We start from the raw sequence: 136,006 nt of genomic DNA on the forward strand, positions 1-136,006 counted from the left end.
TTGCAGGGTTAACTCCTCCTCTAGTGGCTGTCTACTAGACAGCCACTAGAGGGTACTTCCTGGTTTATAGCACAGGTTTTCAGTGCTATAGCGTCGCTGGACGTCCTCACACTATGTGAGGACCTCCAGCGTCGCTAAAATCCATGCGCCTTAGGTCTCCCCCGCCGGCGGCCGCGCATGCGCAATCAGTCTCCCCCGCCAGATGATGTAGGCGGGGGAGGAGCGTGGGCGGACCCTAAACTATCGCCGAGGGACATCGGCGCTGGTCTCAGGTAAGTAACTGAAGGGGTTCGAACCCCTTCAGGAATATGGGATGGTAGGTGGGAAGGAGAGGGTACCTGCAGTGCCAAGAAAACTATTTGTTTTCCTGGCACTTGTGTCCCTTTAAGTGAATAACCCTGCATGTCATTAACTCACTTAAGTGAAGAACCCTACATGTCATTAATTGTGACAATTGAACTATAACTCATTGAATTCCCAACTGTGCACATACAGCACTATTTGGAAGGAATTTATAGCACTGCTATAGAAAGTTAAATAAGCATTGCGATTGGCCGAACTACCTTCTGCTTTGGTGAGAGCTCACTACATAAGATGCAAATCTTGTGGCGTCGCAGCAAATCCAACAGCTTTCAATGTTAGTGTATATATATATATATATATATATATCTTATTACTTGCATTTATTTATTTTGTATATTATCTTTTAAAGCCTTATTACAATATAATAATGTCCTTGTAACATTCCAAAACAGGTTTTACATTTATAATTAAATACCTGTAATAACAGTTACCCATTTTTATAAGATCTTCATAAATTCAATGTGAAACCATTGACTATGTGTAACTTAACAGGACAGCACTGTGGTAACTTTGTTATTTTGTTCATATATGCATTCAGTAGGATTGTTTTTAAGCAAATATGTTTACATAGGACAAAGACCTTACCGGCAAATAACCAACAAACATCCATACAACCTTGGTATGAGTTCAGGCTGTAAACTCTTTATGGGGGGGGGAGGGAGGTCTTTAAGCAAGGCATTTCTATTGATATACCTGTCATGCTGTCCCACCCTTAGAACAATAACTAAAATTCATATAAGGTGCAATTAAACATCAATTCAGCAAATATGAACAATAAATATAACTGTTGATTTGATACCCAGGTCACACCTATAATAAAGTAATAGGCTCTTTATCAAAATAATAAATAACTGAATAAATATATCAAGTTTTTCCAGGAAATAAAATACAAACCAATGTTCAAAATAAATATGATATAGTTTTGATGAAGCAGATCATGTCCTGATCATGTCATAAATAATGTTAAAGACTAATTCTTTGTAAAATGTAATATTAGACAATTTAAGTCTAAAGAAGTCATCATTTAAGTCTATGGGGATTTTTGTTGGTAAATCATTTGAAAGGTTTATCGAAAATGTTTAAAGAATTTAAAGCTTATCACAAAATATTAAAATCAAGGCCTACATCTGGAAATTGAGATTGCAGCTGCCATCTTTTTTTCTGGCACACATATGACTCAATCATTCTAATCTGACCATGAATAAAAAAGGTATTATTTGTTTGTGATAACTGCTTAAAAAGACACTATAGGCACCCAGACCACTTCATCTCATCGGAGTGGTCTGGGTGCAGTGTTACTGTCCCCTTAGCCCTGCAAGTTTCATAGAAAATTTAATGTTTACTTTGAAAGTTAAGACTGCCTCTAGTGGCTGTCTTCCAATACCGTGAAACAACACTGGACGTCCTCAGGCCTTGCCTGAGGAAGTTCAGCGTTTTCTAATCCTCCATAGAAAAGCATTGATTTAATGCTTTCCTATGGGGAAGGCCTAATGTGTGCACCGCACTCACCACACAAGCGCATAGCAATGAGGTCGGAGGAGGAGGATATGGACTCAGCGCCGAGGTGAATGAAAAAAGGGTGTTTAAACCTTTGATGGCTACCAGGAGTGGAGTGGGGTGTGTGAGCAGAGAGACACTATAGTGTTTCTTTAAATAAGAGACATGTTCAACACCTAGCAATGGGATTCCTTATCACAGCATCACAGTACAAATATGATATGAGGTCCAATGGAAAACAACATGGCAGCTGCCTATAGCTCTGTAATGAGTTTGTTTGCAAAAACAAATCTGGATATTACAACTGCATACAAATAAAATATTGTGCAGTCACCATATATATATATCTTAAAATGTAACCAAGTTCTGTTTTTGTATATGGGTTATAATTTTTCTTGAAATATTTGCATTGTTTGGGGTTTAGGATAGTACTTTTACAACAAGAGAGCATAAATAAATAAATAAATAAAAATATGAGTACTTAAAAAACAAACAAATAAAAACAAGCAACCTATAAAAATGTGATTTAAATACAATAACACGCATATGCTGCTAAAACATTACAAGTAATATAACTTGCACTTTTTTTTTTTTTTTTTTTTAAATTCTTTATTTTTTCAGTGCATTTGATAACAGTAATGCAATTTGACCAAGCAAAGGTGAAACAGAAAACAGTGTGTAGCATTATATCACAGGTGCTTGGTTTTTGCGAGCATCGCACTTTTTTTTTTTTCAGAACAATCATAACAGACAGTTACATGTCAGTGGTGCATGTTTGTGGGTATACATGTGAGGGCTGTAGTACTGAACATGTGGCTTGGGTTACTGTGCTCAGAGCGACATGAGGTTGGGGGGGCCTGTGTGACCCCAGTGTGTCTGGAGGGTTTGATTTGGTCAAGCCGGGCGCTTCATGACATCGGTTATTGTGGGCGTTGTGCCAGGCTAGTATAGATGTTGAAGCGTGTGCCGGGACCTAAGTTGTGAGCTAGCTACATGTGTTATGTACATAGAGTGGGTGCTCCTAACCAAGGGAGCTGCGGGGGGGTGGTGAGTGAGCTCGCCGCGTACCGTCCCTCTCTTGTGCTGTTGTACGTGTGGAAGGGCTGGTGTATCATCTCCCATGGGAGCTATCTCCTGTTGGGTTGACTCAGTAATGAGCCGCTATGTCTATGGGCATATGTATGTATGTAGTGTTGACAAATAGGAGGAGAAGACATAAAGTGAACTTGTCGGAGAAAAAAGAGAAAATAAAATAAAACTTTTCGTTGGCTCAAGAGATCATAGGACGAACTTGGTGAGGAAACAGTTCCAGGGGACGCTGAAAGCTTCTGCCGGCTTATGCGGTTCAGGTCCCGGTAAAGTTCGAGGTGCCTGCTCTTGGGGTAAATGGTTCAACCGTATCTGGGTCCCAGGTTGTTGTGCCGGTCGCGGCTGGTCGAGCTGGTGTCTGCGGTGTGAGGCCCAGGGTTGTCGAGATTGCAGGGATTTCTTCTGGAGATCGTATTAGATGGGTGGTACCGTTCCTGTTTACTTGTAAGGTGCCCAGGGGTCCCCATTTATAGGATATTCCAGCGGTACGTAGTTGAGATGTCAGGGGAGCCATGGTCCTGCGCCACTGCAATGTAGCTTTAGATAAGTCTTGGTAAAACGAGAGGTGAGAGTTCTCAAATTGTACCGGAGCTTTTCCCCGCAGGGTTGACATAATGCGGTTCCGGTCTGCGTATGATACGCATTTCACGATGACGTCCCGTGGCGTTACAGTGGTACTTTGTGGATTCCTGGCAATTCGGTAGACCCCATCTAGAGTCACCTTCTTAGCGGCCCCCGGTGGTAGTATGGCTGCCAGTAGCCTCCGTACATAATGGGGTAATTCCTCCGCTGTTATCTCTGCGGGTATTCCGCGGATTTTAACGTGGGTGCGGCGGTGGCGGTCCTCCATTGCTGTCAGTTGCATAAACATAGAGTGCTGTGTTCCTTGGAGCTGGCGGACCGTGTCACCAAGCGTTGTAATCGCTGTTTGTACCTCACGTATAGTGCCTTCTGTGGCCTGTACCCTGGTGGCGACTGCCTGGATCTCCCTTTGTGCTAAGGCCCTGTCTGCTGCTATCAGATTGTGCAGGTCTGTTAATAAGGCCTTGAGGTCGTCCTTTGTGGCTGGTGCTGATCCCCCTGTGAGCGCTTGGGAGGGCTGTGTCATAGCCTCAGGTGTCTGGCTGGGCCCTGTGCTCTGGGCCTCCAGCGATTGCTGGGATGAGGCTGCATCTGGGTGTTCCCCTGTCTGGCCTGTTTTGCCCTGTGTGGGTTTTTGGAGCATAGCTCCGATGTCCCTACCTTCAGGCTTCTGTGATCGTCGGCCCATGGTACAATCTGGAGGTGGAGAGGGTGAGTTACGGGCGTACCCAGATGTGTTGTGTGCCAGTGGGCCGCCCAGGAGTGTCTCCAGGGAGAAGCGTGGCGGGTGCAGGTAGGCCGCAGCCTTGCGTTTCGGCGTGGGTCGCCCTGTGGGATACCGGAACGGCATCAATCGGTGCAGCGTTTGACCCTGGGAGGGATGGTGAGGTGCACGGTACCGGGTGGTGTCAGGGTTCGACGGAATGTCCCGGTTTAGGCCGTGAGTGTCGGGAGCCGACAGATATGGCGTCCGTCTCGTCCCGCTAGCAAGCTCCGCCCCCCCTTTTTTTTTTTTTTTTTTTTTTTTAAAGCTATGTCAAACTGTAGATTGGGGTGATATGCCAGATGTGGAGTTAAATTAGTCATCTGTGAGTCAAGATGTAAATTGGTCATCTGTCAGTTAAGATGTAATCAGAGCTAACATAAGCCTTCAATATGTCTGCAGTATATACAGATACAGCATCTTTGGTATGAAATAGATCCCTAAAATCTAATAAACCTTTGTGGTGGCGTTTTGATTTAATATAACTAGCCTGGGTAATAAACCTTATAATATTCCTAGATAGCATGGTTGGGACAGAAAACTGTCCACTATCCATACAACCCATAGGACTGATGAGCAATGCTATCGGGGAAGGCATACCAAATTCACATAGTTTAATTCTGGCTACTAAGAGGATAATAATATCTATGTGGTTTGGCCTTCAATATGACATAGCACAGGGGTGCCCAAAATGTAGATCCACAGGTGTTCTAAAACTATAGCTTCCATGATGTTTTTTCATTCTAAAGTATTCTAAAGGTATGCAAAGCAGTTGTTTTAAAACTACAGCTTCCATGATGCTTTGTTATTAAAGGCATGCAAAGCATCATGGAAGTTGTAGTTTTCCAGCATCTAGGGATCTACATTTTGGACACCCCTTGACATAGCATAAGGATCACCATAGGGGTTTATTAACTAAACTAAGAATTGATGGATTTGAATGGATCTGTATATTTTAAGACAACATAGCAGGACCTGACAATTCTCCAATTCTGCCCTTTTTCAGCTGGGAACACTGGTTTAAAATTAGCTTTTTCCTTGACAGAGTACCTAGCGTAGGGAATAATGAAGACCTATGGAAAAAGATATATTGTTAAACGATTTTTCTATCTTTATGAACAGTGGAGGTCTGTACCTAATCTACTCTCCTTCAAACTCTAATTGACAGAAGTGTTCCTAATCTAATTTAAAGGGACACTACAGGCACCCAAGCCACTTAATCTCTTTGAAGTGGTCTTCGTGCTGTCCCCCTGTCCCTTTAACCCTGCAATGTAAAACATTGCAGTTTCAGAGAACCTCTAGTGGCTGTCTTTTAGAAGTGCTTCCGGGCCTCAAACAGAATTTTACTCCGTGAAATAACGTTGGACGACCTCAAGTTTAAAATGAGGACATTGAATGTCTTAAAATTTCCCAAATGAGAGAATGAATTCAATGCTTTTCTATGGGAAAGCTCTAGTGCATGCGCGGCATTAGCTGCGCACATGCATTTACTTACCCCATCGGCGTAATGTCGTGGGAGGAGGAGACCTAGCCAGCGCTGAGGGTTTTAAAACCATTTTATAACCGGAGGTAGGGGGACCTAATACGTTAGGCATTCTAGGAGTATTGTAGCAACATTCATCTGAGGTGCTGTGTATACGGCAGTTTTTTCATCAGCCTCATGATATGTATATATTGTGCATCTATACTGATTACTCTTAAGATAATTACATGCACATACGATGCTCTAAAAGATTAGAGTGGCAGTAATTCCTACTATTCAGTCAGCCATAATTAAAATAATATAAAAAATAGTATGAAAGACTCGACATTTCAGATTCTTGAGAGTCTGTAATGAACCTGGTGTTTTTTTTACTTTAGTTACCTCTTTTTTTTAATTTAATTTCCACCAAATACCCTGCTGAAACTGCCAATTAAACAGCTGGCATATCCCCTGTACCCTGAATAATTAAATACATAGATAAATAGAAAGAGGGCTGCCTCTCATTGCTTTAAAGAACAGTTTTGTGTGGCTTTTAATGGTCATCCATGTTCTTTAAAATGTTTCCTGCCTGTGTGAAGAAAATCTCACTTGTTTCATCTCAGTTTGTCTGTCTCCTCGTGTTTGCCAAACCTACTTTAAACTAGGCTAAGAAAACAAGCTCTCCCTTTCAAGTTTACTCCTGCTCGATACCAGAAATGCATAACACCTCATGCCCCCGTCTTATGAAATTCAGGCTTCTGGAAGATACAATTGCTGGACTAAATAATCTTCCAAATGAGCAGAGTTGCAAGAGAAATGAGGAAAGAGTGCATTAGGATGACTAAGACATCATTGTACTTGGAACCCAAGTATGTACTCCCTGTACCGGCTTTGTCTTCATATTATAAATCTATGTGGAGGTCCTTGTACGATTTATCTACTGTCCAGTCTTTCTGAGTTTCGTTTTCATCTCTGGCGTATCGTGCCATCTCCTGCTGGAACCACAGCTGACGCTGCTTGTTGGGATCCACGTTAATCCAATTGTTTGCTATCCATTTGGTCCCTTCTGTCACCAGGCAGCCTCCATGGAGGGCAAACTCGTCAACGTCTCCCACCCAGCCTGAGAGAAGGAAAACAGTGATTGGTAAATACAAAAATGACATCCTTTCCTTGGAGGTGAATTTTTCGTTAAATAGTAACATGCAGGACAAATATGTCAGAGTTTTGAAATGTTTTTATTTTTTGTATTTATTTTTAGCCAAAGCATGCCAGGATACATCCAGGTAAGTGCAGCACATTTCAGTAGTGTGAAAAGACAGATATTTGCAGCACATTTCAGTAGGGTGGACACCCATATATGTTCAGCACATTTCAGTAGGTTGCCCACCCAAATATGTGAAGTACATTTTGGTAGTTTGCGCACTCAGACTAATGTGCTCAGTCAATGAATGGCATTATTTAATTTTTTATTTTATTTTTTAAACACTGTAAAAAGCTCTAAGAATGAAAGAGGTAGTACCAAACAGTGGGTAAATGTGCTGGCCATGTTGAATACAAAACAACATGAAGAGTAAGCTTGTTCCTCCTCCTCGTCTCCTATATAGGGCAACAAGCTAAAAACTCTGCAGGATATGAAAAAAGCCCAATGGACACACAAGCAAGAGGAAGGGAAATTGTATGGTCGCTTTTACCATGGAAAATACATTTTACTGTAATGTCGGTTTTTTCAAACGTAAAAAATGGTTGTAACAAACAATTGGATGCTGGAAAACCGGACTGAAAATACTAGAAGGGACTTGATTGTGATTATAACACTAGAAAAAGTGAAGAGACGGGCTACAAAATTAATAAAAGGAATGGAACATTTTACCTAAGAAGAAAGGTTAACAAATGTAAACCTCTTTAGTTTAACCCCTTAAGGACACATGACATGTGTGACATGTCATGATTCCCTTTTATTCCAGAAGTTTGGTCCTTAAGGGGTTAAAAAAATGGCGCCTCAGAGGGGATATGATAGCATTATACGAATATATTTGGGGCCAACATAAATCATTGTGTGGAAATCTATTCACAAACCGGACTTTACATAGGACACAAGGAGACTGGAAGAAAGGAGATTTAGTTTAAGGCAAAGGAAAGTTTTATGGTTTTGTTTTTTACAGCAAGAACAATACGGATGATGAATTCTCTGCCCGAAGAGTGGTTTTATCAGAGTCTGTACAGATGTTTAAACAGGAACTAGATGCACTAGATGCATACTTGCAAATACATAATATTCAATTATATAATTTTTTGATTGTTGGGTAATAGCTTGTTGATCCAGGAATAAATCTGACTGCCATTCTGGGGTCAAGAAGGAATTTTTCCTAGTTTGTTCCAAAAGTGGAAGTGCTTTAAACAGGGTTTTTTGCCTACTTTTGGATCATGAGCAAAAAAACGACGTGAGGAAGGCTGAACTTGATGGACACACGTCTCTTTTTAGTCTATGTAAATATGATTAACCTTTCACCACAGCTTGAAGAACCACAGTGACGGAGTTGTCTAACCAGTAATGTCGCCTGATTAATGCAAATTCTGTGCAAATTGGAAATAGTTCATCAGCAGGCATAGCATGCTGGTGGCAGGTGACCAAAGCTGCGGACGACAGACTTCCATTATGCATAGAATTGACATTAACCAAGCAGCATTACACTTACTATGGGCTGTTTAATGATACTCTAGCTATGCTGACAGAGTGTGAGTTACAACTCCATCAGCAAATGGGTATATCTCTGTATGGCAGCCTTTCATAGTGAAACCCAAGCACCATGACCACTTCAGGTAAAAAAAAAAAAAAGTAATGGCCCAGCACGACACTTTAGGTGAAAATAATTTTTACTGATGTTCCACATCAAGTAGTGTTTTGGCCTTAGTAGAAGAATTGAAAACCAAGTTCTTGTTTGACAAAAGAAAGTAATAACTGCTAAAGCTATCTGAATTTTCCTTAATACTTTGGAAATCAAAAGTATTGGAGTTAAGATGTAACCTTTTTTAAAGCGACAAAAAAGACATTGAGAAGTTTTGGATTGTCTACTCTTTACAGAGATGCAAACTGAGGCAGCTTGGTGTTGTACCTTGTGGCATTTAGGTTAACCTTTGGACATCTTGTGCTGAACTCATTCTACTGGAGAAATATTATTTCTGCTTAGAGGAAAAATATTTTAATATTATAATCCTTTCACCAATTTTGGTTGCTTGGTACTGCCTACTAGCATCTGGAAAATATGGATTAAATTGCTATTGCTAATGTCAAAGTGGAACATTAGCATTAGCAAGCTCAAGCAATTTTCACCAAGAACAGTAGGCTGCTCTTGTACCCTAATGGCATTATCAACATAACCTTGGTATGGTTATTATGCCTGGACTTATGCTTACTGATTACTAAAGCAATCTAGAAAGCTGCCCTTGTTATCCAGGGTGCCCAGATGTTATATACCCTCCTCAAGACACCTCCACGGTTAACTCAATCTTTCTCCTTGGTCAATAAAATGAGCACAATTGACGATAATACCATTTAATTTAAAGACCTGACACGTTGTTGAGATCATTATTGGCTAATGTTCTGTAACTCAAGCATTGCTAGATCTCATACTTGCTTAACTCTAGGATACCTTGGCCATTGGACAGGTAATTGTACCAGAAGACTGCCGTGCCCTGCCGTGGCTTTATTCTCAGGTTTCCCTTGTCGCAATGCTTCCTCGTGTCTCTCAAATCAACATCATTTTGTATTAAGGCCTGAAAGAGAGTAATATTAAATGAAACAAACACTGACACAATAGCATGATATTGTCCTATAGATAGTTTATTTAAAAAAAAATAAAACAACTTTCAGTTGCAGTTAGTTTGCAATCATTAATATGAAAACAATGTTATTCAATATGGTAACAATTCTCTAACATTAATATTTTTCACTAACGCTGCAAACACTGCTAATATATAATGACTTGCTGTGCTAGTCTTGAGTTTAAAAGCACACTCTAAGCACCAAACTGCCATCACCTCTATTCACCCTGTAGGTTTTAAGGTGCAGTAATATGCAAACATTGAAAGCCCTCCCCCAATTAAAGATTGTGCAGTGCCCACCATACAATTACTTACTAACTGATACGGTCTGAATAAAACTGGTAAGAGAAGGGTCCTAATTCACACTCTCACTAACACAAACACACTCTCACTAAAACAAACACATTCTCACTGACATACACACTCAGTGTCACTTACACATTTTCACTGACACTCTATAACTGAGATACACACACACACAGTGTCACTCACACACTCTCACTCAAAAACAAATTCACCGCTTTACATAAAGACCCACTTTATTTACACACACACCAACGTACAATCATGTACAAAACTAATCAGTTCCCCTTACCTCCAGATGGGCCTAGGTGATGTGAATGGAGAAGGGGACCATCATTCAGCCTGCAGGAAGTGTTCTTTGTTTCTGCTGGGGGAGCAGTAGAGCGGTGCACAGTGAGCACAGGCTGCTTCCATCTCCCTGCAGAGTGTTTCCGTTGTTCACAGGCAAGGGGAAGCCGGGCTACCAAGTCATGTTCCGGCTCGTCATGCCTGCAGCAAGCAGGGTGTGCTTCCCGGGAGGTGAGGAGACGTGCCTAGCAGATGAATGGCTGCGTTTGGGGGGTGGCTAAGGAGCCGCTCGCCCAGCAACCCAGCCCCAGATTGCAGCAGTTCAGCCGACCAGGAAACCTCTCAGTGGGCGCCCCCAACAGGCCGGCGCCCCAGGCGAATGCCTTATTCGCCTAATGGTAGCACCGGCCCTGCTCCTATCTATTATAGTTAGGACCCTTCTCTTACCAGTTTAATTCCATTGGATTTCTTATCGGGTTAAGACCTCATTAACCCATTTTTAGACAACAGATTAGGAGCATCCTGATTACTGTAGTCTATATAGTTTTTTTTAACGGATACAGTTTCCCTTATTTTCTGAGTAATCCTGCATTGCAGCCTCATTTATTAATTTACAATAAATTAACCATGTCACAGCCAAAGTGCACTCAGTTACTGTTTCTTCCTTGTGTATTTAATTTGTTAAACAATATTCCACCAGACCTACAATATAGAGTGATATACTAAGTCAGGGGTAGGCAACCAATGGTGTAAAGAACTGCCTAAAATACTTTAAATAAACACTATAGGGTCAGGAACACAAACATGTATTCTTGACCCTATAGTGTAAAAATCCACCATTTAGGTGGCTTGACCCCCTTTAGTACCCTCAATAGGAATTTAAAAAAACTTACCTCATTTCCCATAAGGAAAGCATTGGATCGGCTAAAATCGGCAAGGAGGTGAGATGGGGGCAGGGCCAAACGCCGTTTTGTCCAATCAGCACCTCCTCATAGAGATGTATTGAATCAATGCAGCTCTATGAGGAAAATTCAGCATCTCCATGCAGAGTGTGGAGATGATGAACGGCAGTGCTACCTACTGAGCAGCACTGCGCCAGGAAACACTTCCAGTGGCCATCTGAGGAGTGGGGCAATGTAAACACTGTATTTGCCTGCAGGTAATGATTATATAATAAGCTGTAGTTGTTTTGGTGACTCTAGTGTCCCTTTAATCACTTTGACAGAAGCTCTCATGTCGTGGCCTTCTAGAGAGGCCACAGACCCACAAACTATGGACTTGGTCCTGGGAGTCCCTGAAAGAAGTGTGAAAGTTTGCATAATGCTGGTATGCAAATGAGGGCAACCACATACATAAATAAATGTATATAATATTGCTTTTATTGTGTTCAGAAATTTTATTTGTTCTATATAGTTAATAGACTAACTGTAACTGCTCATTTGCTAATGTTCTATGTATTTGTGTTTTAAATGCTTGTCAACACATGTTTAAGGAATAGTCCCCAAAGGCTAATCCTTGTCCAAAATAAAGTTTTGTATGTTAGTTCCTTTTGGAACTTGTGTCCTGTGCGGATTTTTAGGTATCCCAGTAACAAAGTCTTCGGACCTGTTGGCTGGGTGCACGATCCCTCCAGCCCTGGGATAAATTAAGAGAGGTAGGCCTGAGAGCCGCAAGTGCCTTGGTTAAGGCAATAGAAATCACAGTGTAGGCAGAGTGGATACCTGCATGGAAGAAGGCTTGCATACCTGCGGGGAAGAAGGGACGATACCTGCCTAGAAGGAATGCTACAGAGGACTAGGTAAAGGGAACAGAAGAGTCCCTGAGAGACACCAGTCAAACATCGGTGACTCGGGAGAAGCATTCCAGGCTCCCTCCCCAATGGATAGGAAGTGTATTAGGCGAAGATACTCGGTCAGAGTACAGGAGCTCCATTACAATTGGCACTCCAGATGTTGTGGACTACATTTCCCTTGATGCTTTGCCATCATTATAGCTGTAAGAACATTATGCGAGATATAGTCCAAAACATCTGGAGTGCCGAAGGTAGCCTACCCCAGTACATGAAACCTATGTAAACAGGTTAGAGCAAAATAAATAAATGGTATTTGTTGACAAGATCAGACCCATGCATGTTGCATGTTGTCAGGTCTGGCCTACTGAATGAGTAGGGGGTTTAACAAGGTTAACTTGTAAAAGTGCCAATTTCTATTGACATCTGAGCTTCTTGTAACATGAAAGACAAAGACACATTCTTCTCACATGTATTTCATAGGAGACAGTTGTAGACTTCAGATTAGTTTGTAAATATTCTACATAGAAACCCACATTAAAGGTACAAAAAAAAAGTACACATTTAAAAATCTTCCAGTTGCAAAATAAATAAAATCTAAAATTAACATGAAACATAAAAGACAGCATAAATCTCCACTCACCAGTTCCTCATATGTCCTGTTATCCGCTATCGGGAAAGTGGTTTCTCCTCCCCCAGTGACATTATTCAGGTAAAACAGGACTGTTACATACCTAGAATAGAAATAAAATAATTGCATTGGCACTGAAACGTTCTATGATATTTTATGAAGTTAATTAAGGTATCCAAACCAAAGTCTATCCATCCTTAATTCACATTTATTAAATAGCTTGCATGAACGGTAAATAAGAATGCCAGGAATTAGAACATGTACACATATACATTTGTTTCATTTATTTGAATGTGCTGATATCCTGTGATACATTTGCTCATTTTGTTGGGAACCTGTGAGAGTTAAAATTATGTTTCTCATAGACAGATAAAAGAAACAAAAGATCAAACTGTTCTTTTTTTGGTGAAAAATACATCAATAACTGTAATAACTGGCTGTGTGTTTATTTAGTTGAAGTATATATATATATATATATATATATATATATATATATATATATATATATATATATATATATATATATATATATATATTTCTTCTTGGGCCAAATATAATGCTCGCCACATTAAAGGACCACTATAGGCACCCAGACCACTTCAGCTTAATGAAGTGGTCTGGGTGCCTGGTCCAGCTAGGGTTAACCCCTTTTTTTCTATAAACATAGCAGTTTCAGAGAAACTGCTATGTTTATAAATGGGTTAATCCAGCCTCTAGTGGCTGTCTCATTGACAACCGCTAGAGGGCTTCCGTGCTTCTCACAGTGAGAAGACACCAGCGTCCATAGGAAAGCATTGTGAATGCTTTCCTATGAGACTGGCTGAATGTGCGCGCGGCTCCTGCCGCCCATGCGCATTCAGCCGAAGAGGAGGAGGAGAGCTCCCCGCCCGGCGCTGGAGAAAGAGGTAAGTTTAACCTCTTCCTCACCCCAGAGCTCGGCGGGAGGGGGTCCCTGAGGATGGGGGCACCCTCAGGGCACTATAGTGCCAGGAAAATGAGTATGTTTTCCTGGCACTATAGTGGTCTTTAATATATGTCTATATTAATGAAAAGTACTAATACGCAATCTGACGTTCTTTATAAAAAATATGCATTTATTCTACTTCAATAGCAAACAATAATATACTTAACAGATGGTATTTCTTAACGACGTTACAGAGTCGTCTTTGTATCAGCAACTCAGGACATCAGAGAGGAGAGCAAAACGGATCGTAGAAGGAAGAGAGCAGGGACCTTTGTCCTCTGCCCTATATAGCCCAAATTACGTCATAATGTTTAGTTTAGACTCTGGCCATATAAGGAAATTCCCCATATAAAGACCACCCCAAATCTCTTATACAGCAAATTCCAGAGACCTCATGGTAAAGAATAGCAAACGCCATCTGTTCTGTTTAACCCATTAGACAGCCACACCTTAATATGTATTTGAATAGGAACATATCGAATATGCAATATTCTACAATAACATTCCAACCCCCAATTTCTATATCTATATTTTATTAAGTATTTCAAGGCAGGACAAAAGATTTTTCACTTTGCAATTGAGTAGTAACAGAATGAGCATAAACAAAAGAAGAAGCTCAAAATGAACAAAGTGTTCATACAAAAAATACATTAAAAGAAAACATTACAAGGTAATTGTCACATCAGTACATTATAAAACATTTTCCCAAAAATGTTACAGGGTAAGAGGTACAACAGGCAATTCAGGAGTCTGTGGCAGTGAGGTTACAGTAACAGAGCGGACATTACCCGACCCGCCTAACGAGTCCTCTGAGACTATGCATATAAATCCCATACCCCGAAATTACTTTATATTTATTAGCATGTGACCAGCATAGTGCTCCCCATTTCTCATATTTCGATTGTAGTCACTCATCGTAAAAACCTCAGAGGAGAGCAGAGGTCTTGTTTCCAGTATTTTGCTCTCAACAATTTATTGACTAAGGACAGGATCAGCAAGGTTACTCCAAGCATCATGGCCACTTCAGTTATTTGAAGTGGTCATGGTGCCTGGAGTCTGTATGTGCAGGACTTTGCCATAAATATAGAGATGAACTCCTTAGCTACAGGAGGTGTAACTCCACCTTGAGTTGCATCATTAGCCAGCCCAGTACAGAGGTCTGCCTGGCTAATGTCACGTATGAGTTAAATTGGCAATAGGACGCCAGAACACTGGTTCCAGACATCCAATGGCGGAATGGCCACTTCCTCTGTAATGGCCCTGTCCTCCCCTTAGTCCTTACTCTCTGCCCTCCCACCCCCTCTAAGAGAGTGATGTCAGCAGAAGAAGATCGGGGCTGAGGGAGAACTTAAAGGACCACTATAGTGCCAGAAAAACATACTCGTTTTCCTGGCACTATAGTGCCCTGAGGGTGCCCGCACCCTCAGGGTCACCCTCCAGTGGCACTGAAGGGGGAGGAAGGGGTTAATCCCTTACCTTTTCCCCCCGCTGGGCTCCCTCGGCGCTGGGACTCTTCTTCCGTCATCGGCTGAATGTGCATGCGCAGCAAGAGCTTTCCTATGGACGCTAGCGTCTTCTCACTGTGAAAATCACAGTGAGAAGCGAGGAAGCGCCTCTAGAGGCTGTCAGTGAGACAGCCACTAGAGGCTGGATTAACCCATAGGTAAACATAGCAGTTTCTCTGAAACAGCTATGTTTACAGCAACATGGGTTAAACCTAGCTGGACCTGGCACCCAGACCACTTCATTAAGCTGGAATGGTCTGGGGGCCTATAGTGGTCCTTTAACCTTGGTGCTGGGAGGAATAAAAAGTAAGTTTATGCATTTTCTATGTAATATTTTTTGCTTTTGTGGAGAACTACCACAGAAGAGGTTAATAGAAACAAAATCAGTGTTTTAGAAAAACAGTTTTTTTTTTTTTATTTGGAGTAACACTTTATCTTGTAAAGTTTCAAATTTAACCTAAAGATTGAAAAATATATATTTTTTTTAAATCACCTGCAGATTATGTACAAGGCTCCCATTATTTTGTATTCATCTGCACAACAAAAATAAAGAATATAAAATGGTGGATGCTTACCGACAAGACGTTTCAAAGGGTGCAGTTTCATTGGTTGTAAGCTTGGTGTGTGCACATGCTGTCTCAGGGAACACTGGCCCACTATCCATGTGAGCATGGTAATGGCCACCTGCGTCATACCTCACCACTTGCAAAGGCTCGCTGTTCTCCACTACATCCACAGGCAGACGTGTTAATTTCATAACTCTATGACACAAGGTAGAAAAAGACATTGCATTAAGCCAACAGGTTTTCAGTGAGATTATTTAAATACCTCCTCGTTCCTCTAGCTCTCTCAGATAAAATCTCCTTTATAAACATGTGTGTAGCTCCTAGCATTAATGTTTACAGTACTGATATACATACTACCATAACTACATGTGATTATGATCAACTTAATAACTGTCATAAAGATAAGCATTTCTACCTGTGTAAATGGCAAGTAGGGGGTTGAGTAAAGTAGTGAAAAGTCTAATGTTAGTCAATAAGCCTCCTTATCAAATGCTAGGAATAATTCTAACAAACCATGGTTTGCAGGGTAAACAGTGAATTGTCATGAATTGAAACTGAACTGAAAATGTTAGGCTAAAATAGGCAAGCAGTGAGTAAAGATGATTTAGAGATTTTTTTTACAATGTCTTTCTGAATCTCGAGTTTGACCCAAAACTGCTACTTAGTTATTTTCTAGGCAATTTGAGCATACAAAAATACTTTTGGATATTACTCCTAAATGTGGCAATTTGGAACACAATCTCAATCTGTGTAAGAATATTTAATTCTCATTATCGACACGCTAATGGGTATTGATGAGTGACAAAATCACACCTTTTTAATAACAACACTTTTGACATTTTTGGTACAGCAAAAATATATTCTAAACAAGGGGTAGGCAACCTTTTGCAGATGTTGTAGACTGCATCTCCCCTGATGCTTTGTCAGCATTACGGCAGTAAGAGCCTTATGAGAGATGTAGTCCATAACATCTGGCTTGCCTGTGCCCTTAACCGTACATCAATATCTTACTCCAACTAAAACACGGTGTGTGTGTCTCAAAAAAAAAAAAATTGGGGGTCAGAGTAACCCTTATGGTACTAGTTCCGGCCTCGCCCCACTCAAAACAAAAAATAAAAATGTAAAAAATAAATAAATAATAATCTAAAAATGCACATTCAGTGCCAAGGCCAAGTTCTCTAGCATCCTGACCCTTCTCTGTTGATATCATTCCCCTTCTGGAGGGGGAGGTATGTGGAAGAGGTCAGCCTGAGGGAAGGACTTTATTGACAACAGATGTCCAATATGCAAAAAGGTAACACTAGCCTGCCCAGAACTCTTGTTCTTGAGATCGTGTGATTAGCAACCAAGACAAATATTAAGCTTGGTTTTAAGTTTATAATAATTTTTTTTAACTTTAGCAGCCATACGAACAGAAAAAGAGTAAGACAGTTTTGGATTGTGATCTCAATGTCTGAATACAATTCAAAGGGGCTTGTTGCAGGTGAAAAGAAAACCAAAAAACGTACAAGGGAGAATCAAAATATGATACATCAGAAAGCCATGTTATTTCCATAATGCTGAAGGATTTTTGAGGTTTTTTTTTTTAATAATTCATTTAAGAATTATTTGGGATATTCTTAAGCAAGTCAGTCCTGATTTTCAAGTTTATTGATTGTGATGTAAATTGCTTGTAGATGTAAAAAAAAAAAGTGCAATATTTTCAGATCAGATATTTTAGAATGCCTAATAACCTTAGTCTTGCTGTGCATGTCCTCTGAGTTTAAGACTTGATTTGCTGGGTGAATGAAGCCACCACTTTTTCACTGCTTAGTAAAGTTCCCTTACTACCACCTAAATGGGTGCACACACAATTCCATCCAGTTCTAGAATACCATGTTAACTGGTTTCAGGCTGTATAACAAACACATAAACTGATTTTAGTCTGGGTCACAAAAAACAAATAAAAATTTACCATCAATATTTATCAAGCAACTGTTCTTACTTGCACGTGTATGTTTTATAAAGTAGATATTGTAGCGGTTTAGTCCAGTGGTGCAGATATCAAATAACAGATGGAATTGTTGAAATTGTATCTTGTAATGCCTTTATTTATTGGACTAACAGAATTTTGAAATGATAAGCTTTACTGTAACAGTAACAATAAAATGCGAGGGTAAAAGATCTTAATCGTGTTTGAGTGAAGGAAGTAAACATTCAGTGACCTAGACAATTAGGCCTAATTAACACAAAGTACACAAATGGGCTGGCAACATGTACAGTTCATTACATTGTTTGCAAATAATAATAATTATAGCCTAATGCTCATTTCCTCTCACCTCACTCACTTATCACTACATAAGCTCAGTAAATAACGTCCTAATTAGGGTGCTGTGTACTCAAGGCAGGTCACACGGCTTCTCATACAGAAGGAGATGTCCATAAACTATGTTTAAGGATAACTGTAAATACTATTTTCTCATCATGGGTGCTATTCACTAATGAGTGAATTAATAGGGAGATAATGGTTTTCTCATCATGGGTGCTATTCACTGAACAGTGAACAGTATAACAATAACACGTGGAATTAATCACATTGCTCTATTTGGGGTCAGGGCACAGCTTTCCAAATGTAGTCTTTGTACAATTCAATTCTAGGCTCAGTGTATACCGCCCTGCAAAAGTCTTCTATAGAAAATTGTCATTTAGCTACTTTTTGATAATTAGAGACATCTCAAGTGGGGCGGTGTTTTGTGGGCTTGGGATTCCTATATTTGTCAAACTGATTAAAAATAGATTGCAAAAAAAAACTAAGGAACTGTACCATCACTACTGCAATAAACTGCTGTTGTTAAATGGCTTGGAGTGTCTCTTTAAAGCGTGCCCAAGCAAACTGTAAAGTAACGTGATCTTTGAATAAAAGGCTGGTCACGCGATTCCCTTTTACACATACCTTTGTCGTATGGACCTTAGCACATGGTGAGCACCTTCACCCTGATAGAGCCAAGTGTGCTGGCTATTCCGGACCAAATCACTCATTGTGATCTCCTGGTTTCCCAAGTATTTATGAAAGTCTCTGAGATTTAATTTCTTGAATTCTTCCAAACTCAGGACACCTATAAAAAAATAATTGTAGATGTTGTGAAAGCATCTACATTTTCAGTAGATTTACACATTTACATTTAGCAATGAATATCTGATCTAGTACTATTTTGTGTTTCTGTACATGAACCAGTGAGAGAGTAAAAGTTAAAAAATTATATATATATATATATATATATATATATATATATATATATATATATATATATATATATATAAAGGCCATTAGGCCTGAATTTGTGGGAGGAGTAAGTCCCCTACTTAAACTCCCAGCCCCTACTCACCTCTGCCGTTCAGCTGATTGTCTATCCCCATAGCAACCAGCACTTCCGGTCCGAGCTTCCCGCCAGAACAGCTTCAGTCTCCTGCAGCAAGAGGTCCAGAGCAATCCTCCGTCCGTTCTGAGGCCCCGCCGCGCGGTTTTTCCTCCCGGTCGCGGTACCTGGCTTCCGGTCACGAGGCCGGCACGCTCACGTAAGCTAAGTGAGGGAAATAGCGTTCGGCTATTTCCCTCCGTTCGGGCCTAAAAACGTAGGGGTAGGCTCCCTCTATCTTCTTTTAACGTATCCATGCTCGTTTAACATATTCAGCGTTCGTGCAAAAACAGACGAACGCCCGTTACACTTACGCATCGTTCACGTATTCGTACGGGAAAACTGCCGAACTATGTATAAGTATAACGCTCATATTAATCGTATTTCTGTGTTACTGTTCGGTCATACGCACGAACCTCGTACTCACCTACTCACCCGTTCGTGCATCCTTAACGTTAGACGATCATCCTATTCACCCCTCGCTATTTTCCCATTCAGTACTGATCTATTCGTACGGTTTAAACGAACGCACGGTACAAATCCCTATTACGGTTAATTCTTTTAAACCATGCTAAATAAATTCATGAATTTCATTTACACGAATTTTAAATGTAAACGCATATTCCCTGTTCGCTCAGTTAACTGCTGATACCTACATGTCAGTATTGGTTATTCAATTCAGTCTAACTACCAGTCTTTTTCTTAAACTATGTTGGCCGGTTTGATATATCTAAAACATTTAAAATCTCAACAATTTATAAGATACGGTTCTTTTTTCCTACACCAATTAACCAGTAACCTACGTTTTAATATTAATTTTATTAATTCTTATAGACTTCTCATGTCACCAATATAAAGAACAGTTTTTTCTAACTATACACCAACCCTATTCAAACCCTACATACAGATATTAATTATTAAACACGATCTCCTAGGGTAATTCCGTCAAATCCACATCTGTACTACATCTTCTCCATAAAATCACGCAGTCATTTATTCTTGCTTCTGTCACATGTCTTTGGCTTTACAGATTGCATCGGTTTCTTGCATTCCTGCTCAAAAGTTGCTATTTCAAGTTCTTTTTGTTACAGGAACAGGTACAGTATTTTTCTCACTTTGGTTTCATCCAGGTCTAGGCCTCAAATACAATTAAGCTATCTAGACTTGTCACAGCAAGACATGTTGATATTTATTACATACTGTCACATCTGTCGTTAACTATTTAAATATTCATTGGTTAATCCTTAGCTCCAGTATTATTCTAGGCCTCCACCGGTTTCTACACATTAAACCAGTTACGCTCATCACAAGTTCCGTACTTCATGCAAGGTATAGTTCCCCACTCTTTCAAGACCTTTCTTATACAAGACCTTACGCGGTCTCGGTTTCATTACGATTGACTCACGGTCTTACGCCCACGGTATGTTAATTCTTTAAAAATTTCTCTACCCAGGCCTACGGTCATACTGCCATCAGGCCAAGGAAAACATCCAACCTACCTGATCCGGTACTCAGGCATACCACCAGGTACTTACGTCCTTACTCACGTACGGCAATCACTACCCCAAGGCCTCAATCAGCCTTTCTCTTTTACGCAAACTCGGCCCAATCCTATACTAAACCTTTCAGATCCCTCAATTCAGGATCTCACGTTGCGCTCCTAACAGCCAACCCTCACTACAAACCATACGTCACCACGATAAGCATAAATACAGCAACATCTGTCTTAATCCTCAGGCTTCTTCTTCAAGAACAGCAGCAGACAAGACTCGCCACATTAAAAAAATACTAGAAGGTTCTAGTTCTACGCCTCGCCCGCCCTACGCCCGCTTTAGTCAGGGTCTCACCTGTCACGGCCACACGTTTTGAATTCTCTTTACAGTCACCGAGAGGCCAACACCCTGCCACCATGTCTGTGGCCTCAATTTCCTAAGCCAAATCATAGGTAGAGCCTCTCACCGCCACTTGGCATTAGCAGGGCCTCACCTACCAAAAATCTCACAGATACGTTTTTCGCTTCGGCACTAGCATTACAGTCCAGTTCTTCCAATAAATACCATCTCTCATATCCCCCCACATTTCCTTACTCCCCTTTTAATACCTCATTCACAAAATCATTTATTTTAGAATGTCCCAGAACCAATCCCCATCGAAGAACTGCCAGAAGAGATACCGTTCACGCCAACCAGACCAGAGTCTCCAGGCGAATCTCTCACCCCTTCAACTCCCACGTCCTTGAGAGCATGGACTATTCCTAAAATTACGGCCGAGCTTAGGCTCAGGGGAATCCCCTTTCCAGCCACAGCTAGAAAGGCAAAACTTTACAGGCTGCTTTCCTACCAAGCCCCTGAGCCTAGGCCAAGCACTAGCTCTCAAGGACAGCCACCAAGCACTGGCACAGCCACCCAGGATACCCTGGCATGAATCTTGGCCAACCTACAGACCCTTAATAGCAGGCTAGCTAAGGTGGAGAGCGCCATCGCCTCCCCAGGTAATACCCTGGGCCTCCCAGTCTCCACCCCGGCTGTCCCCGCTGTACCAGCATGCCCCCCCCATACTCCCCTCGCCAACACCAGTCACAGCTATAGCTCCTTTTGAGTCACCAGCTCACTCCGTCCCAGACTATCAGGAAAGGAATCCTAGACAGGAAGGACGTGTGTCTGGTGTCTCTGCTTATAGCTTCCCAGAACATACTGGAGAACAAGGCTTACAATTACGGGGATATATCAGTAGTGCTCAAGACAAGAGGTCCCAGGCTTAATAAAAAACTTTCAATTCCCCAGTTCATGATAGCTTTTGTGATATACCGTGACGTCATCTGCACGGTGTATCCCCACAGAAGAGAGGTGGATCTAGGCATCAAGTACGGGTGCTCTTCTTTCTACGACTATCATAAGTCAGTATCAGCGAAGGTGGCAACCCATCTGAAACAGTTCAACGTTAGAATTAACTGGTGTCAGATGGATACAGAATTATTCTGTTGCCACTTCGCTGGTCTCAGGCCCTCATCTTGTGCCATATGTAATTCCACATCCCACATGGCGAACTTATGTCCCTCTGAAGCAGATCCCACCACCTCCACTCCCACCCCTCATCCCTCTTTCACCCCTCACAACAAACCAGCGGGTGGTCTACGTGACAAGCTGGGTAGGCCCATCTCCTTTTTAGGCAAGGCGCAGGTGTGCAATAATTTCAACGCAGGCTCCTGCAGTTTCAGCGCATGTAGATTATTGCACATCTGCTCCATTTGCTTCAGGGCAAATACCAAGACCATGTGTCCAGCCAGGTTGTCCCCTAACAAATGACTAACCGACATTAATGTCGACAACCTGTTTTTTTACTTAAGGTCACACCCTAGCAGGCACCTGGTGGAATATCTGACCACAGGGTTCACACACGGGTTTCTCACGGGTATAGTAGCCATCCCCTCAGGTATGTCCTAATCTCCTGTCAGCATTCAATCACTTGAATGTCCTAATCTCCTGTCAGCACGTCTAGACCCAATCTCCACAGACACTCTCCTTTCCTCAGAAATTACCAATGGTTTCATGATCGGGCCTTTCACCTCCTGGCGCACTAACCCAATCGGCATCGCAGTTCACAAATATTCTAATAAAAAACGTCTAATTATCGATTTATCGGCACCGCACTCCTCTTTTGTTCCCAGCATAAACGCACTCATTCCAGCAGATGAATTCTCACTCCAGTACTTTACTATTGACGACGCTATACAGGCCATCATCTCTTCTGGTAATCGCCCCTGGCTCAGCAAAACAGACATCAAAAACCCGTTTAAGTTACTACCCATGCACCCCTCACTCTGGCACTTGCATGGTATTAAATGGCGAGGAAAGTACTACTTCTCCACACGACTCACTTTCGGTTCTCGAAGCAGCCCCAAACTTTTCGATATCTTCGCTGAGACACTATGCTGGCTGCTTCTGAACGTCCTCAGGTGTCACTCCGTTATTCACTACCTAGACGACTTCCTACTGATAGAGCCAGGGGCACAAACACCCACCGCTATCAGCCGCACTACAGCACTTTTTTCCACACTTGGAGTACCTTTGTCCCCATCTAAAACAATTGGCCCCACAACTAAATTAACCTTTTTGGGGATAGAGCTAGATTCTGTTACCCTCAGAGCTAGCCTTCCCCATGACAAAATGACCCGCTTGAGAGGGGAGATGGACATGTTCCTGCGGAATGATGTTTGCACCAGGAAGGAACTCCAGTCCCTTCTGGGATCCCTGAACTTCGCCATGCGCATCATCCCGCAGGGAAGGTCTTTTATATCCAGGCTCCTTTGCCTGCTCCACGGGGTACCGGACTCTTGCCCAGTTTCATTGGACCCCCACGCCAAGGCTGACTTAGCTATGTGGGGGAAGTTTTTGGCAGATTGGAACGGTATCTCCATGTTTATCCCCCCTCTCTCCACTTCTTCACCCATCATTCACACAGATGCTGCAGCCAACACTGGGTTCGCAGCCATCTTTGGCAACCACTGGTTTAGGGGTCACTGGCCCGCTGAGACGGATGCCTTGCCAGGATTCAGGGAGACCTCAGCCCTATTTGAAATCTATCCCATTGTGGGGGTCGCACACATCTGGGGCCATCTCTGGTCCGGTAAGGCAGTAAAATGCTACTCTGACAACTCGGCAGCTTGCAGAATCATTAACAAGGGGCGCTCATCATCCCTGACCATCATGCGGCTGATTCGCAAGCTGACCTGGCTAGCAGCAACCGGTCAGTTTCACTTAGTTTGTTGTCACATCCCGGGTATCCACAACACTGCAGCTGATGGTCTCTCTCGCTCTCAATTCCAGGTATTCTCTCAGGCACTCCCTACGGCTCACCACCAGCCATCCAGGACACCACGGTTTCACGAACTAATCCTGGATTGAGCACACTAATGCATCACGCTAGGACTCTCACTCAACAAGCACTATCACCTAACACAGCTATCTCTTATAATAGGGCACTTACCATATTTAACAAATTCACTGCAGAATTTGGTTTACAAGGCGACCTTTCTATACAAACCATGGTGGCTTTTGCCTCTTTTTGCCACTTACATTTACAAACTTTCCCACAACACCATAAAACTTTATCTCACCGGGGTGCAGCACCATAGCCTCACAAATTTCCCTTACAACACCCCCTTCTTGTCATCATATCCCATTAAAAAGGTATGTTAAAGGTTTCAGCTCCTCTCACTATCACAAGACTACCTATAGATGGGCCTATCTTCAGATCACTTAGCAATCTCCTTGATGAATCCCCGTTTGATCCCGACACAAACCTGGTGATCAAAGCGGCTATCTATCTTGCTTTCTACGGTTTTCTCAGACCTAGAGAGTTCACTGTTGTTCGTCAAGGGGATATCACGCACAGCCTAAAAACATCGCACTTTACAAAGGTGGAGGATCACTATCTACTTCCGATCCCATCAACTTAAACCAACCATTCACTACACCCCACTGTAATTCCTCTCTTCCCTACTGATAATGCCTGGTGTCCGGTCAAGGCGCTAGACCACCTGCGGTCAACCCTTCACGAACACTTACCAGACTCTCCGCTCTTATCAATACAAGGGCAGCCGTTTATCACTGCTAAATTCATGTCTCACGTCAGAACACTATTATCTAAACTGGGTTTCAATCCGACTTCATTCTCCGGGCACTCCTTTCGCATAGGAGCCGCCTCTTCAGCCTCCAGCACTAATACACCGGTTCACATCATCAAGAGACTGGGGCGATGGAAATGTCCCTCCTTTATTTACAGGCCCACTCGTACGTTGGTTTCGGCACACCACAACCAACTTTGCCCTTACAGATACTATACATTACGTATTAAATTCCGAGCACAAATATATATATATATAAAAATAGAAAAAAATCCCAAGCACTCACGCTTTATTGTTCCTCATATGCCGGGTGCCAAAGCCTGGACTCCAAAGATAGATAGAATGCCAAATAATAGCTGCTCACTGGTCTTGTTAAAATCCAAAAGTTTTATTCAATCATGTTTAAAATCTGTGACCAACGTTTCAGTCCCCGCTCGGGACTTTCCTCAGGGTCATACAAAAAATGATATGACAACACACAATACTTGCAATGTATGTCAATATATAGCCATAACAATAATTAAGAGTGACTCACCCAGGTGCATGGTGTCCTCGGCGTTTCCGCCGTGTATACTTCCGGGTGTGCGCATTAGGTGTAAGCCCAGCTCCGCCCCTTTTCCTACGTGTTAAGGAATCTGCTAATCAGCAGAGAGGGGGTGCGGCATATCAACCACGCCTGTAGCGACGGCTATGCTTCCGGGTGTGCGCGAGCACTCATCCCGAAGCTCCACCCTCGGGGGTACACGTGACGCGTGCCGCATGAATATCGGCCAATGGGGCGTTGCTAGGCAACGTAATGCGGACAATCCACTTAATGTGTATTTAGGGAACTCCATGTGTGAGTTATAATAGTGAATATGAGTAGATGAAGGTAGGTAGGATATTAATAAATCTAATATGACATGAGGTGAATAGAAAAACCTGAACCAACTTCCATCACCTATCAGGCTTACAGCCAATATAAGTGCAGACAGAGTACAATATCTTGATTTGGAGTTAACCAGCGGGTCAAATGGGATTGAATATTCTCTATATTCAAAGCCCACTGACCGAAATACCCTCTTGCACGCTCATAGCGCACACCCTATTGCACTTAAAAAATCGATACCGAAGGCACAATTTCAACGTGTTATCCGCAACAATTCAAACCCGGATAAGATGGAATTGCAATTGGATACCATGACACAAATGTTTGTAAACAGAGGCTATGAAAGCCGGGTACTCCAAGATGCCCTCAGAATGGCTAGGACAGCGACGAATAAAGAGAAAGTACAACCCACACAGAGGATGGTGTTCCCCATGACGTTTCACAACTCTTCACATCAGATCGCAACAGTCATTAAAGAAAACTGGAAGATGGTGGCCACTGACGACATGCTCCCGAAGATTTTTAAAGAACCACCGATGATCTGCTACAGACGCAATAGAAATCTTCGTGACATATTGGTGCATACGGATCCGGTCGCCAGTTACTCTAAGACAACCAAGAGCAACATACGAGGATGCATCCGCTGCCTTGGTTGTGTGACATGTGGACATATGATTCCATCTAAAAAATTCAATCATCCACACACCAATAGAGTTTACGATATTAAGCACACCATTACCTGCAAAACTTCCTACGTTATATACAAACTGATGTGCCCATGTGGTCTATACTACGTGGGAAAAACAGAGACACAATTATGTGAACGCATTAGGGGCCACCGTTCCAGTATCAGGTTGGCCTACAGGGATGGACTTTCCGACAAACCCGTGGCCAAACATTTTTTGGACAAAGGACACCCCCTATCCTCCCTCAAGTTTGTGGGTATAGACCACATCCCCCCTCCCAAGAGGGGTGGAAATAGAGGCAAAATGTTGCTTCAGAAAGAAGCATTCTGGATATACCAGTTAGACAAGGTGGCACTTAGGGGTTTGAATGAAAACATTCCGTATTATTCATTTATTTAGCCCCCCCAACTAGTACCAGTATGATTTTATTTTTTAATTTTAGACATATAGGCTATTACCCCCTACAGGGGCTTATAGGCATATATTTTCTTTTAAAGGGCATCATTAATATGTTATCCTTATGGCAATGATGTTAAGTGTTGTGACATTTTCTTTACTTATTGCACAACGTTTTTTGCACGTTCTTTGCACAATCTTTTGCACTTTATTTATGGCACGGTATCACATTAATACTACCCAGTGTAGTATCCTCCACAGCACTTTCAACATTATATACACTAGTTACATCACCTATATGTGTTCCTAGTGGCACTATATATCTATGTTATATGCCTTTATAAGATAAAACTATATAGGTTTTTCTATTCACCTTATGTCATATTAGATTTATTAATATCCTACCTACCTTCATCTACTCATATTCACTATTATAACTCACACATGGAGTTCCCTAAATACACATTAAGTGGATTGTCCGCATTACGTTGCCTAGCAACGCCCCATTGGCCGATATTCATGCGGCACGCGTCACGTGCACCCCCGAGGGTGGAGCTTCCGGAAGCATAGCCGTCGCTACAGGCGCGGTTGATATGCCGCACCCCCTCTCTGCTGATTAGCAGATTCCTTAACACGTAGGAAAAGGGGCGGAGCTGGGCTTACACCTAATGCGCACACCCAGAAGTATACACGGCGGAAACGCCGAGGACACCATGCACCTGGGTGAGTCACTCTTAATTATTGTTATGGCTATATATTGACATACATTGCAAGTATTGTGTGTTGTCCTATCATTTTTTGTCTGACCCTGAGGAAAGTCCCGAGTGGGGACTGAAACGTTGGTCACAGATTTTAAACATGATTGAATAAAACTTTTGGATTTTAAGAAGACCGGTGAGCAGCTATTATTTGGCATTTTATATATATATATATATATATATATATATATATATATATATATATATATATATATATATATATATATATATATATATATATATATATATATTTTTTTTTTTTTTTTTTTTTTTTTCAAAGCATTTTTCTGAAAATCACTAGTAAGTGAGCCACATTTAGCTTGTGCTACTGTAATAGCTCTCGACTGACAGCCATACTCTTCTATAGTCAATATGGCCAATATTCTAGTCGGATTACATGTGACCTTACCATTTCCATCTGGATCAGCTTTAACTGCACTGTACATCTCCCGGATATTCTCAGGTGTCATCCATCTGCCATTTCCCAGGCGGGAGTGGGTTAACACCTGGAAAACAAATGTAACTGAATTACAAAGCTACTCCAGCAGTAAACTAAAAACTTTTCCATTCACAGTCAGCAAGAGAGATCTCTGCACTTCACTTATTAGTTATTCACAAGATTTGGAAAAATGTTGGCACAGCATTTATTCAATGCTCCTGCAATGAGAAACACTTCATTTTATATTAAAGAGGGCAGACAGTCACTGCTGCATAGCATGCAACTGATCTTCACTCCCCCATTAACAAATGTGCTCACTTCAGCTGAGACAACTTGTAAATATGAAATCATATATGCTACCTTAAAAGTAGTTCTCCCATTAGAAATGAAGTTCTTGCAGCAATGGAATTAAAAGATATGAACCCTAATATTCTCCTCTTACTCTACAGTCGCACACAAAAATCACTGGTTTGGTTTTATGGGGTGTTAACCTTACCAGAACATTGTTATTTTGAGATACTGGTCATTCTGATATATTACCTGAAAGACATAGTATACATTACCAAATTAATGTCCTTTTAGCATCATTATTCCAATGAATATGATACATATATATGTGTATGATTAGTGTGGAATACACGCAGTATCCTTAACCCCCACATTTATCATCTGTACCCCTTTTCCTACTTGCATTGTCAAAATTAATAAGATTTACAATGTTAAAAGAATCTTAGAATTCTCTTAAAGTTGTTTTGGTTTTTTTTATCTTATTTACCTTATATACTCCAGTATAAGCAGATTTTTTCAGCAAATTTTTTATGCTGAAAAAGCCCCCCCTCGGCTTATACTCGAGTAAGCGTCTGTATTATGGCAACTTACATTGCCATAATACAGGCCAGGACCGCCGGGCTCATGACAAGCCTGGCGGTACGGGGGGGGGGGGGGGGGGGGGAAGGGGCAGAAGCTGTTACTTACCTTCCCAGAAGCTCCCTTCAGCTCCCCTGTCTAAATCTCGTGAGTCCCGCGGCCGTCAGAGCGTTGCCATGGGTTACCAAGGCAACTCTCCACGCGGCACGCTGACCGTAAGACTTACATAGGGGAGCTGGAGGGAGCTGCTGGGAAGGTTAGTAATAGCTTCTTTGCCCCCCTCCCCCCCACTGCTCAGTACATGCCACTGGACAGCCAGTGAATGCCATATCCCCCCTCCCTGGCCAAGTAACAAGCAGGGAGGGGGGACTAAAACCAAAGTTAAAAAACACAAATATTAAAATAATAAAAATGCCCTTCCCCCACCCAGTTTACACAAACACACTCTCTGCATTATATACACACACACTGCATTCACACAACACACACTCTGCATTATATACACACTGCATTCGCACAAACACACTCTGCATTATATACACACACACACTGCATTCACACAAACACACACTGCATTATATACGCACACACTGTGCATTAATTATATACACACACTACACACACACACACACACTGAAAATAAATATTCAAAAACATTTAACCTACTGATGCGTCAATTAATGTAATTTTATTGGTAATTTTTTTTTATTTTTTTTTTACATTTACCAGTAGCTGCTGCATTTCCCACCCTAGGCTTATACTCGAGTCAATGAGTTTTCCCATTTTTTTGTGGTAAAATTAGGTGCCTCGGCTTATATTTGGGTCAGCTTATACTCTAGTATACACGGCAACTGCTCTTTGGATCACTTTTCCTGTCTCCCTAGGACATTCTCCCCATACTTACCTCTTTTATCTGTAGCTGCCCATCCTGATTGTGGTCCAGAAGATTAAATATGTCCGCCTTGCTTATCTCGAGGTTATCCATGGCCTCCTTATAGCCATCCACAGGCAAAATTTGACTTGCCTGCAGTCCTTTCAGCTGGGCGAGGTGAATAAGTAGCTTACACTCCTCTACTGTCAGAAAATTTGGGATTTCTAAAAGGCATAAAAGAAAAGGAACATATAAAAGCATGCCTTCACTGGTGTGTATACACGGAGATCTCAAAAAACTTACACAATATTCTCAGGAAAAATCAAGTAAAAAAAATACAGAACAAAGGTGATAAACTTCTGCACTTCAAAGAAAATCGGAAAGCTAAGAGGATTTAACCTCTTAAGGACCAAACTTCTGGAATAAAAGGGAATCATGACATGTCACACATTTCATGTGTCCTTAAGGGGTTAAACTAGGTATTTAGGAGATTTTAGGCTGGAAATTTTTTTTAAATTGCCACTTCCTTCGGTTCAATGTTAATAAATTCCTAAGAATGTTATTCACTACAATTGCGAAGTTAAAATACAATAGCAGAATTGAATTAAACAATAAACATTGGCTTTTTGACTATTCACAGAAGTAGACTTTGGCATGTTTATGTATTGTACAACTCTAATGATAGCATAATTCACTAAACTGTTAATTGACTTGAATCGACTGGGTTTTGCAAATTTTAGGCCAAAATGGCTGTACTGCAAAAACGTTAAAATATATTCACATTTGAAGTTTTTTTTGCTTTCTGTAAATCCCCAGGTGTTGTAGCTTCTGCAGTGAGATATCCTCAAAACTCTACCCAGTAACTCATGGTGTTCATTTAGAACAAGTAATTATGAGCACAGCACAGATTTCTTGGATTTGTAGTTTAAATGCCAGCTTTCTACATCCTACTCTGAACTATAGTCATTTTACAGCAAAAAGAAAAACAAAGCTTGTTGGTTAGGAGTAACAAAATGATAAACTCCAAAATCAAATGAAGAAAAGGAAAACAAAAGATCAATTATTTAATTCTTTGCATAATTGAACCCCTTCAATCTGTCGAAACGGCTGTGACCAATGTATCCAACGATTAAATTGCTGCTAAATCCTGCGGCCATTACTCTATCCTAATTCTCCTTGATATTTCTGCTGCCTTTGACACTGTTGATAATCAACAGCTTCTTCGCATTCTTCGTAATTTTGGTCTACGGGATACTGCTCTCTCCTGGTGCTCCTCCTACCTCTCCCAGCGCCCTTTTAATGTTTATTACTCTGACTCTACCTCTTCCTCCCCCTTCTTTGTCAGCGTCCCCCAAGGTTCTGGAGTTGGTCCCCTACTGTTTTCCATCTATACTGCCTCCCATGGTAAACTCATCAGCTCCTTTGGCTTCCGTTATCATTTCCATGCAGATGCAGATGATCTGTAGGAAGACAATGTAATAGAGCAGCAAGAAATGCTAGCAGAATGCTTGGTTGTATAGGGAGAGGTATTAGCAGTAGAAAGAGGGTAGTGCTCATGCCATTGTACAGAACACTGGTGAGACCTCACTTGGAGTATTGTACGCAGTACTGGAGACCGTATCTTCAGAAGGATATTGATACTTTAGAGAGAGTTCATATAGAAGGGCTACTAAACTGGTTTATGGATTGCAGGCGCTATATAAATAAATAATTTTTTTTATTAATAATAATAATAATAATATTTTAAAAGCAATTTTGGACGGAGTATATTTTGCCCTAAAACTTTTTTCATTGCAAGTCCTGGTTTAACAAATAAACCCCAAAAGAGACTTGATATATATCAATATGCAAAAATTGCAACTTCCAAGACAATGAAAAAAAGAAGAAAAAAAAAACCATGCTTGCAGAAAAGTTTTTTTAAACAAGTCCTTTACCTGCAAATGACCATTAACCAGAGTAAATTGTTTAAAAAGTAAGCTCTTAATCTAAACGATGTCAATCAATGTCTGTTTGAGAATACTCAGTACTCCTACTACTAATCCTTTGTAAACAAATGATTGTTGCTTTTTGTGACAGGATCAGCAAGAGGGGGATATTTGTTTAAGATAATTAAGGATTACAAAATCAGAAAAAGGAACTGTGGGTTGAACAAATGGCTTCCACTATAGATTCAATTAAGAAAAAAAATACAATAATGTGCGTAGATAAAGCAGTGGGTAGGAGGGTTCAAACATTCAAAAATCTTGTCACCCCTCATTACAACACATGCTGATCTAAGCAGACCCCCTACATGATGAGATAATCAGGACCATTGGCAAACACAAGCCATGGTATTGTCCCTACCACAAGGACCCCAGGTGTGTGGTATCCTAATGAGAAAGGATTAGCAGTGAACTGGCTTCCTTTAGAATAAAAACCATTAGCAGAAAGCAGAAGAAAATCACTTCCCTGATCACTTGCAAGGAGCAGTCCTAGGTTCTCACCCCTTGTGCCTAAAGGAACAACACTATGACACAGTCATATCAGGGCCAAGCATGGCTGTATTCACTCCTTGTAGTTTTGGTATGTTTCTTGACCGGCAGTTCCCAAGCTATGTATGTGGACTTCCTGAGTAGTTCTTCAAGATGCATGCGGATCCCAAGGACCATGGCTCTTTGCTATGATATTGGATATACAGATATGAGGATACCCAATTTATTAGAGCATGAATCAATGGCGGAAGTGATCCAACAATCTGCTAGTTGGCTACCCCTGCTTGCTAGAGAGTGCCACCCCGATGCACGTATCTTTCTCTGCTCTCTCTTTGCACCAATTTGCTTAGACAGGTAAGGTACTTAAACTTTTTTTCCCCACTCACAATACAGGATTAATTAGCATAAGGATATTTTAACACAGGGACAGCAGAAAGACAGACTCACAGGTATTATAGCACTATAAGACACATGATGACTTCATGGCCCTGTCAAAGCATCATGGGAGTTGCAGTTCTACAATAGTCACTTTTGTTTTAACATCTTTGCCAGCAATTTCCACACGGATACAGTCACAGAAAACAATTTTCACAATTTTCTTTCACAAATACTGTATCCAGTTCTAAATTCTATGAGCTCTAATGTTTTCCTTGCTGTTATATGAAAACAGTACAGCATCATTTGGTTTTCCTGTTCATACCAGGAAACAGCCCTCGTAATGTTTTAGGGCTGAGCAATTAACAGCCATATTTCCCCATTAGTGAGCTTTGAATTGTTAAATGTCTCTTTGAATTACACATGACTGACCTTTGCTTGCGTCAATCGATGTCTCTAAGCAGCACGCTCTCTTTGTTCCAATGAAATAGGACCATTGTGACCACACACAGTCCCTTAAAATAAAGCCTCATACCTCAAATGGACCGGCGCCTTATTAATCATGATTAATCAGTTGTAAAAGGCTGAGCAATGCACTTTAATGCATTTGGGATTGAGAAAGGTTTATATAAGAGTTCCCCTGATATTTGTAGTTGTCAAGCAAGCGGTTAATCAGAAAGGGAACATTTTAAGAAGCCGAGAATACATGAATCCTTTGGGAGGACATAAAAGTGTTGTAAAGTTTTTAAAAGTTGAAACCAGTGGAATCAGCTGAAACATTACATTTGTTTCATTGGTGTCTGCTTTTAGAAATCTGTCCCACTTTTGTTTTAGGGACACTTTTATAAAACATTGCTCATGAAGTTTTTAAATCCCAGATACAAATGTATTTTAAACACTAGATAAAACTTTTAAGCATTTTTTGTGCTGAAAAACCCCAACTCGGCTTATACTCGAGTCACTGTCTGTATTATGGCAATTTATATTGCCATAATACAGACAATGGGGCTGTGTGCGGTTACTTACCTCTCCTGCAGCTCCTGTCAGCTCTCTCCTCCTCCGCGGCGGTCCGTTCAGCACCTCTGTCAGCTCCCAGTGTAAGTCTCGCGAGAGCCGCGGGGTCATAGTGCGGCTCTCGCGATACTTACGCTGTGAGCTGACAGAAGAGCTGCACGGACCGGCGCGGAGGAGAAGGGAGCTGACAGGAGCTGCAGGAGAGGTAAGTGCTCTCTGCCAGCCCCCCTCGACCCCCCCCCTTAACTGCCAATGCCACTGGACCACCAGGGAAGGAGAGCCCCCCTCCCTGCCATGTATCAAGCAGGGAGGGGGGACGAAAAAAATAATAACAATAATAAAATAATAAAAATAAATAATTAATAATATAACAAAAAAATTAAAATAATAATAATAAAAAAAATATTACAAATGCCCACCCCCCACCAAGGCTCTGCATCACACTCACACACACTGCACTCATATACACACAGAGTAAATAAATATTCAATTAATATAATTTTTTTAGGATCTAATTTTATTTAGAAATTTACCAGTAGCTGCTGCATTTCCCACCCTAGTCTTATACTCGAGTCAATAAGTTTTCCCAGTTTTTTGGGGTAAAATTAGGGGCCTCGGCTTATATTCGGGTCGGCTTATACATGAGTATATACGGTATATATCCTGAAAAATAAATGTTCAGACTTATTAGTTTGACAGATTGAAACAGAATACAGTAGATTGTAAATTATCTGACAATATGTTTACCAGCAGTCAGTCATCTAACCAACCAACGGTAATGCATAATCCAGCATCAACTGATGCTTCAAACTGATTATCAGGTAACACATTATCCGTTAGTACAGGTGGAAGATCCACCAATTACGAAGTCAGCATTTTCAAAGATATTCAATTAAGAATAATAGTTATTTTGCAAGATGAACCACACTTTTGGATTGATCTATTATCTGGCAATAAAATTGGCAACATATGCAGTAAAAAAAAAAACCACAAATTATAGGTTACATTTTTGTGGGTCAGTCACCGGAAAACCAGCAAAATCCCTGATTTATGTTTATTGAGAACTCTACACCAGAATTGATCTACTTTACTCAATTTATACACAATTCCCTTGAATCTAGGCACTAGTTATATCATATCTGGAATGTGAATCGGTTATTCTTATTCAAGAGAACATAGAACCTGTGTGTGGGACCAGACTATATAAGGTGTTGTAATGACCATTTACATACAGTGAAATGCCAGTGGTGTCACTTGAACTAAAATCTGTCTATGTTCTTGTGGAGTCTGGAATGGGAAATATAGTTCAGAAAGATATGTAGTACCAAGGGGATTTGTAGTCTGAATTACCATCTGACCTCTGCCACTAAAGTAGATAAAACACATATACCCTGCATTATTTCTTTTAACAGACTTATCTATCCGTGCCGCAGTCTGTGCGAGGCAGTTCGGAACAGTTGTGCACCCATCATGGCCTGCTATGGTTACCCGTGGCCAGAGATACTGAAATGTGACAAGTTCCCTGTTGACCATGGAATGTGCATTTCCCCTATCAGTGATGGTACAAGTTCCAGCCGCAGAAGTAAGTAATTTCTTCATCTCTTGCAGCTATGCCAAAGACTTGCAAATTATCTGCTTGTATGATTGATGATTAGTTTAACTATTGTATTCAATTGTTACCTGCCCTTGTATCTATGTATATTCCTGGCACTGAACGATGTAGAGTAAAATTTCCATGAGTATGCAAAAAAAAAGCACAAATAAATAAGTTTAAACATTATTTAAAAGGACACTCAAGGCACCATAACCTCTTCAGTGCACTGTAGTGGTTATTGTGCCATGAGTTCCCAGGCACTGCCTGCTGGTAATCTGTCAAACCGTTTATGAATGGTTTGACACTTGTCAGACTGCGTTGGGCACCTATGGTTTTTCTAGTCTGTGTTCGTCTGATTAAAAAAAAAATGTAAAAAAAATTCTACTTCCACATTATACCAAATCACAACAGGTTTAAACAGTATTCAGTGGCTGGAAGTGGCAACTGATGGCTCTTTGCCAATAAACACGGTTTATAGAAAGAAAAAAAAATGGCCGGCACAAATACACAGCGCCCTAAAGTGAGCATTATCACCATTGTTTATATTGACTGAATGAACACTGTTTAAACATGGTACAAGTTGGTATGATAACTTTCCAAACAGAAAAATAAATGTCAAACCAATTGTAAATGTTTGATACATTTGCAGTACCGTAAGTACTAAAGAGTGTTCTAGCAGCTAGGGTGGCCAAAGGTGACCCTTTATCAGTTACATGGATTGAAATATAGAATATTTTCTTACAGAACATGAGCAATCTGTCAGCGATATAGCAATATAGATAAAGGGGGAACCAATAAGCACTTTAGCTGCCGTGATCTCATTTTTACTTTGTTACCTAGTGAGGACAGAAAGGCAGGCGATGTGTGACACTGGCAGTACAGATCTCTGTTAAATGTTATCTTCATGTCGTGTTCTAGTACAGACTGAAGGCACTAAGATATGATGCCTTAATGCAATGTCGTCAGTCTTCACTACACACGGGAGGGAGGTGGTATCAGAAACCTATTATGCTTTTCCCCAACCCTCAAAGGGTATGTAATAAGCATAGAGGATGTCACACAATGTGTGTGGTGGGCACGTAACAAAATAACTATGCACATGGCTTCCTTCTATTTCGTTATCACATTCGATAAGTAGATGAAGACTGCTCTTAACTGTAGATCTAAAGGATGAATTATGAATAAATCCTGATCTCTTATGCAGCGGGATACAGAGTTGTTAAGTGATCGCTGTAGAGACAAGGTTACATTAAATTTGAGAAGAGCCATGTTTGTCTACATTCCTTGTCAGTTTGTCTACTTAAATATCAGTAAACTATGCATGAGATTCAGGAATGCTACAGCTCTTTTTGTTTGTTACAGCAGTGCCCAGAGCGAGCTGTCGGGACTGTGAGCTTGAGGAAGCCAGCACCAGCAAAGAGATCCTGGATATATTCTGTGCTAATGATTTCAGTAAGTAAATCCAGCAATGAGACTGTTCTATGAATGTCTGGTTCATAAAACACACTGGTGTCTAACACAATTGAAAAATATATAGCTATCCCCATTATAAAATCTAGGTTCTGCTCCAAATATAACCAATATCCTGGGGGTTAGTAATAACCAGGATTATGCATCATTCACGGAACCATCTGGGGAAGTTGCATTACGATTCACTTCTTTCCATCTATCAGAATGACCTCAAATAAAATAATACAATGCATATGTATGTGCTCCACTTTCTACCTGGTAAGACAGAAACAAAAAGGGACATAACAAGATGGAATCATTTAGAATTGAAAGCAGAATTGCAGATTTTTGTCTAAAATAGCCAAACTAGAAAAACGTTTCTAATTTTACTATTTTGGTCTAAATAGAATTCACAATTCCCCTGTTCATTCTGTACAGTATCTGCCTTAGTAAATAACTTGATTGAGTGCTAATGGGATTAACACACACACATACATAGAGCTATTAACTAAACTGTGAACTGCCAAGAATTGACCTGTGAACTTAAAATCGAAAAAAGGTTTTCTCCATCTTATCTATTTTTGGCCTATTTGTCTTTAAGCAAGTTGCTATTTGGTTAAAAAATATATATATAATAATTAACCAATAGCAGTTTAATACAATACATTTTTTTAAAAAATTAATTATTATAAAAACAGTATTGGAAGGAATTTGGTAGCAAAGTGATACTCCACGGTCCAAATACAAGTAAAAAAATATATATTTTTTTTAATAACAAATCACTGTTAGGAAATGCATAAAGTATGCAGTTAATTAGGATTTTTTTTTTCATTGGGGGAACATCTAATGCTGTATATCTTATCTCTACAGCCGTTGCAATCCCTCCTTCTCTAACCCTGCCCAGACTTCCTGTGGCTGTCCAATCACAGACTTCCCAATGCAGCTCAATGAGAAGTCTTTGCAGGGCAGGTGTTCTGGGCAATTGTCTGCCTTTTAAGTTTAGCTCCAGGATGCTAACCAGACCAGAAAGTAGCAGGACTGGTTGTCTGATTGACTGGCTAATTTGTAAAAGTGTCAATTTCTATTGAAATTTGCACTCTTTATAAAATGCAAAAAAGCACACACTTTTCAAAGGCAAAGCACTTCAGCAAGCTAAAGTGCTTTAGGTCTTTGGAGTGTTCCTTTAACAAATCTAATCACAATGAACCTAAATGTTTCATTTACAAAATAATCTATTTCTCCATGAAATGTGTATATTGGGGATTTTTGAACAAAACTCCTAAAGCACACTATTTATATAGATTACCGTCCTATCACACTAGCAAAAGGCAGTTAGCATGTATCCACTTCTGCCAACCTGTGCAAGACAATCCTTTTAAGCAAAGGATCCGCTAAAAGGACCAATATAGGGTCTTTAGGCCCCCCCACACCCTCAGGGTCCCACTCCCGCTGGGCTGAAGGGGTTAAAACACTTACCTTTCTCCAGCTGGATAAACCCTCAATGTAAACATAGCAGTTTCTCTGTAACTGCTATGTTTTCAGCTACAGGGTTAACACCAGAGGGACCTGGCACCCAGACCACTTCATTTAGCGGAAGTGGTGTGGGTGCCTATAGTGGTCCTTTAAGCTAGTGAATAAAGAGCAAAGATGCACAATTCAGACCTTCCCAGCTAGCCGAGCCACACATTCTATTTAGCTGCAATTCAGACCTTCCCAGCTAGCCGAGCCACACATTCTATTTAGCTGCAATTCAGACCTTCCCAGCTAGCCGAGCCACACATTCTATTTAGCTGCAATTCAGACCTTCCCAGCTAGCCGAGCCACACATTCTATTTAGCTGCAATTCAGCAAAACTTGAGGTTTACTGAATAAGCTCTTCTTTTGCATATGGAATATATATAATATGCTCAAAAAGTGTCATTTGATAACCCTGCTCTGACAGGGTTATTAACTAAATTGAGAATTCAAAGTTCAGCTACTTTGGCCTTGAATTTGAAATCCACTTTCAATTCTCACTTTACTGAAAACCCATCTAAATCAATAATTTTCAGGTGAGTGGGGCTACTGTTTCTCATATATGTTTCATACAGAATATACTGATTCATCCAGAGTAATTCTACGTAATGTATGGCTTTTTGCGCAAGTCAGAATTAAAAGTGCATTGAAAATGAGTTTCAAATTTAAAGTCACAGTAGCCAAACAAAGCATAGCGGGCTGGAATTTTTACAATTTGGCTATTTTAACCTTAAATTTGAAATTTACTTTGAAATCTTACTTTAGTAAACAACTCTAAATTTTATAACCGTTTATATGCATGTAAAGCAAGATGTATGTATATGCTTTTAGACAACCTAAAAGTTACCCAATTCATGAACTAAATAGTAATTTATTTTTATCAAAAAATATGTTTCTTCAGCTGTCAAGGTACGAATTGCTAAGAAAAACATGACTTCTCCAACCGTATCAGACTTTGATATGGATTCCAAGGTAGAAATTGTCAAACATGGACCCCTAGCCAAATTGGAGATCTTTCCCAAACTTCAGCGATGGCTGGATCTAGATGCTACATGTGTGCAGAATATTATGCGCGGAACACGGATGGGCTCCTATGTCATTAGCGGAAATGTGCAAGAAGACAAGGTCGTTGTGAATAATGCTTACGCTTGGCAGAAAAAGAACAAAAATCTACAATATGCTGTAAGGAAATGGAAACATCACAAATGCCGGTCATAGGAACACTTGCTAGTATCTAGTCTCAGAGATAACCTGGTTAAACCGACAGATTACAGAGGCTTCACTGACCACGAATGCTTAGTATGAATGCTGTATATATTACTGGATATTTGTGGACTGACTTCCTGTAATGGCATCAAATCAATAAGCAGGGTTATGCACAAATGTCTGGATCTCGCAAGGGAATTTCACAATTTATGCCAAAATAGCCAATTTGGAATTGAAGATTTTTTTTTGTCCTAATATGTGAAATTCCCTGGTCAATTCCTTCCATCTTCGTGAATAACTGTGATGCAGACACTTCTTCCATATCAAATCTTTATTGGCCTACTAAGCAACAACAACAAGCAGAAAAGGCCACATTGCACATCTTAAAATAAATTCTACAACAGATGGTTATTTGCAGTGGGTGGGAGCTTTGATTGAGACTGTGTAAAGTGTTACTAATGACTATTGTTGCTAAATAGAATGTGTCACAGAAACAAACAAACCTGTAAATAAAACCATATAGGTGGTTATTTATCAAATACTAAAAGTAGGGCAATCACCACGGAAACCACTGCAACCAGCAGGCACATTCTTTTTGTGACTCCTCTCCTTTTATATATTTGCACCACATTTTAGAACAAAACCCTATGATATATAAATCCCCCACAGTGTTAAAAATTGCATAAATTGTGACGACATTTTGAAAGAGTTTTATGAAATTTTAATGATGGACTTTTTCTAATTAATTTATCATGAAACTCTTTGACATTTACAGACTAAATCAGGATTTGAAAGAATTGGCTCTGAAATTGCAAATGTTATTCTGAAATAACGAAATTAGACAAATTTACCAATTTAGCTATTTTTCCCTTTCAAAGTACTAACTGGAACAAATGTTTTTTTTTTTTTATAATTCTCTTGTCAATTCACCACAATTCCCAGTTTTATAAATACATATCACTGTCATGTATCTAGCTACTTCCCCTCTCTCCTGATTTAATCAGTAGTAATAAATACAATTGGAAATATTAAGAAGATAAAATAAATCCAATTGGGAAGTGGTGGCCAAATGTATGGAAAGATTTTTTTTCTTTTCAACAAACCTAAATGAGGAAATGTGCTATTAAACTAGTGAACCACTTAAAACAATTTGTGATACTTTGGATTTAATGTATATTATTTTATTCATGTGACACAGGTAATTCTTGAGCCATTCTCGAGGCGCAAAAAAAAAAAAAAAATGAAGTCAAATAATACTAGCCTAACAACTAAAGTATATGTAAAAGAAATTCACTTTTCTATGTAAATAAATATTTAAGTAAAATAATGTATGTGTTATATGTGCTTTTATGTTTTGTTGTAAAGGATGTGTGAATTAAATAAATATGTTATTTTGATCACTGAGGGTCACATTCACTAAACCAGTGGTTCTTAACTCCTGGGACACATCATATTCATCTGTTCCCACACAGCTCCCTCCAATAAATAAATGGTTTAACATAGCATCCGTGTCTTCCTCAATGATATGGAAAACAAGAGTCTAAAGAAGATATTTGCATAATTTTTTGTTTAGTACACCTTAGAAAGCTGGGTCATGGGGCTATTTTTACAAATGAATAATGTATTGCTAAGTTAATGTCGTGTACATAATTTTGATAGACGTCATAAAAAGGTTAAAACTCCTGTATTAAACAGTGCGCTATAGTGTGTTTCCAGATGACAAAGTCTTTAAACATTTTAGGACTAACATACCCAAGCAGAAAGAAAAAAAAAACTAAACACCAACTCAGCGGAGATAACTCAGAAACTTTGACTTTTTGTAATTTGGTCATTAGCTCATTATTTAATGAATAAAATGCTAAATATAAAACGTTGCCCTCTGCAGTAGGGGAAATGGATTAGGGGTAATTTATGGGATCATGATACATACAATTACATATTGTGTTGACTTCAGAAAATAATATTTTTTCTTGTTGGTCATCTGAAGATAGATTTAAATGTCGCTCGGTTTTAGATTTCTCTCTCCTTACAAACAAATTTAATACAAAGGCAGGGAGGAGTTATCATGGCAGTAAGACGATTACATTTTATTACAGCTGCTAGAAGCACCATCTAAACCATTTCAAATGTTTCTAAATCACACACGACCCAGAAAACAAATCGCTTACCAAAAAGCAGTGGTTTCAGACTCAGGGTTTTTATTTCATGGATTTTATTTTGGACCAATTCAAGCTTCTGCCTGTGACCCACCTGAAATGGAAACAACATTTCATACTTATTTCTCTTCACTCAATTACAATGTTTGGTTATTATTTAAATAGCAACAACAAATTCTGCAGTGCTGTGTCATGGGAAAATAAAAAATAATGACAAACAAATTAACAAAAATTTTCCCCAAGGTTAGTAGCTCATTTAGAAGACATTTGGCTGTTAGAGTAGGACCTGCTAAAGATGGGGTACTTTGACGTTGTGGCAGGCTTATGCAATGTATGATCATATAATGTAACTAAACATTCATTATTTTTTGCCTAGATTAGGTGTTTTTTTAAAAACTAACCAAATCTGTCAGCACCAAAGTTGCTGTTTAGTGGATAAGGGAGTGCACTGGATTTTCATTTTTATTGTACTTTTTGGCTCCCAGCAGCACCCTATTTATGCATGTTTAGGTGAGTGCAGCCAGCCCCTTGTTTAAACAAATTAATGAGAGAGAGTTAGATGGCACAGTTCAAATGCAATGCTGCTGCAGTGGATATGGTGCTAGTAGGTGCCATCCCCTGGTTATTAGTCAAACCATTTTTCCAGCAGTTTAATCAAAATTTATGTTTTTCAAGACACACCCAGAATAGCCCTTTATTCATAATTTATTCACCGTTTTGCAGACATTTCTGACACGCTCACCCTGTAAATGCAATCCAAATAAGGACAAAACTGATATTGCTAATACGGCCTGACCCCCTCCCGCACCGCATTAGATATATCAATTTTGTGATGCTCTCAGTCAATTAAATCTGTCAAAGATGGGTGAAATTGTGACTGATATCTGAAAAGGACCGCCAGACCTTTTGTGCCTGGAAGACCCATGTATCAAACAGTTGGTAATGTTTTGCCTACTTACCAATGGTGGGAACAAGGAAATTCTTTGCACCATAGCCACTACAGCCATTGGCAGAACAATCAGGATAATGAAGGGCACGAGTATGACAAGGCCCAGTGTGTTCATCGTGTCACAGGGGACCAAAGAGGGCTAGACTGGCCCACCAGGAAATTAGGACATTTTACGGTGAGCTGCGCTCTTGCCTGGGGCCATCCAATGCAGAGTAGGAGGAACCGCGAGGGAGCACACTGCTCATTGTTCCCTCGCAATTTGGCAGTGTGAAAGGCTGCTGGGATTTGTGTCAATATATCCCAGCAACCAGATCTCAGACAAGGGAAGCACCAGAATGGACAAACTAGGTATAATTTATGTTCTATTTTATTTAAAAGGTTTAATGAGGTATTAGGCTTAGAAAATGCTTGTCAGGGCAAGAAAAGGAGTTAATAATGCAGAAGTGAAAACTGTTCTTCCCCATTGATTGAAATGTAAAAGGCTGACCATTATCTCACATGGGGACCGAGAAGGTTTTGTTGTTATTATATATGCCAATGTACGGTGTGAGGTTGCCTCATAATACTGTAGTACATAAAGTAGATTCCACAAATGTCAGTCGCTCAAACGCTCACAATCAGCCAAATCAACACATATTACTCTCAGCCAACCACTACATACATGCCATATTGCTTAGGGTGGAGCATGTAGGAACAACAAGGGGGGCCCTTCTTTGATTCTTGTACTGGGGCCACGTGGCTCCTAGTTATACCCCTAACTATAGTGCATTATATGTGATTGCGGTGTACATATATACTATCACCAGTGGTCAATATGTCAAGTCCTAAGCGAATAGCCAGGACTAGAATTTACTTGTCACTAAAAACCTTCTACTACTACGTGACCTCTGGGAACATACAGACCAATAACGTTTGCAGTTGCCCTACATCTATATGTCTGACAGACTCCAAGCATATGGGTTCACCAAGTAGTTGCATAAGTTCCATATTTGCAGTCTTTACTGGTATAGGGATGACAAAACATTAAAAGCTAAAACAAATAGGAAAATAATATAAATACAACTGTAATCAAGTAGTACGCAACGTAAAAGTTAACATGCTGCACGTTGTTTTGAGTTTTTCAAGATATAATGTTTATCAGACGTGCAGCCACTGTTACAATACCGGTAAGCTGCTTCTTTCAAACAACATTGAGGCAGTGGGGATCCATAACACTTCTGCCAGTGGAATTATTCAGCCCTAATCTCATGGTACATTGACCGTTCCATTAACAACTAATGAGTGATCCCTTGGACAATTACCAGTAGGTTTCCTTATTATTAGCAGTGGGTTGTGCCTTATTAGGGAGAATTACAGGATAGGGAAAAGGGGGAGGGAGAAGGTGATTAAGGGTACATGCTAGAGCAAAGTAAAGAGCACGTTGTACAGTACAAATGAGCTCCTCCAGCATCCTGTTGGGGCTTTTCTCCCTAGGTAGGATACTCTGCATACAGTCTGATTTATCTGGATACCCCCAGAAACCATAGCTTGACTTACCGTGAAGCACACAGGACCCATAACCTGACCTACCCGGATGCCCACTCATACCCTGATATCTCTAGGACTAATAGCCTAACTTTCCCTGATATCTCTAGGAGCCATAACTTTACCTACCCTGATGGCCACTCACAGTCTGGCTTACCCTGATGGCCACTCACAGCCTGGCTTACCCCGATTCCCACTCACAGCCTGACTCACCCCGATGCCCACTCACAGCCTGACTCACCCCGATGCCCACTCACAGCCTGACTCACCCCGATGCCCACTCACAGCCTGACTCACCCCGATGCCCACTCACAGTCTGACTCACCCCGATGCCCACTCACAGTCTGACTCACCCTGATGCCCACTCACAGCCTGACTCACCCCGATGCCCACTCACAGTCAGACTCACCCTGATGCCCACTCACAGTCAGACTCACCCTGATGCCCACTCACAGTCAGACTCACCCTGATGCCCACTCACAGTCAGACTCACCCTGATGCCCACTCAGTCAGACTCACCCTGATGCCCACTCACAGCCTGACTCACCCTGATGCCCACTCACAGCCTGACTCACCGTGATGCCCACTCACAGCCTGACTCACCCTGATGCCCACTCACAGCCTGACTCACCCTGATGCCCACTCACAGTCTGACTCACCCTGATGCCCACTCACAGTCTGACTCACCCTGATGCCCACTCACAGTCTGACTCACCCTGATGCCCACTCACAGTCAGACTCACCCCGATGCCCACTCACAGCCTGACTCACCCCGATGCCCACTCACAGCCTGACTCACCCCGATGCCCACTCACAGCCTGACTCACCCCGATGCCCACTCACAGCCTGACTCACCCTGATGCCCTCCAGACGGGGCAGGTAGCTGTGAGGCCCCTCTTGCTCTCGCTGGATCCTAGCCCTGGGCTCAGGGACCGGCGGCTCGGGCGATGTGCTGACTCCGTTGGCCCCCGGGTCCCCTTGCTGGGAGCCGTTCGTGTAGTAGACGTAGAACAGCAGGGCGATGACATTGATGATGTAGACATGCACGAACACCATCACCACCACGAAGTACGAGCGAGAGCACACCCCGCCGCCCTTCGGTAACCCCGCCAGCCTGTCCCGGGACCCCGGCGGGGTATCCTCGTCATGGTGCGGCGGCAGGGGACCCCCATTGCCCGGGTCCTCCATTCCCCCCCCCCCGCCACACACACCGGCTCTGACAGGAGGCGCGATGAGCGCGCGTTACCCTGGAAACCTGCAGCGCGAGCTGTCACTGGCAACGGGAGCGCGCGCTGTCACGTGAGGTCCAGGGGGGGGGAGGTTGCTAGGAGACGGACGGCAGAGCCCAGGGGTCATCCCTGTGTGCGGGTTATTTAAATGATATACAGAATACAGTGATCAGAGAGACTGTATTATTATATGTATTATTATACACCTAGTTTTCCTGTATTATTACACGGGGTCTGAATAGAAATCCTATACCTGCTATATCATGTATTATCACACGGGGCCTGCATGTAAATAATATACAATAAAAACCAAGGTAACCTGTATTATCACACGGGGCTTGCAAGTAAATAATATACAATAAAAACCAAGGTAACCTGTATTATCACACAGGGCTTGCATGTAAATAATATACAATAAAAACCAAGGTAACCTGTATTATCACACGGGGCCTGCATGTAAATAATATACAATAAAAACTAAGGTAACCTGTATTATCACACGGGGCCTGCATGTAAATAATATACAATAAAAACCAAGGTAACCTGTATTATCACACGGGGCCTGCATGTAAATAATATACAATAAAAACCAAGGTAACCTGTATTATCACACGGGGCCTGCATGTAAATAATATACAATAAAAACCAAGGTAACCTGTATTATCACACGGGGCTTGCAAGTAAATAATATACAATAAAAACCAAGGTAACCTGTATTATCACACGGGGCTTGCATGTAAATAATATACAATAAAAACCAAGGTAACCTGTATTATCACACGGGGCTTGCATGTAAATAATATACAATAAAAACCAAGGTAACCTGTATTATCACACGGGGCTTGCATGTAAATAATATACAATAAAAACCAAGGTAACCTGTATTATCACACGGGGCCTGCATGTAAATAATATACAATAAAAACCAAGGTAACCTGTATTATCACACGGGGCTTGCATGTAAATAATATACAATAAAAACCAAGGTAACCTGTATTATCACACGGGGCCTGCATGTAAATAATATACAATAAAAACCAAGGTAACCTGTATTATCACATGGGGCTTGCATGTAAATAATATACAATAAAAACCAAGGTAACCTGTATTATCACACAGGGCTTGCATGTAAATAATATACAATAAAAACTAAGGTAACGTGTATCATCACATGGAGTGGGCATGTAAATAATATAATTCACAGATCCTGGTATTTTGTATTATTACATGGGGTGTGCATGGAAATCAGATATAGGTTAGAGATCCAGGCACCCATTTACGGTATATTAAATTGGGTGTGCATGGATATAGCAATCAAATTAATACAATGTCCATGTATCCTGTACCAGTACATGGTCATGGAAACACTTCAAAGATCCTGGTATTCTGTATTATTATATGCGGTGGCACAAAAATTATATACATCCTAGATAAAAAAAATAAAAATGTTATTATTACATGGGGTGTGCATCAAAATAACATGTTTGAGAAATTCAGGTGCATGGGAACTGCATGGTAATATTATTCAAATCAGACATACAGGTAGATCTAGATATCCTGTACTAGCTTGTATTATTTCATGGTGTATGCAAATATTGTTCCGATCATGGTTAACCCTTGCATCCTGTGTTATCTTAATGCATTGATTTAAGTAATTTCTGTTTTGTTTTATTTTTACTTCCTTACAGGGTTATTCAGCAAAGTGTAAATTGACAAGTAATCGACAATTTAAAAAGAGATTTCAAATTTTAGTCCGAAATAGCCAAAAAGAAAGAATTTTCAGCTCTATTTTTGGTTTAACTATTTCTTCCTAAACTTTTATATTCTCTTTGATACTTTGCTTTTGCTTTTGGTCTGGATAATGAAACCAGTTCAACCAAGTTACAGAACTCTGTTAAACTGAATGTACTGCCAAATAGTGGTCAACTCTAATTCAAGTTAACGTATCGCAAAAGCTGTGATTAGCATTGTTTGAAATAAGCAACCCTAGGCAGTAATGGATAAATCCATGTTGAGGTAGACTATACCCTAATAATAATAGGTTATAAAATGTATACTATATTATTAGTTTATACATATGGAACACTCCAGGACCAGGAGTACCCTGGCATCCTCCCACGTTATTGGCTTTCATTTCAAACTTTATGTTTCTATACAAAACAACATCATGCTTCAATTGGATAGCAATAAAGCTAAAGGATCATTCTAGTTGCCAGTCTAGGTCTTATCATGTCCAGAAGAGAGTTAAAAGCAGCAAATGAAAAAAGCTATCCCTGACAGTAAACAGGACAGATTAAAATGATATCTCTACAAGAATGTCAATTAAAACAAATGTGTCTCTGATTGATAACCCTATAATTAGCCTGGAAGCTGACCTCAAGGACTAGGATCCCAGAGACCTGATTTATTATAATGACCAGATACACTCTATGACAGTTTAGCATTGTATAATGACTACTGCGGTGTGCGGTCACTAAAAACATAACAATGTTTTAGTATAACAATATTTGGATACTTTAACAAGGCACAAGAAATTTAAAGTTAACATAACTTTACATATTTAAACAAGTTCCATTATTGTGACCATTCAGGAAGGATGGCTAAATAGATTTTTCTTCACCTGTAGAGAAAGAGATTTTTAGATCTCCTAGAGAACACACCATAGTTATACTATACGATCTTCACTTGTGATTTCAATTTTGTGACATATATTCTGGATTTCTGGATGTCTTGCTAAACACAACTGAGACCACAATTAGATTTTTTTGTTTGCTAAAAAAAAACAGTTCCCTTATATTATGTGATACATAACTGCAATGTTGCTTAAAGGACCAGTAAAAATATGTATTTTGCTGCTTTTTAATCACTAATAAATAGATTTTGGTTACTTCATTTTTACTTTTGGTTTCATCATCTTTTATTATTTGACCTTTTAACATCGACCTGGCACCAACTACTTTTATTCTCCTTACTCCAAAGAATCCCAGGTGGGGATCATACCACCAATGCTGTTGTCATAGAGCAGTAAGCCTATTCTACATTTTGTGAGTATATTTTTACATTTGATTGATTATTAATATTTTACTGAGAGCACTATTGTTGCCTTTTGTTTATTTTTTGGGTTCCTGATACCACCATCTTTAAGAACACTCACCATATATCCTATAAGTGGGGATTGTATCGCTGTACGCTAATTACACCAGAGCTGGCTTAAGCTCTATCAAATGTGAGTGTAACCCTAATATTTTACTGTTTTATCTATATCTTGTGGAACATACTGCACCATTATTGTTTCCATTTCTTATTGTCCCTTCTCTGGATTCCCGATACCTCAACCTACAAAGGACACTCACCATATATCCCATAAGCGGGAATTATACAGCTGTATGCCATACATACCAGAGCTGGCTTAAGCTCTATGAAATGTGAGTGTAACCTTATTATTTTACTAATATATCCACAACTTGGGGAACGTACTGCACCATTATCTTTTCCATCTCTTATCGCACCTTTCTATATATGCGGATACCTGAAAAGTGCAAGGAACACTTTCCCCTGGCTTAGGAGATCTACACTGGACTCCAGCTTTATATATTTAGACTTTGTTCTTACTGGGACTATACTGAAATAAGACTATTCTTTATCCTTATATTGTAGCGCAGCCCAACTCTGTTTTTTGCATCTCTTCGATTACCTCCAAGGGCTTTGAGGGAGCCCTTGTTTGGGGTTTCTGCCTTTTGTCTCTTTATTTTATTTGGATTTACCAGCGCTGACTCTTAGTTGTTTTCTTTTCTTACTTACCTAAGAGTCTCAAATAATGTACTGTTAATGGCTGTATCTAGAAATTACCTGATGTGGCCTTGCAGTTTACATTTGTGTTATATTTACAGTTGTCTGATTTGACTTTCCCTGTGGGGTCTTTTCAATTATTGAAAATTATTATTTTCAATGTTGCTATGTTACAAATTTATATAGAAAGAAAAAAAGACGTGTGTCCATCAAGTTCAGCCTCACATCTGTTTTTGTAGTTGATCCAAAAGAAAAAAAAAACAGTTTGAACTGGTTTCCAATTTTGCAACAAACTAGGAAAAGATTCCTTCTCAAACACAGAGGTCAGACCTCTCCTTGACTCAAAAAGCTGTTACGCCTTATATCACAAATTATATCCCTAACTATTATGTTTTTGCAAGTATTCAGCCAGTTGCTGTTTAAACATCGGTGTAGGTTCTCATAAAACCACCTCTCCAGGCAGAGAATTTCACCTCATTGTTCCTACTGTACAGAATCCTTTTGTTTGTCTTAGACTAAATCTCCTTTCTTCCAGTCTAAATGGATGACCCTGTGTCCTATGTATAGTCCTGTTCATGAATAGATATTCAAAGAATGGTTTGTATTGGTCCTGAATATATTTGTACAATGCTATCACACCTCCTCTGAGGCTCTATGTTTCTATACTAAACAGAATTACATTTGTTATCCTTTGTTTATATAAAAAAAAATCTTCAATTTCCCTTATTAATTGTGTAGCTTGCCTCTACATTGACAAAGTAAGTATACCGAAGCCTACATGCAATGTTTACATTTATACTACCCAAACAGAGAAACAAAGAATAGCCTTAGCTGGGCTTAACTCAATGCCTATAGTAGGCAAAATAGCAAGATTGAGGATCAAAGCAAGGTCAAGGATTACAGAGGTACACAATAAAGAGAAGTCAAGTCAGGTCAAAGAGTACGGATAACCGTATAGTCACACAAGCCACATCCAGAAACCATTAAATCACAGAATAAGTAATGCACTTAGGATCACAATAAAAAAAAAAACACAACTGGGCACCGAACATATCCAAAACTGAAGTATTTATAGGCCTGGGGCATTTACTTGACAGCCATGCCTCCAAAACATGAGTGGGCATGGCCAACTGCACTATTTTTCCTTAATAGCATTGATGTGACATCATCATGTCATAAAATGGGCAAAGCTACAGTGTCTGGCATCAGAAACGTTGGCAGAAGGGGCAGCGTGTGAGTGACATAGCGCAAAGTTATGTACCCTTTAATGCACCTTTTCTAGTGCTACAGTATCCTTCTTTAGAACAGAAACAAATATAGTAAAAATAAATTGGTTTTTTTTCAATCAATGAGCCTATTCCGTGAGCATGGGCCTGGAGCTGCAGCTCCATCAGCCCCTATGTTAATACGGCCCATCACACAGCGAAATTACATCAAATCAGCTTAATGGAATACAACTTATATGTACAGAGATTTGGACTGCAGTGCTTCACATACAAACATTGAAATAATATACAGCGTATCCTTAAATTAACTAAATTAACACACAATGTCTAAAACATATACTTTTATAGCATACCTCGCTTGCCAACGGGTGCAATTTGAAACTTTAGAAAACTTTAACATCGACCGCCTTCCCACGAGGTACTGCTAGCTTGCTTGGCATCTAAAGCTGTGAGCTTTTGCCGCCGGAACTAGCAGAAGGTTGTACAAGTTCCGGGGCAACGACTCCGGTGACGTCAGTGCGGAACAACGATTTAAATTTACTAGCGGACGCTTACATGATCTATGTTTTATAAAACCATGCTTATTTTTGCTAATGAATTCCTGAATCCTTTCTCAGCCACACAAGTTTAACTCGCAGGTCTATTTCTAAGCAAGGAACCCTTTTTGAACATAGGAATCACATCTGCTTTCTCCAATCCTCTGGTACAATTCATGGAACAGAATAATCCTGAAAGATTAAAAACACGTGAGTAAATATAATCAGTCCATGGGGCTTTGTTTATATTAACTATGTTTAGCTGCTGCAGTGCCTTGTCTCTTGAATCACAATTTTTCAGCATGTTTTTTTGCAGCAATCATCTGCACATCTCCCTACTGGATGTATACTGAAGAAAAATAAAACTTAAAATATATTTTTATCTAATTTAAATGCCATTGTCTTATTTTTTCTACGCCACATTGGTTTATTTTTTACCAATTTAATTTTTAATTTTATATTTGTTATCCAATGGCAAATACTGATAAGTGTACAGTAAGAATATATCTAAAGGACCAGTCCAAATTTTATTTTAATTTTTTTTTCACAATTTAGTAGCTCTGTCCCCATTTTCATGCATGTATTAATTGGTGGTGGTGGTGGGGGGGGGGGGGAGCAGAAGAAGGCTAACAGTGTCTTCTTGAAAAAAGAGCCAATCAGAGGTTTGTCATTGACGCAGGCGCTCCAGTAGAGCATACCTGTCACTTCCACTAGCTCTGGGGAGCTAACGGAAGGAGGCAGTAAACCTCCCTGGCTTTTTGATTGACAGTCATGGGGATGTTCCATAGTTTATTTATTTATTTAAGTGTTGTTCTCTTATGGAATTATTCCTCACCCATAAAGCATTTGTCAGCAAGCCCTTAGCAGTGATTTGTGGGTGTGGAGTGGTTGTTTAATACGGTCACGAGGCACTTGAAGTGTATTTACATTTTCATATCATACCTCCTCTGTCTGATTCTCCTCCCCCCATCTGCAACCCTCTTGTGCTGCACTAAATCCCATCTCCTTGCTGTCCTTTCTTCTTCTGTGTCCCTCCCCCCTACCACTAGTTTAAAACCTCCTCCAACCTTCTAGCCAGCCTGTCACCCAGCACAGTAGACCTTCTGCTGTTTAGGTGCAATCCATCATGGCTATAGAGATTGCAACCAAGAGCAATATCCGCCCAGTGCATTGCTAACACCACATTTACAGATTCTTTGCTTTTCGTTTTTGACTAATTTGCAATAAAAAGAGAGTATTTTACAACAAACCCCATATACCTTTGCTTCTGCTCCGGCGGTGCTCAACTCTGGAAAATGTAATTTTGAATTAGATGGAGACTTCTGTAGAAATAAGATAAATAGGAGGGCTGATTGTGGGGGCAGCCTCCCCCCAGCCATTAGTGTAGAGTGGATCGTAGGCTGTTACCTTGTAGTACAGTACTAAACAATATTATGAAACTGTATACTTTTATTATTATTATTATATTCTAGTCCTTGCACTATTAGTGTAAAGCTTCCAATATAAAATTAACAAAGGGAATCGAGTTTGCTGATTCGGTTTTAAATTGGTGCTATTTAATTTTAAATACGCATGCTTCACGTTATCCTGGCAACTATATTTATTGCATGTACACATTACATGGACATTATGCCATAATATTTATTCTCTGAAAATATTTTGAGATTCTGCGGCAGCAGATTGCTTACAAATAACAGCAGCGTACTTTGTCACAGAAGTGGCGTTTATGAATGTTTCCTAATATTTCTAAACCTGTCTGCATTCTGTGTATCAAATGTACTACAATAACACATCCCCTACTTGTGTGTGAGTAACAAAACGAAAACAGATCAGTCAGTTATAGACAAAAATGGAAATTCTATACAGGGCTGGTGCAAGGATTTTTGGGTACATAGGCGAAGATGTATTTTTCCGCCCCCCCTCCCCCCCATTCAAAAATAACATCTTCACCTATGTGTCTCTTCACCAGCCCCTCTCCCATCCATTATTGGTCCCCTCCCTTCAATGTCCCTTAGTGTTCTTCTGACAGTCACACACACTCAATGACAAACACAGAGACTCACTGATCTGACACACACACACTGATTGACACTCATTGACAGACACACTGATAGTCACACACAGACTCATTGACAAAGATACTCTCACTGATTTGACAGACACTCACAAACACACACTGACAGACACACACATACACTGACACACTCACATGCAACACTCATACAATCACTCACAGACACACATACACTCACGCACACACTCAGTCACTCACAGACACACATACACTAACTCACGCACACACTCACAGACACACACTCACTCACGCACACACTCAGTCAGTCACTCACAGACACACATACACTCACTCACGCACACACTCACAGTCACTCACAGACACACATACACACACTCACATACAGCCACTCACAGACACACAGTCACTCACTCACACAGAGACACATACTCAGACACTCACACAGACACAGACACTCACACAGAGACACATACACACACAGACACTCACACACAGACTTACTCACAGACACATACACACAGACAGACACTCACTCACACACACTCACTCACAGACACACAGACACTCACTCACACACACACTCACAGACACACATTCACTCACTCACGCACTCACGCACACACAGACACACATACACTCACACAGAGACACATACACAGACACTCACTCACAGACACTCACACAGACACATACTCACTCACACAGAGACACATACACACACTCACACACTCACACACAGACTCACTCACAGACACATACACACAGACACTCACTCACACACATACATACACTCACACACACACAGACAGACTCTCACACACACAGACACATCACATACATTCACAAATTATTTTAATAAATAAATAATATCCACCCAGCCTCCCTACCTGGAGAGCTGGTGTGGATCATTTCCTGGGGTCCAGTGGGGCTGCTGGGCGGCGTGCAGCAGTGCTGCGATCAGGCGCGGCGAGGGAGCTCTAACCTCTCTGCTCTGCTCCCTCGTGGGCTGTCAGCTGATGCCGCGGGAGCCGGAATATGACGTCATATTCCGGCTCCCGCGGCATCAGCAGACAGCGCGCGAGGGAGCAGAGCAGAGAGGTTAGAGCTCCCTCGCCGCGCCTGATCGCAGCACTGCCGCGCCGGGGGCGGAGATGGTGGCCAGCAGTCACTGAAATCTTGCGCCCCCGGAGCCGGTGCGCCCTAAGGCGGCCGCCTGTGCCGCCTTATGGACGCGCCGGCCCTGATTCTATATAGGATGCAAAATAAAACGGCCAAGCTAAGAACGAATGTGGAAAGTGTTGAGGAGAGTTGTACCACATACCTGATCTAAAAATAACTTGCAGAGCTATCAAAACAAAGGAGAGAAATGACTGCTTGAGGACCAAATGCACCCTCTCCGAGATAACAGTGGTAGAGCTGTTCAGTGTTACATTTAATCTCCCTAGCCTTTCAGAGTTAGAGACTAGCAAACTCTGTACCAACCCCAGAACAAGGGTCTGATTCACTAAATCCTCATTTAGATTCCATGTCATTGGAAACCCAACAATTATCTCCTATTATCCGCAATATATCCTGGAATTTAAGGGTAACTCATTTAAGTCCTCCATCTATTCCAATAACGGACCAACTAGACAGGGGTTTATGTAAAATGTTCTGCTCCACTTTAAAAAAAAAAAAAAAAGCCACTTACAGGTCGGGGCAGCACTCACTGCAGACCCTGTAAAGCCTGGGGATTTTCAGAAAATACAGAGAAACCACAATGCATTAAAATTAATAGCAAGCAGTTGTGCAAGGACAGTATTCCCCTGTGTATGTGTGCAGCCAGAGAATGAAAGGCCATTTGGTGCTCCAGGGAAAGAAAACCTGTTCTTCCCTATTGACTGAAAGTGATATCAACTTCTTTGGTTTGGAATGGGAAAAGCTTACCATTATCTCACATGGGGACCGAGAGAAGGTCTTGCCATTATACATTTAAGTCCGAAAATATTTGGAGACACACGCTTTTTTTATAACTATGGCTCTGGGCGCCACCACCATGGATTTGAAATGAAACAACCGAGATGCAACCTTTCAGCTTTAATTGAAGGGATTAAACAAAAATATTGTATGAAGCAAGCAATCATTTTATTACACAGTCCCCTTATTTCAATGGCTTAAATGTCGTTGGACAAATTAACACAATCATCATTTTTTAAACTTTTTAATACTTTGCTGAGAATCCTTGGCAGACAATGACTGCTTGAAATCTGGAACACATGGACATCACCAAATGCTGGGTTTCTTTCTTTGTGATGCTCTGCGCCAGCCTTTACTGCAGCTGTCTTTAGTTGTTGTTTGCTCGTGGGTCTTTCTGCCTTACGTTTTGTCTTCAGCAAGTGAAATGAATGCTTGATCCGATTGAGATCAGGTGATTGTCTTAGTCATTGCAGAACATTCCAATTCTTTGCCTTATAAAACTCCTGGGATGCTTTGCCTTATGTTTTAGGTCATTGTTCATCTTTAAAGTGTAGCGCCGTCCAACCAACTTCGCTAAATTTGGCTGAATCTGAGCATACATTATATCCCTATACACTTCAGAAATAATCTGACTGCTTCTGTCACATCATCAATAAACAATTTTTTTTCCCGATAGGGTAAAACGCGTTATGGATTTTATCACACTGTTATTAATAAAATATTGTTTGGCTACCTCAATTTAGTTTTTTGCCATATACTTAAAAAATATTCGATCTTTTACAACTATTTCCTACCTAGCATCTGATCTTACCACCTGTTACCTATGCAGACATCCGTTAAAGAATATTAGGAGGGGATTATACGACCCACGCTTGATACATAGAGCAGTTTGTCTGTACCTAATACTGCAAGTAAGAAAGTAACTATTACTTGTGCTCTTATCCATATGAAGAGCATTATTGTTTTTTTCTTTTGCCCTATATGGTCCACCTCACTACTATTTTCCTATGGAAGAGTACCAGAAAGATATCCTACAGGTGGGGATCTAAACCACTGTATGCGGAATATACTGGAGCTGGTCTAAGCTCCACATGTGAGTTGGTAGTTGTGGACTTATATGTTGTATGTGCCCTATTAAAATTTACATATTATACAATTGGATTTCCTGTTTTCTACTTTCTTTTATATGCATACATTAAAGGATCACTATAGGGTCAGGAACACAAACATGACCCTATAGTATTAAAATCACCATCTAGCCCCCCTGGGCCCCTCATGCCTTCATAAATATAGTAAAAATCTTACTTTATTCAAGTCTGAAGCTGTAACTCTGCATGCGGTTTGTCTCAGAAAAACAAGCAGTCTGCTGACATCATCAGAAGTGGTAGCCTGATCCAATCACAGTGCTTCTCTATAGGATTGGCTAAGACTGACATAGAGGCAGATCAGGGGCAGAGCCAGCATGATTCAAACACAGCCCATGCCAATTTAATCAATTAATCTCTATGAGGAAAGTTCAGTGTCTGCATGCAGAGAGAGGAGGAGACACTGAATGTTTGGATGCATTTTATGTAGCCATGACCCAGGAAGGATCTCTAACAGCCATCTGAGGAGTGGCCAGTGGAGTTATCACTAGGCTGTAATGTAAACACTGCATTTGCTTTGAAAAGACAGTGTTTACAGCAAAAAGCCTGAAGGTAATGATTCTACTCACCAGAACAAATTCAATAAGCTGTAGTTGTTCTGGTGACTATTGTGTCCCTTTAAGCAAAGCCATAATCAGAAATACTTCACTTAGAATAGTACATGTCTAGGTTTTATAATATATTTTACCCTTGTTGTATCCTGTTTTTTTTTCCTGTCTTCACAACATCAATAAACACTAGTGACCCAGTGCCATTGGAAGCCATGCATGCACATGCCATCATGTCTTCACCATGTTTTACTGCTGTGGTATGTTTTAGATCATGAGCCACCCCAAGCCTTCGACATACGTTTTTCTTACCATCATTCTTGAACAAGGTGATCTTACTTTCATCTATCCAAAGATGTTTTTTTTTTTTTTTTTTGGCAAAGCCTAATCTGGCCTTTCTATTCTTGAGGGTTATGTTTGCACCTTATTATAAACATTTGTATTCGCTCTCATGAAGTTCTCTTTATGCTAGACTTGGATAATGGTATACCTACCCACCTGGATGTTGTAAATAGTTTTTTCTTAACCATGGAAAGGATCCTATGATCATACACCACGGTTGTTTCCCATGGACATCCAGGCCTTTTTTGGTTGCAGAGCTCCCCAGTGTTTTCTCTTTTCTAGGAATGTACCAAACTGTTGATTTTGCCACACCTTATGTCTTTATCTCTCTGATGGACAGGATGGTCGGTTTCACGAGCATTGAGAGCTCCATTAACTGCATGCTGAAGGTTCACAGAAACAGCTTCCATGTGATTGCCACACCTGGAATCAAATCTAGACCTTTTACCTGCTTATCTGAAAAGAAATAAAGGAATAGCCCAGACCTACCCATGAAACATCTTTTGAGTCAATTGTCTAATTACTTTTAGTCCCTTGAAAAAGATGGGGCTACATATTAACCCCTTAAGGACACATGACGTGCCTGACATGTCATGATTCCCTTTTATTCCAGAAGTTTGGTCCTTAAGGGGTTAAAGAGCTGTAATTCCTAAAGCATTCCTCCAATATGGATGTTATTTCAATATTCATTATTTAACTGTAACTTAAATGTATTGTATAAAGTAGCCAAAATCCAAACTTGTGTCAGTGTCCAAATATTTCCAGACCCAACTGTAGATGTCAATGCATGGTGTGAGGCTGCCTCATAATACTGTAGTACATGAAGTAGATTCCACTGGATATATATATATTGTGAACCTCACATACATTCGCATTCAGCCAAATTACATACTCTGCCAACTCCACACAATTGCACTCAGCCAGCCACACTCTGCCAACTAGACTCATACTTATACTCCACAAACCCTTACACAGTCACATTCATCACAATCGCGCTCAGTCAACTCCCACATATTCACACACAGCCAGTACAAACATTCCATTCAACTCTACTACTTAGGATATGACAACAGGGGGAGGGACTCTTTGCACAAGGCCCATGTGGATTCTAGTTAAACCATTGATTATAAGCAACACTAAACACTACATGAATGCCACTCAGCCACTCTAGCAGGAGACAACACCATCCACAGGTCTGTGCTACTGCTGTGCAGTCTGAGGATACAGCAAGAGGGATACATAAAAGTAATTAGGCACAGAGACTCCTGCAGCAGTACCACTGTAAATACTGACAAACAGGTGGATATAATATAGGAACAGGGCTATTATTAATTAAACCATTAAAAGCGACCCTATAGTTATCTGGATAACTACACCTAATGTAGTCGTTTTCCTGTCTACTGCTTGTTTACATTACTGCCTAATAACACCTCTAGTGGAAGTCACTCAGGCATCCACTAGAGGTGCTTTCAGGGTCAGTGCTATGTTTAGAGTCTCAACGCTTTGCATAGAGATGTACTGATTCAATGCATCTCTATAAGGAGGAGCTGATTGGCGCAGTGCAGTTTTTTCCTATGGGAAAGCATTGTATTGGCTGAGGTCATCAAAATTGGCCGGGTGTGTAGGGGCAGGGTCAGTCACAAGGAGACTTGTGCGGCTCTGGGAAACAAAAGCTGAGTAAATTGTCTTTTTAATGGGCGGTAAGGGGGGCACCAACACCCTTAACCGCTATATTAAGCCTATTGTGTCAGGAATATACGTTTGTATTCCTGTCACTATAGTGTTTCTTTAAACTTTCCTTTTGACCTGACACTCAATCATCCTCATCCATAAATTTGATGTCCTCAACCCTTCACATTTCCTAACCCCCTTTCCCTATAAGACAACCTCCCCCCTCCCCCGAAAATAAATCTATTTATAGTTGAGACACTAAGTGCTAAACTAAAACAATTAAAGCTAAATGTGGTCAGCCATAATTTTTTTCCCCCTCTTACTTTTCCTTTCCTTATACCTCTTGTATCTTAATGATCATACTCACTGTCTTGCCGCTTGCCTTTATTTATATATTTTTTTTCTTCCTAGTGCTGGACCTCAATACCATTAAGCCATTTCCATCTCCTCTGCCCATGAGATCTGCTCTCTATGAAAACATGCACTCCTTTTAATTACGCATTTTTGTTCATTTGGGGAATATCTAAAAACAGCTTACAAAACATGCAGATCTCTTCTCTACTACCTTTGCAAGCCCTCCTCTGTCTTTCCCAGCCAAGACTTTCTGTGGCTATCGATTCTCAGACTTCCTAATGCAGCTCACTGAGAAGTCTTTGCAAGGCAGGTGCTCTGGGCAATTGCCACCCCTTGAGTTTAGCGACACTGAGCTAAACAACCAGGAAGTAACTGGACCTGTTGTCTGATTGACAGTCAGGGTATGTAAAAAGGCTAATTTATAAAAGTGTCAATGTGGTTTGAAATCTTTACTTTTGTAAAATGAAAGAAAACACAATAGATGTCTATGAGGAAATTACATTTGGCACAGCAGTGCAAATGCCATGCATGCACTCACATTAGATTGGCTGAGATGATCAGTAATGAAGATCTCAGACGGGGAGGAGTAACAGTCATGTTGAAACCAAGATGCTAAGGAAATAAAAGTAAGGATGGGAGAGGAGGCATCCATTACACAATGTTAGGAATACTGGTTTATATTCCTAACAAAGCGTTCCTTTAAGTAATTTGCTTTAATGATTGGTAAGGTTTAATAATAATCAAAAAAAAATTTTTTAAGAGGTTTATCAGCAAGAGCAATTTTGCTTGTTACATATTGATTGCAGGTGGTGTCTCGTTACCAAATTTGGCTTCAGCCAAAATGTACATTTCATGGACCCTCCCAAATTCAACTCTAAACTTATTCTGACGCCAAATATTTGAATGAATACAGTAATACTGCCTTACAAAGAAATGCATAAACCACCTCTCCAAACATATGCACACAAATCCATACACCAAAACACATAAAAACAGCTTGACAACGCTGACACTGCTGGTCAGAAATAAAACAAACCCGAAAAAAAAGTAAAAAAAAAGTTTAACAAATATTTTAAGAGAACAAGGTCTGAAATATTTGTATGTATTGTCAGCGCTTAGAAGATAATCCCCGTGAACTATAACAAGGGTGCATATATATATAGAAATAATATTGCAATAAAAAGCTATAATACCAAACTCTAATAAAAAGAGCTGTAATAAAAAACTGGATAAAAAACGTTTTTTTTTTTTTTTTTTTTGTAAATCTTTCTTTTATTATGGCATATGCGTTATGGGGTACAAAAGAGAAAGAGGAGGCATTGTGGGTAACAGGAGTTGATAATATCAAGATGGTGTGCAATGCACCTCAGAGAAAGATTGCCATGTTTTTTTGTTTTGTGAAACAGTCATGTAAACAGAATGATACAAGCTTGGTTGAGAAACAAAAGTAATAAAGATAGGCTTCATAGTCAGGTCTGGTGTTCATGGCTAAACAAGATATAACAAAATGGTCTAAAGTGTGATAATGCTTATGCCTATACTTTAAATTGAAGCGTATATTAAACACGTTATGTTAAGGAGCAATCTAAAATAACGATTCCGTGAGTCACATTAACTAGGCTAAACATCGCTAACGGTGCGTTTGCTTAAGTTAGTGTTAGAAGTAGGTTACATGCTAAGCGGAGTTCAACCGCGAATATTTGTGACAATTCTGTCTAGGTACACGCTGGGTAACATATAGCAGGCCCCTTGTGAAAGTTAAATTAACTGTACAGGCTAGGTACACGTTATGACTACAGCTTTCATAATAAATTGCTTAAGTGAGTAGTAACAGTCGCTGTAGGTTACTAGACATTTTGATTTTGGCAGGAGTCAACGCTTGCTCATCTACGCCTATCTGTTCCATTCAGGCGGTGCTTAGTTACATTTAAGGTAATACAATTACTTGCCGAACAGGCTGGGAGGCTCGCAAACTAATAGGAGCTGGTTAGGCTAGGCATAGGCTTAAAAAAGAGAAAAAAGAAGAACAACATCACTACAACAAAATAGGAAGAACAGTGTGCAGGGTCTGTAAGGCATAGTGGCAGCAGGGTTGTGTAGCAGACCTGCAATTCAAATGCAGTCCAAGCATTAAGTAGCTCAGTAAATGCCCCGGGAGGGGGGGTTGCCAGCAGGTGGATGCTTCCAACCTGGTGTAAATAAACCAGTGGTGACAGATTATAGGAATGCAGGTTCGTTCTTGGGCTTGGGTCGTCCGCCAGTGTCTCCCACTATTATACCAGTTCCAGTCCCGGGTCAGCCGACCCCGCACAAGGGCCATGTGGGAGAGACAGTCTCTGCAACTGGGGAGGGCCAGAGCTCCGCTCCGGTTTGATCGCGTGCTGCAAGAAGTTGTACTGTGGCCTGGTAGGTTTCTGTGTTCCAGGATTTCAGAGCAAAGGCTTGCTGGTCAAAGGTGCTGCATATGTTGGCCCCCACGGTCAGGGGATCGCCTCCGGTGGCAATAGGTTGCGGACATGTGGCGGCCGCCTGCCGGCCCCAGGCTTTCGTGAAGGCCTGCACCTTTAATCCACCAACTCGGCAACTCTGTGAGGCCGGGTTGATCCACTGTCGGGCGCCGTGTAGAGCTTGGGTGTTTCGCCACCACCTGCGGTGGCTTGCTCTTCAGCGGTGTGGTCGGTGCCTGGGAGAGTTGCTCCTATTGGTCCTCGGCCCGGGAAGGCTTGTGGGGCAGCCATTGCCAGTTGCCGCTTTATTGTACAGGGGGTTCTGGGCGGTCGTGCGTTGTATGGTAGTCCCTGTCCACTGTCCCCTTTGGGGGTGGTATGAGAAGTATGTTTGCTTGGTCAACTTCGTTGGTGGGCCATATTTACGTGGGTTGGGGATGTGGTGGGAGTTAATGCCCTGTGGGATCCCCTTCTCCCTCTTACCCACTTGTGGTTGCATGTTCTTCTGCTCCCCAGTTGCTGTCCACATATGTTCCGCTAGCTTCTCCCAGAATCGGGTATAGTGTTCATCGATGCGTTGTAGCATGCCATCCAGTATAACGCTCCCGTCTAGACTAAGCTGTTGCGTGGTTCTGATGGTAAGTGCGTCCGCCATGTTGCGAGGGCTCACTGGACGACCAGCGACCCTAGATGTAGCCGACAGCAGTCTGTGCGGTAGGTGAGGTGCGCTGGTGCGGACCGAGATAACCCCCGTCGGTCCAGGGAGTGGGGGGGAGGTGTTCCCCGAGGTGTCCAGCCACGATTAGTGAGTCCGGGGAGCGGCCGTCTCCCCAGGCCTCTTCCACGTGTAGGCCGCAAACCTCTTTTCAGCAACGATTTGGTCGGGAGAGGTACCGTCCGATGCAGCAGCCTCTCCTGGGTCGTGTGGGATAGGTTGCGGTAGGCAAATGTCGCTTATTGGGGCTGGATTCCCCCGGATTGTGACCCCAGATGCAGGAGCCCTAGTCAGGCACGTCTGGTCTGCTAAGCGGTTAGGCTCCGCCCCCTTTACTTTGTTTTTTATTACAGCTCTTTTTATTAGAGTTTGGTATTATAGCTTTTTTATTGCAATATTATTTCTATATATATATGCACCCTTGTTATAGTTCAAGGGGATTATCTTCTAAGCGCTGACAATACATACAAGCATTTCGATATAGGAATTGGGAAAATTCTTTTTGTTTAGCAGCTGTCACTCATAGGGTACCTTGGGTACTATTGCCATTGATCTAGTTAGATTATATTAGCGACCATATTGGGTTTTAATTTATCATATGCGCTCTCTTTATTATCTTGTTTGTTGCAAGGTCTGAAATATATTCAGGCTTTGGCTCGAACCCGCTTTTTGATTTTGTTTTAAACATTTTGAGAAAACCCAGACCCGAGAGAGGAGTGCCGAGAGATCCAGATGATATATGCTGCAAGATAAGATCATCCTTTACAAAAAGGATTTTTGGCCAGTATCCATTAAAAAATGGTCTACAACATAGAAACCAGGATTTCTTACAGAACAACCAAGTTATTTATTAGGGAGGAAGAGATAAATATAAATTGTATTTCAATGTTTTATTTCCACGGTGCCAGAAGATATTTACAAGATAGCTCCAACATCTGTCTTTTGCTCTGCTCCAATGGGCGTCATCGGCACCATAACTCCTTATACATTGTTGCATGGACACAAAGATAAGTTAATGCTTAGGATCATCATGGATACGGAGCAGGAGCGCACGATGACTTGAAGTTGAAGTTATTCCTTTTTTATACAGCGACTTTAACAGTGTTGCGGGTATTTTATACTAACAGTAGGTACCTTTGACAAAAAGGAATACAGCAATTGGATAGGTCATATAAACATCTGTCAATCTTCTGAAAAGCTTCTATGCCAAAGATTTAATGACATGAGAGAAGCAGGAGAACCCTACAGGTAGGTATTTTGTTGTACCTGCGAAGATTATTTGAATTAAAATTGTATTGTGCGATCTGTAGATTATAGGAACGGAGTGACTGGCAATAAACCAACAGGTCAGCAACAGGAGAGCTGTGCCCTGCTTTGGGAAGTGTCCCCAACCAGGATCAATAGAGATATTGGAGGGCAGGAGGTAGGTGGAGCTGGGGAGCGAGTGTTACCAGGTCACCAGATAGATGCATGTATAATATCTCAATGATCAGTTATTGTGTTTATGAATATTTAATTATTTCCATCTCTATTTTGCACTCTCCGTCAGGCCTTACTTTGCAGCAACAATTGAACACCAGTGGATCAACAGGACAGGATTAGTGATCTAGGCCATTTGTTGCCCCCGACTGTATGCTGAGCCTGCGATAAATGCATAAACACAAAATTCCTTGGGCAGGGCCCTCTTCTCCTCTTGTTTGTCAACGTTACTTTGTATATCAATTTTCTTATGCTTTATAGTCCCCAATAAAACTGTAATGCTCTGCAAAATCTGCTCATAACATCACAAGTTTTGTTATGGGCTCTGTAATGTACTCATACACACATTAGTATACAATTTATTGATACAGAACTTCAAGATTGATTTGTAGTTGTAGCAAACTCTTTTCTAATCAGAAAAATGCGTCACCATTCAAGAGCCTCTTATTCTGGTCTGTGATGGAGGCAATGATGGTGGTTTGGTGTTACAAATCTAAAGTTTCACATCTGGCATAGCATTTGTAAAATTTATGAATGTCAAAAAATATCAGCTATCCCAAAGATTGGAGATTTTATCTACTATGCAAAAACACATGAATGTATCAAGAATTTTCCACACTTAAAATTCTCCAGTTTTCAGTAATGCTGAGTTTCAGAGTGAATTACAAATTTAAGGCTAAACTAGCCAAAGTTTGAAAAAAAAATTTAAAATCCTGATAATATGCATTGCTATCTGGAAAATCACTTATTATTGAAAATATATATCGATAAAGAGAACCGTGTCCCATAATCGTAAGAGAAATTGTTAAGTTTTTTGTCTTTTCTTAATTTCAGAAACAATACTAAGTCAGCTGCCTGGAAGGATCCTTTACAAATGATTAATGTGGCAGAAATGTATATCATGGTGGACAGACCCACTATCAAGCTTTTATGTAAATGACACAAAAGAAAAAAATACTTGCACTATCCACTTGTCTCCCCTTTCAAACAGGAAGAAAATAATGTACTACTACTCTGCTTCACATTTTCTATGTTACAGTGCAACATGCACGGACATGCTGGCTGCTTTTTGTTCAAGGTAAAAAAAAAATAAAGACACTGAATGGTACGGGATGTAGCCACCATGTTCATGTTTTTGCTGTTACAGGACAAAGACTGGAAGATCTCATTCGGCAGTAATTCTGTTACATATCATTACCCTTTTTTTTTTTTTTTTTTAACTGCATCATCTTCATATACTCAAATAAAAATAAAAAAAACTCCAAAATCGGGGATGTTTTAAAAAGTGTTTTTTTTTTTTTTGTATTTCTATGATTTTTTTTTTCTGTATAATTATACAACAGTTCAAAATGACAAGTTTGCATAATCTAATTCTATTAACAGCCATTCAAAAAATTGAACTACTTTTTCCATCAATTGCCATCTGGAGCGTTAACGGAGAGAAGAAAAAAATATAGGAAAAAATAGTTATTAACTCTTTCTCTGTTAGATGGGAGCGCAAGGCATTGCTTCAGACCTACAAGGCAGTGAAAAGAGTTACTCAAGGGTGGAAAATAAGGGAGGCAAAGAAGGGGGGGGGGGGGGGGAGGGGGCTTGGGTGAAAGCACATATCACCAGGGAGGAATGGGGGGTCGTTTATGGCAGTTAATCTGGCAAAGGTGTGTGGCTGGGATGAAAAACCAAAAGCCAAAAACAAAAACAAAAAAGTAAAAATGGGACCACATTTCGTACGAGCGAGCGGGGAAAAGAGTGGGTATTATTCAGAACTACTGTGTCTCTTGCAGCATCAAATCCCCTTTGCGCTTCAACATGCTCCCGCTTCCCAAAGGGAAAAAAACAAAAACAAAGAGAAAGAAAAAGGCTTCCGCCATCTATGTGTCGTGAAAGTCCTTAAGCAATGTTCTTCGGCGCTGCTCGGCTATATGCATCTGATTCTCCAGGTCCTAATGGTTGGAAATAAACATTAATACAGTTGTGATTAGTGATTGCAGAAACATTACAGGGGATATTCAAAGGTGTTCTTTCAACATTTAAAATGGTGGCCAACAGCAACGAGGTTGCCTATGTCTACCAAAAGATGTAGAGTGCAGGAGATTGGCAACGGATTGCTAATAGTGTTTGCCTATTCCTGCCAACAGTTTGAATGTGCAAGTGGATGCCCATCTCTGCCAATACAGATAATATGAGATAAATTGGCTATTCCTGCAAAGGGCAACCTCACAATGAAAAGAAAGTGCAATTGTTTGCTTATCCTGAAAAACAGTGTTAGCTAAACTATTACATAGGTCTTTAAATGGCATTTTTAACATAATTTATTATAAGCCACATTTTTACTTGTGCTGGCCTTTCTTAAAATGTGTTTTGGTTTACTAAAGTACATTAAATGCACGGTTATCCAGTCAACATTTGAATTCTTATCTAAATAACAATTTGACATGAACGGTCTCATTTATGCAGGTAGTGTGACACCAAAATTCGCACTGTACAATGGGTGCTACACAGAGGAATATACTGCACCTTTATTATTGTGGAGCACTAACCATACAATTGCATGTGCAGAGCTAAATGCCATGATTACATTACACATAAAACTATTGCACGCAACACAAAAATGACAGCCAGGCTGTGGTAATGAACGAAGGTAGTTAATGGCAAAAGCTGCAAATCCTGTTTGCGGCTTTGTATATTTCAGGGAAAGGTTTAGAGCAGGGCTAGGCAACCTTCGGCACTCCAGATGTTGTCGACTACATCTCCCATAATGCTCTTACACCCATAATGCTGGCAAAGCATCATGGGAGGTGTAGTCCAAGACATCTGGAGTGCCAAACGTTGCCTATGCCTGGGTTACAGAGTTGAGGCTGGAGTGATTCTATAGTCAATCGCTTCAAAAACAAATCATCTGAAAGTTGGCCTTCAAAAAAAGAATGTAAAAGACACTCGTACCAAGCAAAGCTATCTATAGTCTATTTAGAAATGTTTTCGAAAGTTATAGCAGTGAAAAAGCTCAGTAGACAGAGCTCCAGCAGCTCAAAGGCATAAGTTTGATTTCTGGTAATGTCAGCTCAGTCTTTTATCCTTCTGAAGTCAATACAATTAAGGTGATTAGACTGGGTGATCGTAATACCCCAATTCACTGCTCGAAACTAGAGACAGGCTAAATTAACCTATTTACTTAGATATTACATAATTGAAACCAGTAAACCTGCATAGCAAAACAAAATGTGCTGCTTGTAGTAAATTACAACAATACTCACCCCTCTGTCATAGCTGTCTGCCCGCTCCACCTTCCAAGAAAGGTTCTCTATTTCTGCCTCTAGCTGGGCCTGCTGATACTCAAACTATAAATATAAAACAAACAAATGTACATTAATGCATTACATGCAAAGCATATTAGGTGTTTAGCCTATAAAAAAAACTATATGGGACTATGATGTTATTGTGATGTAATTTAACCCCTTCAGGTCGGAGTCAATAATTCACGTTCTGATCAAAACAAAATGTAAACAAATTCTAAGTAAGAAAATCCCCAAGTGGTGGTGGTCCAAAGCACGGTACCACCCACACTCGTGAGGAAAAGAACACTTGTTGGACACTCCAGAGGTGTGCTGGGGCTTAACCCCTGTGCGTAGAAACAAAAAGCGAAATATTCTTGCTCCTGGAAACAATGTCCAGATGCTAGAATAAAAAGTAATGCTAAGTTCAACATTTTTTTTTTTTTTTTAGATGTTTGGAAACAATGACCACAGTGTAACGTTTCTACCCATTCCTAACAGTCAAAGTATAGAACCATCTTGCCTAATGGCTCACCTCCAAAGATCCCCAAAACAAGAATAGTATTACAGACTGTAGACTTTAATTACTCTCATGGGGTCAAAGTCTGTAAACTAGGGATTGAATCATCAATCCCAAAGAAATAAAGAAAACAAAAATATGTAAAAATTATCTATAGGGGAATGGTCAGGAACCCAATCTCAGCTGTATATCCAAATGAACTGCCTGTGACTAAATGGTCACTAAACCTAGAGTAAGTCTAGTAAGTCCAAGAATACAGATAGATAATATAGTAAGTGAAACCATAGGCTAGTGTAGAAACAAGATTGCAAACCGCCTACAATGTAGCTGAAGATATATTTTGCTAAAGTTGAATATATGATGCAACCTAGACACATTATCACTTTCTGCTGCAGTTTGTAATTCAGGGCTGAATATGCTACAGTCCTTTCTACTTCTAAATAAGCCTTAATAGTTCACTATATAGAGAAAGGTTCAAAGCCAGACAGGAGGTGAAAAAAATAGATAACTAAAAATCAAACGTGCTGATGTGCAGAACCATACTTAGAATGTTGGTTGCCTGCACATACCGAAAAGAGTGCCCAGTGAAACTAAGTGATAGAAAGAGAAGGAAACCACTCTTTTCGGTATGTGCAGGCAACCAGCATTCTAAGTATGGTTCTGCACATCAGCACGTTTGATTTTTAGTTATCTATTTTTTTCACCTCCTGTCTGGCTTTGAACCTTTCTCTATATAGTGAACTATTAAGGCTTATTTAGAAGTAGAAAGGACTGTAGCATATTCATATTCGGCAAGAGCTGCGCGCGCATTCAGCCAGTCTCATAGAAAAGCATTATCAATGCTTTCCTATGGACGCTTGCGTGCTCTCACTGTGATTTTCACAGTGAGAATCACGCAAGCGCCTCTAGCGGCTGTCAATGAGACAGCCACTAGAGGATTTGGAGGCTGGATTAACCCATTTATAAACATAGCAGTTTCTCCGAAACGGCTATGTTTATAAAAAAAATGGGTTAACCCTAGCTGGACCTGGCACCCAGACCACTTCATTAAGCTGAAGTAGTCTGGGTGCCTAGAGTGGTACTTTAAGTGCACCCACACTTATTATATATCATTTTGTTCAGGAGAAACAGGGCTTTAATTTCTCATGAACTATTCATATATGAAACATAACTTATTATGGATAAAATGTAAAAAAAAACTGAGAAATTAAGAGATTTAAAAAAAAAAAAAAAAAAGAAATTGTAGTTCCGCCTCACATTAGCTGTAAATGTCATAATACTGTTCGCTTTTAATGAAATAAAATGCACATATTTGTATTCAACAAAGTCTCACGAGTACAAAAGTTCCCTCCATTAACAGATTTTATGGTGTTTTGGAAAGTTACAGGGTCAAATATAGCACATTTCCATTTTTTTCACATTAAAATTTGCCAGGTTAGTAATGTTACCTTTGAGACCGTGTGGTAGCCCAGGAATGAGAATTACCCCCATGATGGCATACCATTTGCAAAAGTGCACAACCCAAGGTATTGCAAGTGGGGTATGTCCAGTCTTTTTAGTAGTCACTTGGTCACAAATACTGGCCAAACTTAGCGTTCATATTTGTATTTGTGTGAAAAAAGCAAAAAACTAATATTTGGCCAGTGTTTGTGGCTAAGTGGCTACTAGAAATGACTGGACATACCCCATTTCAATACCTTGGGTTGTCTACTTTTGCAAATGGTATGCCACCATGGGGGTAATTCTCATTCCTTGGCTACCATATGGTCTCAAAGGCAACATTACCAAACTGGCAAATTTCAATGTGAAAAAAATTAAATGCAAGCCTTATATTTGACACTCTAACTTTCCAAAACACCATAAAACCTGTACATGGGGGGTACTGTTATACTTGGGAGACTTCACTGAACACAAACATAAGTGTTTCAAAACAGTAAAACATATTACAACAATATCGTCAGTAAAAATGCTGTTCGTGTGTGAAAAATGCAAAAAACTTTTTTTTACTGAAAATGATCATAGTTGTAATACAATTTATCATTTTGAAACACTAATATTTGTTTCAGCGAAGCCTCCCGAGTAAAACGGTACCCCCCCATGTACAGGTTTTATGGTGTCTTGGAAAGTAACAGGGTTAAATATAGTGCTTGCAAATTAAATTCTCTGCACTTTCTGCCTGGGTTGTCAGGCACGTCACTCAAATTTTAATTAATTAAATCACATAATTATGTTAAAAGATTAAATATACAAGTAGAATTTTAATATTTATAGGTATGTATTTAAACTCTACGTGTATACTTTTGTAATAATTTAAATATATATATATATATATATATATATTCCCAGATCCCAGCACTCAAGGTTCCCGGTCTTTTCGTGCTCCGGTGCAAACAATCTCCAACCAGTATGTAGTATCCAAGAAGAGAGCACTCTGGAGTCTTATAATTTGAAGAGTAAATGCTGCTTTATTGGGCAGAATTTACTTTTCAAATTCTAAGACTCCAGAGTGCTCTCTTCTTGGATAATATATATATATATATATATATATATAATGTCATTCTAAGTTTATTTTGTTACATACATACATATATATTAACAAAATACAGTTAGAATGAAATTACATATGTATATGTAATTTATATTAATTTTTAAAAAATATTTTATTTATTTTCAATAATACGTGTGTGTATATATATATATATATATATATATATATACACACACACACACACACACACACACACACACTATATATAATATATGCAACTTCATTCTAAGTGTATTTTAATACTAATATATGTACTTATATTAAAATTAAAATACACTACGTATGACGTTACGTATACAAGATATATATACAAGATGTATAGATTTAGATTTATTTTAAACATGTTTAATATTTTTTTTACACTACCCACCAGCAGGGGGACTGACAGTCTGACAGTCCAGACAGTCTCCCTGCTGGCAGATCCACAGTCAGCTATAGGGGGCCATGTGATAGCTCTTTAAGAGCGATCACATGGGCCCCGAAGGCCTGATTTACCGGGGAGAGCTGCCAGGCAGTCCCCCCGAAGAGGATCGCCGGGAAGGTAAGTATTCCTGAGGCTCCAGGGCGCCAAGGCATCATAATGGGGACGGCATAGACCGCCGTAACAGCGTTAAGAGGTTAAAGTAACTAGGCTGCAGCAAATTTAAAGAGAATTTCAAAATAGAAATCCTAGCATAGAGTTCTAAGTGTAGCAATAATCGCGAATATTCAATTGGTTTCCATAGCAACTGCTCCACTTTCAAAACTCTGAAAGACAAATGTTTCTTATACAAAAAGTTCAGAATGCCATTATAAGGTAATGGAGAAGAAAATCTTTTTTTGTAATCCTGGCTGTAAATATTACTTTCTGAAAATAGTCCAGCTGCGACAATGAGTATTTAGCAATATGAACAGTTTGGAGTTGCTGGTGCAATCATGATGGAATGCTGCTGCTGAATGATGCACTGGAATTGCCCCATGATGCTTCGGTTCACGTCGTGTGTAGGATTTTGCCACATAGGAAATCACTGTATACACATGACTTGGAACAGGAACGGTTACACTGTCGATTTTGTGATTTTAAAAAGCTGCCTTTTGCTTTATAAATATAAAACAAACCAAGAAAAGTGGGATATGTCTACTTACCAGCTTTTTCCGGGGGCCAGACTCCATGTAGTAAGCATAGGGATATGTGTACTGCAGTGTGTATCTACACTGGAATTACAAGAGCCAGAAAGAGTATTAATGCACAATTTGTATTACTTAGCTCTATAGCATAGATGACTAACCATAAACTACAGAGGTTTGTGAGAAACATTTTCCAGTCTTTAGGCTGGTTGAGCATCATTGGAAATGTTGCGGCTAAACATCTTCAGGCTCCCAAAAAAATCATGGGGAAGGAAGTTCGTGAAACTTGAAATAACGTAAACTATGACTGCTCTTTGGTCAGAAGTTTGGTTCACTCCAATTTCAAATTGTCAGTGGCACTGTGCAATGGGGTGTAATATCTACCACTAAACGTATGAGGATCGCCAGGCACTGCCATCCTTAACACTGTTCCTTAACCCCTCCACTACCCATCATGGCATACTCTAAGCACTAACTAAACTTTTGGCAAGCAATTAGACAATGGTGAAAAGGCAAGTAATAAAAGGAATAAGTACCATGGTTATACATGTGGGAAGGTAAAATAGTAGCAATGCCTACTTATCTTTTGTGTAAACAGAATTGATCACATTTTATAGGTGTCACCTGAAAAGCCCAGTTTTGACTATTTACTTACCTTTGCAAGCAGCTTAGCAGCATTCTGCAGGTACTGCCAATCTATCCATGTGCCAAGGTTGTTCATTACTCTCTCCTGGATCTTCTCCTGAATCTGCTGATAAGTCTGGGCCTCAAGCTGCAGACTTTTATTATGGTTTTCCCACTAGAAAAGAGAAAAAGGTGGTACAAATGCTCAGATCACAACTCAACAGTGTCGGGGCAACACAAACATTCACAGGAAAGACATGGCCCTGCAGTGCTCTAAAGATGGGATGGGACAGACACTTGGTAGATGTAACAGAGAAATGCCAATACAAATATACTTGGTGTAGGCACTGGACTAGGTCTGGAGAGTAATATGGAGTACAGAAAAACTTTACTATACTAGATTCACAAAGTAACAAGCTACAGTAGTATGTGGGACTAGATTCTTTGGAGCCTGAGCACAATAAGACTTCATGTGCACCTCTACAACATGCAGAAATAGAGGAATTCATGGCTTAGTCTATAGGCTAGAACTAAATAACAAGAGCACAGGAATGTGTGGGATTGACTAATGGCTAGTTACATGTAACAAAGCCGATCAAGTAAGAATCAAAGTATAAATACATGGACACTTGATTATGTATTATTTATTTGTATAGGGATTTAGATTAGTGCAAAGGCAATGTTTTTGATTTTATTTATATGTGAACTGATGTATACGCCAGGCCACCCAAGAGCAGGTTTTTTCCACCCACAGAGTTTTTATTTGCTTTTGTATTGCACAGTCACATTACATTACCGTTGACCACACCATGTGTGCCACACATTAAGGGTTCATTAGTTCTAAGGGATTTATAACAATACAGTCTCAGCAATTTTGCCTTTTAGCTAAAAGTGGCAAGGTGAATTTTTAGTGTAGGACACACCCAAGTTTTGTCTAGACATGGCAGGTGAGCTTACACTTTAATGGCCATTGGTACTAAAACCTCCTGTTATTTAAAGTGCAGAGGGACATGCAAAGGGATATAGGAGACTGCATAGGTAATGTTTTTGTTTGTATATTTGGGCTGATGCATAAAGGGCTTATCTCGGTGTGCTTTGTCTCCTAATATATGGATTAATAAATAAAGAAAGCAAAAAAATAAAGAAACCAGAAGCCTGCAATATAGATTCAGACTGCAAATTCCCTCAGCTAGAGGGCTATGAACCCTCAGTGCTAAATCACCCTTTTCTTTCTAAACTAATTTTGGCAACTATTTGCGGATATTGTATAGAATATTAGGGATGGTTTGTTATGATGGGAGTTGCCCCCAAGAACTATTTGAGCCGACTGACCAAAAGAGCGGTACGATTAGCAGCTGTAGCCTACTGCTGTGTATTTTTTAGAAGCTGTCTCACCCTCTCAAAGTAGAACAAGTATTTTTTAAGAGCCTCTCTTGCTTGTGCCTGCTGGCTCTGATTTACAATGTCTGGATTCTCTTTGTATCTGCTGCACTCGTAATACTCGCTGCCGTGAGTCTTCCAGTCGCCGAGGCACATCCAGCAGAAATCTGTGAACACACAAGTAGTCTGAGAAGAGAGTACAGAGTTCACAAACAGAAAGGTCAGGAACCTTTTTGCTAGGACATGCTTATATTGTTTTTGCCTGGTATTATAAAATATGATCTAAAAGTTTATGTTATGGTCTGGCTAGTCTACAGTTTATCCAATCATTGTGATCCTGAAGTAGTTTCTCCATGAAAGCAAAGTTTGGGAAAGATATCCTATTCTTCCTTTATACATATATGTTCATATGATATTACATACACTTACATTTTATGATGAAATGTTTTCCTTTACATAACTATAGCAGCACAAAAATGAAATAAGAAAAAGGTATGGATACCTAAAGTTAAAGTTACCTTAGGTTAAAAAGGGAATACGGACCTTTTAAATCTGTGATTCTTATGAGGGCAGATGCCCTCTGGTGTTTAAAGAAATTATTTGTTCAAACACTCCCTTAAAATACTTTTTGGGGAATATATAATTTATAAAAAATAAAAAGGGAACCACAGACAAAACATATGTTAGATCTAAATAAAATGCTTATGAAGTAATCCATATTTTCAACAGGATAGGTAACAGGGACACTGGAAACAAATATTATGTGCAGTAGGCCTTAATCAGGATTATGATTATATAGGGCTCTCCAGGGATCAACAGCCCAACCCTTACGCTGCCATTCAGCTAACGTAAGAGTGAACTTCTGTGTTAGCACACACAATTATGAGCAGCGTTAAATAGCTGAGAAGCTGGGATAACCTGGTTACAACACTCTCAGTCAATGATTGTGGTTAATTGTTGGGCTAATGCAGAAGGTCAGTTGCACATTAGCTTTGCAGCAGTATCTACAGTTAATGCAAGGAATAATTATAATACTGCTTATACTCCAGTTTGATAGTAAAATGCAAAAAAACCAGAATCGTTTTGTTTACGTAATTGAACCTTTATTGTGTCCGCACAAGGCCTGCAATATAGTGATGAAACGTTGCTACTCGTGAGGATTAAAGAAAAAAATAAGTGGCTGGTTTTTGTGATAGAAATTGAGGGATTTGCGCACATTTTTTTTTTTTTTTTACATATTTACTTATCTGTTTAAAACCCCAGCTTGAGCCCTGACATGCTCTCTTTAAATTCCAGAGAATTAGTCAAGGCAGCTTGTGGTGCAGAAACAAGCATAAGACCTATGCACTAGTGGAGTGAGCAAATTTACTTACCATGCTTGCATTTTGAGCATTGCTGCAAAGAGAAAAAGAATAAAAGATTTAATTGCATCATAACTATGAAAAAAAAAATAAAAAAAATCACATTTCTTTCATTCAAAATTTGTGTATGCACAAGTTTTAGTATCTTAATTTCCACTTCAAATAGATCATTACATTTGACTAACAGGACCTAAACATGGAGTTTGCGAATGTTGTGTGTGATGTCCTTAAAGCAAAACTGTATCTCTTCTTAAGCACTTGTTGGGCTTTTAGACACCTTGAACCTACACCAGTTCCAATTGACAATTAAGGTTTAGAAAAGGTCAGCAAAAAAGGCTATCCACAGGCTGCAAAATAATTACAATGAATTCATTTAAATTAAATAATATTCTTCCCAAAACAATTGATCTAAACCAGACAGTAATTTTCATAACAAATAGTCTAAAATATATCACTTGAAACCAATATTCTGTACAAAACATTCTACTTGTTTCTGTATTTACACATGCAATTTGCAAGGCTGTTGAGTTAATACACCAACTACATAACGTTTGTCAACAAACCTTGAGGGATTGTTACCTGAATATGTTAATCTTTATATAATTTATTTTAAAGATCTTTAACTGTAGTACTGTGACAGATTGATATTGTTATAAGTTGTGCAAATATATTGATGTAGTGTGTCTCAAACACATCCATTTACAATCGTCTCAAATATATTTATGTAACAAGTGGATATCCTTCTCTGTGTTGTGATGGCTACTTTGAATGTACATTTTGTATCCTGCATAAAAAAATGTAATTTAGAATGAAAAAAAAAAAAGTTAATGCAGTCTTCTTCAAAAGGGTTGAAGCCGGATTTATGAATCTTTAATTTTTTTTTTTTTTTTTTTTTTTTTATAATTCTTTATTTTAGTTGTGCAAATATTAACAGTACAACCTACATTGCCAAGGCAGCATTAGTAAACGTAGTTTAGGCATAGTGGTACATTTTGGCATAGTAGTACATTTGTATGAGTTTTGGTTTCTGCACATTTTTTTTTTTTTTTTTTAAAGGATTAAGGTAAACAAGATGTTCTAACTCGTGTGCTGCAGGTCTCGGCTATTGTGTAGCTTGTAACATCTCACGAAGGTGAGGGGCAGTCGCCGTGATCTGCAGAGAGTTATGTGTAGTACGCCATTTAACCGGTTGAGGCTATAAGGGACGAAGTCCCTGGTTATAGGCCTCCATGTGTTCTGCCTGTATGTTTTTATTTTAGCTGTTGGTTTCGTGGGCTAAGTGTTTAGTCCGTAGTCGTGTGTGTTGTCTGTAGGTTGGCCACGTGCCGTTTGTTGTTTGTGTTTGGTTTTGGTCGTGCGTGTTGCTGACTTTTAAGCATGTGTTGCGGGTCAGCTTTGTGTCTTCCTTTCATGTTCATGCTCGGTAATTTAGTTGGGGTGTCTAGTGCAGTGGGGTGTCTATTTGTAGATACCCTGTCTCTTTGTGTCCCCCTATGGGGGGGGGGGGTAAGGTGCGTTTCGGGGGTTGCCTCGGTCCCTTGTGCGTGGGTTATGCATGCGTGGTTGTGGGTGGTCTGGTCGTGTCTATTTGACCGTGTAAGAGGGCAGTCACGGTGCCTGTCTGTGTGGACCAATGGGGGTCTCTTGTGCCTCTTGTGGTGTCATATGTGGTGGCCATCTAACTTCGGGAGGTAGTAATGAATCTTTAATTTTTATGTACATAAATATTGAAAAACATAAAACCAAAATAAAAAACACCAGAAGTGTAAAAATCCAGGCAGATGACTATGCAGATTTTTTTTTTAAATTGTTGCAGTTATATGCCAAACAAATGAATTTGCCATAGATGCAAAATACACAAGCACCTTCATTACACACTCTTTAAAATATGGCTGTACATATCCTTAAATGCTCTGCTTTACAGGCTTATGTTATACGTAGACTTTGGTAGGCAAGGGGTGGAATTCAGTCAGGAGCAGCACCACTTAAAAAGACACAAGCTAAACATCTCGTTTGCCACAAACCACAGGGCTCCAATACTCCTCCAGGAATGCGGACATGCCTAGGAGGCTGCAATAAAACAGGGTTATTCACTAAATTCTGAATTTTTGCAAATTACACCTGAATAAAAAAAGAAAACTGGCAAAAATAGCTGATTGGCTAAATTTTTTTTATTCTTTATTTTTGACGTGCAGCGATAAAGCATGGGTAAAGTGCAATTTTTAGATCTGAAGTCACATAGGCTTATGTCCAACAACCGGTACAGGGGGGCTGCACGTTTTTTTTTTTATTTTTTTTTTTAAGTTGTAACATTAAAATTATAACAAAAGTTATTAATTGCATAAACATCGCCATATAACGAAAGATTGGGTCAGGGTGTATGCAATAGATGCTTAGGCGGGCCTTCGTAGGTATTAACATGCTTGTGACAGGTATACTATTGGGTATAGTGCTGTAAACGTCATAACAGAAGTTACTCAGTGCCTAGACATCGTTCTCTAACGTGTGAGTGGGTCAGGGTATATGCAGTGGCTGCCTGGGCAGGCTATCATGGTTATATACAGGCTTGGTGCTATTATACTATTGGGTTGTAGTTCTACCTTTTACCACCTCTGGTAATAGAGCATTGAGATGACCTTCCATCCCTGATAAGAGGGGAGACAAGGAAACCACCCAGCGAGGCGTCAGGACCCGAAATATGGGTAGTGCGGGACCCGGGAGGTCAACCCGTGTACACATGTAGCCGGCTCCGTAATGTGGCACTGTTCGTACTTTGTTAGATACAACCTAAGAATGTTGTCGGTAGGTATTTGGCGTGGTAGATCATTTGTTCAGGCCATGATTTTCTAAATTTCTCTATCACAGCTATAGTCACAAAAATGTAAGTTTCCTAAATAACTCTGTAATAAGACTTTTTCACTATGGATTTAAGCCAATTGTTTTATCTACAAGATCAGCTGAGCTGGAGACGGATGGATTTAAAAGATTTCACATTACTCACCATGTGATTGCATCCTCCGTTTTTTTCAATACAAATATTGCACTTGGGACACTGAGGAAAACAGAATTACAAGTTACATGCTAATCATTATTAAAACCGCTCAACGTTAATCCTAATGCTGGATCCTTTGTATGAGGGATGCATCCTCTCTTATACATAATGCAATCACCAGAGCTTCATTGGGAAAAGTTTTAAAGGGATCCTATAGTGCCAGGAAAACAAACCTGCTTTCCTGATACTATAGGCTCCTGGAGTGCCCCCCTCCCTCGGCGCTGAAGGGGTTAAAACCCCTTCAGCCACTTACCTTAATATAGCGCCGGGCTCTCTCGGCGCTGGTGACCTCTCCTCCCCCGCCGACGTCAGCTCCCGAGTGGAGCCGAATGCGCATGCGTGGCCATAGGCTCGAGCGCTCATTCAAACCTGCCTATAGGAAAGCACTACTCAAAGCTTTCCTAAGAGGATCTTATTTGACGCTGGACTCTGTGATGACGTCCAACTTCAAATAAGTGTGATTTACTCTGTGTAAATCGCGGAAGTGCCTCTAGTGGCTGTCAGGGAGACAGCCACTAGAGGCTGGATTAACCCTGCAGTGTAAACATAGCAGTTTCTCTGAAACTGCTATGTTTTTAGCTGCAGGGTAAAAACTAGGGAGACCTGGTACCCAGACCACTTCATTGAGCTAAAGTGGTCTGGGTGCCTTTAGTGGTCCTTTAATAAAGTGTTCTAAAAGATGAAGTAAAGTCGTAAAAGTTGGGCCGAGTGCCAGAGAATTCAATAAAACCACCTTGGTAAGTGTACATATGGAGTAGATATCAATCCAGGTCTTTTTTACACATTCATACCTGTAATCCATGGGGAAACAAGTCTGCTGACTTATCTGATATGTGTATATGGCTTAACAATGTTTTAATTATCTTATTGCATTTACAGCGGATGCCTTTCTCTTACTCTTCCATAACTGCAATTTCATTAATAAAATAATGCACATGCAAGTAAGAAATGCATCCCATTTAACACATTTTAGAAACTCTCTAATATGAAGCAAACTGGAGAGGAAATGATTATGATAAGCTATGGTACACTCCAGCTATTCCAAATTTTACAGGGCTGATGTGCAGATACACTTGTGGAACAGGATTATTCAATTAGTTAATGTGGGATCACTAAAGGAAAAATATATATTTTAAATTATGTTGTAACCTATATTAATATATTGTATAATGCATAGCTGTAACTGCCAAATATATTGTATGTTCTGTAGATGGTTAATTTTCCACTCTCCAGTGTGAGCTGCTGTGTGCATAAACAGACTATGCCTAGTTAAATATAATTGATTAAAAAATTATATCTAAAAAAAAACAAACAAAAAACAACATAATCCACTGTTTGCTCTCTTTCATGTACATGTGTAAAGTATTATACCCTCTGCCCATCCTTACATCTTTAGTGTGAGCACTGATGTAGTTTGCAGTTTCTGAGTCATCTGCACACTTTGTCAGCCACTTCCGGATGGTGGCACAGTCTGTGGGAGCATGATACATCTGACGGCACCGGAAGCTACAAGGAGGATACAAAAAAAAAACATCAAGGAGGAAATTTAGGGAATTGAATTAACACAAAGGGAGAACTCTGCAGCAAAGTCCTGTTCGTTCAGTTCCTTTTGTTCCGGAATCCTGACTTTCAGTGATTTATCAATACACGGATTTTATGGCACATAAACAGAACAAACCCTGCTTCATTATTAGCAGTTTTTCATGGTAATAGATTGGCACAATTAGCACTGTAAGTTAAACATGTAGTTTTTTGTGGGAACTACAATTGAATTTATTTTCAAAGAGAAAAAAAAAAAACCTCTTTGTTCAAATGTAGTGCGTATTAATACTGCTGGTTCCAATGAGGATTCCGATGTAGGGAGTAAAAATGTAAGAGCATTGTTTTGCTTTCGTCAAAGGATGTCAAAATGAAAGAGCATTGCTTTGCCAAAGGAGGAAGGAAAAAGAAAAGTCTGTTCAACATGTTCAAAGCTTACAGTATATATACCTTTTGTGTTAACTATGTAGTAAATCAAATGCCATCTACAAATTGTCCTAACAAATGCATAGATTAAATTTTATTCCAGTTTTATTTATTTGGCATACTTAGTCTTATCTTTGGGCGACATACATATTTTTCCTAATCCATTTTGATTAAAGGGACACTGTATGCACCCAGACCACTTCAGCTAATTTTACGCTATGCATAAGGACTTCCAGAGCCACCGGAATCCCCATAGGAAAGCATTGCATGCGCATCAGGTCTCCCCTGCCGGCTGACAACGGGGGAGGAGCCTGACCCAGCACCAAGGCACATCGGCGCTGGATTCAGGTAAGTGACTGAAGGAGTTTTTACCCCTCCAGCAACATGGGATGGGGACACCACAGGATTCTACAGTGCCAGGAAAACAGGTTTGGCTTCCTGGCATTAGGGAATCCCTTTTTAATCTATGCACATTTTAAAGGCAAAATGACTTCTAAATGTATTGATATCTAATAAAACCACTTAAAAACTCAGAACTGAAGCCAAGAGTCTCTCTCCTTGTCAGTCAGAAGAGATCAAAAGACATCCCATATTCAGTTTTCCATCTGCAAGGAAGTAAATCTCCATGAGCTGGACACCCCATCACTGTCAGCCGTCTGCCTACCGCAGACCTCCGTGAGCTCGCTGCCCACCTCTACTCTCAGGCAGCTGGTCACCTTGGGGGCTGAACAGGCTCCCAAATCCCAGACACCAGGACAAATTTCCAGGCCGCCATGGTGATCTGGGATTTGTCGAGCCCTGCACTAGAGGAAAGTGTGAGTTTATTTAAGAGATAATTAAACTACTGGCCAAGGGAGCTTGTCTGTGTATGAATAATTGGATTACCCTCTCTCTGTGTTTGCATACGTGGTTGGCTCATTATGTGTGAGAAAGATACAACATGACTTAATTGGTGTGTGAGAGTGGTTGATGTGGCACAATTCTGGTGAAAGGAAAACACATTTAATATTTAATTAGAGGTGTTTCTTTTGTTATTTAGATTACTGTGCCACCCTTATTATAATAATAATAATAAGTAATTTTTTTTTTTTTTTTTTAATTTTTTATTTTTGCAGTGCATATGATTTTGACAGACATGCAGGTGGTACCCCAACGGCATTCCTCCTGCTTATTCAATGACATTGATAACAGTGGTGTATTGGTAACATTGCACAAGTTTTTTGTTTAAATTAACGGTTGCCTCGTTTTGAACTAGCTTAGGATAAACGTTTAAGTTCTGTCGAGTGGTTCGCTATGATGTGTCATGCATGCTTGGTGTAATCTGTGAAATATTATACTGCTCAGCAATCCCATGGTGTAGGTATAAGCATGTTGTATCTAATCAAAATAGGTAACGCCAATAGGGCTGTGCAGGGCTAATCTCTGGCTAAACACATACATGTGTAGGTGCAAAATATAATAAGATAGATGGTGGGGTGGATGGCCTGTCACAGGCTAAACATGCTAGGTAAAGCTAATTACCTGCAGGTAAGGCTAGATGAGTGAAGTAGTTTACAGTTCTATAGGTACACATACTGCGAGGTGAGTGTCTGGGCTGTGGGATGTTACCAGCAATGACAGTGTCCCGTCAAATTGACTCTTTCAGCCTATGCCCTCTCGGCGTATAGAGCTGTCCAATATAAGGGTAACGCGCTGGGGGGCTACCCACTCACTTGGTGACATGATGCCTGGCCACCGCTTGCCTGGGAGGCGGTTCACAGGTGGTTGCGTGGAACTCTTCTTGTGGCTTAGGGTGGACGTTGTTGTAATGGGGCTCTGCGCTCCACAGTAGTGGCGGGTAGGACATCGGTCTGAAGCCCGTGTTCCCAGCCAGCAGTGCAGCCTCCGCAGACGATTTCGTTTTGTTTTAGAAGCCTTCTTGCGGGCGCCGCCAGCCTGAGGTAGGGGTGCACTTTGCTGTGATGTTTGTTTGCTCGTTAGGGGGTTGTTGGGGTCCCGGACGTTCTGCGGTCCCCTGTGGACGCCTGGCCTCCGCTGTCGCGGTCGTTGCTTTGTGGTTGTGGTCGGGGGGGCCCGCAGTCCACGCGGTTCTGAGTTAGGCTGTTCTGTGTTTCTTTGTATCTCCTTGCCCAGTGGTGGCCCTCGACCTCTGCGGTTTTCACGGTTTCCTGTTCTTCTCCTTTGTGGGGTCTGCTGGGTGGCCATCCGAGCTTCCAGCTTGTCCCAAAGTTTCTGGAATGCTTTGTTTAGGCGTTGGACCATGAGGTCCACCGGATTCGGTCCGATCCCTTCTGAGCTGTGCAGCTTGTGCCTCCGTGTCGAGCTCTCTACCTCCATCTTGGGTGGCCTGTATCAGTCTGCCAGTCACTGTGCGGGTGTACGGGGCAAGCTTGGGGGGACCGGGATAACCCCCACCGGTCCAAAGGGGGGGGGGCAACTCAGGTCGGGTATCCCACCGCTGATTAAAGCTGTAGGAGAGCGGCCGCCTCTCCTCAGCTCGGTCGTTGGTAGGCCGCAAAGCCTCGTGTCTCGTTTTAACAGCGGCGGGTCGGCCCACGAGAGGTATCTTCGGAACCGCCAGTGAGTCAGGAACAATCAGCTTCTCGTGTTGTATCTGGATTTCTCTTTAGTTCACTATATTTGCCACTTTTGAGATCTCAAACACAGGAGCTCATGTAGCATGCTTCTGGTCTGCTCAGTAGCCTGGCTCCGCCCCCAATAATAAGTAATTTGGTGTCCAGTGTGTCCCTTTAACCAGCTATGCATTAAAGTAATAGGTATGTATGTAAATTCACAAAGCACTATCATATATATTGCTTGCCTGACAAAAAAAAAAAAAGATCCAAGACAATCTGTTTTAGATCCAACTGAGCCTGCAATTTTTGTGATGGGCAGTTGATTTCATCTGCTGCCAAAAACCTAGATTTCTAGAAACAGCACATTTGCCAGAGTACATTAGATCCCAAGTGTTTTAATAGGCAATATGTAGAAAACATGCTCAGCAAGCTTCAAGTGCAGAAATAGAACTGGCATCTTAAATGTCTGCAGCGTTAACCCCTTTAAAACAGAGGTACTATGCTACATTTTTCAAAAACTGTAGTATGTTTTGCAGGTCCCCCCACCTTCAAATTCCCATCAAGTTCTAAAGTAAATGAGCAACAAACAAACCAACAAATAAGCACTTCAAGTTCAACAGTATTTAAAAACATGGAGATAGCCATACTGGAAATGCATTAACCTTTTTAAAACACATTGACTGACACTGATAAAAAGCAAGCAATGAGCTGTTTCAGCCAGGTATTTCACTGTGAGTGAAAGAGGAAATGGTTGTTAGAACTGTTTGATGATTCCAGTACCATATGGTACTCCAGTCTGGGTGTACACACCTTATTCAAAACTTGCTGAGCTATTTTTAAAGACTTCAAAAGATAGAGGATTCTAAATCTTAATGGAACTAACATTTCTAAAAATAGGGCAACTTTAACCTTTATCATTCCTGTTCTAGAATCTGATGCCCACATGAGCTATATTAGTAAAGATTTTATAAGTGGTTTTGTGTTTATGACATTGTTATCTATCCCCCTGCACTTTATATTCTATATTAGAAGAAAAGAAAAATAGCAGGCATAATATAATAGCTTTCATGCAGACATATTAAGAATAAACTATATACATGGCCCTTAAGGTTTACATCTTCAAATCAGAAAACCTAAGTGTTTTATGTTCCGTCTACAGCCCAAACATGTTAAGAGCCAAGTGTCTGAAAAGAGCTTGGCACGAACACACCAAAAACACGTCTGGAGGGTAGTGAGCCTGGGAAATGTTCCAGCAACTGGAATCAGCAAAGTTCTGAACCTACAACAATACAGTATCTGTAGTAAATAGAAAGGGAGGGGAACAGCGCTACAGTACTGATCACAAGAGGGGATAGAGCTGCACACCTGAAAGGAAGGGTAACCCTCAAACCCTTCAAAGAATGGAGAGAACAAAAGACAACAAATACAGGGTGCGCTAAATAAAATAAAGGGAGATGAAAAAGTCTTTAGGTACAATGTGGACCTTGAGTGAGTGTTCTTAGGTTCTTTCTTTGGGATCTCAGTAGTCGAATATGGAATACAAAAGCAGAGAGGGGAGACCAATAGTGCAAAACCACTACAGTAGACACTACACTTGAAAAAGCCTACTGTTTGGCGAAACGCGTTGTGTATTTTTACTTTGTTTTTAATTAAAGTATTTTGTGACAACCACTTATCTTTGGTTAGTACATTTACTTTATATGTTGCTGTTTTATCCTGGCTGATTTTTTTTAAACAAGATCCAGTACTTCAAAAGAAATCCCTGGTGGGGATTATTCCACCCACGCTTGGTTCATAGAGCAGTGTGGCTGCTCTGAACACTGTAAGTACGTTTCTTCTTTTTTATTCCACTGTCATTTTATATATGGAAAACACTATGGGCCCTCTCTTGTGATTTTATTTTCATAAGACCGGCACTGCAAGCATCATTAGAGGAATATCCTACACGTGGGGAGTTAAAATACCACTGTATGCTGTTTTACTCAGAGCTGGTCATAGCTCTTTAAATTGTAAGTTGGCACTCTTAGGACCTCAGTGTTGTCTGTTGTTGCAGTATTACCAAAGTTATTGCACCATTGGGTTTTTCCATCTTTTATATATTTTATATGCTGACGTCTGTCTGGGATTGTGTAAAGAATCTTGTGAAGACACCTCCAATTGTCCAGCAATATCCTACATGTGGGGAGTACTAAATACCACTGTATGCTGTTTTACCTAGAGCTGGGCTTAGCTCTTTAAATTGTAAGTTGGCACTTCTCCACGTCTGTGTTGTTCGTGATCCTTTCCGCATTACGGTTTTGCACTATTGGTCTCCCCTCTCTGCTTTTTTATTCCATATTCGACTACTGAGATCCCAAAGAAAGAACCTAAGAACACTCACTCAAGGTCCACATTGTACCTAAAGACTTTTTCATCTTCCTTTATTTTATTTAGCGCACCCTGTATTTGTTGTCTTTTGTTCTCAACAATACAGTATCATCAGAATAAAATTACACCCAATGACCACAGCAAAACTGTGCAGATTTTTCTTCATTAAGCATGATCTGCACAATACTAACAGAGATTGTGTAGAGCATCCGCAACTTTAGCTTTTAAACTGGAGAGGGGAACAGGCCACCTTTCTCCTGCTTCAGTATCTAGTTATCATACAGAAGATCTAGATTATCTAGCAGTTTGATCTGACAAGGTCAAGCTAAATCACATATGACCTTCACTAAGCATGGTATGATTGTCTGCACTTATTTATGGACCATATATGTACAGCATGCTAAAAAGAAAGAACATAGATGCTGTTGGAAGATTTTACAAAGTTACGTTTTTTGGTGAAGTATTTTTGTGATTTGATGTGAGAAATGTTCGTGTGTTGTGGTCTATAATGTCTTACCAGAAGACTTCACTGCATCGGTTGCATTGCACACGCCGAGCCTTTGGCTCCTGAACCTGTATGACCATTGGGCAATCTGCACCTGGACAAAGCTGTAGCTGATAATGACTCTGAGAAAATAAGAATAATTAAAGGCGAGAAACAAAATGTTAGTATCACCAGTTGAAGGCATAGCTTAATAGACAGTAAATAATACCTACAGGGCTTGAGATGAAATAACTTATAGAGAAGAAAAAAAGCTGATTAAAATAAGTTGTGTTGAAGTGTGAACTAAGGGTATACAGAAACTTTCTGCCTGTTATAATGTGTCACATGTGGGGTTTTTGCATAATCCAATCACAGAGTTTCTTTTAGTTTTGTTTTCAAATTCCTCATTTGCCAGGTTGTCCTGGAAGAAGCCAATGAGATTGACCCCCTACGGTGCTGTGCACAAGAGAACATGCACTTGTATGGAACTTTCTAACCAGATGCCGGAGCATTGAAGACATTGGCTGAACCAGGAAGTGCTGTGGAACTTTAAGTTAATGGTTCAATAACAGTAATTGGTATGAAGGAATAAGAAACTGGCATTAGAGAGGTGACCATTGCTCTTTAACCCCTTAAGGACAAAACTTCTGGAATAAAAGGGAATCATGACATGTCACACATGTCATGTGTCCTTAAGGGGTTAAATACATGAACACAACATGAAACCTGAAATACCTACCTGGTTACATTCAAAAGATATAAATATATTTAAAAATAAAATAATACATTATAGGGGGTGGAGACAATAAAAGGCAGCAATATTTGCCTAACATGAAAATGTATATGAAGTGAAAAGGGATATTTCAGAGTGGAAAAAAAGAAATCAAACACGAGAACAATACTATTAAATCATCACTGTTGCATCTGTTGGCAAGGATTGCAACGTTGCTTGTTGTCTACTTTTGCACGCAGTTACTCATTTACAGAGGAGTTGGAAATACATTTACACTAGGGAGTTTGTATTTTCCATGGGGGGGGGGGGGGGGAGAGCGACTGCAGCCTATGATTTTGCTCCCACTAAAGCAGGGGGAAACGTAATGCACATGGTAGGTAGTGGTGCATTGAATATTCATAGGGATCAGTGTAAAACATTTGTGCATATACAGTGAGTTCAATGATTTGAATGCAAGCATCTGCATCTATGCAGCACTTGAGTCTGGTTTCTGAGAAATCAGTTAAAGACCATGGTTTCTGTCCTGCTCTCAGTAGTTTGTATCATATTCGCTTTTCTCAGCAGATATTTTAACCGTGCCACCAAGCACTAGACTAAAAAGGTCAGCTTTTTGATATGATAAACTACACACAGTAACTTTAAACAGAATAAAACGTCATCCATCTGCAGATTTTAGAAGCTGAAATGATGACACACATACAGACAACTATTTTCAGATGAGTTTCCTTGTTATTTTTTACTTTAAGCTTTAATATGACTGGAAGGTATCCAGATGCTTGAAGTGACACTTTAACCCTTGTCCCTTGTCCCTTGTAAGGTTTCAGGATCTAGAGCACCCACAAAGCTCTGCATTCCGCCTCTGCAGTGGGAACTTTCCTTTCTCAGGCCTGACAATGCCTATCCATAATTGACTGAGACCAGACATGACAATACCTCTACATAATCCCTGAAGAGATAACGTTCATATTTCTCTTTTAGCTCCTCGTTTGCTAGCAGTGGAAACACAAAATCCTCTGGCGCCCGAAGCAAGCATTCCTGGGCCATGCAGGAAATCCCTGGGGAAGAGATACACAGAGATGGGCATTAGGAGCATGTTAATCCTGACAATGGAAGACAGGCACTCTGGTAAAAGCTCTGGCAGACCCAGATTCCTCCAGAGTCCAATGTACATCTGAGAGAAATTATTTATGGTTTATATCGGTATCAATAGGAAGCATCATGTAATATCATGCATCATGCAACAAGATATACAAAATCACAGGTCCTGGTCCTTAGTACATCTAAAGTAACTGACTGACTTTGGACTTCCTAGATGACTTGGGGTATTATGTCAAATCCATTTAGTCAGGACGCACAAATATAAATAAGTAAAATCAATCATAGCCAACATTTTATCAGGCCACTGATAATAGATAGATTAGCATTGGAAGCATAGGAATTACAGATACTGCCAGGTAGCATTTTTAAGCCCTTCCTGAGAGGATGCACATTTCATAAGCTTCCTTAAAAATGGTAAGATCAAAGGCCTGGATTATCAATTAAACCAGTGATGTAGATATTGGAAAGCACTGCCCAAAATGCTCAGCCTGCCTTTAAAGGAAATGTAGTCCTTGCATAGCAGTGTCGATGTGGGATGCAATCACTTCCATGATATTGGAATAGAATTCTCTTGACACAGTTACAAGGCTGTCTGCCCTCTCCTGAAGTACCTACCGACACCGACCCCATCTTTTACTAAAACGGTGCAATGTTGTTCCCAACAGCTGCAGCAGAAAGGATGCTGACAGGCCAGAGACAGCAGGTTCTCTTTACGCACAAACTGCATGCAAACAGCGCAATGATGGGAGGAATGTGCTGTAGCCTGGAGAAAAACAAAACAAAAACACAACGTAATGAAAGAACTGAATTGTCAAAAAATTTATATATAATTTTGTTAGAATGCAAAGCAAGTAAAGAACCAAGGGATTCAGCTGTAATTACTTTGGTCTATGTATTACTTCCCAGTAGGCCCTTGCAAAACCTTTCATTCACATTTTTCATTTGTTATCGGTGGGTGCTCATTGGTAGACAGAGTAAGAGTGTCAGCTGACATTCTCAGCCTATCACTGGCTGCCTGGTTACACATTCCATATATTGCAGTAACGAGAAAAACTGTAGCCAGGAGGTACAAGTGCTGAAACCCCAACTTCGGTGTTAAAATGTCTGAACCCGTGAAGGTAGGAACATAACCTGGAGACTTGTTGCAAAGCCCACATGAATGGTTGTTTTCTAAATCTAAAATGACACCATATTGTGGTCACTATTTCCCATGTGCACCCTTACTTGAATAGGTGCATTTATTAATGTAATGCCAAAATTATTACAAGATACAGACACGCATCTATCTATTCTAAATGGTGCTTCTACTTATTGGGATGTGAAAGTATCTTAACGGGTTCAAAAACCTGACTCTTCAAGCTGAACTATCAGTGCCTTCATTTGTTCATGTTAATATCTGGATAAATAAAATTTCCATTTATTAAAGACTTACCCAGATGTGCAGCACTATTAATAGCAATGGCTCTTCTTCACCAATACTAATATTAAGGATTTGAGTTTTTTGAGTTTTATGATTTATAAATCTACCCCAAGGGACCCAGACTTCATTATATTTTTCTCTAGATATCTTGTTTAGGGCTATCCCAGCTTCCATGCTGCGTTGATAATCAATCTGTGTACATATGTCCTGCCAGTTTAACGCGCCCATATTTCTCCAATTTCTGGCCATTACTATTTTTATTGCCATACAGATATGAATCATAAGAATTTTTAGTTTTATGTTGCCTTTGGGTAAATCTAAATGAAACAAAAACATTTGAGGCGTGATCACAGTCCGAACCTCGAACATAAAATCTACCAATTCCGCTAGGGTTGATTTCATAGGTTTCAACTCCTCACAGTCCCACCAGATGTGGGAGAATGAACCTAACTCCCTACCGCATCTCCAACAATCTGGTAGGAGTGTGGGTTGAAATCTATGAAGGCGAGTAGGGACCAAGTACCAACGATATACTAGTTTGAAGTACACTTCCTGTATATTCACCCCATGTATATATCTTTTTACTGCTTGTAAACCCAACAGCCAGTCCTCAACCGAGGATGAAAAATGCAGTTCTTGCTCCCATTTATTCATTGCTGGCGCTTTGTCTATTTGCCTATAACTTCTTACGAATTGATTATATCTGGAAGCAATTTTTTTTTTGTAATGAAATTCTACAAACTGGTCAATTATAGAAGTTTCCGAAAAATCTTTTCCCATAGTGAAGGATTTTATTCTTAAATAGTTAAAGATTTCCTTCGAAGGGAGATTATATTTGGATTGTAATAATGGAAATGGCAACATTTTTTTATTATTTAAAAGTTCCGCTATTCTTACTAGTCCACAATTTTCCCATTCTTGGATATTTATATCCTTTATATAAAGTTTTAGGCTTGTTAATGGGGCATTTAGTGATAAGTGTTTTATTCCGTATTTCTTTTTCAGATGCTTAACGATGTATATCATTGTATTATTCATCGGATTGCTAGATCTTATATTCTTTAGGAATTCACTATCACCCCACCAAAGCGATAGGGGTTCAATATCACCGAGATCTGATTTTTCAATATCTATCCAGTTTGGTCTAGCCATTGTAAAATTGTCACACTTAATTAGGTGTGCTACCATATTGTTCATATATAGTTTCTGTATGTCTGGGAAACAGACCCCCCCTTCTTTCCAGTCTCTCTGTAGTATTTCCAATGAGACTCTAGGTCTCCTATCTTGCCAAATATAATTTGATAATTGCCTTTGAAGGCCGCGTATCGTCTGACATGACACCCTCAACGGGAGATTACTAAATAAAAATGTCAACTTTAGAAGGAGATAAAAGTTTACTGCTTCAATCCTGCCCAACCACGAAAGTTCCAATCCCTTCCAATTTTTTAAGATGTTCCTAAAGTGAATGGCGATATCGGTATAGTTAAGTTCTCCAGTTTCTCTATAATCTAGAGCTAGTTTTACCCCTAAATATTTTATGTTCCTTACTTCCCAGTCGCATTTAAAATCTTTTTTGAGTTTGTCTACGCCTGGTCCACTTAGGCCTTTTATCAGGATTTGTGTTTTCTTTATATTTATTTTATAACCTGAATGTTTACCAAACTCGTTGATAAGCCGAAATACGGCTGGGATAGATCTAATAGGATCGGCGAGGGTCAATAGAACATCATCTGCATATAATGCAATTTTGTTCTCCATCTTATTCACTTTTAGCCCGCTGATGTCTTCGTTCTGTCTAATCGCGGCTGCCAACGGTTCTATGGAAAGGATATATAACAGGGGTGCCAAAGGGCATCCCTGTCGCGTCCCATTTCTAATAGGAAACCAGTTTGATTGGAACATGTATCCTGATACTTTGGCTTGAGGATCCTTATATAGCGCCATTGTGCACTCCTTAAAGTTTTAGGTTAATAAAGCTTGTCCTGATGAAAGTCTGATTGGTCAGACTGAAACGTCGATTTTTTAACCTGGAGCATTAAAAGTTAAATTTTATATTTAAACAAAGTGAGTCCGTGGAGTGCTATCTACTTTTTCTTTATATTTTTGCCAGACAAGCACCCGGCAGTGAATATTAACCACAGTGAGTGCAACATTACTTGTATTTTTATATATATATATATATATATATATATATATATATATATATATATATATATATATATATATATATATATATAATATATTTATTTTTTTACTACCAACTACATTATTTATCATCCTATACCAGCATTTTCACTTTGATCTACCTTTCCACTATAGATCTTGGCAAATGAAGCATTACAGAAAATACTAAAACCCTTCATTTTGCTCTGAATTAGTAATTGGTACCAATATAAATCATGGCAGCTGGGTCATCTCCGGCACTTTCCAACAAGCAGCTGCGTTATGTTGGTATACATCTCCAGAATCTTTGTCCAAGTTAGATTGTGACTGCTGTATTCTCTATTCAAACAAGCAAAGCACTGAAAACACTGTAATCAACCTGCTGTGATGAATGTAGTCACCGGGAGCACATGCTATATGTATAGTATACTTACATGTTTTGAAGGTGAAGGCTGAACTTTTGCCTCAACTAACACCTGTGCAGAATTCTGTTTATGCCTGCAATTAAGTAGAATTTCAATTAAAGTGCGCATTTGCTGCAGTGTACAACTAAGATTTAACCCCTTGACCTATTTTTTTTTTTTAGAAATACCTGCCAGTCATTAGGGCAGATAAACACTATAACCATCACTGCCTATCGAGAGCACCAGGATTCCAGGTTAATTAACTGGCACTGTTGCAATTACTAAATATGAGACTTGTTATTTTAAAAATGATCTTGGAATTCAGAGAAACGTGCATGAACATTTCAAGATGATGTTTTAAAAACAGTTCACTTAGGTATACGTAGCATAGATAGTGATATCTACAGGTATCAGATGTTCAGAGAAACCAAGAACGCACCCAAATCTGATATGCGACACAGCTCGCACTTATAAAAAGATTTTTCCACACGTCAACAGGGCATTAAAAGTGACCTGATCATCACACTGGCACAATCCTACATTCTGCCCCAGATGTACCTTATATCTCTAAACATAACATAACAGTATAACTGAATCTGTGATTTGCTCTTAATAATCAATACATTCATTTATATAAAATGAATAGAAGAAGACCTTGATTATGTAAAGAAAGCAAAAATATCACCCTTTACCCCCATGCATATATCTGTAGTATGGGGTTCACAGTTTCGGTTCTTGGGACATTATACATAATATAATGAACTTGGAAATCCGGTACAGGTATTTATTTTTCTTGCATATAAGTATAGCAAGATATAGGCTTTCAACTAAGAAATAAGTGGACAAGAAGAAGGTGTACAGTTGTTGATTAGATTTCACAGAATGCTTTTCTGTACTTTGCTCTGGTTGTGCACACAAAGGATTACGGTTTTGACACTCAATGCATAAAACATATATACCTACTTACCTTTCTAATATCTCCGAGACTTGCCAATGAAAGTTCACTAATATGAGTTTAGCCACAGAGTGAGAGACCTAAGATTAGAAGAAAAACAAAACAGTTTAGTGTTCAAGAGGGGGTACATATTGACTCATGCCTTATGAGTTATGACTGTCATTGGCATGAAATGCATTTTTAAACAAGAAGAATCCTTCCAGTGTAAATTTCCCTGCTCATTGGACAGTGAAAGGTATTGCACTTGTGAAACTATACGGGATGCACCAGATATCAAAGGAAATTAAAACAGTTGTGCATCAAAATTACAATGCACCTTTCTGATCCCTAACATAGGCATGTAAATATTTGCCATCGTTTAAATGTCACATGCTCAAAAGTGGAATATTCACACAAAGTTTAAATTAGGAACTGGGGCAAAAAAAACAGACAACCTTGAAATAAGCATCCAATATTTTTCAATGCAAGTAAATATGTAAAAAGTGTGGGGGGGGGGGGGGGGGGAAGGAGAGAGGCAGGTGCGCCGAGGATTCTATGCGTGGCTTTGCCTTCGAGGAGAGCGGCCGCCTCTGTCTCTGGTAGGCCTCAGGCGCTTTTTGTGGGTTTCCGGGCTGTGGGGTACTCGAGTTTGGTATCATTTTGTGCCCCCGGGTGTCCCCACTCTGTCACATACCCTCCGGCTGGTGGGCGCGCCGATTTTCGGGGTATTTACCCTTGTTTTTGTTGCGTTCAGGCAGGAGCTGATGTTCAGCACGTCCTTCCAGCTCGGCGGTTAGGCTCCGCCCCCTTGGTTGTTTTCTTTATAGGGCATATTGCCTTAACGTTTATTTCTTCCTTTTTCTTATTTATTCTACTAAAAATACGGTTATAATGTCAAAAGCTACGAATAAAGTCACTTCTGTTAAACTTGGCAATCGTCTCCTATCTGACCTGATCGAGAACATTACAGTAGTAATGTATACAGGTTTTTTTTTTGGTTAATAGCTTTTATTTTAAATATCACAAATTTAAAAAAAAACAATATCATGGAGTGTCCCTCTTATGGAGAGACACTCAATTCGTACAACCAAATTGAGAGGGGGTGGGGGGGCTAGCAGTGCTAAAGGCTTTGGTGAACTATAACTCCCAAACTACTTTTGGCCTGCTACCAATTTCTAGGAATTGTGGGACTTGTAGTTTCAAATGCATTCAGGGATATTTCTTTCCCCTTTACAATGCTTACAAATTGATTCCACGTGATGCTACCAAGAATTGGAAAAAACATTTAATGAATAGCTAGAAAGTGAGTAATGAGCTCGTCATTTCTGAATCTTTCTCTGATCATCAAGCACCTCCATCTCCGAGGAGAGCTTCTGTGGCTATAGCCTCTCATATAGGAGACAATTCAGAGAAGGATGTTTAGTGTAAGGTAAACATCTTCTAATATTAATGCAGTTATTTCTTCTCCAACTGAGGTCAGGGGATCTCAGTAAATACCATAAAAAAAAATTCAGATCACATTTGTTAGTAATCAGGACTGTTCTGCAAAAGTGCCTCTGATAAACACCACAGTTGCTTCAAGAAGATGATCACCTTCTTTTGAGGCCTGATATTAATAATTGATAATACTTCAGTAGTTCGGATCGGCATCTACATTGTCCAGGGGCTTTGCAGAATGAGGTCACATAACTGGTGGAGCAGGGCAATGAATGTTTATTTGAAAACAAAACCCAAGCTAGATAACAATACACTATGGTAAAGCACTTTGCTGCTAATGGCAATAGAGCAGCAAAAAGTATAATCTGATGGACTTGTGACGAAGTCTGAATCTGCACATTAATACTTAACTAATCTACACTGCTTACAGTCCTGTTACACAGACTGTGTACAGATAAAGAAAACACAAGGACAGGGCACTCTAGCTGTTGGTAAACTCCAATTCTTCTTACTCTCTCTATTACCATGAATTGTAGTAGAAAAATACCTGGACTCCCTCTAACTGCAGAGCACTGAATAAAGTACCACCATATTGTGCAGTGTGGAGTTATAAATGGACACGGTAACTGGGGGAAAATGGGCACTTGAAAAATAAAATGCTGATCCAGGACACTGTGCTCTTTGCTGTTTACGTTTGGCTGCCTGTGGAATGTCCCATGACAGCGACCAGAAGGTCAGATACTTAGGAGCTCTTATACAAGACCTCTGCGAACAGACTGATCAGTTCAAGGACCTAAGCACAAGCATGACACACTAAGAGGATCGGCTGTTAAAGGGACACTCTAGCCAGACATATGAGGAAGTGAAGACATTTTTTATTTTTTTTAATTCTTATTAGGAGTTTTTCCCCCCTCTTTTCATGATAGCAGATACATGGTTATTGTAACGTGTGCAATCTTGTCCTGAGCTCAATCAACTCTACATGTCAGGAGGTGTCTGACTTCACACTACAGACAACATATTTCTGGAGCTCCAGCCTTTTAATTTCCAAAGTAGGAGATTACACTTGCATTATATACGGTGTGACAACATGCAACATTATTGGAAGTTATGCAGCTGCAATAAAGGTTAATTTCTGGTATATTTTTCCCCCTGTCTTAGACTGGTTTTAGAATATTGAATAAATCAACGCAAAGCCTTCTCATATTTCTAGTTTAAAATAAAGCCTGCAAGCATTTTTCTTGGTTATAGGTGTGGCAGCTAATCTCAGAGCATTTTTCTTGCAATTACAAATACATTTTAAAAGGGACACAACAGTCACTAATACAGCTACAGCTTAATGTTGTTCTGGTGAGTAAAGTCAGTCCCTGCAAAAGACAGTTTACATTACAGCCCAGGGACACCTCCACACTACTCAGATGGCCACTGGAGGCACCTGGGGCTGTGCTGCACAGTGTAAACGCTCTGCATGGAGGCAATGAACTTTCCTCATAGAGATGAATTGATTTAATGCATCTTTATGAGGAGATGCTGATTGGCCAGGGTGTTTTATTCCACCCCCGGCCTGCCTCCTTGACAATCTTAGCCAATCCAATGCTTTCCTATGAGAAAGCATTGCGACTGGCTTAGAACATCACTTCTAATGATGTTAGCCAAGGAAGGAGGTAGACTGGAAATTAGATAAGATTCTGGTGAGGGCACAAACATGCGGACCAGATCCGGTCACTGACTTAAGACAGAAGGGATATTCCCGCTTCCCTCCGTTAGGCTAGGGGTAACGATAACTGCTACTCCTATGGAGGGCGGCCTGGCTGAGATATGCGAGACCAGGATAAGGCCAGTCTCATGAACTCAATTACTATAGCTCGAACCTAGTGAGTAATACCTGGCTAATTGTCACAGATACCTGGTCCACTCCAATTGTTGACTATAGAACACCTAGTGGACCCCCCCTATGCTATGTCCTACATTTGCATTATGGAATTATTCTTAATTGCACTAGCAGGTACGATCAGTTTAATATTCACTGCCGACCATGTGCTACACCCTTACCTTTAAACATTTGGCAATGCCATTCATTGCGATACAATCACCCACAAATTCTTCTTCATGTATGTATAAATGAGAAAACACGGGGTGAAAGGGAAAAAAAAAAAAAAAACAAGCGCACAAGTTGAAAATTAAGTTGTAACTGTGGTTATTCACGCATTTATGGTTCAGAAACATTGTATGTCTGCTCATGGTAAATTTGAATCTATAACTGTAACTGTATCACTACCAGTTGTACCTAATTGATATCTTTACTTCAATAAAGAATTACAAAAAAAAAAGAAATTAGATAAGATTTTACTATATTTTGGGGCTGGGGGCCTGACCGCCGACCTGAGCGGACGTCTGGAGACACAGGTCCTGCTTTGGCCGGCTAAATATAGCGAAAAATCAACAAACTACAGAAAGCACAAAGTCACACAAAGGCTATCAAGCTCCTAACAACACTCCGGTGTCTCAACAGATACCAAACATACCACATTTGAAGTGAGACTCACTTGAGAGCTGTATGCGGCCTACAGGCATGGCCGGCGCGGAGGAGACGGCCGCTCCTCAAGCGCCACTCATGGCTGGATTCTCTACTCTGGGCCCTTGTTCCCCCCCTCTGGACCGGTGGGGGTCATCCCGGTCCCAGGAGATAATTCCTGCAACTCGTGGAAAACAAGCCAACGGGAGTCTGTCGCACCAAAGATGGCGGAGAGCGCAGACAGACCCACTCAACTCACAAGCGCCTGCTCGCTGCTCACAAGACTGGATGCTGTTTTCGCAGCCTTCTGGATACGCATCGAACAGAGACAGCGGGGCTCCCCACCGACCCTTCAACCTGCCTCACCGGCTATGCCGATCTGGCACAAGCTAGAGGGCAGAGCTCACCCACCTGCCACACAACCGACAAGCAGCCAAGAGAGAAAGTCCCTGAAGGCCCGCACTGCAACCCAAGCCTCAAAATGGCGACGGACCAGGCGGCGCAATCTACCCAAACGTGGAAACCCAAACACCCGCCTGGGACACTACCTAAGACAAAGCACAACAGAAGAGCATGATTAAGCGACCCCACCTGGCAACTCCGGGGCCCAGAGGACCGCAACACCTCGCTCCAATCCAGCTTTGGATACTGTACAGATCTGCAGACCAGCTAGACCGGGGTCAGAAGAAACATCAGCCACAAGACACCATGCAGGACTCTATCCTCCCCATGCAGGGAATAGGCTGACCACATCATGAAAGCACCTAGCCCAAGGTCCTGGGAGATGCACTGTCTCTACCACACATGGGACCTAAGTATATAAGTATATGCCTCCTTGCACATGCTGAATAACAGTCCGTGTTTTATTTTTGTTGGTTATATTCTTTTATTCACATTATATACACTGAGACAACAGATGCAAGTATAGTGTTTGCAGCCTTAGGGGATTTGATGGCTTTAATAACATACTATCTGACAAGCATTATAGGCTGATAACTCGCTGTTATATTGACTACTCTGACACTAAAGCTTTATGTGATACACCATCAACACCATAATCATTATCTTACAATCCTGATCATCAGCGGCTAGTATACACAACTATTACCGACCACTCACCCACTGATACAAACAGGTTCAATAGTGGTTCTGGGTCAGGTTTTAAAGGGGTAACGGAGGGGAGTATCTGCTAACTCCATTAGTATTAGCTGTCTAATCCGTTTGATTTAGATATTAGCGAGTGACAACCGAACCGGTACATATATAAACGCTTGATGTTAATGCTATTCAATATGTGCTTTACACTCCTGACTTCCACACGCTTATGCCCATATGGCATGACTTACAGCGACAAGCAGGGCCGGACTGGGAAGAAAATTCGGCCCGGGCATTTTTTAATCACAGCGGCCCACTAAGAAGGGGGCGGTGCAGAGAGGGTGTGTGTTTTGTCATCACTAATGACAAACACGCCCCCTCTCAAAGTGAGCATGTTAGTTCAATGCTCTTCCAGGGCAGACCATACGCAGACCTCTGCTAAAGAGCTCTAGCATGAGAAAAAAGCCCTGTATTTGTTCTGCACAGCGCAAGCAAATTTAATAACATGCTTGCACTGTTTCCTTGCAACTTGGCTCTGGTGTCTCTATAAATGGATACCAGGAGACAAAAAGGAAAGAGTATTGTGCATGTGTTTGGAGCCTGCTTGTGGTATTACGTGTGTGTAGAGTGAGCTGATTGTGGTGTGGTATTGTGTAATAAGGTCTGTTTTAGTCGTGTTGTGTTTGTGGTGTAATGTAATGCATATGTGGCTAGGGACTCTAGAGAATGTGTGTATAGGGGAATGTAGCAAGTGTGTGCATACAGGCTATAGTGTGTGTGTGTATAGGTGATGTAGTGTTTGTAGAGAGTGTGTGTTTAGGGGTGTAGTATGTGTTTGCTTACAAGGAATCTGGTGTGTGTATAGGGGATCCAGAGTGTGTGTGTGTATATATATATATATATATGTATAGGAGTCTAGTGTGTGTTTGAAGGACCCAGAATGTGTGTAGGAGATCTAGTGAGTGTGCGTATATAACGGATTCAGAGTGTATATAGGGATCTAGTGTCTGTATGTGTGTAGATAATCCAGAGTTGGGTAAAGGATGTAGTGTGTGTCTGGAATGTAATGTGTTTAGGGGTGCAGTATGTGTGTGAGGGGTGCTGTGTGTGTGAGGGGTGCTATATTATATAAATATGTTTGGAAGTATTGTGTATGTGTGTGATGCAGTGTATCGGGGGGTTGTGTGTGTATGTGAGGGGTGCAGTATGTGTGTGTGTGATGGATGCTGTGTGTGAGGTGTGATGTGTGTGAGGTGTGATGTGTGTGAGGTGTGATGTGTGTGAGGTGTGATGTGTGTGAGGTGTGATGTGTGTGAGGTGTGATGTGTGTGAGGTGTGAGGTGTGTGAGGTGTGATGTGTGTGAGGTGTGTGAGGGTGGTGTGTGTGTGAGGGTGCAGTGTGTGCGATTGATTTGTGTGAGGGTGCTGTGTGTGAGAGTGCTGTGTGTGATGTGTATGTGTGGGTGCGGTGTATGGTGTGTGTGTGGGTGCTGTGTATGATGTGTGTGAGAGTGCTGTGTGTGATGTGTGTGAGAGTGTTGTGTGTGATGTGTGTGAGAGTGTGAGAGTGTTGTGTGTGTGATGTGTGTGAGTGCTGAGTGTGATGTGTGTGAGAGTGCTGTGTGTGTGTGTGGGTGCTGTGTATGATGTGTGTGAGAGTGCTGTGTGTGATGTGTGTGAGAGTGTTGTGTGTGATGTGTGTGAGAGTGTTGTGTGTGATGTGTGTGAGAGTGTTGTGTGTGATGTGTGTGAGAGTGTTGTGTGTGTGATGTGTGTGAGAGTGTTGTGTGTGTGATGTGTGTGAGTGCTGAGTGTGATGTGTGTGAGAGTGCTGTGTGTGTGTGGGTGCTGTGTATGATGTGTGTGAGAGTGCTGTGTGTGATGTGTGTGAGAGTGTTGTGTGTGATGCTACCAAGGAGCTTGTCCATGCTCTAGTAATTTCCCGCATGGATTACTGTAACCCTCTCCTGATTGGTCTCCCCAAAAGCCGTACTGCCCCGCTACAGTCTGTAATGAATGCTGCAGCTAGACTGATTTTCCTATCCAGTCGGTCCTCTCACACCTCGCCCCTCTGCCAGTCCTTACATTGGCTCCCTGTATCCTATAGGAGTCAATTCAAAGTGCTAACCCATACATTTAAAGCACTGAACAATTCCAGCCCCTCTTATATCTCTTCACTGATCCAGAGGTATGCCCCTCCTCGTACTCTCCGCTCTGCCCGCGACCACCTCCTGACCGCTGCTCGCACCCGTACGGCCAACTCACGCTTGCAGGACTTCTCACGGGCGGCTCCTCTCCTATGGAATAACTTGCCTACTGCCATCAGACTCTCCCCTAGTCTTCAATCATTTAAGAAGGGCCTTAAATCCCATCTCTTCAGGAAAGCGTATGGCCTCCCAGAGTAATCTCTCCCTTACATACCTGTCCCTATGGGATAGTGCTTTGCTCTCTCCTCCAGCTCTGCTTCACTCCTACTTGATATTTCCTATCCTAATGTTTCTAATACCCCACTTCCTATAGACTGTAAGCTCATTTGAGCAGGGTCCTCTTCAACCTATTATTCCTGTAAGTTTTCTTGTAATTGTCTTATTTATTGTTACATCCCCCCCCTCTCAAAATATTGTAAAGCGCTACGGAATCTGTTGGCGCTATATAAATGGCGATAATAATAATAATAATAATGTGTGTGAGTGCTGAGTGTGATGTGTGTGAGAGTGCTGTGTGTGATGTGTGTGTGGGGGTGCTGTGTATGATGTGTGTGGGAGTGTTGTGTGTGATGTGTGTGAGAGTGTTGTGTGTGATGTGTGTGAGTGCTGAGTGTGATGTGTGTGAGTGCTGTGTGTGATGTGTGTGTGTGGGTGCTGTGTATGATGTGTGTGAGAGTGCTGTGTGATGTGTGTGAGAGTGCTGTGTGTGATGTGTGTGTGGGGGTGCTGTGTATGATGTGTGTGAGAGTGCTGTTTGTGATGTGTGTGAGAGTGTTGTGTGTGATGTGTGTGAGTGTTGTGTGTGATGTGTGTGAGTGCTGAGTGTGATGTGTGTGAGTGCTGAGTGTGATGTGTGTGAGTGCTGAGTGTGATGTGTGTGAGTGCTGAGTGTGATGTGTGTGAGAGTGCTGTGTGTGATGTGTGTGTGTGTGTGCTGTGTATGATGTGTGTGTGTGGGTGCTGTGTATGATGTGTGTGAGAGTGTTGTGTGTGATGTGTGTGTGTGGGTGTTGTGTATGATGTGTGTGAGAGTGTTGTGTGTGTGAGTGCTGAGTGTGATGTGTGTGAGTGCTGAGTGTGATGTGTGTGAGTGCTGAGTGTGATGTGTGTGAGTGCTGAGTGTGATGTGTGTGAGTGCTGAGTGTGTTGTGTGTGAGTGCTGAGTGTGATAATGTTGTGAGTGCTGAGTGTGAGAGTGCTGAGTGTGAGAGTGCTGAGTGTGAGAGTGCTGAGTGTGAGAGTGCTGAGTGTGAGAGTGCTGAGTGTGAGAGTGCTGAGTGTGAGAGTGCTGAGTGTGAGAGTGCTGAGTGTGAGAGTGCTGATTGTGAGATGTGTGTGATGTGTGTGCTGAGTGTGATGTGTGTGATGTGTGTGCTGAGTGTGATGTGTGTGAGTGTGATGTGTGTGATGTGTGTAAATGTTGTGTGGGTAAATAAACAAATAATAAAACTAAGGGGGGTAAATAAACAAATAAAAAAAACTAAGGGGGGTAAATAAACAAATAAAAACAACTAAGGGGGGTAAATAAACAAATAAAAACAACTAAGGGGGTAAATAAACAAACAAAAAAAACTAAGGGGGTAAATAAACAAATAAAAAACTAAGGGGGGTAATTAAACAAATAAAAAACTAAGGGGGGTAAATAAACAAATAAAAAACTAAGGGGGTAAATAAACAAATAAACAAACTGGGGGGTAAATAAACAAATAAAAAACTAAGGGGGGTAAATAAACAAATAAAAAAAACTAGGGGGGTAAATAAACAAATGAAAAAACTAGGGGGGTAAATAAACAAATTGAAAAAAAACTAAGAAGGCATTAAATCCCCCCCTCCCTTCTTACCTTTAGCCTGGGAGGGGGGGACAGGCATGGTTGTACCTGGGAGAGGGGGACCAGCAGTCGCACACGATCCCTGGTGATCTAGTGGTGAGTGAACTCTCGCGAGATCGGGGGCGTTGCCATAGCAACGCTCCCGATCTCGCGAGAGGAACCCGGCGGAGCTGCAAGATAGAGCTCCGCCGGGTCCTCTCCCTCCCCAGCCGCAGGTCTATTTAAGTGGGCCGGTGAGGGAGATCTCCGATCTCCTCACCGGCCCGCCATGGCACACAGCGGGGCCGGCGCTCGGATAGTGCCGGCCCTGCATAGACCGGCAGGGGAGATCCTGGGACCTTCCCCTGCCGGCCTCGGCCCCTGGCCACCGCGGCCCACCGGGCATTTGCCCGGTGTGCCCGATGGCCAGTCCGGGCCTGGCGACAAGCCCTCAGACCAACCTGCTGAGCATTAACCATAATTTAACGACAATAACAGCACACACAATGGGAATTGCGGTACAACGGGCCCAAAGTGACATAGCACGACTGCGAGGTACTAGTCCCATTGAACATATCACACCCGACTTACTGCAATTCACTTCAGCTTGGTTATAATACGTTACCATTAATCGACACATAAAAAATTAAAAATCGAGGCATTAACTCTCTGGAAATGTAATCAACTAAATGTTTTGCTGTATTAACCCGACGATGTAACTCATACATGCATTTCCATATTTTTCATTCTGTATTCATCACGTATGCCTTGATAAAAAAAAAAAAAAAAAAAAAAAAAAAAAAAAAAGATTTTACTATATTTAGAAATGCAAGGAGAGGCTAAATGGTGTTTTTAACACTATAGGGTCAGGAATACACATTTGTATTCCTGACTCTATGGTGTTCATTTAACTTTTTCTGCTCGCCACTGGACTGTGGAAATGGAGCCCTGGCAAACTGCGGTCATTGGGCCAGATGAAAGCCAGCAGAGACACTGGAAGTTCCATTACACTGAAGTGGTCATGGTGCTTGGAGTAGCCCTTAAAAGGGACACAAAAGGCACCAGAGTAATATTCTACAAAACGGCAATGTTTTACATTGCAGGGTTAAAATCACTGGGCTTATGCCCCCAGATCACTTCATTAAGATGCATTTGTCAGAGTGCCTTTAGTGTCCCTTTAACTTACCATACACAGTGTTATCTTGAGCAAAGAGTCTTTTGGAACACCGAAAAGCTCCAATTAGCAATCATGCTAAAATTGAACTATTACACAAAGATTATTATGAGTAAAAGTTTGTGGGGTTTTTTCTTCTGGTGTCAGTTAAATGGTTTTGCAAATGTAGATGAAGGAAATTGAAACAGCAAACCATCTGTCAGGGTCTATGAAATTAAAGCTGGGGCGCGAGATCAACAAGTGACGTCGCCATGCTCAGAGAAAAGGAAGCAAACGGGACTTAAAGTACCTGAAACATTTACCCATCAAGAAAAAAAAAAAAAAGTTCAATTAATGGAGTTATCTGCATTTTAACCTTCTCTGGGAACTTAATCAAAGGACTCCGTAAGGCAACATGCACAAATCCAGCAGAGCACTACTGTGGTTCAGCAGTTAGGTAAAAGCAGTGCTTTTACATACCCAGGAGCCAGTGAGCCATAATGCCTGTATTTATTATTGTGATTTATTGGAATGGAGACAAACAAGCACACACAACAGCTACAGGTTAGCTCCCAATCTTAGGACATATCTGCGTCTCCTGTGTACAGAACTCAGACATAGAACTATCCACCCACTCACATATATGCATACATAACTAGCCAAACTCACACTCAGTTCTGGCAAAAAGAAGGTGGCAAAAACTTTTTACAGTATACCACTTTGTGGTAAAAAGTTTAAAAACAGCACCACAATTTATCTCTATATTCTGATAGCATAATTATAATGTTAGCAAATCTATAGTTTAAAACAAACTTTTGGAGAAGTGGCATGCATTCACTTAAAGGGAAAGGGCTCTAAGAGCACGTTAGCTTGCGGAAGCCTTGTGTGCATGAAGGGTGCGTAATTTATTTATTTTTTTACACTTTACAAAAAGAGAAGATTTTTTTTATTATTTTTTTTTTTTAGAAATTTACACTTTTATAAATTGGCCTTGTTACAACCACTTTGGCAGACTGGTAATATTACTTCCTGTTTGTCATTTGTCCAAGATCTAAATAAAGTTTTGGCTGGAGCCAAGTCATGGCAATCCAAAGAGACATTCCACCATTTCCATAATCCCATTGTATTATGGTATGTGGAGACTGACAAGTTCCCTAAATCTGGAAACTGTGTATTTCTGCCAGCTTTATCAGGACAATTCCCTGCCTCCCTTGGCCTTCCACATCCACTTTGTCTGAAGGATGTTTATAGGGGTGACTCTATTCTTATGAATGTGTCATAAGGAAACTGCTATTCCTGATGCCATGGTCCAACTACCATCAACTTTCATGTTTCGCTTGGCTTATGCCTGGGTTCTTGACTTCCCCTCTCTCCAACTTTATCTTTTTGTTATCAACCTAGCCCTCTGGTGCATGCTATATCATTACTGTACTCATCATAGATTACAACTAAGGAGATGGCTCCTCTACCACATTCCACTAATTACTGGGAACATGACTTAGGACAGATCTGCACCATAAGTCATTTATAAGCACAAAGTATCATGAGACTGAATATAACATGCTCACACACTGACATAACCCCAAAATTGGCAAATTGGCATCCTATACTTTCTATCAGGACCATGAATGCTATTGGCGTAACAGAGAACTTAGTACGTTTTTTCAGATCTGCCTCCCCTATACAACCATTCTTGAAGTGTATTAATTCAGTTCGACACTCACAGAAATACCAATTCTTCAGTCTCAAAACATCACAAGACTTTAAAATTTCATTTACACCACCCATAGCCTTATTTAAGTGTTTTGGAGGCGGAGTGTGGCCCGGATGGGTTGATCAGCAAAGCTTACAACATCCGTACCATAGAAGAATTTTATCCAGTTTTGAGAATTACCCACTTGATTTCAATGGATGGCGTGGCTATCCTCTGGGTCTGCCAGCTCTGCAGCCTATATACCTTTATTTTGGGTTGATTTGATTCAGGATGGTAATGTATGGGCATGCATGCTTTGTGCGCATGCGCACACTTTTTTCTCTTTCCCCCTTCCATACTTTTCCCATATACACACTTTTTCTTGACTTACTGTAGTGATCGTTTATCAGAATATTCAAGTCAATATATTACGGGTTTTATCTCCACTTTAACATTTCGGAGACACCAGGAACTTGTGTGTTTATTGTACAACAACCTACCCTTACCATAATCCTACACTATCCTCAACCAAAAAACATAATTAATCCTAACCCAGTATTAGCCCTTAACCTACAGTAGCCCTAAAACCATCCCCATCACAGAGGGATTCCTCCTGCTGACAGCAGAAGGATTTCCCAGCTCACAAACAGAGTGCTCTGTGAGGGTCATCTACTGGGTCACTGCAGGATGTGAATATGTCACTCTCATGCTGCAGCTCTGGAATGCTGTCTGTTCCAATCACACTACAACTGGTGCTGGGCAGCTGGCAAAGTCCAGTGCCAATCACGATCATTGAAAATGCTTCTTTTCACACACTGGGGGCCTCTTGCTCTCGTGGGCAGCCGGCTCAAAATCACCATGTCTCATTGATTGCACTTAGAGGATTTAAACAGATTTGAAGGGCTGTATGCAATACTCAATTTGAGAATGGCACACAGCTCATCTATCAGTCTAGTGCCCAAAAATATAGCCCCAGCCAACAGAGGTGAGCCCCAAAGAATCAATTAATTTAACCCGGCTCAAACCAAAACATTAGAATGTTTCATGCTGTCCTAACAGCATTACAGGCCACTCTGTGGAGGACGGCATGGAATGTCTCAACATCCTTAAGAGGTTAAAAAAGTTAAACTATTAGTGCAGGGACGCGTCTCTCACTATCTCAAGTACTCACTTGATTAGTAGGCAACTACACCTAGTCAGCCTGACATGCTATCAATAGGTACAGCGCTCTAGCAGTAGTTGCCTACCATCTGGGGCTGGTGCCCTCACAAACATCCAGCTGACACTCTCTACATGTTACTAGCAAACCCTTTTCTACATATAAAAATGTGCAGTAACGTCATTGCATTACCACCGTTTTGATATGTTGATTTATCTGTGCCTAGTACTGCTGTTGTGGCTTAATAAGCTCGTGTCTTTTTAACGAACAACAAAAATAAAGAATAAAAAAATAAAATAAAGTTAAGATGTTTTCAGGCCTCCCTCCCCCACCTTGCACTCTAATTACAAAAATCCTGAAGAGAAGAAAAAAGTTACTATATGTTCTGAACGGGTTGTTCTATAAACAACCTTGTAAAAAAGACACTAAAAGTTGTATTTCATTAAAAGAATGGAACATTGTAATGACGCTGTCAAAGGGACAGTTACTTTTTTTTACCCGAGTCCCCATCAGGCAGTAATAGGATAATGTAATTACAGTCAGTCAGCAGAGCAACCCAATAAAAATAGAGTCAGCCCAATAATCTGTGCAGACACATGGTCAGGTTTCCTTCCATTGCCTACAAAACAAAACAAGTCCTATGATTGGTTTTAGTCCATGTCAGCAATAGGGCAGGCCTAAATGACTTCCACTGGGGGCTACCAAAGTGCAGTAAAATGCCATGTTACTTAAAATAAAAAAATACCGGTATATGCCATTTAAAAAAAAAATTACTTTCATTAATAATAATTCAAATTAACAAAAGCAAATTAGTTGAGAATAGTATCCGTAAAATTTTTTTTAGCAAATTCATCAGAAAATTGCATAAGTTCCTGTGCCTCTCAGAAATGCACTTCATTCCAACCCCGACACATTAAGAGATTAAAAATAAAAAAAAACCCTTTTCTTTTCATTAACCCCTTAAGGACCAAACTTCTGGAATAAGAGGGAATCATGACATGTCACACGTCATGTGTCCTTAAGGCGTTAAAGCTAGATAAAAAAAATATAAAAAAAAATATATATATATATATATATATATAAATATACACACACAGACACACATATACACATATACATACACACACATTTATAAACCTTTATCACAGATTTGGTGATTCCGTTTTAAAGGAACACTATAGTGTTAGAAATATAAACAAGTATTACACCTGTTATAGTGTCACTTCACTGTTTAGATTCAGCCCCGTAAATTCAGTCTAAAAGGAAAAAAGGTTTAAAAACTTACAATTTTTTCCCCAACAGAGACTCACATGGTACAGCCGATTGTGACGTCATTCAGCAGACATTATTTATTCTCAACAAATCAAATGCTCCTCACAGAAAAGCATTGCGGAAGAGAAATATTTGAAGGTTTTTACATCAGAACCCGCAAATACAATAAAGATTCTGAAAGGGTCGTCCACTGAAGGTCACAAGGGGGAAGAGAAGCACATGTGCAGTGTGTGCCGCACTTCACCAATCAAATAGCATTCAGAAAAGGTGACGTGTAAGAACTGAGTTATATGATAAATCAGAGGGGGGAAAAATAATCAATCAAATAACTCTGCTTTTGGAAGACTTTCTTACATCTCACAATAGGCAAGATAAATATCCCAAAGGGTGTTTAAGAAAAAGGATCCAGTGACCTTTACATCTGCTTACCTTTAGCAAAGATGCCATATTTGCCATTTGCTCATTCAGAGCACTCTCCGACTCTCGGTAGGTAAGACAGCTAAAAAGATATTCCTCTGGATCAAAAGAGTCTGCTCCTTGCTGTTCGACGTCATTTGCAACCCCATCATAATAATCCTCTATGTCCCCTGGGTCATCCTCTTCCTCCTCCTCATCATCATCATCATCACAATTCGGATCATAGTCCTCATTGCTGTCTGATCCCTGACTGTTCATATCCACAGACATTTTACTATGGAGGGGTAAAACAGAGCAAGGTAGCAATAAGGTCCTCGGTGCAAACCCCCTTCACAAGGTAGCACTATGCTGTTGTCTGGAACCCATCTGTGGCAGTAGTCTTCTGAAAAGCAAACAGTGAGAAAGTGTGCATCAATAAATATTTGAGCATATGCATTACAATATGGGTGTTTGAACTTGGCAACACGTCCCATGATCCAAGGCCAACCAGAGGAAGCTGGAAAGCCAAGCTTGGACTATCATTGAATTGCAATGTCATAAATTAGTCATATTGTTACATCTATATTCTCAGAACTGCTAAACAGAGTACATGATGAGTTAAACAGGCCATGTTAAAAATCAAATATAAATGTTTACAGAATATAAAGTACATCTGTCATGGAAGAACACTGCATGGTGGCAAGACATAGCCAAAGATCTATCAAAAGTGCACATGACATTTTAATTTAATGCTGGAAAAGAAACTATAGCTAAACAAGTGAAGTGTGCAAGACTAACTTCTATAGACTGCAGACTGAAACAAATGCAGTGTATGCTTGCCCAATCAACTAAGCTGGAAGAGAGAATAGCCATTAAAGGGACACTAATCTTAATCTCAAAGTGATGTGGGTGCCATGTTCTCATCATGTTAACCCAACAAGTAAAATCATTGCCATTCTGCAGGAACAGGGTTTAAATGCCTCTAGTGCAGGGATGTCGAACATGCGGCCCCCCAGATGTTGCTGAACTACAACTCCCATGATAACAGATAGCCAGGGAATCATGGGAGTTGTAGTTCAGCAACATCTGGGGGGGGGGGGGGGGGGCGCATGTTCGACATCCCTGCTCTAGTGGATCAGAATCACTAGTGCAAATTCTAAAAACCTGCAATATGCATCTGTACATCATAGGCAACAGTGTCTCTCCCATAAGCCATCATCTACAAAAGTAAGGGGTTGCTTTGGGTTTCTCCTTCAAAACAGGAACTTCACTACTAGTTTTAGGCACAGCAAGGTGGCTGTGGAATTACAGAAAATGTTATAGGGATTGCCTTCAATTACAATAAACAAATGGTAATCAGTGTAGTGTGTCAAAAGAAAACAGGAAAGGATGCAGTTACCGTTTTAGGGGCCCCTCTATTAAATACTTTTTGAAGGTAACAGTTTATGATGCAATTAACAGATCACTTATCATAAATATATATATGAACAAATGTATTGCTTTAGGCATTTTAATACAATACTTACACCCTAGCTTGCAATGTCAATGCTGCCCTGATATCAGGTTTGTGTATGTTCAACTAGCAGTAACTTTCCTCCTAAAGAGCTTCCCAAAGCATGACACACAAACCCGATCATGCTTTTTGGTAGGAATCAGTGCCAGCACACTGAATGGAATGACGTTTATCATTCTGCCCTATATGCCTCAAACAAAACTTGAGAAGCTCATAGTCTAACACTTGCCAAAAGTAATCAATTTAACAGCAGCATATGCACTGCAGCTGCTTTGAAGACAAGCAGCAAAACCACTTGTATGTGTGTATGTCAAAATCTGAATGACCGTTGGGGAGGTCACTTTAAATCCATATATTTGCTTGTATCTATATTCATTATGAATATCCGCTGTGTATACCGTAACCGGTAAGAATTATGAACCTTTGAAACAAATGCTTCCCAAACCGAACCCATTGATCTAAAGATTTCTACATCTCCTTTTATGTTAGGTTCTAAGGAGAGTCATCAGACAAACCAGTCATGCCATTCTATTAAATATGAGGGGGAAAAACTAAACACTGACCTATTTTCTGAGTAAATAACGAGCCTTTGATCTGGAAACGATCATGTGTTTCAACGAAGATTAATCTAAACAATATATCTTTATATGTAAATCTACAACAGCTGTAAAAACTCTTCCCTGTGGATTACTGCTGTCCACATTATGTTGCACTCATAACCAATGCCATGATATTCTGGGAGAGAAATTATTATTTTGCTAATCTAGATTTGGTTAAACTGGATATCATTGTTTTTGCTTACTTTTTTTTATTTTTTTTATTTAAGTGTCTACTATGTTTACAATATACACACACTCCCTGATCTGCTGTTTAGAATAATAGTAGAACATGTTTTTAAATCCATAAATACAAAGATGACATTATTTTATGTAAAAAACCCTGATGAGGTTAGATGATAAATGATTAGCTTTAGAACCCCCTTGGCAATGCTCTGTTAGGTATGAGAGAGCTGAAGGATTCTCCTTCCCTCTCTATAAACCATCTGGGTGAAGTCAGCCGTTAAGCCCATCTCCATGAGCTAGAAACATAATGACGTAGAAGATCTAGGTCTGTGAAGGTTCAGTTTTTTTATGTAACCGACTTCTGAATAGATGAGTGTGCCTGACTTCAAAAGCTTTTTTTCCATTAAAAAAAACAAACAAACCTCACTTGCAGGAAATCAAAAACTTTTGGTCCAGGTATTCTAGAGTTTTTCTTTCTTTAAAGGGATACTAAGCACCAAAACCATGACAACTTAAAAAGACTCTCCAGTGCCAGGAAAACAAACCGTATTCCTGGCACTGCAGGTCCCCTCTCCCTCCCACCCCCCATCCCAGGTTGCTGAAGGTGTTAAAACCCCTCAAGTGACTTACCTGTATCCAGCGCCTTTGTCCCTCGGCACTGGTTCAGGGTCTGCCCACGCCGTCATCCGGCAGGGGAGACCTAATTCGCATGCGCGGCAATGCCGCGCACGCGCATTAGACCTCCCCATAGCAAAGCATTGAAAATGCTTTCAGTGCTTTCCTATAGGGATTTCAGCGACGCTGGAGATCTTCACATAGCGTGAGGACGTCCAGCGAAGCTATAGCACAGAAAATCTGTGCTATAAACCCGGAAGTGCCCTCTAGTGGCCGTCTAGTAGACAGCTACTAGAGGAGGAGTTAACCCTGAAAGGTAAATATTGCAGTTTATGAAAACTGCAATATTTACAGTTGCAGGGTTAAGGGTAGTGGGAGTTGGCACCCAGACCACTCCAATGAGCAGAAGTGGTCTGGGTGCCTGGAGTGTCCCTTTAGTGTAGTGGTCGTGGTGCCTATTTGGTATCGACACAGAATGACAAACATAGAACGTGACAGCATATAAGAACCGTTCGGCCCAACTAGTCTGCCCAATTTTCTAAATACTTGCATTATTCCCTGGCCTTATCTTATAGCTAGGATAGCCTTATGCCTATCCCACGCATGCTTAAACTCCTTTACTGTGTTAACCTCTACCACTTCAGCTGGAAGGCTATTCCATGCATCCACTACCCTCTCAGTAAAGTAATACTTCCTGATATTTTTAAAACTTTGCCCCTTTAATTTAAGACTATGTCCTCTTGTTGTGGTAGTTTTTCTTTTAAATATAGCCTCCTCCTGTGTTGATTCCCATTCTGTATTTAAATGTTTATATCATATCCCCCCAGTCTGGGGGTGCTGAATTTTCCTCAGAGATGCATTGATTCAATGCATCTCTATGAGGAGGTGCTGATTGGACTAAACAGTGTTTTTCTCAGCCCCCTTGCCGATATTAGACAATCCAATAAAAATCTGCAATCTGCAACCACAAGCCACCTAAATTGTGGTTTTTCACTATAGGGTCAGGAATACGTTTGTGCTCCTGACCCTATAGTGATCCTTTATGGAATACAATCATAAAGCAATATTATATAATATAAACACAATGTATTCATAAACGTTACAATTTATTTATTTTACAAATCTGAAAAACATATTTCAGATGTATAAGTTGACATTGTTAATGTTCACTATTTGGTTTATAATTCATATGTGTGTAAATTACTTTTGAAAAAAATTCAATAAAAATAGGGTATGTCTTCCTGACAAAACCTGTCATGGGAAGCTCATGTCTACTCCCTTCCACGCCTCCCTATCCCATTCAGTATTGTTTATCCCATAGCCCTTCATCATGCATGCGCTCTGAGACTGTTAAATAGTCCAACCAAGGGCGCTTCTCTCTGAGAACCATATGATTGGACGTCCATGCAGATCCCATGACATAAGGCAGGGGCATGTCAAGCAGCACTGGAAGCTTTGCCCTGCAATGGATAATGGTAAGTAAATCTATAGTTTTAAACACAGAGCAGCCTGGATGAAAGGTTAATTTTTATCTTTAACTTTTAAAACAGATGCCCCGAATCTAAAGGCACTAGGAAGCTGGGATTTGGCAAGAGTTGACAACAAAGTTTTACCATTTGACAACTTCAGGCTAGCCGGAAGACAACGTAGTCCCTATTTTACCTTATGATTATGTTTAAATTTCAATGACATTCAAATGCAGTTAGCATGAATATTTATTAACCCCTTAAGGGCACATGACATGTGTGACATGTCATGATTCCCTTTTATTCCAGAAGTTTGGTCCTTACGGGGTTAAAGATATCTTTACCAAATACTCAGAGGTGGCAGAGCCACTTTAAAGGGATTCTATAGTGTTAGGAATACAAATCTGTATTTCTAACACTAAAGTGCCAGTGCCCTTGACCCGCTCCTACCCTCCGCGCAGCCCTTTTGTCAATTACCTGATTCCAGCGCCAAGAGTGGACTTAATAAGCATGTGCGGCAAGCGCATTAAGCCTTCCCCATAAGAAAGCATTGAATCAATGCTTTAGTATGGGGTTTTCACTGACAGTGGATGTTCTTATGCAAAGCGTGTGTTCGTCCAGTGTCGGTAAACGTAGTAAAACACCTCTAGTGGATGTCTGATAGACAATCGCTAGAGGCAGTCTTAGTGCTGCAAAGTAATCATAGCAGTTTCTCAAAAACTTTATCTTGACAAAGAACCTTAAAAAATGGTGGCCATTGCAATGATACAAAAACACCTCTAACCTCCCATTTAACATTTTTAGGGGTTGGTGGACAAGCAGGTAAACTTTTTTTGTTTAGTTAATACTTTGAGTTTGAAATCACCAGAGGTGATACCAAAACTCGGAGTTTGAGCCCATATATGCAACACACACTTAGACCAACAGCTCTTCGCAATGTTTAGAATTTCTGCTAGATAAACTACTTCAAGGAAATATAAATACTTTTGAATTCACAAGTCTCCTGAAAAATCTGTATATGTTTTATATTTACATTTGTGTACCTGTTGAATATGCTATTAGCCCATGTGTAGTAATGACGTACGGCACTCAGAGGGAACAATAGTACACAGCGTATGATCTATTTATATAAAGCACTCCTTGCAATTTATAGATTACATTACAGCGGAAGGAAGGTGTGGTAAGTGTAGTAGGTACACAGTTATACATTGTATGTATATTTTATTTGTAAAACACATTTGAATATGTCGTCACAGGTAAAATTTCTGGAGGGAAGGTAACATAAGTGCAGCAGATACACAATGACTAACAAAAGGTACTCTGCACTTTAGACAAGATTGGAATCCAGTTCTGGAATCAAGTTCTACGATGTATATTTTATTTATATAGCACTAGCCAGTGTACTTAGCACTTTACAGATTCCATTACAGTAGGTGTTATCCAAGTAAGTGCTATAGTGATCACATAAATAATACATACACTGTATATGTACTGCAGCACGTACTGCCTTCAGTAAATCAACATTGTTTTGTAGTAGTTACTTGATTACATCCACTAGACTCTATACTCATGTTTTAACCCTGAAGCACTCATATTCCAGGCGCTCAATGTAGTGCACTGCCAGAATAGACTTTTTCTATGAGTAAGGTAAGCTACTCATTCCTGTCTCTCAAGCAGTTCCCAGCCTTTAATATTCTCTTGCTCGAGCTGTGCTTACACCTCTTCATGTCCTTTTCATCCAGTTGCAGTATCAAAATGCAGTTTCAAGTCCTTGTTTATGCTGGTTTCCAATTCAGTATACCATCCCTCAACATTCCCATATAGCCCTTCTTTTAACCAACATAGATCTGTTTACACACAAAATCTTAGTTTCTAATTACCCGGTCAATCTTATCCAGGAGCACAGCAAAATGACCCTAAACACTCCAACACAATCTGATATGTTTGACGCCCCAGGGACGTGGCTAAAGCCCCTTTACCCCAGGGACGTGGCTAAAGCCCCTCTACCCCAGGGACGTGGCTAAAGCCCCTCTACCCCAGGGACGTGGCTAAAGCCCCTCTACCCCAGGGACGTGGCTAAAGCCCCTCTACCCCAGGGACGTGGCTAAAGCCCCTCTACCCCAGGGACGTGGCTAAAGCCCCTTTACCCCAGGGACGTGGCTAAAGCCCCTTTACCCCAGGGACGTGGCTAAAGCCCCTTTACCCCCTGCCCCAGGGACGTGGCTAAAGCCCCTTTACCCCCTGCCCCAGGGACGTGGCTAAAGCCCCTTTACCCCCTGCCCCAGGGACGTGGCTAAAGCCCCTTTACCCCCTGCCCCAGGGACGTGGCTAAAGCCCCTTTACCCCCTGCCCCAGGGACGTGGCTAAAGCCCCTTTACCCCCTGCCCCAGGGACGTGGCTAAAGCCCCTTTACCCCCTGCCCCAGGGACGTGGCTAAAGCCCCTTTACCCCCTGCCCCAGGGACGTGGCTAAAGCCCCTTTACCCCCTGCCCCAGGGACGTGGCTAAAGCCCCTTTACCCCCTGCCCCAGGGACGTGGCTAAAGCCCCTTTACCCCCTGCCCCAGGGACGTGGCTAAAGCCCCTTTACCCCCTGCCCCAGGGACGTGGCTAAAGCCCCTTTACCCCCTGCCCCAGGGACGTGGCTAAAGCCCCTTTACCCCCTGCCCCAGGGACGTGGCTAAAGCCCCTTTACCCCCTGCCCCAGGGACGTGGCTAAAGCCCCTTTACCCCCTGCCCCAGGGACGTGGCTAAAGCCCCTTTACCCCCTGCCCCAGGGACGTGGCTAAAGCCCCTTTACCCCCTGCCCCAGGGACGTGGCTAAAGCCCCTTTACCCCCTGCCCCAGGGACGTGGCTAAAGCCCCTTTACCCCCTGCCCCAGGGACGTGGCTAAAGCCCCTTTACCCCCTGCCCCAGGGACGTGGCTAAAGCCCCTTTACCCCCTGCCCCAGGGACGTGGCTAAAGCCCCTTTACCCCCTGCCCCAGGGACGTGGCTAAAGCCCCTTTACCCCCTGCCCCAGGGACGTGGCTAAAGCCCCTTTACCCCCTGCCCCAGGGACGTGGCTAAAGCCCCTTTACCCCCTGCCCCAGGGACGTGGCTAAAGCCCCTTTACCCCCTGCCCCAGGGACGTGGCTAAAGCCCCTTTACCCCCTGCCCCAGGGACGTGGCTAAAGCCCCTTTACCCCCTGCCCCAGGGACGTGGCTAAAGCCCCTTTACCCCCTGCCCCAGGGACGTGGCTAAAGCCCCTTTACCCCCTGCCCCAGGGACGTGGCTAAAGCCCCTTTACCCCCTGCCCCAGGGACGTGGCTAAAGCCCCTTTACCCCCTGCCCCAGGGACGTGGCTAAAGCCCCTTTACCCCCTGCCCCAGGGACGTGGCTAAAGCCCCTTTACCCCCTGCCCCAGGGACGTGGCTAAAGCCCCTTTACCCCCTGCCCCAGGGACGTGGCTAAAGCCCCTTTACCCCCTGCCCCAGGGACGTGGCTAAAGCCCCTTTACCCCCTGCCCCAGGGACGTGGCTAAAGCCCCTTTACCCCCTGCCCCAGGGACGTGGCTAAAGCCCCTTTACCCCCTGCCCCAGGGACGTGGCTAAAGCCCCTTTACCCCCTGCCCCAGGGACGTGGCTAAAGCCCCTTTACCCCCTGCCCCAGGGACGTGGCTAAAGCCTCTTTACCCCCTGCCCCAGGGACGTGGCAAAAGCCTCTTTACCCCCTGCCCCAGAAACATTGCGAAAGCCCCCTTACCCCTGGGACAATGCAATAGCTTCTGTTAGCCCCTGCCCCAGGGACAACACATACTCCTCTTTTCCAAGTGGCTGGCTCAACATGTATTTCATGTAAGCTCCTTTGTCCAGCCACCTAACCCGTAGGTTCCTTGCCCTGGTCTCCTCTACACATTGTATGCACCCCACAGCACGACACCCTATCCCACAAGCCCATCATACAGTGTGACGGCTCGTCCCAGCCTCCCCAAACCGTCTTTGTTTCACTGAATTCATGTTGCCATACTGTATCCCCCCTCTAATGCCCGGGTCCCCGCCCCCTATCCTAAGGTCAATATCCCGGGCTCCCCGCCCTGCAATCCATCATATTATCGGGCTGCCACTGTACTCACCCCGGGCCAGCTCAGCCTCCCTATGTAACAACACGGCTCCGCCTTATCCGACCTCCTCCAACCGATTGCTTTGAACCGGATGTTCTTCGCTCCAGCTGACGTCACGTCCGCTGACCTAGTTCTGGGAGGGGTCGCTGCGATGACTCAAGCGTTGGGCGGAGCGTCGGTATGCTGAGCTTCCTGCTTACCACGTGGTTTGACTCAGAGCAGAGTGTTGTATAGTGAGCCAGTACTGGGATATCCAACATGGCCAAGACAGGCAGACAAATAGCTAACATGGAACAATTCTACAAATCATGAAGTCACACCATATATTTAGTCACAGTTTGTTAGTCTACATATTGCTGTTCAGATTTAAAGTGACTCTCTCTATAGGCACCAAAATAATTTTATCTTAAAGGGATCGTATAGTGCCAGGAAAACAAAGCGTTAATAGGTCCCCCCCCTCCCCCCTGCAGCCACTTACCTGAATCCAGCACTGATATCCCTCGTTGCTCCTCCCTCCCCGTCTCAAAGGTAACATTACTAATCTGGAAAATTTCAATTTGAAAATGGAATGTTCTATATTTGACCCTGTAACTTTCCAAAACAACATAAAACCTGTTAATGGGGGGTACTGTTGTACTCGTGACACATCGCTGATTACAAATGTGTGCATTTTTTTGCAGTAAAACCTAACAGTATTATGACATTCACAAAATGCAAATTTAAAAAAAAAAATCTTATTTTCTCACATTTTTTTTTAATTTTATTCATAATAAATTATGTTCCATATATGAATAGTTAATGATAAATTAAAGCCCTGTTTCTCCTGAACAAAATGATATATAATAAGTGTGGGTGCAGGGGGCGGAGTCTGGCTGTGGAGCTGCACAGACGTGCACAGCACGAGCTCCCATCTACAATCCTGTTTTGCCTGAAAAACCCTGGCCCCTGAGCTACAAACCCGACTAAAAACGCAACACCCAAGCTGGGGACACAGGGGAGAACAAAATAAGACCACTCTTGCACCGTTACCATGCTGGGAACCTGTGCAGCACGGATGGGGCCTACCGCAACGACCACAAGCCTGATCAGGAGTAGGGGCGCGGGTGAAGCGGCCGATCACCCGCCCCAGGGCTCCCTAAAAGCAGACTTCCAATCTGCGGAGGTCCGTCCACGAACCTTCCTCCCTCCCCCCCTGCCGGTGGGGGTCATCCCGGCACCAGCAACAGGGACACCGCTGACATTCATGTCCCAGAGACCGCATGCATCAGGGGTCACCACCTCCAAAATGGCGGCCGCCGCAAACCAGCCAGCAAACATGGGAACAGGAGGAGTGCTGATAATGGACACCATGGCTAAGCTGGACGAGATCCTTAACGCCTTTTGGGCCAGGATAGCAGAAAGAGCGCTGGACAAATCTACAGCCAAACAGACTATCCCACCATTCGCACACTTGGCACCCTTGGCACCCAGGGGCGGACGCGGAATGAACGCCGCCAGAGGCTCCCCAAAACGGAACCAACGAAGGAACCGGCGGAGCAAGCACCGACGCAGGGCCTGCCCCACAAACACCCGTAACAAAGCCAAGCCGCAACAACCCCGTAGCAGAACGGAGGCTCCCTACCCAGCAGGTCAGCGCAGATTGCCTGACATACTGCAACTGCACCATCACAACCCGGTCACCGAGTACCTCACTACGGCTATGCCTCAGACGCCTCAGGAGACAGTGGCTCTCGGGGACTGCATCTCGCAACCAAAAGGGATCGGATGAATAAGCTGGAGACTGAGGACTAGCAGGCATGTCTCGTTCCTGCCGGACTTTCACCTCACATCATGCCTTGTACCATAAGTACTACTTACCGAATGTTTATTATTTAATCAGCGATAGTCGCTCTTAATATGATGGTACATCTCCTCTCGAGGAGTTTTTTGTCATAAAGCTTCACTGCTAATCTCTGTAACCACCCATGCACTCTTTAATTAGTCAGTCATAGACGGAGGGACACCTCGAATGTAAATTTAAACCTGTACAAATCAGCGGTGGGCCTAATGGCCTAATAACCTATTCCTGCAGTTAACAACGTGTAACCAATATTTAAACGTAAAAGCTGTCTTACTAATTAATGGAACGCAATACATGTCTAAGCACCAGTGTAACTAGCTTTATTATTAACTTGTTTAACCTAGCATGCTAAACTACTAATCACCAATGTTTACTGACCTGTTAACCTCATGTTAATTTAAAAAATATGTGCTGTCTTGACAACAACTACGACTTGAAATATTATGCAAATTGCCTGCGTATGCTGTCGTGGCTATGCACGCTTGATGTAAAAATTTTTGCACATGAAAAATAAAGAATTATAAAAAAAAAAAAAAAATAAGTGTGGGTGCATATAATTTGAAAGAGGGGAACTACGGGTGAACAGACATATAGCGCAAATTCCAGTTTTTGTTTACGTTTTGTTTTGATCAGAACGTGCACTATTGACTCCGTCCTGAAGAGGTTAAGTAGTGGCATTGGTTGCCTGAGGTGTTTCAGTGCTGTGGGCAGGACACCCGTAGGATATTTGTTGGTTCCTTAGTGTGGACCTGGAGCTATGAGTGGAGATAAAATTTTAAGGAGTCACCTGTCTGTAGGTAACTTTGTTCCCTACCGAGCGCTGCAGTATAGGTTTGCAGAGTGGTTCTCTAGGGGGGGTCGGTAGGGGGGGGGGAGGTGTGTGTGGGCCAGTTGAGAGATACTAGGTCTTAGGATCATGAGCGGACTAGTACTCGGGTACAGTCAAGGTTGTGTGATAACTAGTCGGTGAGAACATGGAGGCAGTTACTGTTAAAACAATGCTAAACAGTGACGGTAATGCACTTAGTAAGCACAAAATAGTAAAATAAAACAAGAAAACATTGATGCTGAGGAACGAGAGAAAGACATCAGAGAAGCCTGGCAAGCAACAATCAGTCCAGCACAGCGGTTAGGTATCTATGCGGACAGACCATCTCTGGCTCGGTCGTCTTGTTGGCGTTCAGGTCGGCATCGCGTTCAGGGTTGTTCTTGGAGTAAAGTCCGCAATGTTTGCAGGGTTTATGTGGAGCAGAGTCCCGCTTGCCCCGTTCTGAGGGGTTGTAAGACTGAGTGAATGCAGGTGTGCTTCTAGTTCTTGTAGGCTCCGTGCCTTGTAGGTATTCCCTTCATGTGTGAAGAGTAGTGCTCGTGGAGTGCCTCATCGGTATGGTATGTTCTTGGTGCGGAGGTGTTGAAGCTGCGGCTGCAGTGATTTCCTCCAGGATAGGGTACTTTTCGTCACGTCTGGAAAGACTAGGAGCGTGGCTCCTTCAAAGGTTAGGGGTGTTTTCTTGTCCTGGAGGTTTTGGAAGCGGAGGATGAGATCCGCTGGTGTTGCTTGTGGTACCTGTGCAGGCTTGGGGAGCCGGGACATCCCGTCTAGCTTTATGGCTTTGGCCTGTTTGGGCATCATCAAAGCTTCAAACAGGCGTCTGATGAAGTGGGGTAAGTCCTTGAGGCCTACCGTCTCCGGTATGCCTCTGACTTTTAAATTGTATCTTCGTCTTTGGTCTTCAAGTGAGTTTACACGGTTTTCCGTGGCTAGTTGCCTTGGAGGTCTGCCAATGATTGCTCCGCCATCGTGATTCGGGTGTCATGGAAACTAGAGGTGGCTTCAAGTTGTGTGGCTTTGGTCATTACGCTTTCTATGGCGGTTTTGTAGTAGGCCCTGTCTGCGGCCAGGTCTTTTCGCAGGTCCGCAAACATGGCTTTAAGCAGGTCCGCCGTCACCGGTTCCCCGGCTTGCAGGGGCTTGACTGCCCTTTTCTGCGGTGGGTCATAGGAGGCTCCCTCCTCGAGATCTATGGAGGCCTCATCGGATGAGCACGATAACTCATCCCTGAGCGCCATCTTGGCCCATGCGGCCTGCTGTGAGTTCCTTAGCAGTTCCCCAATATCTTTGCTGATCGGGCACTTGTCGGCTCGGGGCTTTTTAGTTTTTCTGCCCATCGTCTGACTTTGCGTTGCGTGCGTGGTACGGGGTCAGTTTTGGCTGAAAATGCCTATTTTAACACGGTTTCAGCAAAGTAGGGCTCAGAGAGTTGCGTCCGCTCAGGTCCTCAGTTGGCTACGCCCCCCGGGGTGTCTCTTTTTAGTGTAGCTAGTTCTTTATGTCTATATTAGGAATATTTTTTTTTACCATTTATTTAGTGGTCTATATTATTATTTACTAAATATTTACTTTAGAGCTGTGGAAACTGACATTTAATGTGGATAAGTGCAAGATAATGCACCTTGGACGTTAAAAACCCAAGGGCAGAGTATAGGATATTTGATACCCTACTAACCTCAACATCTGAGGAAAGGGATTTAGGAGCAGGGCCGGTGCAAGAATTTTTAGGTACACAGGCGGAGATGCATTTTGCTGCCCCATCACTCCCTTGATGTATACAGAGGTGCCACTTACAAACACAAAGATTATTGCTTTGGACTGGGTTTTCCTCATTTACCTTGATCCTGGGCATTAAAATTCACAGTATTGTGTGTTGTGTATGAGTTAATCCCAGAGATCCACAGTAAAAAAACAACCAGAAATTTCTTTTTTGAGTGTATCACAAATCGGTAATGTGCATAGTAGATTATTACAGAGCTCCACACCTATAAAAATAAATGTACACTTTGTATAACACTATCACAGAGCTCCCCTATAATAAACCTCATAATAATGTAATGTAATGTGTGGTGGCTGTGTTTGGTTTATGTGTGATATGTTTTATGTGCATGTGTTGGCTGTGTGTAGTGGGTGTTTAATTCATATAATAAAAAGATGTTTTACCTCTACTCCTGTTTACTTTTTTTTGTATGGAGGGAACTCAATTCCCTGGGTGCCTGGTGGTAAAACGCATGTCCTGTGACTGGTGCACTGCAGACCCCTCCTTCTAGTCTGGTGCTGGTGCTTGTTATGAGTCAAAGTTCAGGCTAGGAATCCCGGTTTGAGTGCATTGACTCTATAACTGGGCACCAAAACCATGAGACAATAATTATAATAGTCTGCACCAGGCAAAGGTGCATACCATGCACTCCACCTACGGGTCACCAAGAATTAAATTTTTATTTATTAAATTGTTGATCTTGTAATATATTGAGTAATAAAAAGTTAAACAAAGGGAACAAAATGCTAGAGAGACGGGGCATTATAATGACACAAGGGAGATTTAGGGTGCAGGGTTTTAGTGGGGCAGTTACACAGACCTAGAGGGAAAGGGGACATAGTGACACAGGGCTAGGGGGACATAGTTACACAGGGCTAGGGGGCAGGGGACATAGTGACACAGGGCTAGAGGGCAGGGGATTTGTGGGGAGGTGACAGGCATAGGGCGCAGGGGGATATAGTGACACAGGGCTAGGGGGACAGCGTGACACAGTAACACAGGGCTTGAGGGAGTAGATTAGGGGTACAGTGATACAGGGCTGGGGAAAGGGATTAGGGGTACAGTGACACAGGGCTAGGGGTCAGGGGATTATTGGGACAGACGAAACAGGGCTAAGGCAAAAAATGACAGGGAATTAAAGGCTGTAACCACACTCTGTCTTGATAGCCATGTGTCACATTTCCCCCTAATCCCCTGTCAGAGCTATAGGGGAACAAAGTGACACACAGCTAGAGGAATGGGGTAATGAGGGGGTTAATTTAAACATTTGACATGCCGCTCTCCTTACCTGCTCACTGGTGATGTTGCCAGGCCCATCAACAGCTCTGTGTGTGTCCTGTCCAGGTGCAGCAGTGACTGTCAAGGCAGGGGAAGCTGCACACTGGGCCTGAGCTCAGTTCAGATGAGACCGCGGGGAGTTGGAATGCAGGGAGGAGGAAGCCCCGCCCATCAGACTACTCTGACATATCAGAGCAGTACTGGGAACCGGGCAGCAAATCAGGGGCAGGAAATATTTTTAATATGTGAGTCACAGGCAAAGGGCCCAGGATTTGTTTTTTTGCGCCCCCCTCGTGTTGCGCCCTAAGGCGGGCGCCTGCGCCGCCTTATGGACGCGCCGGCCCTGTTTAGGAGTAATTATTTCAGATGACTTAAAGGTAAGCAGACAATGTAATAGAGCAGCAGGAAATGCTAGCAGAATGCTTGTTTGTATAGGGAGAGGTATTAGCAGTAGAGAGAGGGAAGGGCTCATGCCATTGTACAGAACACTGGTGAGACCTCACTTGGAGTACTGTACACAGTACTGGAGACCCTATCTTCAGAAGGATATTGATACCTTAGAGAGAGTTCAGAGAAGGGCTACTAAACTGGTTCATGCAGTGCAGGATAAAACCAGGAAAGGTTAAAGGATCTTAACATGTATAGCTTGGAGGAAAGACGAGACAGGGGGGATATGATAGAAACATTTAAATACATAAAGGGAATTAACACAGTAAAGGAGGAGACCATATTTAAAAGAAGGAGAACTACCACAACAAGAGGACATAGTCTTAAATTAGAGGGGCAAAGGTTTAAAAATAATTTCAGGAAGTATTACTTTACTGAGAGGGTAGTGGATCCATGGAATAGCCTTCCAGCTTAAGTGGTAGAGGTTAACACAGTGAGGAAGTTTAAGCATTCGTGGGATAGGCATAAGGCTATCCTAGACTTAAGATAAGGCCAGGGACTAATTAAAAGTATTTTGAAATATTGGGCAGACTAGATGGGCCGAATGGTTCTTATCTGCTGTCACCTTCTATGTTGTATATTTAGCATTAGGGGTGCACATATAGTAGTGAACCCTAATATGATTTTAAGGCATAGTAGTATGTCATTGTAATTCTCCTTTTTATTAAATTGCTTTTCCCTTTTATTTTTAATAGATGCCTAAGGGTGCACTGCCCGGAATCATCAAGGTGGAGAGAATGATGATGTTCATCCAAGAGAAGTGTCTGTGGGCAGGTACGGCAGAGTCCAATCTGGGAGCGTATATGATGTGTTTCGTGAGTATAGCGTCGTAACCCCGTACGGCTCTCCACATTTCCAACAACCGCCAGTGAACACCAATGATAGGAGGCTAAATGAAGGGGCAGGAGTGCCCGATAATTACTCTATCACGTGAAGAACATTGGGGCAATTATGGTGAAGGAGAGGGAAGCCCAAAGATTATTTCTGATTGGGACAATTGCATTGTCGATTTAAAGATAGAGGATTCCTGTAACCAAATTACAGCTGACTGAGGAAGCTCATGAGGAGTAAAGCAGGTTTTGGCAACGAAAGGTTGTGTGCAAGTATATTTTATTTGATTATTTTAACTCAGTTTTACTACAACTTTGTTTTTAAAGTTGATAAATTGTACTTAGTACCATTAAAAGTCCCCTTGACTTCCAGGAGTCTCTACCTGCAATCCTAAGAGCCAGGTTCCTAAGATTTTGTTAAACGTGAGCTCAATACCTATTATCTCCCAAAGAAGGTTACTTTATATACTACACATCGGTCTTTTATCTGTTTCTCTTTCCAATTTACTACAGAATGAAGTGTGGTGCTGGCCAAAAAGCACAAAATAATTATTTACGGAGCAAGATTGTTAGGCTCTGGTACATGTGAGTGGTTTACTTACTACGGATTTATTTTTCAACATTTTGAATTACCATCTGTACTACATATGTTTTCCTTTTTTATTTTTATGTAACCTGGTGTATATCCCTATTTATATCAAGTATAAAAGGGTAAGCAACTTTTGTTTGTTTTCCATTTAAAGCTTCACTCAAGTTGTAGGTTTTATCACTTGTACTACTATTATTTATTGCTTAAAGGTTATGCATACGTGGCACCAATGAATATATTCTAATAAGTGTGACAGGAACTAGAATGATCGAACATAAAGTAAATCAATGTTTCCCAACCCAGTCCTCAAGGCACACCTACCAGTCCAGGATTTAAGGATTACCCAGTTTTATCTAAGGTGTTTTTAGAAAAAAAAAAGAAAAAACACCTTAGACAAAACTGGGTAATCCTTAAATCCTGGACTGGTAGGTGTGCCTTGAGGACTGGGTTGGGAAACACTGAAGTAAATAACATAATCCAACTTTCCATTTTTTTAGGTATTAATTAGAATATATTTGTCCGAAGTATCTATACATTTTTTTAACTTTTATAGTTGAGCTGGATATTATCTGGGGATATGAAGACTGGGTGGATTACACAGTCGTATGAATTCTTCTCACCGCTACAGTGTAACATTTATTTGGTTACTTTAGGATTAAACACATACATTTCTGCAATGAATTCTAAGATTAACACGTCAAGATTTTGTAGTTGCGAACTCCACAGAACATTTTTCCACTACTCCAGAATCCAGTGGTGGCGTGCTTTATACCACTCGATCCACCGCTTGGTATTGTACTTGGTGATGTAAAGGCTTGCATGCATCTGCTCGACCATGAAAACCCATTCAATGAAGCTCCCACCGCACATTTCTTGCGCTGATATTAAAGCTAGTGGTAGTTTGGAAATCTTCAGCTATGCAATCAGCAGAGCGTTGGTGACTTTTAAGCACCATGCGCCTCCGCACTTGGTTGATCCCGCTCTGTGACTTTACATGGTCTTCCACTTTGTGACTGCGTTGCTGCTGTTTCTAAATGCTTCCACTTTCCAATAAAACCCACTTACATTTAACTGTGGAATATCTAGCAGGGATGAGATTTCACAAACTGACTTCCTATCACAGTACCGTGCTTGAATTCACAGAGCTCTTCAGAACGACCCATTTTTTTTCGACTGCATGGCTAGGTGCTTGATTTTATACACCTGTGGCAATGGGTCTGATTGAAACACCTGAATTCAATAATTAATAGGAGTATCCTAATACTTTTGTCCATATATTGTAGATATGTATTATACTACACTTGTGGCATGGTATAGTTCAACTTGCACATAGCAGTGATTATGTGTGATGCTCCTTGGAAGTCCATTGAAGTGCATGTGGCTTCTACAAAGCTGCAAAAGCCAGAAGCTGCAGCAGTACATTCATTGGTTGAGAGAATCAGGTGACCACTCTCAGTCATTAATTGTAATTCTGTGCAGTGAAAGTTGCACAGATTTGACATTAGCTGGGCTGGCTGGTAACACCCCTATGACGCTGCCAGTGATGGAGTTATACCACTGGCAGCCGAGGGGTTAATCTCTGTATGTTCTTTCAAAGCGGAATGCTGTACACACAGACTTCAGGCACCATAACAACTTCAGGTCACTGAAGTGGTCATGGTGTTTGGAGTAACCACTTGATGTATAGATTTAAAACATAACTGAGCATCACTTGAAATAAAAGGTTAGCACGTTACTGGTGATTTTCAGTAGTATTAATCGGTGCAATTTCCAGCTAGGTGACAGTTCCACTTTAACAAACACAAGTTTGAAGAATAAAATTAATTGTGGAAATAGACACCTTTTTATCCTGCAGCCAGACTGCTCCATCTTTTCTCCCTGTAAATCTATGTTATAAGCTCTATCCTTTGCACGTGGCAGTCAGCATAAGCAACATGTACAGAGAAGAGGAAGAACGTGTCCCCTCCAAATGTTCAATTTGTCCCCTGGTTGTTTTTGGACTGAGCTGGATTGTGATGTAATTGGCTAAAATTTAAATACAAATATAAAATAAATGACCAGAAAAGTGACAGTTCTCCTGTAAATTCAGTTTAAGTGTTTAAAGAATCACTATAGTGTCAGGAAAACAAACCCCTTCAGCCACTTACTTTTATCCAGAGCCGGGCTCCATCAGCGCTGGTGACCCCTCTTCCCCCACCGACGTCAGCTCCCGAGTGGAGCGGAATGCGCACTCCCTACAATGTAATAATGACTACATTTGCCACAACACCTCCAACATGAATGAACTGTGGAGACACACATTAATGCTTATTGGGTTATTCACCAAACTGAAAATTATAACCGTAATTCTGAAATTTGCATGGTTGCATTTTGTACTCTTCATTTCCATGAAGATAATTGAAGTGACAAGGGAGAGCAAAGAAGACTCCTACAATTTAGTCTTCTTCTCTCTTGCACAGCAACGTGTACACACATACAGTGTTTGCTATGGCTACTATTAGAGTCAGTTCTTATTCAGGAGCGATTGAATGTCATTCTGTTCTGACACTGATATACTTACAATGAAGTTAGCATTTTGACGTGAATCAGGAGGAACTGGGATATGTGTTACAATCAAGCCCCGACTGGCCATCAGACTGTCACGCCCTCGTCTTGTTATGGTGGCATTCCCAAATTGCAAGGGGAATGCAGCTGAATACTTACCTTGTTTCAAGGCACCCGGTGGGTCAGAGCGGACTGGGACCCGGCAGGCACAACTCGTTGCGGCGGCATTCCCACATGGCCGATCACTCACCTCCTTCTGCGACGCCTGCTGTCCTCACTGACAGGCACTCCTCCCCTCACACAGCAACCGAGCCTGTAATCATTAGAGACGCCGGCCTCTGCAAGTTAGAACCTTTTAGGGTTCTTAATTAACCCTTTAAGTGCCTAACTAATGGGAACGTGTGTGTGACGTGACACACACACGTCCACTGTCATATTCTCCTTAGGCTATTTAAACCTTTTTTCTTAATTTCTCTGTGCCCTGTCATGGTTTCCATTCTGGTTATCTGAGAGTGCAGTTCTGCTATTGTTTATTTTGTATTTTAGACATTTTCTTTCTTACTGACTATTCTGATCTCTGTATCCCTTGAATTTTGGCTTGGCTCCTGACTATCCTGATTTCTATATTCCTTGACCTTTGGCTTACATGCCGTTTACGTAATATCTGTATTCCTGACCTCAGCTTGTCTTGTACTTTTCTTTTTATACATTAAATCCAGCCGTTCTAAGGCCCGGTAATACGCCTTAGGGTTTTCTTTATTTTTACTTACGTTCTGCCTGTTGGGCATATTAGTGTATCCTGATTCCTGCCACAGACAAATGTGAGCTCTGGTTGTTCAGAGTGTTGCCAAAAGTAACCACAGCAACGTTTCAACACAGCACAGTGCCAGAGCTCATCAGAAGAGTGAACTTGGTCTGCACCCGGCAGAGGTGCAGGTGTAGAGTCACTAAATACCACCAGAACAAGGTTTTCAAAGTGCCCACTCTATCCTATTTACACTAGTCACCACACCACAAAGCTCACTCTACATACCCGCAACCTCACTCACAGCCTCCAAAATGCACAAACAATACTCTTTCCTCTGGCATCCCACTTATGGAGACACCAGAGAGAAGTCAAGAGCAAATACAGTGCAAGCCTGTCTTTAGATTTCAGGAAAGAGTACAGGGAAGTATCGCCTTCTGGGTGTTCTCAAACTGATATGGTGAGTTAATATGGAAAATATGAAGAGGGAAAACATAATATATGTAGTATATTCTATAGATGGTGAGGAAAATAAGAGAAATGCCACTTACAATTTTCTGGAGCTTATGTTCAGCTCTAGATATATGCGCCTGGGCCGTATGATCCCCGCCTGTGGATCCTTTTAGATGGTAGGTCAGGGTCAAGGGGCAGTTAAAGTGTTGATTGTTCACAGTTATTTCCCTCCAAATTGCAGTGTCGCAGATATTCTCAAATGACATAAAATGAGAATAAAAACAGAAAAATAGTGCTCTCTGTTTTGTTGTAAAAGCAAAATAAAAGGAGGTCTAATCACATAAGGAGGGCAAAAAATTAGGTTTTTGCTCAGTCCTGTGTAGCGTAGATGGTTTCCTCCCCATCAAGGAGGTAAAAAGTGTGGCTCCTCCAGATAAATTCTTCAGGGATAAAATCAGGAAGGTGCGGGTAAGGTAAAAGTAAAACTAGTTTTATTTAAAACAAAGATAATAAAGACACTAACACGTTTCACCCAAAGGGGCTTTTTCAAATTGTGAAATACTTAGCAAACTAGCCTTATGCAAACACGGACTTTAATGGCCACTGGAGTTCTACTAAATACCTCTAGTTATTTAAATGTACAGAGGTATATGGGACAATGAACCAGTAACGTTTTTGGTTTTGTTCTATGTATTTGGGCTAATGAATACTGTAGCCATTGCTGCCGAGAAGCAGTAGTGAGAGTTTGAGCCTAGGGCTTAATTTTGTATGTTTGTATTTGCTTTTGTGTTACACAGCCAACTTACAGTGCTGTCGCTCATCCCATGTGTAACCTATTATGGATTAATAAGTGTGTAGGCGTTAATAAGTGTAGCGGAACCCCCGCTAAACTGTGAATTGCCGCGGTTACCCTGCAATGTCTATTACTGTCCTGATATCCCCTTTGTGTGTTTCCCCTAGCTTGACCCTGTGTTTTGTTCCTTGTGTTTTGCAGAACTGTAGAACTGCCTGCTCCCTGTTCAGGAGTACTGCCATGAACTGGACTCCATTCACCTCCCGAATGGGGACCACCACGAAATCTCATTTAGACTGTGGTTTTAGAATGTTCGCACCTCCTAATGAGGTGTCAAAACCACAAACCGCAAGGGAAGCATTGTCGCGTGCAGACCCTGGGTGGCGGCCCGTTTGTTAGATGAACGCCATCCAGGGGGAGCATTTGCGGACTGCTTACCACCTCATTCGGTTACCGAACGAGGACCTCCCTGGCACCCATTAGAATGTTCACACCAATCAATTGGAACGTTGGCAACTCGCAACATAGTGTGAAACTGCAAGGGAAATAATTAATGAGTGCTGCTCTGGGTGGCCGCAGTTTGTACAGACGAACGTCGTCCAGAGAAAGCATTCACATCCCGAAAAAGACGCTTCCCTTGCCTGGCTTTACACAGGAACCCAGAGAACGAAAACTGTTTGTAGCGGTTACCGTTCTGGGGGTCCCTGAGATTGGTGGGGACATCTTATGGGGACAATGGCAGAGGTTGGAGGGATCTCTGTCGCTGATAGGTAAAGAGGCAGGAAGTTTCCTGACCCCCCAAATACAGACACCTATGGGAAAAAGACCCATGTGAGAGGGAGAGCCCAGGGAGGGGACACAAAGTGGCGGGAACAAGGGACAAAGGGACTGGAGTTCCGTTTCCATCAGGGGACCCCTGGAAGTGGAAGGACCCTGGGAGGGGACACTGAGTGTCGGGAACAGGTGACAAAGGGACTGGGGTTCTGGTTTTATTATATGACACCTGGGAGGGAGAGGACATTGTCTTTCTGTGTGATCCACCCCTTGCATGGGGCAAAGTATAAAGCCGAATGTGGCCAATAAAGTTGTTTTTGTACCCCTGGAACTGTGTGTCATCCTATTACTGGGAAGGAAATGGGTCTGTTAATTTATTAATAGCGGAGGTAACCAGCCGGATTACCCAGGGTTCGGTACAATAAGTATAACCCTTTTTGTCTCATTCGAGATTTTGTCTCTTAGCTGAAAGAAGCAAGGTGGATTCTTGGTGTAGAACTCAAGAGGTTTGCTTTGACACTTTAATGGTCATTGGAGTGATACCAAAAATCTCCTGTAGTTAAACATACATAGGGATTTGGGATAGTGTGCGGGTAACTTATTTTTGCTATTGTTTTGACTAACCTACAGGGCTCTCCCAGCATCCAGAGCCAATTCACTGTGCTATAGGAGAAAGTTCACTTAACTGTGCAAATCTTTTAAAGTCTAGATAGCAATATAGGGAGCAATTCTCTCCCAGCCCTTACAGCCTATCACTGCTGTCCAAACTTGTATGAATCCTTATAGAGTACGCAGAAGTAAAACCTATGAATTATTTTGCTGGCAGTAGTATAATAATGGGAATGTTATCTTAAAAAAGTTGATCATTTTTTGTTAAAACATTGACCAACTGACAGTAGTTAGTTGAAGTCCTTTAGTTAAATATTAAAATATTGGATTTGTTGCAAATTCATGTGTACTGTTCATGCAATCTGTTTTAAAAAGGACCACTGCAGGCTAATGTGGTCGTAATGTCGTTGTAAAATGAACACATTTCAACTTTTGAACGTTGGGTCCCGCATTTCTTTGGTGTTTTGATCTGTTGTCGAGTGGATATTACATTGTTTTTATATATATATATATAAAAACTAAAATAATCTTGACTCCACCTATGGAAAATCTAAGTGCCCGGTGCTTGTCAGCCAAAATTATAGAAAAAATATCAAAGATAGCACTCCAAAGACTTAATAAAAATTAACTTTTATTACCTTCACTAAAACAGCAAAAAATAAACGTTTCACCTTGATCCCTTCAAGCTTTCGTCAGGAAGCTTTCGTCAGTGTGTCCTGACGAAAGCTTGAGGGGATCAAGCTAAAACGTAGATTTTTTGCTGTTTTAGTGAAGGTAATTAAAGTTAATTTTTATTAAGTGCTATCTTTGATATTTTTTATATATATATTTATATATATATATATATATATATATATATATATATATATATAAATAGTCTTTTGATATAACTATTTTATCTAAAGGTTTGAATTCAGGTGAAAATATAAGCATGAGTGCCACCCAGAGGCACATTTTGGGAAGTGTAATTTATTTTCTCACTGTGTTCCTCGACTACATTTCTCTATGAACTCTACACTGCAATTGAAGATTATGCAAGCTTTAGTGTACCTATAATCTTAATTTTAATAATGGCAGGAGGCAAATATTTGCATTAACGTTCGTTACTATCTCCACAGCAGCAAAGAAAAAATAACAAGAGAAATAAAGAACCAATCAGAAACAGTCAGAAAGCACCCACCGAGAAGGCAGAGGAGGCTGCCGCCCCGCGTACAGAGTGTGTCCCAAACCCAGAGTAAATCCCGGCTAACGACTGGAGCAAGCAAATCCACCTGGCTAAGATAGTGGGCCATGAGGGCGAACAGACTGGGTAGACTGGGCCATGACGGCGAACATATGAGATGAGTAACTGATGCGATGTAGAGGGCCACAGCGGTGCGGTACCCTCAACGTAGGAACGAAGCGCCACGATGACAGAGTTGTGGGTCAGCAGGGAAAAAGGGATAGAAAACCAACACAGAGTTGGTGAACCTTGCTCGGGCATGTGCTCTGCTACCTCATACACGGTCTGAACCCCTGGGATAGTTGAACCTTTGACGATTCCCTGTTTGCGGGAAGAAGGGTTGCGGTTGTGTGTACCGGAAGCCTGATGGGCATGGCCCCGTTGCCGACCAGCCCTGTGAAAAACACTCCTGGAAGAATTTCCCCTGAAGACCTATCACATGGATTGTTGAGCTTTGTTCAAGGATGTGAATATGTTCACGTGTTTATTCAGTTCCTTGATGAAGGCCTCTCCACAAAGTCGACCCTGTGCCTGGAGGATGAGTTCCTTGGCCCCCAAATCCACTAACTTAGTGTCAATTCGGAAAAGTGCTGCTCGGCACCTCTTCAAAGAGAGGGCCTTGTTGGTGTTTCCAATAAAACAAAAGCACCGTTGTGCCCACTCTCTGATATCGCACGCCCATTCACGCACCATGTCCGAATCTCCGTTCGACTCCTTTGTGAAGATCACGGCCTCCATGAGCCATAAATGCCTGCATCAGCTGGTCAAATTCAGCGGTTGCAGCAACTTTGTCAGCTAAGGTGGGGCAAGGGCATTTCGACCTCATGCGTTTACACACGTCTTTGTTGAGAGATTTTTGCAACCAAAAGTGCATAAAATTTGCCAGATGTTCTGGGGGTGACCAGTCCTCGGAGCGAGGGTGGCGTATGTACCGAGGGCCAAACATTTGTTGACTGGTGGTATCCAGCAACATTTCTGAGTCCATCTTGGAAAGGGACTCTTCTTCAGCCATAATGGGGCTCAACCAGGAGTGATTTAGTGACAAAAGCCCAGTCCGACTGTGGCATAGAGCCCCACGCTGCCTCATCTGAATCAGATTCCTCTGCTTGCCATTCGTCCAAGACGGACAATTTGTGAGGGAGGTCATATTTCTCATCCGAGGAGACTACAGGCGCCAGTTTCGGTTCCGACTGTGCCTTCTTACCTCGTCTTACAGGTGCCTTGCCCTTAGATTTTTTTTAGCCCTGGATCTTTTGCCTTTCCAGTGGTGCTTTTGTGCAGTCTTTGGAGGAGTCAGAGTCCTCATAATCTGCGACATAGTGAGACAGTTTCAGGGCGGACTGAGTGGGGCCTCGTTCCGTTGGAAATGCCTTGGAGAACGACTTCTCCGTAGAGGCAGCTACTGCCGCAGCAATCATAGAGAATGAGAAGCCGTTCGCGAGATTGAGTTCAGGTGTTAGAGGGAACCACACTAGATGCAAATGCAAAAAAGAGGGCCGTTCGGGAACCGAACGTGCGAACGTTCGGGAACCGAACGTGCGAACGTTCGGTATGCAAAATTTGTGAATGCTTTGGGAGCCGAACGTTCGGTACGTGAAACCGACAAAATGCACTTTGCGAATGCCCTTCGCACCGCGAAAGGGTGTTAGGCGGCTCTAACAGAAAGTTAGAAACCAGCGCAATTGCTGTGCCCACAAAACACTGTAAAGCTCCCCAATACCCCCAACGAAACCCCCCAGGTCCTAACAATAGGGTAAAGGATGCCCCAGGGAGCAAAAAACGAGTGAAATGTGTTTTACAGAAAAAGGCACAGCAAAGGAACTAGAATATAATATAAATAAAAGATTTAAAATTTCAGTAGAGGGAAAATCAATAAGACCACAGTTAGAGCTAAACAAGCATGAGTAACAAATGTGGTACTTGTCTTGTGATGGAGCAGCAAAGAAAGAGGAAGTGCTTTGCATATGTGTTCCATTATATACACTCTGACTGTTTATATTGGTTCTTTATTTCTCTTGTTTTTTTTTTTTTTGCTGCTGTGGAGTTAGCAAAGAAAGTTAATGCAAAAATAAAGCCTCCTGCAATTTTTTTGGTTTGTTTTATAAAATATGTATCTTGACTGAACTAGGATGTCAATCATATCACTGTATAAAAATTATGATGTTTTTATATAGGACTGTATAAAAAGGGAAGAAGACAATCACATTATTATATAAAAAGGACAAAAGGTTCAACATCCGTCCTTTTACAAGGTATGCACAAACAATTAGGGATATTTAGAAGAACATAATTTAATCCAATGGGAAACACAATGCTAAATTCAACAAATATGCTGAATAAACTGGGCAAACTACGATCAGGGTTATTCACTAAAAGGAGAGTTTTGGGGAATTCAAGTGAATTTGAAATTTAAGGTCAAAATAGCTGAACTGAAAGCAGAGCTGACTTGAGGAATTTTTACAGTTTGGTTATTTTTTTTTTTACTCAAAATAAAAATTATTTTTGAATTGAATTCCTGACAATTAACACTTTAGTAAATAACCCTGTTTGTCTTAGAACTCAAGAATAACAAATATAACACACGTGTATACTTATGAAGTGCAAACCACATTGAAGAATTGCTTTATTGAAAACGAGGTGCCCTGTACAAAAACAAATCCTTCCTAAGCTCTACGGTAAAGGAAAAGATTGTACAGCAAATGCTGATGCCAATCATTGATTATGGGGATGTAGTATATGCAATCCCACATTAGTAAATTCAATACATTGTATAACTCGTTCTGCTGATTTGTGCTACAATGTAATTACCAGACCCACCATTGTGACATGCTAAAAGAACTAAACTAAACTGGTTGTCGCTTTTCTGGGAAGCTCCCACTCTACCTGACCAGAATGCTCTCACCGGCTGTTCCCACCTTCTATAACCTCCGATCCAGTACCAGCACTTTATTTAGTCTACCTCAATACAAAAAGAAAGCAGCCCGATCCTCCTTTTCCTACAAAGCACCGCAATTATGGAACGACCTCCCTCACATTTTTAAATCTTCCCCAAGCCTAATGTCTTTTAAGAGATCCCTCTCTACATATATAAATAAATAAATAAAGAATTGAAGACTAGTTCTGGTAGAAGCTCCATGTTGACAATATTTCTATATTAACCCATTAAGGATGCTGGATGGAAATTTTCGGTCCAATACTAAAATTAACCCCAGGTTGCCACAATCGTGGAAATCATGGGGTTAATGTGCCTGTAGTGTGTCTCCGTGTCTGAGGCAAACTGGTGTAGGTCATTTCACTGATTCAGCCCATGTGATCACTCTGACCGGGAGGCAGATCGATCACACCATGTGCTGCAGTGAAACCCGATCTGTCTCTCTGCAGCTCCTTGTAAGCTGTGAAGTGCAGAGAGACAGATCTGTGCTGATCTGTCTCTCTCTGTAAAACAAAAAAAAAAGTGTTAGTAATAAAATCCCACCCCTCCTCACCTTTTTCAAATAAAATGTAACCCCTTCCCTTCCCTTTAATCACTGTCTGCAGCGATCATAATACAGGTAGTATTTTACTGTGATCTGATCTTTTTCTTTTTACCCCTGAGGGTTAATTTTTTTTTTCATCCTCAGGGGTTAAATCTATTTAATTAGTTACTTAAATATTTGTAAAATATTTATTTATTTAACTAGGGTGGGTAGACGTTAGTGGGGAAATTGGGGTATTTACTGTTAGGCTAGTTAGGGGTTAACTGTAAAAAAAAAAGGGAACACTAAGACTAATAGGTATAGATTGAATTTACAACACTGTACGTAGTTGTTCACACAACTCCCTTTTTCTTTTTTAAGTGAAGCAAGAAAAAATTATGATATAAGAGAAGGTAGTATTTTAATTTCAATAATAATACTAATTATTAAAGTAAACTGCACAATCTCACAGACACGGAAGGATTTAACAAATTAGAATTTTCTGCTAAATTCTGAGTTCACTCCATCCGAAGTTGAGAGAGAGACTGGAATTATTTAGAACCCCGGGTCCGGATGGATATAGTAATTATTTTTACAAGATTATGAAAAAAGAAATAGCTATTCTTTTAACGGCTCTTTACAACGAAATGGCCAAAAAAGCTAAAACACCGAAGGAATTATTACAGGCTAATCTCTTACCATGTTTAAAGCCAAATAAAGATGCTAAGGAAGTTAGCAATTATAGACCAATATCAATAATAAATATAGATATGAAAATATATGCAGCAATTATAGCATCTAGACTAAAATTGATTATTGAGAAAGTTATTCATTTGGATCAGGTGGGTTTTATCCGGGCAGATCCTCTGAAAGTTGTACCAGAAGAATTTTGGCTATACTGGATGGATCGGAGCATTGGATGCTGAGAAAGCCTTTGACAGGGTCAGCTGGAGTTTCCTCGACGCTGTTTTAGTTTCCTTTGGCTTTGTTGGATGGATTCATGGTGCCATTATGGCCCTTTATTCTGAACCAATGGTTAGAAAAGTTGGGGTAAATATAGTACCTAATTGGTTTAATCTACGAAATGGTACGAGACAGGGTTGTCCCTTATCACCCCTTCTCTTTGTACTGTCATTGGAACCGTTAGCTATTAGGATCAGAACTAATCAAAAGATCAAAGGATTCTCAACTAATAAATTAGACGCTAATATATCGTTATATGCGGACGACATTTTACTCCCTTTAACGTCCCCCGAAACTTCCTTACCCCAAGCATTACAGGAAATAAATAAATACAGTGAAGTTTGAAATTACAAACTCAATGTATCCAGATCTATTGCCTTAGTTGATAAGGCTAATGATTTTTATTTTAAAGATCTTAAAAATAAATATAATTTCACTTGGTCAAATGATAGCTTCAATTACTTAGGGGTAATGATTCCGATAAAGATTATGAATACAATGGAAATTAATGTTCTAAAACTTTTAAAATATACAAATTTAAAGCTAAAGGAATGGCGAACTCTGTAATCTTCTTGGTCCGGTAGGGTTAATATAATAAACACATATATCATTCCTAAATGGTCTTATTTGACTTATTAGCCAGAGATCAAGGGAGTACGGAAGACGGATAAACGATAACCAAGCCAAAGTACGGGGAACCAGAGAGTAGAGTAGTCAATAAGGAAAGCCAAAAGTCAATAACCAGGAAAGAATCAATAGTTTAGCTAGAGAGCACTAGGGGAACCAACAAGAACCACACTAGGGCGTCTTACAACTGTCAGGGATGCCCTTTTATAGTGTGGGGTATATTGCTTTAAAACCACGCCCCCAAAAGGTCCGGGGGCGTGGCCGCGTATGAGTTATGTCTGCAGTTACTTGCCGGCTACGGCGCGCATGCGCCGTATTATAAAAAAACGAGCGGTGTGAGCGGCCGGCGTCAGAAGGGCTGTGCCGCTCACCGGAAGAGGATGCCTTGCGTCGCGGGTCCGAGGAGGCAAGGTAAGGTATCGTGACAGATATATCCACATATCAGAATATGGATAAGGATCCCACTATATAATTTATTGCAAGATTGAAAGAACTACTAGAATATGTCAAGGAAAGAGGAATTCTAAGTGAGAGGGAGTACAAATATCTATATATTCTTCACCCTAGGATTCCTATCTTTTATCATTTGCCCAAGATACACAAGAGACTACAGAATCCCCCAGGTAGGCCGATCATATCAGGGATAGGCTCCTTAACTTCCAATCTATCTGAATATGTGGACCAATACCTACAAAACTTAGTCCATCAACTCAAATCTTATCACAAGGACTCAACACAAATTCTCAACCTACTGGCGGACATCAACTGGGAGGAAGGTATGATTTTGGTAACAGCAGACGTCACTTCACTATACACTGTGATAGAACATCTTCAAGTTTGTGAAGCAATTTAATATTCACTTGCCACCTACTCCGAATTAAAGAACTATCAGATTGATTTTTTTTTAATTCTTTATTTTTCGTGCAAGTGGATATGACAAACCAGTGCGTTGAGCCACGACAGCCCTGCCGCACAATTTTATAGCTCAATACAAGTAACATAGGGTTTAGTGGAGGCACATTTTGCACATTTTTGTTTAAAGGGGCTGATAGGTTATAACGAGGTATGGATCTAGTTCAAAAAAGGGAGAGTGGGATCCACTCGTGTATGTGAGGTTCGCAGCTCTCTAGGTGTCGGGTCGTGTGGCCAAAAATATATGAAGGCCTGGATCTTGTTGGTTAGGTGTTGCCTTTAGGTGCTAGTTAGTCGTTACAGGGACTTGGTTCGGCGAGTCATAGAGGGGTTGTGTAAGTCGGCCAAGTCTGTAGCATATTTGGGTGCTAGTTGGGCTGTACCAGAGTCCCTTCAGGTGTTGTTGCGCTGCTGTCTAGGTGTTTTGCGCTTGGTGTTTTAGACTAGGTCTTGAATGGGGTGTAGTCATGTAGTGGGCACTTGGGAATTTGGGTCTCTTCAAGTAGGAGCTTGGGTGGTTTGTGCTGCCTGTCTGGGCCAGTGTGTTGCCGTTTTTAGGCTGATAGCTCTATGTTTTCGGTGGGCTGCTCTATGTTGGAGTGGGCTACTATGCTAGATGTGCCCCTGTATGCCTGGGGCTGAAGGGGGGGATTGACTTAACCACCTCTGCACTGCAGGTGGTGTAGCGTGAGTGTGCTGCCTCTATGGCCTTTGGTCTGTGGGGTGCGTGTAGTACAGTATATTATGTAGTTATAGTTTCAACGGGTGGGACCGAACAGGGTAATGCTTAGCAAGATAAAAACATATAGTTATAACAACATTAACTGGTATCATATTGTGTGTGTGGTCCGTGCTAGCA

At 41.2% G+C, this 136,006-nt stretch overlaps 3 protein-coding genes across 3 annotated transcripts; 1 reads left to right on the forward strand and 2 right to left on the reverse strand.

The window, feature by feature from the left end:
- Positions 1–5,294: 5,294 nt before the first annotated feature.
- Positions 5,295–44,976, reverse strand: P4HTM (prolyl 4-hydroxylase, transmembrane). The gene is made up of 9 exons (XM_063427377.1): positions 44,639–44,976; positions 41,323–41,404; positions 29,564–29,754; positions 27,763–27,859; positions 18,557–18,719; positions 15,634–15,819; positions 12,602–12,692; positions 9,407–9,530; positions 5,295–6,876 (listed from the first exon to the last, which is right to left on the reverse strand). Exons 1-9 carry the CDS (start codon positions 44,969–44,971, stop codon positions 6,659–6,661), a joined length of 1,485 nt encoding a protein of 494 aa, XP_063283447.1. The 5' UTR covers positions 44,972–44,976; the 3' UTR covers positions 5,295–6,658.
- Positions 32,087–39,166, forward strand: LOC134568601 (secreted frizzled-related protein 5-like). The gene is made up of 4 exons (XM_063427247.1): positions 32,087–32,355; positions 34,803–34,972; positions 36,350–36,436; positions 38,850–39,166. The coding sequence occupies exons 1-4, from the start codon at positions 32,123–32,125 to the stop codon at positions 39,164–39,166; spliced, it is 807 nt and encodes a 268-aa protein (XP_063283317.1). The 5' UTR covers positions 32,087–32,122.
- A 19,577-nt stretch (positions 44,977–64,553) lies between the features above and the next one.
- Positions 64,554–114,599, reverse strand: ARIH2 (ariadne RBR E3 ubiquitin protein ligase 2). The gene is made up of 15 exons (XM_063426214.1): positions 114,488–114,599; positions 106,032–106,401; positions 91,297–91,364; positions 90,360–90,423; positions 86,958–87,105; positions 86,178–86,299; positions 84,545–84,654; positions 78,508–78,625; positions 77,069–77,119; positions 74,080–74,101; positions 72,722–72,873; positions 71,358–71,501; positions 70,721–70,789; positions 66,510–66,593; positions 64,554–65,198 (listed from the first exon to the last, which is right to left on the reverse strand). The coding sequence occupies exons 2-15, from the start codon at positions 106,287–106,289 to the stop codon at positions 65,127–65,129; spliced, it is 1,482 nt and encodes a 493-aa protein (XP_063282284.1). The 5' UTR covers positions 106,290–106,401; positions 114,488–114,599; the 3' UTR covers positions 64,554–65,126.
- Positions 114,600–136,006: the final 21,407 nt, after the last annotated feature.

This window comes from Pelobates fuscus, chromosome 7, assembly GCF_036172605.1.
Source record: "Pelobates fuscus isolate aPelFus1 chromosome 7, aPelFus1.pri, whole genome shotgun sequence".
Lineage (NCBI taxonomy): Eukaryota > Metazoa > Chordata > Amphibia > Anura > Pelobatidae > Pelobates > Pelobates fuscus.

Coding starts and splice junctions, on each gene's coding strand:
- ARIH2 (XM_063426214.1), bottom strand. CDS start 106,289: ATGTCTGTGGATATGAACAGTCAGGGATCAGACAGCAATGAGGACTAT. Junction 90,424..91,296: donor GTCTCGGAGATATTAGAAAG/GTAAGTAGGTAT, acceptor ACTTAATTGCAG/GCATAAACAGAATTCTGCAC. Junction 66,594..70,720: donor CTGGCCCCCGGAAAAAGCTG/GTAAGTAGACAT, acceptor TTATATTTATAG/TTTGAGTATCAGCAGGCCCA.
- LOC134568601 (XM_063427247.1), top strand. CDS start 32,123: ATGTATGTGGACTTCCTGAGTAGTTCTTCAAGATGCATGCGGATCCCA. Junction 32,356..34,802: donor GCACCAATTTGCTTAGACAG/GTAAGGTACTTA, acceptor TTCTTTTAACAG/ACTTATCTATCCGTGCCGCA. Junction 34,973..36,349: donor TACAAGTTCCAGCCGCAGAA/GTAAGTAATTTC, acceptor TTGTTACAGCAG/TGCCCAGAGCGAGCTGTCGG.
- P4HTM (XM_063427377.1), bottom strand. CDS start 44,971: ATGGAGGACCCGGGCAATGGGGGTCCCCTGCCGCCGCACCATGACGAG. Junction 27,860..29,563: donor GGCAGCTACAGATAAAAGAG/GTAAGTATGGGG, acceptor TTTGTTTTCCAG/GTGTTAACCCACTCCCGCCT. Junction 18,720..27,762: donor AGCTGATCCAGATGGAAATG/GTAAGGTCACAT, acceptor ATTTTTTTATAG/GTGTCCTGAGTTTGGAAGAA.